We start from the raw sequence: 105,815 nt of genomic DNA on the forward strand, positions 1-105,815 counted from the left end.
AAATCCATACGAATCTTAACACTGTTCAATTCTGCGACATTGACAGTTTAAAAAATACCTAGACTTGCAAAAGTTTTCCAACATTTGTTGTCATTTCAAAATGAATTAAATAAAGCTTTGTGTAACATGAGTCCAAAACTATGCCCAGGGATAAAGGTTTGACTTTATGTGCTTTGCTGCATCCTATAGGCAAAAACTCCCAAGAGCTCTTTTTGGCACCTTGTTGAGAAGAGAGAAAGAGAAGTGAAACTTTATGACTCCATCAGACCACCAACCAGAGAACCCTGTCATGTCCAGGTTCCCTATTATGTACCGTGGGTCAATTTTTGTCCATGTTGAGCTATTAGAGACAATCATCATTTTCCTTCAGAAAAGCTTGATGAGACATTGTTTATGAGTAGTTGTGGTGATGGTGACTCAGCAACACCTTAAAACTGTTTTAAAGACACGTTTTGACACCTCCCTACGACTATAAGCTATACAATGACAAATGGTCTCTATATTTTCAGTTTTTATTATAGAAAAGATCCTGTTAAAGTGACAAAAACATACACACACAGTTTCTCTGCAATTTTTGCCTCTTTCTCGACAACCTGCTTCCCATTTATCATGCTCTTTCTCCCTTTCTTCATTATTCATCTTTAGTCTGGTTTTGCTCAATGTGGCAGAGAAAAAAAGATAAGGTATAGTTTTCATTGACATCCAACCACCCTGTAACCAAGTGCCTTTGAGTTTGCTTTGACTTTATGTCTTAACTTTGTTTATTAATTAAGTTTAAAATCATGCATCATTCTAAATATAGACACTTTTTCCCCGAAACCGTTTCTAACATGAAAATGTCACATACCTAAAGAAATCTGAACAAATATTGAGTAAATCTTATTTATTATGAATAACTTCCCCGTTAAGTACATATACAGTGTTTCATAATCACATTTTTTGCACCTTAATGAGCCATTTGCACCCAGATGTTTCCACTACTGGCCTATACATACATGGCCTTAAAGTTAAATGTGTATATTGTACTTTGCCAAATGCATTTTTATTTCCCAGTTCTTCAGATAAATCAAAAGTTTATGAACTTTACACAGTCATTTTTCTCTCTCCCTGTAGGATTAATTTCTATTACGTTTTTTCTATACCAAGAAATGAAATATTAAAAATAATAAATGAATGTGCACAAGCAGGGGAATCATAAATCCCACCACAGCATGCTGTCTTGGTGCAGGAGCAACTGGTTCCGCTAAATCTTACTCATGGGTCTGGTTTGGAGAAGAGCTACTGTGTGAGAGACGATGTCTAACAATTCCTGTCAGAGGACTCACAGAACAAGCTGTGCCACAGGGTAAAAACAGAAATTTGGGGAAATGGAGGGAGAAAACGGGAAAAAATCTGTGCTTGTTTTCTTTTAAAGTGAGCACAACTGAGTCACCAATTTCTCCCATGTGGAAACAGCCGTCAAATACTTTCCACCTGTGAAACAGTGCCAAACTGTGGAGGATCAAAACACCACAAGATTTCAAGTATTACCTAACCCTCTCTTCCAGATTCACTGATGTTGTTCAACAGTCTGCCTGAATGTGCACTCATGCCGTATAGATGGGAAATGTGTTTCAAAGAACATATACATATTTCAACAAAAGAGGTATTCAGTTCCTACTATAATGATATATTTTGGATATGACTTAATTTCCTGAGATGTTAGGTCAACCTTGTTAAATTTATGAGCTGTCTGCCTCTGGAAGGCAGCCTGGCTTTTGTCAAAGTAATTCACCTCATCTCTTCTTCACTCTCCGTCTCTGTTTTCCATATGTAACGTACACCTTTCAACCAAGATTCATCTCCACTCTGGATGTTCTCACAGTGATTTATATAAGGGAGCTGATAATAGCTCCAACTGGCATCTCTGCAGAACCCTTTCTGGAGGAAATTGAAATCCATCTTTCTGTGTTTCATTCTGTCATAATTTTCCATGAATATCAAAACAACACTGAGCATTGCTTGAGTTAGACAGCATAACATACCATGTGGGTTTAGTGTTGGTTAAAATTCATTACATTTACATGAGAATGTAGGTGTAAAACGGTTTACAATGTTAGATTGGTAAAAACATCTGCAGTAGATCACCATGCAGCGTCACTGTGGGATGGAACAGTAAAAGATAAAGAGTGGTATGCATTTAGCTGTGATTTTAAGTGTACAAGGCCCTTTTAGGCAATACAGTTTTCATTTATTTTCAAAAGTTCACAAAAAAAAGTATTCAATGTCATTGCATCCAAGTCTTAAAGAAAAACATTTATAGCTCCCTTTGCTCAGCAGAACAACTGCAAACTGTGGGAGGTTGCATGACTTGTTACTAAAATGTGATCTCATTTATTGTTTTACCTGTTTCTTTACTGAATTCACCCTTTAAATCTTACAAATGCTGCAGGAAAAATGAAGTGAACTCATAGATTTTACATCTTTTGGCAGCAACAACCTAAAACAAACATTTCCTATAGTTGTGGATCACATCTTCAAGCAAGACTTTTTAAACCAATTCTCCTCACAGCTGCATCAAATAAGCTAGATTCTTAAAGTGTCTGGTGTGCGTGGCTCTCTTGCGGTCACTAAACAACTGGGTCAAAGTCTGTGTTTCATTGCTGAAAGCCATTCTGTCATAGATTTGCTTCCATCTCTGAGGCCTTTTTTCCTGCTGCATCATTCTGCTAAGTTTCAGTAAGCAGAGAGCCAGAGGGGAAAAAAATCATCCCACAAGATAAACTTAAGCCATTTTATTCCTCTCAGTGATGGCAAACTAACAAGGCCCAAAGGCAACAAAGCCGCCCCAAACAACACCACAACAACCTTGGGACAACATTTTACAGTCAGATTCATTTAGATGCAATTGTTCAACTGTAGAGCGGTCAATATCTTTACCTTAGAATACTGAGGAGCACAACATTTTAAGTAGTTTCCAGGGAACAAAAGTGTAATATAGGAGGAACTGCTTTCAAGTTCAAATGTATTCATTAAGAAGTAACTCATAACTAGATTTAATCAAACAAATAATGACCACTCAATGACTGGTTAATTGCTGTATCAACTGTTACTGGTTTTGTGTTGTTCACCAGCAGGTTCAAAGTTCATCGGGAACCAATTATGAAGAACTTGAACTTACTGACCGATTCATTATTATGGGATCTGTCATCTCATTAGGATTCATCTTATAGTCCTCGTTTAGGAATTATTTGGGGAGTAATCATCAACAACTAATTAATTCATCATGTTACTCTGCGTTCTTTCTTCAGTTGTATTTAATCAGCTAACCATTACCTAATCCTTAACAATCTAAAAAATGGCATGATCAGTACCCATATACTGAAATGTTTATCCATCATTGTAAAGTGTCACACTTAACTAAATTTTCGCTCCTTGTGAAAATCAAGCAGCTCCAACCTACACCATCTGTCTTCTCCCAATCAATGGCTTTCTTTTCTTCTTTGCCAACTCTTTGACCTCATGGTTTTTGTTGATGTCAGCAGTCTAAGTTTTTTCTTTTTCTTTTTCAAACAGACTCTGACAGTGTTTGAATGGTGTTTTCAGTGTGTGTATATAAAAAAAGAAAACTGCCAACAGCTGAGTCAGAGACACTGAGAGATTTAGGTTTGTTATGTCAGTGTGGTTTCTAACACCTGTAAATAGAATTTGATTTGTAAAATCTCTTTAAGTCTCCTTCAACGCATATGTTTCTTGTTTGTTTAAAACAAACACATTAAGTAGAAACAACAAGTAATGAGTTTTATTGGAGGTTATGCAAGATTGTTTTTCGCTAAGCTAACCAGCCTCTGGCTCTAAGGCTTGCAAGCTTGATGTTCAACAAACCACCACTTATCGATCTCTGACAAAAAGGGTGCACCCTATTCCTGCAAAACTGAGGGATGGGGCCTAGTGCTCCAAAGGGAAGAAATGGGATTGGACCTATATTTTCAAATTGTTAACCCATTTCCTTTAATAAACCAAGCAAAAACGTAACAGAACATCATAGCATAGTATCCTCTTCTGGCTTTTATACTTTGTGCGTTGCCTAAACAAGAAGAGATAAAGCCTCGAAGTACAAATTTGTGGAGTCTCCAGTGATTTCAGGCTCTGAAAAAGCCTCTGTAATGAGTACCAAACTTTAACAGATGGAGAGCCTGGGGAGCGCTTGTTTTCAAAGTGTGGTTCTCCACCCCAGCTTCACCTAAGTGTGGATGGGCAGTCTAGAGTGGGAGAGCCAGATGGCCACAGCTGGATGGAATAAATGGGGGAGGCAGTGAAGGATTGGGGGTTGTGTGAAGTGATAGGTTAAAAAGAAAGTTGAGATTTAGATGAGAGATACAAAGTTGGAGGTGGTGAGTTTATTTAATTGAAGGATGGAGGGAGAGATGAGCAGTAAATGTGACTGTATGTTTGTCACACCCGTGTACAGCTGTTCCTGTATGCCTCCAGCTCTCCAGCTCTGAATTGTAAGAGTTTGAGAATTACATAAAATAATTCTCCCCTTGCATAGAGGACAAAGAAAAAAAAAGTAGTTTAGCAGAAGTTCATGCACCAGACAGCCACTGGGTGAAAAATGAAACAGTTGAGCAACACAGTTCAAGATTGTCAGCATTCTCACTAGTCCTCATCATTGCTCAAGTCTGAATCAGACTGAATTTCTGCACAGGATGTGAAGAGCATCTGCTGCTCTGCTGGAGAAGTCGCTGAGGATGGGCAGCCCTTGCAAAGAAGGACACTCTGACAACTCACCATAGATTCCACAACACAGTGCTACAATACAGAGTTACCGTGGAGACCAGATTGGGTGGGGCCATTTACGGAGTGACAGCAAGGGTTTGACAAGCGAGGGGGGCTAATGGCAGCATTTCATTCACTGAATTATGTCCTGAGTCATGCAGGGCACTCACACACCCTTGTGATGAGCTGACCACAGTGTCCAGATGAGCAGAGTGAAAAAGTCAGCTGAGTTTCTCTTATTTTGTTTAAATGTTGTGACTCATATGGTGAACATACTGCTTTTTCATATATGTGACAGATGTGAAGCAACAGCCTTTTACCTTTGTTTTGCTCTCCATTAGCTACTGACAGAAATATCTGACTGTGCACTGTCTATGTTTTGCTCTTTAGTGCATATGGAGCAATTCATTATTTATTCATCTCATATTCTCTGAGATTAGTTTTGTTGCGGTCAGACATTAATGACAACAGTGACCCGAACAAAGTGTTAAAATACACGCATTAGGTGGTCATATGATCCATTTTCAATTTAATGTGATCCAAATTCAAACACACTTGGGGGGGGGGGGTTAAAGAAAGCTGGCTTTACTATTCAACATAGTGATTAATCAACAGTCTTCAATCAGACGCTTCTTCGGGTCTGCTGCAAGGACCAGTTGAAGAGGTCATTCCACCCTACAAAAAATAGCCTCACACAATGATAACTTATGATAACTATTCAATTTCACTTCTGAGAGTCCCACCTCTCTGACCTTTTTCAAGGGTCCTTCTTCATCCAAAAGGACCATTTGCTGTGCGAAACTACACCCTCTTCCTCTACAGACGGCTGCGCTCCCTCGGGTCAGTCACAGTTTATAATTCCACCAGTCAAACTTGACAAAAGCTGTTCCACCATTTCCAGTATGGCAGTCTTTCATGTCACTATTCTTTCAGTCAGAGCTGTGGAAACCCTGTCTGTGTTTTTCTTCCCTGACATCAGGTGTGAATAAGCATGAACTTTACTGGGTAACACATGTGTGTTTCTATTTCTGTGTGTTTTTGTGAGGGGACAGAGAAACATTAGGCTCAGTCAAAAAGTAACTTGGTGGAAGTGAACACCATGAGCTTCTGTAACCTGTGCCCTCACTTGCACTGTTCACTGTTTGGCCTTAATGAATCCCTCAAAGGGAAGCTGTCCCTTTCTAGTGGGGTCGATTCCCAGACTGTGCCCATGGTTTTAATGAGGCCAATGAGAAAAGTAGAGGAAACAAGTCTGTATCTTGTTTACCCACTGGAATGAAAAAATAGCCTCTTTGTTAGTGCTGCAAAATGAGCTTCGCAGACATATACAGAATTTGGTGCCCATGTGAAAGCGTCTGTCTTTTTTCCTGTTGTCACTCCAAACTAAGACTAATTGTTTTACAAAACAGAGACTACAGTCCATCACATTAATGAATTCCTGATTTGGCTGCCAGTAGACAGATGAGGATATTCACACAGACAGGGCACATTTCCAAAGTACTTACAGTAAGTTCCAAAGCCAGAGAAGGAGAGTATCAGTCAACCCTGACCAGTTAGCCTGCTCATACTGTTGGTGTGTGTCTGTGATGTGCCTTTGTGTGTGACTCCTTGCCGCAAGCTGCCTGCCTCGTCACTTCTTACTGGGCAGGTTGTCCTCAGAAGATCCTGGAGGAAGCAGACAAAGAGGTGCTTTGAGTGGGCAGACCTTTTGCTGGCCTCCAGGGAAAAGTGCGGTATATTTTTTATTTTTTTTTTAAGATGTTCAGACAGACAAAACATATAAAGGAAAACACAAATATGTCACTGTTGAAAATAAAACTTTTTAATTCAGTTCTGCAGTGACAACTGTTTATGCTCAAAATGTTTGGATCCTGGTCCTGGCTGTTCCAGAACATTCAACCTTACTGAGTGAGCACTTTCCATTATTTTCTATTTCACTATGTGCTTTACAGGACATGTCCTGCTTGTTTTAGAGCACATTGGGTTAAATGGGATATAAAGTGAATTAGGTCAGAGCATTCCAGCGCTCCTGCCTGCCTCCTAAAACGGCATGGCTGATGTCGTTTTAGGACACAGTGCAAGCTCTGCAGGAAGCCAAACCAAGATTTGCAAGACCCTGTTGAGGGAAAAATGTATTTGAGTGTTGTCACACTGCTGTGTGTTTTTCTCATTTTCTGAACTTTGTCAGTGTTCATTCTTATTGCATGAAGACTCCTGTCTTCTGTCCAATCCTTTGTTTAAAAAAGAGCATCATTTGTTCACAAACATAAATCTCCTGCACCCCACACAGAATATCAAGCATTTTCTGCAACTGGCCTCCGATGATGTAAAAGCACTTTCCAAAGCTTTGAGGGGAAATATCATTAAATGTGTACCTTGTTGTAAGCGTCACCATTACTCACTCATTCCCGTCTAGACAGCATGAACGTGCCAGCTCACCTGAGGCCTTATGGGGAGGGAGTGGGTTTACCTGCCACCTGCCTCACCCCAGGTGAAATCAGCCCATTGTGGGAAATGGATGACCAGCTCCATTAAACATTAGAATGTTTGAAGGGATGTGGCAGGAATCACCGATGAACAGAAAGAACATCATCAGTCATTTGAGACTCAAGTAGGACTCAGTGAGGCTGCCAGACAGAGGTCTGCGTGATGACTAGCGAAAGTGTTCATGTACAGACTGCTGCAGCCCCCTAAACACACACACACACACACACACACATACACAGAGGGAGTCAAAAATTTCCACAAATATACACAAGCATTGAAATACACAGACACCTCAGCAAACACAGCCTGCAAATTACAGCTATGTTTGCTGACAGCCCATCTGACACCTGAAGGTTGCATGTGGTCACACAAAAATCATGTCAAGAAAAAACAAATTAAAGAACTTTACGTGACTTTTTATATGGCTCAGATTTTTCAGACACACTTGCGTTAGCATTTGGTTTTGACACCACCGCTCTATGTAAGCAGAGCCGATAATTTGCACAGCAGGGCTGGGAGCCTTGATTCGGAGATAGAAAGGGGGCGGAGGCAGAGCAGCTGTGGATGAGCAGTCTGCTGAGGGAAGCTTGGTTCACAGTTCACACCCAGACAATGATTCTACCAGTGGCTGTGATGGCATTCATTCAGTTTTGGTAGGTTTATGGTGACGTTAGGACTGTGAAGTGTAATCTCTCCTGCACACAAAGACACAGAAGTACTGATATTGTGGTCCTGTGTCCCAAAAAGACTGCTGGCATTACACAAATACCGTTTTATGTTCAGTCTTTTTCCAATGTTCATAAAAGGGCCTTCAAAAGCATGATTTCTACATTGCAGCTAAAGAATAACCATATTTCCAGAAAGGTTAGGATGTGGTATAAATGTAAGAAGAAGCAGAAAGATCTTTTAAAATCATTTCATCCAAATGTTTAATAATATATCAAATAATGAAACTGAGAGTAAAATAGAATTTGATGATAGCTACCGGGTTGGAATGGGTCAAAAGACCACACGAATAATTGTGAAAAGGAAGAAAAATACCTGGAGGAAAATCTCACAGCAAACTGGATTAGGAACAGATCAGTTACATGGCTTAGTGTCAAAAGAGCATCTCAGAGTTTTTTAGAAGTAAAAATCTGAAATATGCTCACCATTCTGTTAGAGACTGCATGGGCAAACAGTTTGATAATGTTTTGAAACTAAGAAATGTTAGTAAAGGTGGAAGCCACAAAATCAAAAATAGACATAATTCTGAGGTGGATATTGTTGCATGGGCTCAGGAACACTACTGGAAACTATAATGAGTGAGTCCAGTTCATCGCTAGTGTACCATGCAATGACAATTTAAAATTATTTTTGGAAATCTTTTTATTATTCAAAAGCCAGCATCCCTGATAAAATGGGAGTGAATAAGTGCACATGGCATGTGTAATTCACACATCTATGTGGGCACCAAACCGAATGATATACAGGTTCCAGAGCAATGTATAATGTCATCGGGGACATTTTTTCACAAGGAAGATCCTGCTTATGTCAGCAACACAATGCCAAACTACTTTCTGCACATAAAATAACAGCATGGCTCTGTGTTAAGAGTCCCAGTGCTAACTGACCTGCCTGCAGACCAGACAAGACTTTTTTGGAACATTATGACTTGAAGAACACTACAAATAAAACTGGTTAACAGTTGAAAGCATAATACAAGCAAATGCTTGTTAAAAACCTAAGAGATGATGCAGTACAGTTGGAAAAACAATTAAAAAAAATGTAGGTTGTTAAAATGGCTGAATTTTAAAAACAGTAATCACAATATGTGTAAATTATGTTTAAACTATAGTTTAAAGTGGTATTGTTGCATGAGTGAAACATAGGCATTGGCATGTAACATAAATCTAGCATCTAACTAGAAATCACCCTTACTTCAAAATTCTTAAATATGTCCTGCCTTCCAGAAAGCTGTTAGTATCGGTTGAGGACAGTGGAAGAAAAAGAAGTGGGGGAAGAGTTTCCTTCCAGAACGATTAAAACAGACTGGGTGACTGGATCAAATACCCGCACAATCAAAAAAAAAAAAAAAAAAAGAGAAAAATACCAGAAATGACTTTGCATAAAGCAATTGCTAATATAAAGTCTAAGCCCTTGTTCTTTGTTTTCATTTCACTCTTCTCTTTCCTCTTTGCCTTTTTTGGTCTCAGTCTTCATACTTCTCTCCATTTGGCTCCATGGAAGTCTGACTGCAGGCCTCCTCGGACCATTTGCCACAGTGCCATTTTCAGTAGGAAATGCCAAAAGTTTTACTGGCTTTGCAACAGGCAGCCAAACACTTTAAGTGTTCAAGTTGAATGTGGCTGTTAACAATTTAGTAGAGTGAAATGTTGCAAATACAAAGCAAACATGAAGTAGTAATAATTTCCAGAACTCGTTTGGCCATGGCTGTAATAAAACTTCAGGTTTGCTATGACTCACAAGTATGGAAATGCAGCACGACAAAATCATAACCGAGCTGTGAGAGGATGAGTCACGGTCTGTGGATGGGCACACTGACAGGCCGTGTTACATTATTTCCCAGCAGTATATATCTCTGCATGGAGAAAACATTAAGAACAACCTGGAAGGAGACTCCCAGAGCTTTCCCTTTTAGAGTTACAAGCCCAATAAAAAACCCTCACAATCCTGGAAACAGAATCGTCTTGTAATAGCGCCTGAGAAGTTTGGTGTGTAATTTCCCAATTTCATCTCTACGTTGTGCCAGTCACTTAAATTTTGGATCAAGACTGTTCTTAAAGGACAGTTTAACCAGCGAGCTGTAAAGATCTAAAAACCATGTGTGGCCTAAAACTCAATCAGACCTTTGTGAAAGCATCTGACCCTTGCCTCACATCCATCTTGGCTGACTTTGTAAGTATTTAAAAGACAAAATACAAACTCTAAAATGAGAATTTGTTTTATCCTGCAGCTCTGAACAGATGATGGAAGAAGCTCCGAGTAAACAAGCATGATGTCATCGCTGTGCATGTGTGCCTGTTTGTGCATGTTTGAAGTCTCTCTCCATTTCTAACCCCCTCTAATTACACAGCTCATTCTAACCTGAAGGAATCCAGCAGATGACATCAGCCAAACCATCAGCCAGATAGAGCTGGGACTTCCTCGCGTATTCACATGTTGTAGAAGTTTATTCGATCTCCTCTTTGTCCGACTCACCGGAAACTTTGATACAGCAGAGGATTTGAAGTGCACATGCAGGTTAAGAAAGTCACACATCAGTGATCAACCACTTTTTTGCGACTAAGAACAAACTTCTTCCTGAGATTCATGTAGACACAGTATATCAGGGTGAACTACAGCTGAACTAAACATTGCGGAAGTGAATACCATGCAAACTAAATATGACATCGGTGGTTGCTGATTTGACATTATCATGGTATGGTATTAGGAAAGTTTGAGAGTGCTATGGAGATGCTTCAGTCAGTGGTGAGTGTCTCAGAGCCAAAGAGGAAGTGTGGAGGTTTCTGAGGTAAGGTCACTGGGGAGAAGTCCTTTATCTTAATAAGTCTGTAAAAGAAAAAGTATTGAAATAAAGCTAAACTTTTTCTGTTTTTTAGAGACTAGACTAGAGATAAAAGACTTTAAAAGAGAATACGTTCAATTTTCACTAACAATCTCAAATTTCCAAGCACCACTATAGATTTTCTAAAAACATGAATTTTCTTACTTATTTTGCTCTTCCCACATCAGTCTGACTGTTACGCTCCTACTTTTGGTATTATCGTCTGTCCTCACATTACGTGCACTGTTTTTTTTAGCAAGCATAATACGCTTCCAGTAAGTGTTGAAGTGTTGAAGTGTTAAGGTCAACATTTTACTGGAAGCAGCTGTAAAGGTGATGAAAGAGGTCTTGAATTATGATAAGCTATAGCATACTATGCACAAGTGGTCTAGCACGACTGCAGCCATGCTAGCTGCACTATGAGGGTGTCCCCTCGCCACCTCAGTGTTTAACTTAGCCTATTCTATTTCTCTTTCTGACATTGCCCCTGACAAATTTTAGTTTAGTTGTCATCAAACTTATTCGGCAGCGAGTCAAATTCTACAGCATAATTATTTCTGAGAAATACTGACATTTCAGATTGGTTGCATTACAGGAAATACATGGACTTCCCACCAATACTGCTTTTCCCAAAAGGTTCAGTCCTTTTTTTTGGCCATTCTTCTCATTATAAATTGAAAAGGAAATGGTAAAGAGTCAGTTTCTTAGACTCTTCATTGTGTGTGTGTGTGTGTGTGTGTGTGTGTGTGTGTGTGTGTGTGTGTGTGTGTGTGTGTGTGTGTGTGTGTGTGTGTGTGTATGTCCAGGAGTATGTTAGAGCTCATTGTTGACTTAAATAACACAAACTCAGACAGTGAGTCCCTGCAGACTAGACCAATGAAAACAGCACCTCTCTTTTGTGGTTCTGTTCAGAACGACCCTCTTCCCTGTGCAAACGCAGCCCGTCTAACTGCACATAGAAAACTCACACACACCCACTCGCTTCATCTCAGCAGGCCCTCTGCTGCGGTGGAAACTCTGCAAAAAGTGACATAATCATTCCAAGACCACTGAGTAATATTACAGAGAGAAGTGGAAATCTAGCCTTTGAAATGAGTAACATAAAAGCACTGTAGCACGCACAGTGTTATGGTCATTACTTTACCACTGTTACGGAAGCAAAGACTGTAAGCCGGCAATGACTGTCGAATCTTACTTGAGGATACACACACACAAACCGCAGCAAAACTGCAAATCACAACCTTGGGCAAACAATCTAAGTGATTTTATTCTCCCAAAACTTGCTTCATGAAAAGGTATGAGTCATCACTACATGCTCTGTACTGCTCCGGGTGGCTGTTGTGTACTTTTTCCCTTACAAATTGTTCATCCAGTATCTCAAGAGCCCCCTTTAAACAAACAGTCTGATGGGGATGAACTCTCCCTTGATATGTTTTTCTGCCTTGGAAGATAAGAGATTCTGGTAAATTATTGTGCTTATTTGCTCTTGACCCTCTCTGGATTGGAAGCATATGGCTTCAATGCATAACAGACAAAAAAGGCAAACATGGAGAAAAATGACTTCGCGTAATTATGAGAAATGAAACACTGACAGGCTCCCTGTGTGAATTCAAAGGATACGGCCCTCCTCTGCAGAGCCTGATCTATTTTGCACATGCCTGAAAACAACTGTGTTTCTTTTTCCCAGGAACTGAGAGTTTAACACAGTTTGACACTTTCCAGGGGACAATGAATTACCTTCCTACACAGCTACAAAACAAACTAAACAACTTAACAACTACAGAACATATTATTTGATTTTTCAATGCAAATCTGCAAGCAAAGAGACATTTTTAAAAACTGGTTTAAAAAAACAGGGAATCTAAAAGACAAAAATATAATGGCAAGATAAGCATTATAACAGAAAACAACTTTTTTTTTTAAGTACAAATTCAGAGCTCATATGTTTGATGGCCTGTTTTTGCTTGTATTTACTATTTGTCATGAATCCATCATTCTCAAAAACTTCAGGACCTGAGTCTCGAGCTGTCTTTTTAAGAATCAGAGTTCAAAGACTGTTGCACCAAAGTGTTAAATAAATCAATGAAAGTATGAAAATCTCATGATGAGTATCAGTCTTAAAAGTAAATTGATTTAAACTCGTCCAGAAAGCTTGCAGACATACATAATCTCTCTATAAATACTTATCTTTAAATAAAAATCCTATGCAGAATTGTAGGCAAAAGACAAGATTTTGGTACCAGAAGCTTTCTGAATTCCTCTTAAAGTCCATTTGTTGTCAAAACCATTTCGATAAATCATATTTGAGCAGGTTTAGCATAAACCATGTGCTGTCCTCTGACGATAATTTAGCTTCTTCTTGGTTTTTTAAAATCTACCAGCATTTAAACAATTGATGCAGATAATAGGAAGTCTTGATCTAGATGTCCGTTATTAGTTTATCCGTCACCACACTGGAAGCAACAATTCACTTTGCATTGTTATACAATTGTTGTGAGTCTCTGTGGACATATAAAAGACAGCCTTGGGGTCTTGGAAATTAAGTAAAAGTGCCTTAAACCTGTAATCCAGCAGGAGATGACTCATAGTTTTAAAAGAAATACGATTGTAAAGATGTTTATGAGAAAATTATCCTAAATCTTGATTTGTTACCTCAGTGAACATATTCCTAATGAATGCACGGCCTCAACCACTTATTTCGCAAGTGATTGAGACCATATTTCAGACAACAATTTAGAGTCTATAACACAACTTAGGTAGGAACACCACCAAGTAAGCAGCATAATGAGTACCAAGGCACTCTCCAAACAGGTAAAGTTCTAGAGAAGCACAGAAAATATTGTTGGTTTGTTATAACTCTTGATATCTCAAACACTCTTGCAAATATTTCTCAGCTTAATGGTGGTGGTCATGATGTTTTGTTGCCAATGGGTGTGAATACTATTTTTTAAAATTATTTATTAAAGCCCTGAAAATTTTGTGAAACAACAGGAAACTCCAAAGTAAGCTAGTAAGAGAACCTTGATTTTTGTTTGTTTTGGATATTTAGTGTTGTCTTCTTTTTCCTGGCACAGTTTATTTTAGCTTGTTCAAATAAGCCTGATATGTTTATGGAGAAAAAAGTACAGAATGGGTTTTTATATAACACAGAGTTTAGAATTTTATACAGACTGCAACTATAGAGAAAATATGGGACATCAAGTGAAGTCTTTAAATCTATATTAGTTGCCGGAGGACACCGCGTTTAAAACAGGCTTGATTCTGTCATGGAAATCACTGCATGGACTCAGGAACACTTCCAGAAATCATTGTCTGTGAACACAGTTTGTTGTGCCATCCACAAATGCAGGTTAAAGTTCTATTATGCGAAGAAGTGAACATGGTCCAGAAACACTGCTGTCATATCTGGGCCAAAGCTTTAAAATGGACTGAGGCCAAGTGGAAAACTGGTCTGTGGTCAGATGAACCAAAAATTGTAATTATTTTTGGTCCTCTGGATTGAAAAAGAGTTACCACCCGGCTATGAGTTATGAGTAAACACGAATGTTCTCTGTGTTCTACTGTGAATAAAATGTGGGTTTTATGACATTAGCAAATCATTGCATTCTGATTTTATTTTCAATTTACACAACATCCCAACTTTTTGCAGTTTGGGTTGTGAAAAGAACAGTTACAGCACTGTGTTTGTCTTTCATGTATGTCTTTTATCCTCAGTCAGACTATCGTTACATCACTATACTAAAGGCAAGGCAAGGCATCTTTATTTATATAGCGCATTTCATACCACAGGCAACTCAATGTGCTTTACATACAGACAAGGCATTTAAATGAACAGCATAAAGCAGCATAAAAACAAACAATTTAAAGAGAATAAAAAAATAGAATAAAAATTAAAACACAGTTGAAAGCAATCAAAGAAGAGGGGAAAAAGAAAAATATAAAACAATTAAGAGGATTTATAGCATTATGCTTTCAAATTATTTAAAGGAACTCAACCATAAGCACACCGAAAGAGAAATGTTTTTAACCTGGATTTAAAAGTGCTTACAGTTGGGGCTGATTTCAGTTCTGCTGGTAGTTTGTTACAGTTGTGTGCAGCATAATAGCTAAAAGCTGCTTCACCGTGTCTAGTTTGAACTCTGGGCTCCACTATCTGACCTGAGTCAGCAGATCTCAGAGCTCTGCTGGGTTTATACTTTGCTAGCATGTCATTCATGTATTCTGGACCTAAACCATTCCGTGATTTGTAGACGAGTAGCAGAACTTTAAAATCTATTCTGTATCTGACCGGGAGCCAATGTAAAGACTTGAGAACTGGGGTGATGTGATGTAATGTCTTTGTTCTGGTTAAAACTCGGGCTGCAGCGTTCTGAATGAGCTGCAGCTGTTTGAGACTCTTTTGGGGGAGTCCAGTCAGAAGACCGTTACAGTAGTCAAGTCTTGAAGGCTCCATTTGTTCCTCCATTTGTTCCTCTTCTACAAGAGGAAGAGCAGATGTCTTCTGCATACAAACTTTTTTAAATTATCTTCTGTTTTCTGTTTACTGTTCATATCACTCACCACCACACCCTTTATTTCCTACTAATTATGTTGCTCATTTCCTCTCTAATTTACTCAATATAATATTCAGCCCTGCAGAGCTGTTGTAAATCAACTTGATTTCATTCCTTCAGAATAAGGAAAAAAATGCAGTCGTATTGCAAGCATTCCTGGAAGAAGACTAACTGCGTTGCCATCTCTGCCATCCACTTATGCTTTCTTAAGTTAGACTGCTAATTCATCAGTCTGACACTGAGTTTTATTCAAACTTAATCCAAAATCAGACCTCGTTCCTTATATCGCACATCGTACACCCTTTTTACTGTAGCAGGCACCATTTTTCACATGTTGTATACATTAGTTTTTGCCAGAAAACCCTGCAGGTAAAAAAACTGCCCTTAGCTAAATTAATCTGATTATCTAAGAGAGCAGATCTATTTATCTCTTGGCTGAAAGTAAAGATATTTGCAGGTTAGGGCACTCTGACTGATGGAGCAGTCTGCTCCTGAACTGAGGAGTCTGACTTTAAGGTGATATAACACAGCTGTCTGACAGATTGCATTACACTAAAATGCCCAAATGGCTCACATTAACTTTGCTTGGCCACATTTAATGGGTTATGAAGAAAAGTTAAATACTCTTTGGAGCTCTGTGAAGACTGAAAAAACAGCTCTGGGTTGATAGATGAGTGTTTATCACCCCAAAGAGATGCTCTACCAGATGTGCAGAGTTTAACATGTGCCAAAATTCACATACATCAGCAACAATGAACAATGGTAAATACTCACTCTTTCACACATACGGTGCAGTGAAGAGATGTCATCCCCCTAATATAGTCACCAGAACAAAGAGACAAGGTCAAAGTCTCACCTAAAGTTACATTTGTTAGCAGTGCTGGAGCTTCAATTATCTCACATGGTATTGACATTGACAAGGTTGCAGCCGGATGGTGCATGCATCATGGTCAAAAGGTTGTGTGTGTAACATTACACACTTCTTGTCATTTCGGGAACATGGTCAATTGAAACATGGCACAAAGCAAAAAAACATTTCACTCATAAAGGCAGAAAGTAATTGTGCATCCCGGCGCAATTTTTTTCAGATTGATGAATTTCAGTGGTTCTTTCCATCAAGCAACATGTTCATGTCTTTTCCAGATGAGGTAGGAATCATCACCCGGTAAGATAGAAAAAAAGGAGATATGCCTTGTGGTGGATGCTGAGAACGAGTCCGTTTTAAAGGGCCAGTACGAAAGATGCAATTAGTACACTGAGAGGCACGAATTTTGAACTGCAGCCTCTACAGTGACCTCAAAAAACACTTCAGGCCCGATCTAAAGGCAGTGGTCGGTTTGTTCCTTCTTAGCAAATTCATCAAAAAATTGAGGAAAGAGACAACAAAGGTGACACACAACATTACAAAAACTCATACATTTGTTCTATTATGTGAACAAACGCATAGTAAAATATATCATATTGTATTTCGGTCAATCAATGGCCTTTAATGTCAGAAACTGAAACTTTATGGCAGTCTGTCATGTTTTCCTAACCCTAACCAAGTAATTTTTAATGCCTTAACGTAACATGAAGCTTTGGCAAAAGTTCAATAAGGGAGATCTGATCTATTTCGTTTACTTATTCTTTCCTCTCGGGCTTTTCCACTGCTTCCCTGCCACTCCCTTCTTTCCTAAGCTGTCAATCCTTTCACATTAATTAATGACTCCACTGCTTTAGTTCAGCGGTCTTCCTACTTCTTTTACCACAAAGCCAATCAGTCTATTTACTGCTGTCATTGCCCTTCTAGACTGTGCGTTGTGGATCACACCCCAACTTCGCCTTCTCTACTTGCCCAAAATGGAGCCTCAACAGAAGCCCACCATCAGCATCTAGACTTTCCTTTCCTTTCCTTTCCTTTCCTTTCCTTTCCTTTCCTTTCCTTTCCTTTCCTTTCCTTTCCTTTCCTTTCCTTTCCTTTCCTTTCCTTTTTTTTTCCTTTCCTTTCCTTTCCTTTCCTTTCCTTTCCTACCATCCATCATGTTCTGCCTTGAAGCAGCATCAGAGTCTAACCGAGTCTAACTTTATCCCAATTCTTTTTACACGAAATGTTATGCTGACTATCTGTACACCAGACTTTTCTAATTATTGTATACCAATAAATTTGTGACAACTTTTCATTTGATCACTCCTTAGTGATCAAACATTTAGGGAAAACAAGATATTTATAATTATTAGAGTGAAATCTCCCAAGCTGGACAGGAGATGAACAAGGGTCTTTTTCATCTGTTAAAACTGGCATACTCTTCCTTTGTTACAGGTTTAAGAAAGGCCTTAAGGCTTTACTGCAGTCCTATGCTATTATGATCTGCAAGAGTCCATTGCAAATGAGGGAAATGAGCAAGAGCCAGGAGGAGTCACTAACCAGTGTCAGTCACGGCCACTTCAAGAACTGCTATGGTTACGTACCTGTGCAAATAAGTCAGCCTCCTCTGCAGGGGGGCGAGGGTTGAAGGCAGCGCTAAAGCACAGCAGGGAGGGAGGAGAAGGGACATGCAGGTTGTTTTATACCAATATTTCACTGGATATGTGAAACATTTGCCCTGAAAGTGGCACAGGATGAGAACGCAGGGCTCACCAGAGTTGGCAGGATTCGTCCTCTGCAGATAGACGTGTTAAAATTCAGTGGCAACTCATCATATAACTATTGCAGTCTAGACCCCAATGTTGGACCAACTGATCAAACTTTGTAAAAGCCATGCCACTGGCTTGGTTAAAAACATCATGTGCTGTTGAAGGCCATGAGGCATTGTTTTGTCAGCATTAAAGGTCAAGACTAAACTTTTAAGGCTCAATGAGAGAAAGCCCCCACAAATCATTTTGGACTTGAAAGCATTCTTCCCCTCATTTCACTTCACATCGACTCAGCAACAAAGAATTTTAAGCAGGTCACAACAACAAAAAATGGCTTATCTCCTTTTTCATGTAAGTGCGCAAGAACAACAACACAGTTGTTCGCAATTTATAGCATTCTAAACTGTTAATCTTTGAGATCACAAACTTAAAAAGCCTTAACTCCGTCATCCTCTGGTTTCCATCCACTGAGGCGGGGCAGAGTGTTATGTACTTGGCCTTCTCCTCTTGGGAGTGATCTGTCCTCTTGAACCACACCAAAAAACGCCAGAGTTTATTAAAGCCTTGGCCTTGTTTACAGTTCCCCTCCTTAAACTCAACCAATTGGAAGTGGTTTGCCACGAGAGGAAAGCAAGAAAAGAAACTGTCTTTTGAGAAAGAGTGCTACAAAGAAGTATTCACTGTTAAGACTAATTCTGTGCAGGTGGAGGAGAGATGTTCTCAACCTAAGCATCAGTTAATCCCCAGTAAACACCCAACGCTTCAGCAGGGTTCATACTGTATGCACATTCAACCACAGAGCCTGCAGACTTCTGAAAATGATCCAAGTTGAAGAAAGCAAAGTTGAAACCTATCTTTAGGAAAAGACAGAAAGAATTTTAAAAAGATGGTTTAGACTTGTGAGACACTGAATTTTTGAGGTGTGTGGGGGGGGGGGGGGGGGGTTGAAGGCTCTCATCTCAGCTCCCAAAACATAACATTGTGGTCTTGTTGTTGCTGGTCCATATGACTTCTCAGCAGTACTACTTTGGATTGAGTCTGCAATCTCAATGAGACATCTCCTGGCATTTCCAAAAGAATACGTTACATCATGTCTGAAAATGTCTCCATTATATCAGCTGGCTAGAATGAAAAGTGTGTGCTGATTCAGCACCTTCAGTGCACAATTAGACTGACACGCTCACACAAACAGAGACTAGATCTGGCAGAAGACGTTGCCTTTTCACAGCTGTGTGAATAACATCCACAGCTGTATGTGCAGACAATAAGAAGTAATACTATTTTGTGCGTAGCAAGCCAAACAGCTTCAGCTCACTACAATTTAATATTTCTTCTGGTTTAAAAACCTTTATTTTGCTCAGCCATGAAAAAAATAGATTTTTTTATGATTTTACACATTGATGAAAAGCAAACCTTCAAGCAGAAATGCATTTAGTCTGTTGTCTCTTCTCAATTCAGACCACAACGCTTTTTTTCGCATACGTTTGGTGATGGAGTGTCAGTTGATAAAATATGAAAGGGTTACACAGTAGCATGCGGTTAGAATTAGATCTTTTGATTTTATTATTCATATTATTTGTTGTGAAAACTGAGGGGAAAAGAATCTAAATATTTCCAGTATTTGTTGGAACAAATGTGAATCTCATGGCAAGGCCTTACAATTCATCGTCTGGGAACCATGAATATCTGCACCTAATTTTGGTGTCAATCTTTCCTGTAGATGTTGTGATATTTTAAAATGATATAATGATGTAATCCGGTGTTTCCCAACCCTGGTCCTCGAGGCACACAGCCCGTCATGTTTTCCACCTGGTTCAGGTCTTTAAGCTCTGCAGAAGGCTGAGGATGACCCATTCATTTGGATCAGGTGTGCTGGAGCAGGGAAACATAGAAAACTGTGGTGTGCCTTGAGGACCAGGATTGGGAAACACCGACGTAATCGATACCTACAAATGGTCCTACATCAGAAGCTTACCAAAGCAGCATACATCCAGTTCGTGTCTGACAGTATACAAATTCAAAACAGCTATTCCAAACTGGTGTATCCACATTCAGAGCCTACGAAAAAGACTGAAAGTGAGGAAAACTTTTTTTAAATCTGAGATCGGAGAGTAACGCGTCACGTGATTGGAGGGTTATGTAAATATTATCAGCTATCCCTCCAAGTTTTCACAGAATCTTTTATACAGGACTTTTAAGAGTAAGTGGACTGTTTCCCTTTGAGACTGATTTTACACAAAGCCATGCAAACTTTGTCTTCATTACAGTACAATACTGGGTACACTAAGCACTTTATTAAAGTTTTTCAACTAGTTAAGAGATGCATTGTAAATATAACAGTCCAGTAAATTCATTTTCATTAAACCTCAAACGGCTTTTTAAAACACGAGTGTCGATCTCTGTATAAAACAGTCAGCTATGCAAACATGCTTCCAGTAAATACTGGAATTTGCTCTTTAAGACCATTACTCAACAGTTAGATTATGCATTTGCTGTATGGAATTTCGTGAAGTTTGACTTTTCTCCAAATGGCCTCGGGGAAGGTGTTTTATTTCAGTTTTCAAATTTATCATTTTTCAAAATGTCCTAAGGGGGAAAACCACTTTCCTCCGGAGAAGGTTAGAGCGATTCTGGTCAGGAACAGAAATGATGTAACCTGAAGCCCCATAAGGAGGGGACTGTCTGTCCTAACTGTCAAGTTGGTATACACTGGAAAGAGTGGAACAAGACCATATGTTCCATGTTCTTGCAGGAGTGTGAGCTGCATCTCTGGCTGAGATCCTATAAACCCATTATAATCCCCCCCAAGCTGTAATAAACTAAGAGCGATACAGGCTGCTGGGCTTCACTCCCCTTTGAAAACTAAACTGCTGGATAAGGTGCGGTTGATAATCTGCACACATTCTTTACTTCTCAGGGAAAATTACTGCAGTTTACTTCACTATATTCATCTGACAGTTTAAGTGACAAATGTGGATCTTCACTGGAGCCTGAGCAATACATAAAGTACATTGGGATAATATTTACAAACTTGGCTAACATTTCCAGGACTTTTACAGTACGGCATTGATACTTTTACTTCAGTAAATGTTACGAAACTTCCTCCACCATTATTGTTTATTAAGGTGATCTTTAAATGATGTTATTTGTGCTGCATCATCCATCTAAGCCAAGCCCCAGATGTAAAGATTACAGCATCTTTTCTTTATTATTTTTGCACTTCCTCTTTAGTGTCCTTACTGATTATTCAGTCTGTCTGTATTAGATATGCAAACTTCAGCAGAATTAAAAAGACAGTCCAGACTTGCTGATCAGTCTTTTTTTAAACAGATGGTCATAACTACTCAGATTTTTCCTTAAAAAACAGACTTATGAAACATCTATGGAAAACTTAAAAAGGAGAAATGTTAACTTTCATTGTCAGCAAGAGGTGTAATGTGTGAAATTGCAGTGATTTCTAAGTTAAGAACCGAGAGTTTAGAGGATATTTTGTTTGTTTTTTTATAGGAATCAGTTGTTCACCCTTAAAACGTGTCTTGCCTCCATTACAGCAACTGCTGCAAAACCGTCCAATGAATCGATAAACAAACGTGTTTTCTTTGCTTTCTATAACAGCTGAAAATTGAGCCAATCCAGCCCTAAAGTTTACTGTACACCAGTACGATGTGGAAACTTGACACTGCCACACTGAGAGTGGACTTCAAAGTAAAGTTTGACACATCATGTGGTTTAAAGTATTATTTGTGCAAAACCATATCATAAACACTATATTTATATGCCTCAACAGATGTGCCCAGCAGATATATGGACAACGAACTGACTAGTTTGAAATACTAAACTCAAGTGGAAACACCTTTGTCCTAAGACTTTTAATCTGGACCCGTTTTTGACACAAGCTACTTTTCCACCATCTGGTGGCTAGTAGAGGTATTACACCAACATACCGAGGGGCTCTGTTGATGCAAACTGTAACAAAATAACTTGTGTTAATAAAATATGTGGCTAATATATTGGCCGAGTAGAAAAATGTACACATGTAATATAGAACTATCATATCCTTTAAAATTAAAGCTCTTGGGACCGTAAAATAAGGTGCCGCTGATGACGTCTAACACAGGCAAATGCATTAATTTCATACATACATTTATTTTATATAAAAGAAAACAACAGTTATACACACAGAGAGCCATCACTGGAAAACAACAGTATCCAACATGGCAGCTAGGCACTGAACAATGTTGGATGTCATTAAAACATCTACATGCTCCTCCAAGTGTCTCTTGGGATCCTGCAAGAGGAACAGAAAATATCAACAGTGAGATGTGACCGAGGATAAAAGCCGTTTCTACCAGACACAAATTCTGTTTTCACATGTCTGTGGTTTGGGCAAAAATGCAGCTACACAAACAGGAAACATTAATCCCAAAGTAATTTAATCTGCAACTGCTCTGCTGGTAAGGACGTGTCCGTCTGCTCTCCCTGGCTCAGATACTGGAACAGACCGGAGAGAATGCCGTCTCATTCATTTCGTTTTACATACCTGTTTACCAACATTCTTGATTGCCAGTTGCTCTGGGGTCATTTTGTCTTCATCTTCAACAGCCTGAGGGAGAAGCATGGCAAAGTCTTAATGTCTGTGCTCTTTATATTGTAAACATGTAGCACTTTTGCAGTTTAGGTTTGTGAAGGAATGCTGCAAATCTGTGTAGTTCATCAAAAAATAACAACAACATTGTGTTGGGATGGAGCAAGTATCGACAAAGAGGGGGTGAAATCCAGCAAACCAACAGAGCAGTAAATAACTCCAATCAAATGATCAGGAATACTACAATAAATACTACATGCATCTCTGTATCAACAGCCAAACACCTGAAAAGTTAAATAAATACAACAATGATTTAAATCAATATTCTTAGTCACTGTAACCAGCAATGGAAGATTTTCTATCCTTTTTAAAGGATCCAACCTTTAAAAAATAGAATACAATATTATATATATAATATACTGTTTTGTTTGTTTTTTTTTAATAAAAGTATGGAACAAGGTCGGGAAGTTGTACCTTATTGTAGTTCTTAGCCAGCTCCAACATCTCCTTGACAATGGTCTCATTGAGCTTGCAGTGCTCACTGTAGTCCTGCAAGGTCAGACCCTCCATCCAGCTCTTCTTATGCAAGTTCAACAGCATCTGAAGAACAATAACGGGTCATTATGACGATGTTCTACTGAGAACCACCAACAGAAAAAACTCCTCCGAAGTTGTAGGGCTCAAACCTTTTGCTCCAGCTCATTCTTCCTGTAATTGATGGTGATGGAGTAGTAGTGTCTGTTGAGACCATGAATCAGAGCCTGAAAACACCACAAACCTACAGGTCAGAACATTAAGTAAAAACATCCACAAACTTTCCCTGAAAAGGCCAGAAAACAAGGAAGATAAACTCCAAATAATAATCAAGCACTTTTTGGATCATTCATAGGAAAAGGACTGAGTCACAATATAGTGATCAAATATTTAAAAACGTAAATATACTATGGATATATAGTAGTATGTTCATGATTATTTAAAACTATTACTCAGTGACTTCTTAAAACAACATTACTCAACTGAAATGAGTCTTTTCTGCATTTAATTTTCTTAAACATGAAATAAAATACAATGCAAACATGAGAGCAATGTCGAGGTGCGTCGGTGGAAGTGGTGGAAAACCGTCCTCAGTCAGGAGTTATATAGAAAGGACGGTGGGGTGTTTTTTAGCTTAAAGCCTGTCTCGCAGACCTGTGGAGCTCTGCGGGTGCAGAAGGGAGGCACGGGGCTTCGTGTGCACATCTTGAGACGTGCACTGAAGCTAAGGGAGGATCAAAGATACACGTGCTTAAAGTTTTTAGAACTTTTATTTCCTCTAAACAGCTCCTTAAACTGTCTGTCTGCAATGTGGGCTCAAGCCGAACTTCATATCCACACAGGGGTGTCAGTTTGGGCTTTAATGGCCAAAGTGTGCCACAGTGGAAGGGGTGAGGTGTAGTTAAAAAGAGTTGTAAGCCAATTATCCGGTCGAATGAAGGTGTACAAGTTACTGCACCTGGATTGAGGGCTTGTTCAGATGACCCAGGTTGGATGTGGTTTGCCTGGGTTCATGACCCAACACCATCATGTTGGCATTGATCAATCTGAATGCATCAATAACAACCTGAAGAAAAAAACGTTAAAAACGATGAAAAAAAGCGTCTACATTTGCAATGCACTTAAAATGAGTTGTACTGATTTGCTGGCTTTTCATCCACACCTTTCCTTTGACACTCTGAATTGGATCAACCACCACAGCAACAGCTCGCTCTGACAGGGCCTCGAAGCTCTGCTGTGTGTTGATGTCCACACCCGACAACCAACAGCCGAAACCAGGGTGACTGTGGTACCACCCCACAACCATCTCAGGTCTAATGAACAGTACACGTAGACAGCAGCACGCAACGGAACAAAAGGAGAAAAATATTTAGTGTCGGGTCATTTTAACAAAACAAAACAAACAAAAAAATAAAAATCAGGGTTCCTTTTAAAGTACTGAGCTGCTATTAAATAATGGCAAATAGACATTTAAGCACTTTGCCATCAAGACTTTTGTGTGCACAAAATTAAGAAGGTAGCAGAGAATTTCCTCATAGAAACACTGGATATATATATTCATGCAAAGCTCACCTGCCAGTCTGCTTCAGCATGTCCAACATCTTTGCCTGAAACACGGGGTCCACCGCTTCAACACTTACTCCCTGTGAGGGACAAAGACAAGATTTTATGAAGGAAAGCAAAGAAAGAATTCAAATCACAGACTGCCTTTAAAACTACTGATTCGACACACAAATGAGGAATTTATCATCTAAACACATGACGGTTACGAGCCAGATCAAGCTGCATGCGTTATGTTACAGTGGAGGCTTCCTTTAGTGGCATTTTTCTAAAGCAGGTCACAAAAAAATGCAGAATCTTGAGAAAGGGGAGAGCACGTACTGTTCCTGACTGAGGCATGGCAAACACATCGATCACTCGCACCGTGTAGTCATCAACAAATTCTCCCAGCATCAATCCCATGACCTCCATTGGTACACCAGCACGGCCGTGCTTCAACATCTGATGAAGAGCAAAAACTATGAGGACTCAAATTAGACCCATTTCAAATATACTCCGATTCAGCCGATGAGTGATCACCTTAAGCAGGGCCAGAGAGGAGATGTACACCTGCTCTGCCGTGTCCACAGCAGGTGCATCTGTTGGGGGACCCTGAGGAGTCAGAAGGGAAAATAATTTTCAACTGTAGCAGCATACATTCTGTGGTATAGTATATGAGGATGCTGTTAATACTCCAGGGTGTGTGTGCAAGGATGTGAGACTAGATCTGGGCTCAGATAAAGTTACACTGGTTTCAACCGTGAGAGTGAATTCATTCAGATGAAACTGAAATGACTATGGGAAGCAACTATTGCTGCAGTCAAAGGTCCTAATGATGTGACAGACCGAGGCTTTCATTTATTCAATTATTCATTTCTCGTCAGATTTCCCTGAGTTTCGGATTCAAATTTTTCTGGCTTTTTACCTGGCCAAGTCCTGGCATTCCCCCTCCAAGCCTCAGCAGCCGGTCCATATTGAAATCTGCAAATAAATTCAAAACAAACAAGTCTTTGCCATCAAACTCCAGCAGCAAACTGTTTCCCAATCAAGGTAAAACATGTGCAGATTCAGAGAGTCTTGTTGTATCTCCTAAAGCTTTCAAATCCAAATCTAAAAGAAGACTCAGAACCTCTGGGACAAAAGGGGTTAAAAAATAAAGAAATAGTGGAGCTACCTCACTGTGAGTACTTATGTTTGTCTAGAGAAGAATTCACCATGTTAGCATGTGCAAGGGTGTTAATTATGTTTCGAATATACAACCTGAATTGTAGCCTTTATCTAAATGTGTGTTCCAATAATGCTGAAATGAGATCAGAACAAAGTAGCTATGCCCTCATTAGCATTGAACTCTGACGTTTTAGTTTACGAAGACAACAAAGCACAGCTAATGCTAACTTGAGATAAATTTCCCCATTGTCAGGCAACATAACGCCATAAAAAAATATCACGTAAAAAATGGACATGCTTTTTTAAAAAAACAAGCTCTGAATTTACACTTTTCCCTTAAGAACTGCTTACTTAAGGTACAATTAACATCACCGGGCTAATAGAAACGCTTAACGTCATGTTACCGCTAGCGTGCTTAGGCTAACTTAGCCTGACTCGTCCGCCACAAGAAATCGAGTATCTAAACGTTAGCACCAATTCGTTTGTATCGACATTAATGACACATACAGACTTGATTTAAAACTGTATCTCTACTTACCGTCTAAACTTTAGGGTATTAAGATGAGTGTTTTTCTGCGTTCAGTCGAATTCAACCAGCAGGCGACAATGAATCAGCCAGAATTCTTTTTTTCTTTTTTTTTAGAGTAACTACTTCCGTGGCACTGATGACGTATGTCGTTGAAGCCCTACTGTCAATTATAGGAATAAGACACCAGGGGGCGACACAATCTTTCAGTGATGGAATATGATCAGATACAAAAACTGGGGTACTTCGAGCGCGAAATTTTGTATTTTCCATCCCATTGCATCATTCCGTAGACTTCAGTTGTTTTTCGCTTTAAAACTAAGATTTAAGTGTGGTGTTTTCTTGTATTTAGCACAATGGACCGGAACTGATCTTTTCACCAACTGGCAGAAGTATATTTAGAGATTATTTTGATGATACATTGAGTACTTTGTCATGTAGACTAAATATAAAACAAATGTACAGTCTCATTATTTTCAGAGGTTAAAATCTGCTGCTCCTTTTTAAAAAAAAAAAATTGGTTTAGTGGTTTCAGCTCTTGGTTGGGCAAAGCAAATATGGTGATGATGTCACTTTGATCCTTGAGATACTATTTTAAAGTTTCATGAGCTAAACAACTGGGAAGTTGAGAAAACACATTCTAGATTAATTTATGATTAAAATAAGTTAAGTATAAGATGCTTCTGCATTGGTTTTACTGAGCCCCGCCATCATCAGTAAAATACTGCATGAGAAACAAAAGCATCTTGATACTACTGTATACATAACATACATGTACCTCTGACTAGAGGCCATCTTTTATCACTCTTCGCTTTTACTATGACAGCAAATAATAACACACACAGATAGAGATGATTAATAACATTAATGTGCACATTTTCACCATATATTCATATTTTAGGTGTTGCTTAAGCTGTCACATGAATGATTACTCCATACAGCTCTGAAGACATTTAGATATCTCATAGGCTAGTTCTTATCTAGAGTCAAATTTTAATATTAACTTCCTTATTTTCAAAATACCATTTTAGCTATGTATAAGAACACCGAGTAACAATTCAGCCTACTTCATTGTAAGATATTGCAGGTTTTGCATTTGCAAGATGTATTGAGCACCATCTATAATTTAAGTCTTTAAATCTCTAGAAGTCTTTTTTTTTAAAGATTGAATTCAAGTTCTCACTTATACTTTTTTTGCTGGCCCAGACTTACTTAATGTTAATATATTTGTTCAAGTGTATGATATTAGCTTCGTAAGTAGGTCATTTGATAAACATTTTCTTATCTAACTGAATGTAACAAACCTTCTCTCGAGTGCATACAGAGACGTCACCTTGATGTAAAACAACGGTGATATTATCAACGGCAATATTATTTCAAGAGCTTAAAACAAAGAACGTTTCTTTGATCTTTTTTGTGCTTCCTCATATGTTAAGGAAGCATTTTATTATTCCCAGCGGAGCCTCAAACTTTAAGCCAAACCACACCATCACCGAACCTGTGAAAAAGCCTCTCTGTTTGAGTGGATGTTTTCTTGCCTGACAGTTCTGCAGAACATCTTGTGCAATCTCACCCAGAGGTGGCCACATAGTGATGCCAGATAAGTTAGATGGCATTCTAAGGTCACAAAGGGGAACTTCAAATTCCTTAATTCTATGGTGGATGTGGACAGAGCAGATAATCATCCACATTCCTCAGTTCCTCCCTGTTGAAACCCACAGGACCCCCTGCTACCTCAACGAGATTCAACACACTGCATTCTTAACCAGGATGGGCTTCCTGACGGTGGGCAGACATAGTTTGTTTGTTTGCTCTTATAGTTACAGAGTTGATTCATTAGTAATCTATACAGATTAATTATTAAGTTTTTATTTAAGTTTTTTTGGGTCACTGCTTGCTGTCATAGTTTGAATGATGATAAAACTTTAGCAGCAGGAGTACTTTCATTATTAAATTAACTCATGTAAATATGAACTTGATGAATGTGAAAAACTTCATTTTCCAAAGGGTACACTGTGTGCTGAGTCATTATTGCTTATTGAATTCAGCTCCAGACAGAGAGAAGTCATTTATAAAGCTTTTTGATAAATTACCCACATGTGGACAAATGAGCTGAAGTCTGTTGATCAGCTGACCTATTGGAATATTTGATATTTGACAGAGCAAAACAGATGCTGCAAACACAGCTTTGATTTGCGAAACTTGTTTAGGTGTAATGGGTTTATGAATCAATAACTACCTAAGTGGATAACAACAAGCACAGGAAGTCATCTGCAGCTGATTGTTCTGATAGGAATGTATGGACTTCTCAAGGCACATCAGAAGTCGCCAGAAACACGAAACCAGCGTGAAACCCTAATCCTGCCGGCAGAGGAAATAAGGGAGAGAAATCTGATGCTTTAAGAGCCTCCTTGCTCCCCAATGGGATTTGGATTTTCGCGTCGCTTTATAAATCTCCAGCAGGACCTGCAGCAGCATGGCTGCTAGTGGCAAGCACTGCTTTGATCTCTTAAATGTTTCTAAGTGAATATAAGATGAGTCAATTAAGATCAAAGTGAAAAGCGGGCGTGCACCAAGACAGTTAGGCCTAACGCCTCCAGTGTTGCATTCGTACCTGTGTAATTTCTCTGCACTCTTTCTTTCAATCTCTGTCCTGAAAGTGACTGAATAAACACAAAAACTACTGATAATAGTTAAAGATGCACACCATATGCCGCCACGCAAAGTAAGTGGTTCGGTTCTGGATAATAGCTGAGGATGACAAAGAAAAAGGTGACATTGGTTCAAAAAGAAAAGAGGGGAAAAAAAGCATACAAAATGACACTATTCAACAAATACCCACCTCTTGAAAGAGCAAAGAAGGTTTTCTCTTGAACAGCTTTAACATTAGAGACAACCTCCCACAGTCTGATAGTTTCACACAAGCACTTTTTTTCTGTATCAATATGTTTCAGTTCTGCATTGAACTGAGGCTGAAGCTACAGGTCAAACGTCCAAACTCAAGACTCGAAGATATTTCAGATGACCTCTGCACAGTTGTGATAATATCTCCCACAATATTTTGGCCAGTATACACTCCTAAATGTGGTGCCAATAGTTTGGGATCTAGATATCTAGATAGATATTAAGATTAAGATTAAGATCCGATTTATTGGTCACGCATACATGCATACACACGAAATTTGTCCTCCGCTTTTAACCCATCCAGGTTGGCACCTGTTGACTCACACATGCACATGCACAGGGTCACACACTCAGAGACAGATGCCAACCTGTAGCGGTGGGCAGCCATTCAGCGCCCGGGGAGCGTGGGGGTACGGTGCCTTGCTCAAGGGCACCTCGGCCGTGACAAGGTGGACTGACACCCCTCCAGCTATCAGTTCCACCAATGTTTTTGAGTGGCCACGGCCTTCTAGATAGATAGATAGATAGATAGATAGATAGATAGATAGATAGATAGATAGATAGATAGATAGATAGATAGATAGATAGATAGATAGATAGATAAAGAAGAGTGGCCATATTAGGCTTCACGTGTTAATGTTTAATGTAACAGTGTAATAACAGTCTATAGTCTTACAAGTAGTAGTAGTACAAGAGTCTCTCATGCCAAGTAAAGTTTATTTGCCCAATAAATCAAAGATTTTCATATAGAAATGCATGCAATCCAAAACAAGCATTTTAGAAATACTGATATCTTGATGTTATGTCCCTGTAATGCAGTGCTTAATGTACTTTATGATGATTTTACTGAGCCAGTAGTGCATCTCTGCATTACTTAAGATTTAAAGGTAGTTTTTACAAATTCTCACCTGCGCAGCCAGGGAATCAGAAATGATCAGAAATGAAGACAAAGCTGAGTTTACAACAAACCGCTTCATCTTTAAAGCACCGGAAACCTGAGCTGGAGAGCTGTAGTTCCTCTTTTTCCAGCTCTTAGAGCTGTGCGTTATTTGTATTCCACGCGTGGAAAAGATTAGTTTACCCTTGAACAAATAACACAACAGCAAAAAAAAAAAAAAAAAAAAAAGAGATGCATATCGAAACGGCTCTCTTGATCTGCAAGTTCATCACAGGTGTAGGTATTTTCTTTCTGCTTCATCACCATTAAACATTGATGTCACATGACCTGCACGCATGGAGTCATATAGATGCTGACTACGTTCAAGAAAATAGCACATACAAAACCGAGAGGGGATGTTATCTCTTTGTTTCCAAATATTTGCCCGCTATTTTGCTTAATAATCCCCCCCCCACACACACACACCAGAGTTGGGTTTAAAGGGAGACTGTGACCTCCTGACCGGACCAGTCGCTGCTTATTTCATTGCATCCTGAATCTCTGACATGTATGTTGGATGGGGGGAAGGGCATAAAGGGGAAGAGAGTGCGTGTGTGTGTGTGTGTGTGTGTGCGAGTGTGTTTGGAGGAGGTGGGGGTGAGGAATGCTTGGTATGTGCGGACGACAACACCGTGAAAGGCGATGAGCGTTCAGCCCATCTCATTGTGAGCCTTAAAATCAAACCCCAAATCACTTTGTGCGCCATTAAAAAGTGAGCCACGGAACCCAGACGTCTCGACGTGCCTTTGTGGTAGAAAACAAAGGGCCAGTTCGAGTTTTAAAGAGGCGGCCACGCAGTTTATTTGATGTGGAACACCCTGCAGAGGCGGAGATGGTTCGGTCTGTAGTAGGTGGGACTGCCGAGCGGTCTGCAGCAGGACGTCGTAGATCAATGAACCGGACCGGAGGGTTGGTCCATCGCCTGGTGTGCATCTGACTGTATTATAGATGTGTCAGTATACCTATCAAATACCGAGGCTTTTTTTGCTGCTAACCAGCCCGTTCAGTATGCGGATATTATAAAGCGACTGGTTTATTTTTCAAGCCCCTCTCAGCGCTCGATTTCCGTCTCTCGTGGCTCGTCTTTGCAATTCATTAGGAATTAAAATACATCTGTAACCTCCAGGATGATCTTTGCAAACACAGGCAACCCACTGAAGACAACCAATCGTAAACAGGTAGGCCAACACACACACGCACACACTCACACATAGAGATGATTTATTTTCTGCCTACTTTTTATTGCTCCCACTTGAATAAACTGACTGAATAATAGCAGCCGCACATGACATTGGAAAGCCCTCTCTGGGTATCACGTATAGAATGCACCCTATGTATTCACACCACATTTTTTAAATCCCAAATTAATTAAATTCCTTACTAATTAGATCCTCGGCTCTCAGCAGTTGTCAAGCCGATGCTCTGATAGGCCACACGGAGAGATAAAACAGCAGCTGGCCCGGATCTACGGCTCTACAACCGATACTTAAATAATTATTTCCGTATAACCTTGTTTGCTCAGTCAGTGGCCAACTCTGGTCAATATGTATGACGGTAACTGTAGTCAATTTCATAGGTTAATGCATCCTGGTGAATCCAGAATGGCCACAGAGAGGGCTACATGCACTAATGTAATGTACAGTATGGCGGTGTGCTGCCTGCATTCTTCATCTTGACCTCTCAGGTGAACAGAGCGATAATTGGAAGGCTGCTCCACCATCACACCTTTTGATTTAGGTGGGAGATGGGAATAAAAAGCAGACGCAGGGAGAAGAGAGGCAGCCCTCGTTTTGACCTCTGATGATGGACATGTAAGCCCTGTGTAAGATCAAGTGGATTGAGGGCTTATTTCACTGTATGTGAAACCAATCTCATATGAACCCTTGCAGAGAAATATGAGTTTTTAGTATTAATCAGCTGCAGATTGCCCTCAGAGATGCAGACCCTTCATGCTCTCCAGCATACAAACAGAATATATTGGAGCACATAACAGATCTCACAGATGTTTCTGCCACAGCCACCAGTTCTTCATCTTAACATTTAACATCACATGACTGTGAGAGAATAGCTCTGTTTTTTTGGGTTTATTTTTTTTATTGGCGTGGCTAGAGTTGCATATCTTTGGCTCTTGAAGAGGATTGTCCTTTGGTTATGGACAGATGGTGTGATTCTGCTATGCTCTGCCTTTGATCTGATCTGGAGAGGGTTTGGGGTGGCTGGGAGCGATTTTAATGAATGAGTAAGGGGAAGGAAATGCTTTGCGAGGCAGTGTGGTTGGGCATGGCTCACAACTACGAAGAAAACTGGATTTCCGATGAACACCAAAGCAGGATGTACGATGTGAACACAGATTTAATCACACTGTGATTCATAAAGGCCCTGTTACAGGAATAATATCTCTCTTTGAATGTGTTCTTTAGAATTTTGGTGCATGGATTCATCTTTTTACAATAGCTGGGAGCTTAAAGTCAAATCAACCTGCCACCAAAAATCGGAACAGTTGAAGAAAAAAATCTTCCACTCAGGTAGAAGTGGTAATATGTTTGTTTAATAAGACTCCTATACTATTATATAAATCTAATGGAGTAAAATACACCATATTTCTATCTGAAATGTTTAAAAGAAATAACATAAAAAGTATCATAAAATGATCTATAAGTACCGTATAAATGCACAGTACATAAGTTACTTTTCTGCTACCTCTGGACCCTGTTATTGTCTTAGGGATGTTACAATAACTGCCTCCTATGTGGATGAGCAGTGCTTAGATAGCAGCATGTAGCATAAGATCGTGAGGTCAGATTATTCTTCGTCTGTGCTTCTCTGTTTTCATTTCACACAGATGAGATGTTCTTGTGATTGCTGTTGACCTGGGTTTAAATTAGATTATCTAGGTCCTGTACACTTCCTAACAGTGGGTTTCCTGTGTGCAGTCCTACCCCATGACTCCGTCCAGTCCCAGTAGCAGCAGCAACAGCAGCAGCACAGGCCTGGAGCAGCTCAGCAAAACGAACCTTTACATCCGCGGCCTGCCTCCTGCTACTACAGACCTGGATTTGGTTAAACTCTGTCACCAGTGAGTACACATACACATACAGTATGAGCATCACAAGAATAGTCGTACGGTGAGCAATCTACAGAAATAAAGTTACTGCAAAATTTACGTGAAAATAAAAAAAAATTCCCAATTGAAAATAAACAGGTCTCTTTCTTGACAAGAGTCATGAGACATTTATCTGGTTTAATGTTGGATATGCAAATACGAAGACCATAGGATGTTCTTTTAGTGTTGAGTGTTGATGAAATGATAAAGACTGCAGTAGACCAGTAACTGTTTTGGGATGGATGGATGGATGGATGGATGGATGGATAGATAGATAGATAGATAGATAGATAGATAGATAGATAGATAGATAGATAGATAGATAGATAGATAGATAGATAGATAAGTTTCCAGTAAAAGCAGTTCAATGCCAGTCCTCCTGTCTGATTTCCAAACTGAAAACATGCCAAGCTCTCTTAGGTAATATAAGTGTATAACTGTTTCACCATTTTAATCTTGAAGTCTCTTCCAACAGTACTTCAATGTAAGAAAACTGAAGATAGCTCACAAAAATAAAATACCAACATATGGTGCTGGGATGCTCTGAATGGCCTAATGACTAAACCTCAGTTGGATTCATAGTATTTCACTTCAAATAAACTGGTTTTATGAAGGTAAGATAGTGGCTTCTGCTGGTCCTGCACTAACCATTTCACCCTTATATTAGCATCGTGAAAATAGTGACATTTCAATGATATTCAATCACCTTTTGTAATCCACAATAGTATTTGCTTGCATCACCTCTCATCAACCTGTAAATGCCTATTCATGTATCAACCATGGTGTTAGTTGTCTTTTGGAAAAGAATTATTCACAATCAAGCTGATGTTAGACATCAAAAGAGGTATTTCAGTCAAGTCAGGCGTCACATCACACAGCAGCTCCACTGTCTTTTCCAAAGATGGTCACTTTTACCTCCAAAAAGATCAATAAGATGTAACATTTACACCCACAAACCAGTGGGAAATGTCACAGTGGTTACAGCCACTTCTTTATTAATACATGTTTTTTAAGCACTTTTAACAAGACTATTTTGTTAACTTTGGTTTGGCAAACAATTTCCCCATTTTTCGAGCCTCTGTGCTAAACTAAGCTAAGCTAACCAGGTGTGGGCCATAGCTTCATAGATATGAGTGGAGGTGTCTATATTCACTGTAACTTATTGAAATGAAATATGTAATCATTATGGGTGACAGCACGGTTCACTCTAACAGAATAATAGCTGTTTCTGATTGATTTCTCCCATTGATAAAAAGAGACTTTTTGGAAAATGTACTGAATAAATAGGATTTTGAAGCGTTTTTTTCCGTAGATAAATCAAATCTAAATTTGACAGAAAGAAGAACAGACTGTCAGCGGTTTTAGTACAAAAACCTGATTGTTGGAATTTCAAAAATGCACGCTGGTTTAACCATAGTGTACGCTGAGACATAAACTGCCCAAACCTCTATAAACAAAAACACATGGAAAAACAATAGCTCAACTTTGGTATGCGTAGTGTGCTGTAAAATGATTGTTTTCTGGAAAGAACAAAGCAGTCATGCAAAGCTGTCCAGTGTTTGATACAAGTTGATACTACAGGCTCAAGTGGTTTGTGTGGTGGATGCCACAATTAGTCGAGTTTTGTCTCATTTTTTCGCTTTCTAATTGAGAAGCATATTGGAAGAGAAGGCATTCACCCATGTAACCAGCAGCAGCAACAGCTGTTTGTGTCCTGTTTGCCTGTGTTTTGTTCATGTTCCCGGTGGTGTTTGCCAGCACAAAGCAGAAATGAAAGCGCTTTTCATAGCAACAAGGACTGAATGGTGATGTAAGCTCGGCTTTCTGTCTCTATGGTCTGCGTGTCCCGAGAACAGCTCACAGTTTGTGTCACATTTCAACTTGACTGTAGAGTCCTTGAAACTAGTTTTTTAAAACAAAGCCTGGAGTATTTAAAATTGATTCATATTCTTTGCAAAAATGTGGGAAAGAGCAGACAAGTGCCCCTGCAACTACCAATCTCCATGAATATAACCAGCTTTTATTGTCTTCATGAATTGCTCTATTGTGCTGGAGCCGTCTTTTTTGATCTCACAGCTATGATGAACGACAAACCTCGTATGAATTCCCCTACAAAGAAAGTTGTCTGACACTCACAATGATCTTAAAGCTTTTTGACAATAATTTTGTTATACATCCAGGTATGGAAAGATTCAGTCTGCAAAGGCAATCCTGGACAAGACAACCAACAAGTGTAAAGGTCAGTAAGATCATCAACTCATACTACCAGCTGTCGTTGTTAAGAGCTTATACAATTCCAAAAAAACCCCCAAAAAACAACAATTTAAGAATGTAGCTTGAAATTAAGCATGGAGAATCACATGATATGTTTTTTAGTTGGACAGTTAAAGTAATTGTTTGTTTTCTCTGATACTAGATGATTTCCCTGAAAAAACCATGTTGAATTTTAGGCAGATTCCAGCTTCTACTAACTTCCATGGTGTATGAAAATCAATTTGTGGTGATGTGGTACTTGTTTGAGTTGATAATCCATCATTGTGAACAGTGAATGTGCCTTCTTCTATTTTTGTCCAACTTCTGTTGCATGACATCGCGGCAGATTGATTTGCAAAATCTTTGCTGCATTTCAACGCCATGGTAGCAGAAGTTTGTCAAAAACAAAAGCAGATTATGATGGATTAGAGGCTCCACAAACAGATTGGCACTCTTTATGGAAGTAAATGGAAAACAGTAACTGACTAGATTATATGAAACTATTGAGACCACACCCTCCACTTATGCCAGTGACCTATATTGCAATTTGATTTTTTTAAAGCTATAATGTGTAATATTTCACGGACAATGAATGTCTCCATGTCGCTCCGCCATTTTAAAACTACGGGATTTGTAGAAGGACATGTCATCAGCTTCGCATTTTCCGTTTCCAATGTGGAAACGGAAAATGCGAAGCTGATGACATGTCCTTCTACAAATCCCGTAGTTTTAAAATGGCGGAGCAACATGGAGACGTTCATTGGAGTGTAACACTCTTATGTACATTCGTATGCTGAATATAAAGAATATAAGAACACTGCACTTTTGTGATGGAGGTAATTAATAACGATTGAGGTAATACTTGTGAATGATAAGACTCAAATTTGTTAATAGACAACGTGAAATATTACACATTATGGCTTTAAGTGATGCAGAGTTAAAAAAAACTTTTAATGGGTTCTTCCATTACACACAAGATTCCACTCCAAAAAGTGTCTTAAGATTTGGCTTGGTCACTTAAGCATGATCTTGCTGACAGAGAAAGAAATAAGACAAACAAACAAACAGCAACAATCTCATACCTCGCCTTGCTCTACTGTGGTGGAGGAGAAGAACCAGTATATAGAAGCAATATACATGTACTGGGAAATGGTTCAAATATATGCAAGCTACTTTATCATGAGCTGTCAGACATAAAAAAAAACGGATTTGGTTTAACATTTTGACATCAGAAAGTCATTACACATTTTGTCCTGAGAAAACAAACAGGTTGTGATTTTCTAATTAGTCAGGTTTATAGGTGCTGCTATGCAGATTTTTGGCTCAGTTAGCTCAGTTACAGTTGGCTCCATTTGTAAATTTACTGTACACTGATGAGAATGGTATCGTCCTAATTCTCGGAAAGAATGTGAAAAGGCAGATTGGTAACACAGTTCTTTAAGATTGTATATATGTTTGGTTCTTTAAAGTGTAACTTTAACAACATGTTTGTGTCCTAATGAATGAAATTACGATTGAATGTCTTGTTATCATGATTTGTTTCTTGGTGACAGTGGAAATAGTTTGAAAAGTGGTTGTTCTAATTTAATGGCTGCTGATATGAATATTGCTCTGCAAACGACAGGTTACGGCTTTGTCGACTTCGACAGCCCAGCAGCTGCTTTAAAGGCAGTACATGCTCTGAAAACCAGCGGCATACAGGCCCAGATGGCCAAGGTGAGTCTGTTACAGGCACATGTGTATGTCTGTGAGTGTGCATGTTTGTCATGCTTGTGAACATTTCTTCGTACGCATGCTTTTTTAGTGCATGTGTGCTTGTGTCCGGTGTGTGTTGGAGAATGGCATTAGACAGGTCACATGTCCTCAGCTGTCAAGCTGTTCCTTCCGTGACCTCATTTACTTTCACTAAAGAAACCAGATGTCACCTATCTCTCTGCCAAATAACCTGTCAGTCACTGTGACACGTTACACACAAGCCCACCCGCTCATTCTCTGCCACCTCACTTCTGGTTTGGTTACACCGATTGTACAGAGTTTACCAGCATTATTGCAGTCTCTTTGTCTGTTTACATATCCAAATTATGCAAACTGACATAGTGTCAACAGCACTACTGCTCTGAGCCTTTCTTGGTCTCCTAAGAACAACTGAAGGTTAAGCACAGCACATCAACGATAGTATTTGATGACCAACTGGATATTTATCTGGATATCTGCACCACATTTGTGATTTGTCTCAGATTCTCTTTATCGTCAAATTTTGTTCGGACACACCCATTTCCCTAGCTGTGTTGCTGTTTCTCTGCCTAAATATATGAGTGAGAGGTCACTGATGAATGGTTACTCACTGGAGACCTGCATGTGGCTGCTCTGTGTGGAACAAACATGGAAGAACACAGTTTGTGTGTTGTGGTAGCCATGGCGACACTGCTCTCCTGCTGTTTCTAGAGGAGACCGTAGAGGCGCTGAGCTGCTGCGCAGTGCAGATGAAGTGTGCTTCAGTGTGTGTGCAGGAGAGCTTGTAAATGTTTATTTAACTAAATGTTAGTCGAACACAACTTTATGTGGAGAAAAACGGATTGTGTCAGACTTTGATTTTTCTGTGAAGCACATGACTGCATTTTTCAGTTTTTTTCCTCTTGAATTTAGCCATTTCCACATGCCAAACAAACTAGAAAACACTTATTCATTCAACACACTTCTTCTTTTCCATTTTCTTTTCTGAGAGCAGCAACAGGAGCAGGACCCCACAAATCTTTACATTTCCAACTTGCCTCTCTCCGTGGATGAGAAAGAGTTGGAGAAGATGCTGCAACCCTTGGGCCAGGTGGTCTCCACTCGAATCCTCCGAGACTACAGCGGTAACAGCCGAGGCGTGGGCTTTGCCAGGTCGGTCTCAGGAGAAAACAAAGCACATTCATTCCTTTTCAATTACATCACCTTTGAAGTAGTTGTGGAATAAGCCTTCAGCAAATCAATGACCTCTAGTAATGTTACCTTGTGCCTCATTGCAGCACTTTGGAGCAACTGTTACGTTTTTATTGAAATTAAGATTAGCAACATATTCTTCACAGTTATGGTATGTTCTTGAATATAACACCATAATCACTGTCGGAGGTTGAGGTTTTCTGCAGTTCAAATTGAACAGTTCCCACTCTCAAACTCATTAAACTGGGTTGCTTCTGTGTCGCTGTCTTTGCAGGAATTGATTCTGTGTTATCAGTGCTGGCAGAAAGTTTGTAAAAGAAAATCAGATCAGCGCACAGGTTACATGTAGTCTGTGTTTATGTTGACTTACAGTATTGTACAGAAGTTTTGAGCCACCCCTCATTTCTTTATATGTTGCTTCCAAGTAGCCAGACTTTCATTTCATCTTTTCAAGTGGTCTTAAGCAATAGTCCTCCAGGCTTTCTAAAGGTCTTTCAAAGTTTTCTTAGGACATTGACAGCTTTTTCCACTCTTTTTCCACATCTTCAGTCCGGCTGTTTTTTTCTTTTTAGTATTAAGGCACTTAACACTGAACTATGAATCATTCAACCATAAAAAAGGCAGGGATGAACCAGTGTTGTGACATCATATAACACACAACTTAGCAAAGACCCTATTTGAAATTGTATTTCTTGGCACTTAGTTACTGGAACAGGGAAAACGGTTAAAAAAAAATGGAACGAAAACAGAAAAAAGGTAAACAGGGAGGAAAGGTTGATTCATGCCAAATGACAAAAGAACTGGACTGAAAGTATGTTGCAACAGGTCTTATGGAGGGATGAATCCTCCCCTGAGTCTGGGTCTCAACATTATTGAAGCAGTGTGGGATCATCTTGACAGAACGAAAATTGAGCCAACATCCAAAAAAGAGCTTTAAATGTCCTTCAAGAAGCCCGGAGAACTATTCCTGAAGACTACTTAAAGAAATGAGAAGAAAGTTTGTCTAAAAGGCTGTGTTGAAGAATAAAGGTGCTCATGGCAAATACTGACTTTCAAGCTCATTACAATTGTACAAACTATGTCTTTGCCTTATGTACTTGTATCCCCATTTATGTTTGCTCATGATTCAATAAACCACTGCACACGCTTGCCGTTTTTTGGGCAAAATATATAAAGAAATGAGTGGCGGCTCAAGAGCTTTGCACAGTACCGTATATCTTTGGGTTTTGTGGTCCAAGCATTGTCTTTAAAATGGAACAAAGGAACAAAGCCTGATATACTGATTCAATCCTGTTCCACCATATGCATACACAACCAGTAATGTGATTCCTAACTTGACACTATTCTTTGACTTTCACATGAAAGAGCTCAAGAGTCTTCCAGTTATGCCTAACAATACCACTTACTGTTGAAGAAAGTCTTACTGTAGATTGTCTCTGTTTGATTGAATTGATGATAGCATCATCTTCTTCCCTGTCAGGATGGACACAACAGAGCAGTGCAACGCAGTCATCTCCCACTTCAATGGAAAGTTCATAAAGTTAGCTTCTGGAGCTCTGGGTAAGAAAGAGTTTCACTTTTCTGTACACTTTCCAACTGTGGAAGCGATGATGATTCATTGTTGACTAGTTGTTGTTGTTGTGCTTTGCCCACAGCCCCATCTCAGCCCTTGCTGTGTAAGTTTGCGGACAGTCAAAGGAAGAAACACGCTCACAGTGGATTTGTTCCCAATGGACAGACGGCAGATCTCAGACTAGTACGTGAATGCTGGTCATATTAATATGTCCAGCCTTTATAGGCTCACATAACCTCATAAATTCTGTTAAAAAAGGGCTGCAACAAGATATTTTAACCTTGTAAAAAGGAAAAGAGAACCAACAAAGTTAAATTCTTTGTTGTCAACAACAGAATTCCCTCAGAAAAACATTTACTGTGCAAAATTAGAGAAATCAGTCCATTTATTCTAATTTAATTGACTTGCATTCCAAGTTTCTGACTCAAAATCACATCAGAACTGTTCCCATCTGTACACCAGACTATGTCTGGATTTTGTTAAGCAATTCAGTGCGGGAGGAAATTAAAGCAAAAAGTAACATTAATCGGACTAAGATTACACCTATATTTACTCAGTAAAACTGATAAATCTAATGTTGTTTTCAGTTGTTACAATACAGTGGTAAGACATGAATTTGTAATAAATCTTTTTGTCACGTTAGGGTGCAATGACTCTCACCTATGACCCCTCTTCAGCAGCCATACAGAATGGGTGAGTGAGTAGTGTTTCAAAGTTTGTAAAGTCTTCAAAATGTTCCGTTTCTTCATGAATATGACAACATGATCAGATCTTTTTACACATGTCCCCAAAATACTTAAAGAAAAGACAATTATACAAATGAAGCTAAAGCATCATACTTTCATCATATTTTATTTATTGAGGCATATAATCCAATGTTAAATATATGTGAGTGTCGAAGGTAGGTTATCTTTTGCTTTCTGGATCTGGAGTTACCCCGTAGTGCAGCAACAACTGCACTTTTACATTTCTTGTAGCTGTTGATCAGTCCTGCAACTTGGTGGAATTGTAGCTCATTCCTCATTCCAGGATATCTTCAACTATGGGATGTTGTTAAATTTCTTCATCACAACTTCAAAGCTTAACATTTTTCCATTAAGTTCACGGCTTTGACTTGCCCATGTCTTTGATAGAAGGACGGGTCTGCTTGGGGTCATTGGTTTGCTGCAGGACTCTCTTTCTCTTTAGATTTAGTTTATGGACAGATGTCCTCACATGTTCCTTAAAGATTTGCTGCTGTAATTCAGATCTTGTTTTATTATTAATGATGGCAATCTGCCATGACCCACATGCAGCAAAACTGGCTCCAACCATGATACTGTCAACACCATCTTTCACAGATAGGAAAGGGCACAGCCTATCTTTGCAGATCTCCGTTCACAGTATTGTTTTTTTCCAGGGTTTTCCTGGCATCACACAGTATTACAGACCTTGCTTGTAGACCTTGCATTTATTGATCAATTTGTACACATTTTTTCAGAGATGGTTTTGTAACATTTCTCAGTCTTTCTTCATAGATAGTTAGATGTCTCATAGTAATCCAAAGTACTTATATAATATTATTCATCTGAAACGCTTGCTTCAGTTGGAAATAATGTAAAGTCAATTTGAATTGAAGAAACAATTTGGATGAGAGGTGAAATAGTTTTAAGAACAAAAGAAAAGAAGCCTAGTTGCCCTGCTTTCACAAACTTGCTGTTAAACTCTTTCATAGAATTCTAAACTCCCTCTCACACCTGACAGCTATTATATTGATTCAAAACACCAGGCTAATTTCACTGTCAAATTAACTGCGACTTATAAAGGTCCACACACTTTCGCTACTCACAGTTATATAAAATTAGATAATTTCCTCAATAAATAAATGGCCAAGTATGAACATGTGTCTCATTTGTTTAAATCCACTTTTAAGATGTGTGGAAAACCGAATAATGCAATCATATTTCTCGAGAATTTAGATCATTTCAGAGACCTCACACACATTGAAGCACCGTTATAGCAGTTCCTGACTTCATTTAACCTTTTTCAATCCTCATAATGCTTGAGCTTTGTGTTGTAATGCTATCTGTTTCTTAGGTATTATCCTTCACCATATCCAGTGACCAACCGGATAATGACCGTGCAGCCTGCAATGTCTCCCTACATGTCCCCAGTCTCTGCTTACCAGGTACTGCAGAGTTCCATCAATAGTCAAAGATAAATATGACCAGAATTGAATATAAATCGTCCCTCTAACTGTCTTGCTCTTCTCTATTTTGCATTTGAGATTATGGTGTGTATTTGTGGGTAAGGGTGTATTCTTAGTTTTGTGTGGGTTGTACAGGTGTTAGAGATGTAAGAATCTGTGTTAAACCATCCATGGGCACCTGACACTGCTGTCACTCCATTTTACAGTGGCTTACCATTTTCATTTTTCAGTGTAATGAGAGCAAGGCCAATTTGAGATCATCTAATCTGAGAATATACTTTGAATGTCAGAGGTATGAAGTGGACGAAAGAAAATCCCCACTTTAACATTTCATTCTCTGAGATGCCTGACTTGATAAGACGAGTTTGTGGAGTTTTGTTTGGCTGGATTGCAAAGCATAAGAGATGTTTTATAACCCTATACATCCTGAGAAAATGTTTAGCGCTGCCAGACCTCTCTGGTAGATATTCCCGCTGTGTTAAGACTTGATGATATGCTTAAAAGTTATCTTTAGGTCTTTTTTATTTTTTTTATCACTAACCATGCAACATAAAAGTACTACGATGACTATGAACACCGATCCATTACCTTGGCTAATAGTGTTGTCTTTAGTCTCACATTTTAACCCTAGAAAAAAGGTGTTAGTTCCCTGCAGGTCACATTTATTACCGAATTCAACACCTGAGTCTCCATGAAGCTTTCTCAATGATCACATACTGAGACAAAAGATTGTCTCTACCAGACACAAACAAGCAACTCTTTTACTTTCTCAAATTTTAGTACATCTAGTTGTTATGTATCAGCTTTATGATCCAGCTCCTTCACCTCATCCTAAGGTCCTGTTGTTCTTGATGCATCCATTATTCTCGAAACCTGCAACTTCCCTTGTCCTGCCAGGGTTGTAGAAGTGCTTCTTAGTGCTGTGGAGTAAAGATTAGAAAGCCAAGAGGCCTCTGCTAGACGCCAGTAGTTTGATTAACACAGGTTACACACACAAGCTTGGAAGGTTGAATATTTAACGGTTACACGTGAGCAAAAAATAAATAGAATGTAACATGCTCAGAAAAGACAATCATACAATAATACTTTGAAAGCTCCTGAGTGAGACGGAGGGTGAATCAGGCTTGAACTAAAATGTTGTGGCTGACCGGAATCTCTGAGCTGGATTAGCAGTTTCAGAATTGATGGATGGGTTAATAGACGTGGAGCTCCACTTACTGATTTAAATCAGTAAAATGATTGCATCTTCATCCACAATTTTTTTATTTTTTTATTGTAGCGGTTAATTTGTAACATATCCATTTAATTCTCTTTCTCTTTTGTTCCTCCTCCCTGTCTCACCCTCCATTAGGTGCAGAGTCATTCTTGGGTGGCACATCAACCATACATCATGCAACACCCGGTAAGGGAACGGCAACACTATACGCCGCCTCCTGTTCTGTGTACAGGAAATGTCTGTGTCGTACAGCCCAAGCCAAAGCTCTTAGCTCACTGCAGCTCACATTCTGTTCAGCCGGCCCTGCTCACACACTCAACCCAATAACAAACTTCCCCAAAACATATAGTAAGAGAAAGACTGAGCTGAGAAAAGAAAAGAAAAGAAAAAGCTACTCTATGTGACATGTTATAAATGCGTGTGTTTTGGTGTTTGGTGTATAAAAGAGAAATGGAACAACTAAAGAGACATTCAGCGGCTGCCTCCTCCCTCTGTGTGGATCCAGCAGGAAATGCCTGAAGCAGAGACAGTCTTGTGACTCTTTGACTCTTCCAACAGATGGTTTCCACTGGAACAAGTGTCTCTGCTGATCTGCCCCCTCCCCCTCTTTTTGCTAGGAAATGGTCTATTCCCAAAAGGCATTCATGTTCGAAGGAAGACACTCCATCTGAAAATTAACGAGAGCTGTCCAAGTCATACTGATTACAGATTTTGGGAAATTTTGGATATTACAAATCTTATTTTTTCTTCTTAATACATAAAGTATTTTACAATACAATACTATAGTCTCTCAGTTTGTGGTATGAATTTTAAGTTGACATTTTGTCAAGCTTCTGTCTTTTCCTCCTGCCAAACTTCCCAGTCTGTGCTGAGCTGCAACCATAACTTTCAGATTCTGCTTCTATTTTTGCCCAAATCTGCCAGTTACTGTTGCTGCTGTCCAGTTTGTTGTGTTGGTGTTCGTCGGAACAGTTGACTGAGTTAGTAAAACTTTTATCATGTGACACAAGGTAAAGCCTAGACTGCCTTGTGTTGCAGGCTGCTGTGATGTCTCCCTCTGTGGATCCCTCCATGTCACTGCACCCAACGACCATGATTACTCAGCAGATGGGACAACTGTCACTGGGAAATGCTGGAACTGTGAGTGGCATTATGGGATACCCTTCAACAGACAGCACTGGTTAAATAAATATCTGTGGCATAATTAAAGAAACCAGTATCACTTCATATTAAGACTGAACGTTAGTTTCTATGGACCTGAAAGCAAGAGGTGTTCCCTGGAGAATTTTCTTAATTTGTCATTTCACACACATATTTTTGAATTAGCAAGTTGAAATCTTTGTTTTTGACAATTGATTTTTCAGAGAGGATTGCATTGTACTATGCATGATAATCTCAGCATTAATAGTTCCTAATGTATAAAGGAAGTTGAGATCAGGTTGAAATTAGAAATATATGATAATAAAAAAAACAACTGTTATATGTAAAGGAGAATTTTACTAGAAATCAAAGGTCTTGGTCAACATGAGTTAAATCAAACAGATGAGCATTATCCATACAAAAAGACAGGTTACCTCCAGATCTCAGATTTTCTGAGTATCTGCATCTAAACTCTCCCTGCGTTAAATGAATTAAAAGTTAAGAAGCACGTCTGTTTATCAGGCCCGACCTCATGTAATCTGCCATTTAATCATTTGGATCTTTTTATTGCATTTTTCTTATCTTGCAGTATATTGCTGCCAACCCCAGTGTCCAGGGAGCTTACATGCCTCAGTATCCTCCCATGCAGGCAGCACCTGTAAGTTCATCTTGAATTCATCTCTTACAATATATATAATTCATTCACCTCCCAGCTGGTATCCATTTAACCAATATATCTAAAAGCTGTAATTACTTCTGAAAATGACAACAGCCCGTGCCAGTCCAAACGTCCTCCATACACAAGGCCTTGAGTTGTCTTTTAAATGTTTGTCCTCTGAAACTATCAATTATCTTAGTGCGCTCACAGAGAGGATAGTTATTATCAGATTCGAAATGAGAGATGCTGTTTTTGCTTTGCAGGAAAACGGCACGCCGCAGCAAGTGGATTCTTCCAACAACTCATCTCCTTACAGTCAACTCAGCAAGTAACACACAGGTACTCTTTTGAGTTTCTGAGAGCAAGCCCTCCAGCATAAATGCAGCCTTGAGCCACCCATCATTTCTACATATGTTGCATCCAAGGACCCAGACTTTCTTTTAATCTTTTAAAGCAGTCTTGAGCAACAGTTCACCAGGCTTTCTGAAGATCTTTCCAAGTTTTTCTTTGGACATTGGCTGCTTTTTTGTTGAACAGGATCTATTTGAAATAGTATCTTTAGGCAGTTTGTTACTGCCAGCCTGTGGCAAAGACGCATCATTTTGTTTATAACAGGACTATAATGGTATTTTTGCACAGTGATTCTCAAAGATCTATGAGCTAAAAGCTTGGCCTTTTCTCAGCATGGTGTTCAGTGTGTCCTCAAAGAAATCACAAGCTTGTCTAAGAGGGTTCAGACCACAGAATACAGGTGCTCATACCAAATATTTCTGATATACTGTCTTTCCATTTAAATCAACACTGGCTTCAATACATTGTTTCACCCTTTTCCCATTTTTCTGGCAAAATATAAAGAAATGAGGGGTGGCTCAAGAACCCTTGTTTGTTAATATGTAACAGCTGCTAAAATATTAGAACTAAGATCGTTGTCTTAAAAAGTCTTTTTAGAGATAAATCATAGAAAAAGAATCGTCTTTCAATGTGATAGTTATTTAGAAATAGCTACAGCCCCACTGAGTGCTTCTGCTTTCTCTATTTACAGGCCACATAACTGCTCTGTGAGCCAGAGGGCAGGTGGGAAGTTGCTTTTGACATCACAGGGATAATATCCACCGCCTGCTCTGATTGGACCAGATACATGAACTTTTTTTTGCACAGACCCAACATTTGTAGTGGAAATTGAAACGTGCAAATGGACTCAAGCAGTTGGTTAATCACGAAGAAAAAGAAAAGAAAATTAGATTTATTTTGATAAGAAACAACATGCTCTTCTTTTTCTCTTTTTCAATCTTTCTCTAACACTTGCCAGAGGACCCCCTGCCCCTCCCTTCTTCCACCCCCATCACACCATGCTCCCTCCCCACCCAAGTATGATGTGACATTAAAATGCATGAGATAGAGATATTTTCCCCCCTTGAGGTGTCCATGATTTTATAGTCCCTTCATTTGTGGTATACGAAAAACTTTGCAGACCTTGTTTGCACTGAAGTTTAAAGTTTTAGACTAACTTCACTTTGGTTTTGAAAGTTGCCACAGAATAGCTCATAAAATTTGTTTACGTTTAACTGCACTTGACAGCTGACACAGATCACCATTTCATTAGGAAATTATTGAATTTATTATTGGAAACGGTGCCTTCCTTACGTGACATCAAACATTCGCCAACATTTTTATCATAAAACTTGATCAGTTGTCATACTACAATCCCAATTGATCAAACGTGTGCGTGAAATCATGGAGATTCGAGTGCTTCGCTATCTCGTCGTCTGGTAGCAATAAAGACAATGAGAGTTCCACGGCAATACTGAGGAAAAAAAGGGTGACAAATTCAAAGCAAGGTATTTTCTTATTTTCCTGTTTCCGTTTTTTCTTCTTTTTAAAGCGTCACAATCTGACATGAAACAAAAGCCGTACTTTTATGGAAATTACAAGTTTTACACCCAATGGGCATCTTTTAGGAAGGTTTGCTTTTCTCTTGTGGTCAGTTTGACCAGTAATCTACCTCATGGTTCTGCTGGAGTCTGCTGGTGTTGTGGGGTTTGCGGGTAAAGCCCCCTTCTCACCAGCCCTGACGAAGCAGACCAGAAGCCACGCTTGGGAGCTGGCTGAACGGGACTTCTGCCGTTTGTCTCCCAAATGCAGCATTTCTCCTCCTGATCTTCAAAAAGAAAACGACATGCTTTTCTCTTTTTTTTAATTTCCATCTTTATTTGTCTTTTGTCTGCTGGTGTTTATTTTTCTCAACATGGTTAAAACTGTTGTTCAGTTTGTGATGCACCATTTTAGAAATTCAAAGACAGCTTCTCTGTAAAACAGTTGGTTACCTATCTGCTTAAAACAAGTAAATGCAAGCAGCATACATCGTTCTGCCTTCAAACAGATCCTTCTCACCCTGTTTCTGTAAAGCTCTCCAAAAATCATGTTGAAATTAAGTCCAATTTTGGTATCTCAAATCTCACTCGTGCAAAATTATGCAACAATCCTATTTGAACTACTTAAAAAAACAGCAATATTTTATTGGAATTTGATGAGGAAAATGTATTTCTTGTTAATTATTCACATTGAGGGCCAAAAGTGAAAGACGAGTGAGTTGTATTGTTTATTTTGCTCTTTTTCTTCTTTTCTTTTCTTTTCTTTTTAAAAGTTTTCTGATGAAAGACCACTACACTACTATGACACAAGGAAAATGGTCAAAAATGTTTGGTCGTGATGCTTTGCACCGATCAGTCATACCTAAAGCAGTTGATGCTGACCATAGAGAAAAAATACATCTAGGCTTTTATTGAGTGTACTTGCCCTTTCTGAACATTTGTTGCTGGATAAAAAAAATTTAAAAATGAAAGAAAAAAATTGTTCCTCCTGTCACCTTCTTCTGATTCTCAAACAATCCTTTCCTTGCTCTCTCCTTTGAAAACATTGGAATAAAAAAAAGTGCTGAATAAAATGCTCTTCTCTTTCTCACATCTGGCTCCTGTCTTTTTTATTTGACGGGTGTCTTTGCTTTTACATTTCCCTGCCGTTGCACAGTTGTGCTGTTATACAGTCTGGTTTACAAGTTAAATGTGGTCTCATGTGATTTATTTTGATGTGTTAATGAAAAAACATATTAGTGTAGATCTAAACATAAAAGCTCAAAAAGGAACAGTCACAAATGTAGCGGATCATTTATTTTACAACCCAAAGAAGTTAAGGTGCTGCATAAAATACAAACAAAAACATTGGCCCTGTGACGGGCTAGCGGCCTGTCTCTTGCCCAATGACAGCTGGGATAGGCTCCCCAAATTTAATTACGGTTTAGAAAATGGATGGAATAAAACCAAAGCACTAATTTGCCAATCACCTTGTATTTGATTAAAAACAGAATGACGCTTGATGGATGCAAATCGTTTTTGAAAAGAGAGGGCTAACAGGACTGGAAAAATTGTGTAATGCTAAAAAAGGTCAGTAGAGCGTTCAGAGAATCCAAGTCTTTCAGAAATGAAGCAGAGGAGGGGTTCACCACCCTGAAACACTGAATAGTTCAACAGGTTAAAAGCATTGTTTTAACTCTAAAACACCCTCATAAAGGGTGTTTCTTTGACACAGATCCATATTATAATTTAAGAATCCAGAAAATCCTGTAAGATCTCTTTTTACAAGGTGCAAAAGTACTTGTTGTGATCTTCGGGCCCTGAAACAATACTGCCTTACAAACAAATACATATCTGTCGTGAAAATTTATATTCTGAAGAGGAGAGGACCAACCAGTTTGTTAACAGCACACTTCAAAAAACAGCTTATGTGATGTTATGGAGGTACACATCAGTGTGCATGGCATGAACAATATGCATATCAATGAAGGTGCCATTATTGTTGAACAATGCATACAGGCTTTGGAACAACATATACTGCAATTCCTTTTTTGTTTTCTGGGAAGACCTTGCTTATTTCAGCAAGACTAAAGCCTCGTTTTCACGTTCAGTACGGTTCGGGTCACTTCGTATCGGTACAGGTCGGGTCGCTTTGGGGTCAGCTTTGCGTTCCCACTGTACAAAGGGGACCCTCAGGGGTGGGCGGAGTGCGTGCCGAAGCATCATTACGTCGATCTCTCCGAAGCTTCTTCAGCTTAATGCAACACTGGCTCGCAGTCCGGTTGAAACCACTCTGCCATTTTTGCGGCAATCAGCTGGAAAACTTTTTTGTTTCGCACAGCACCATGGAGCTCCCACTGCACAGCCTCCTCACCAACAACGGAGAGCAGAGCCTGCACCTTCTCAGCACTCCAGGCTCCTCCCCAAGGGAACCGGTCCTGTGTGCTAGGTACCCCAAGCCGAAGGTTTACAAAAATGGTAACGGGTACCATGGGACCGGCTTCGTGGTAGTGGAAACACTGAAATAAGCGAACCGTTCTGAACCGACCCGTACCGGACTGCATAGTGGAAACGGGGCTAATGTCAAACCACATTCTAGACATATTTTACAGCATGACTGTAAAATAGTCCTGGTGCTAAACTAGTCTGCCTACTGACAAAATGTAAAGCACCATGAAAAGGAAACTACAGCAAATTAAACTCCAATCCTAAAGCAAGAACATGAAAATACTGAGCTTTTCTCTCCATTTCCCAGACACTGAAAGAGTTGTTGTTGACACAAAAGGTGACTAACGTGACTCTTTCCCGATATGCTGCTCCCATTAAATTCCCAGTTTCAACATTCTAATATTTGTCTTCACACTTTTTTCAAGCAAATATTGGGTTTGAATCACATACAAATGTTTGCATTGTTTTTCCCATTGCTGTCACATTCCTCGAGCGAGTTCATAACACAGTGCACGAACAAAGCACAAGTTACAGGATCATCATAACAAATAAATGAAAATAAAGACATATCTGGTTCCAACAAGTCAAACCCTCTGCACACAAGTTACATATTAGGAGGAGGACCCATTGCAAAGAAAACTAGTGGCTGTATTGATTGCCAGGCAGCAGATGGCGTTGTGAGCCAAAGCAGTTCAATATACAGTCTTTGATACCAGAACTAATATTCAGTCATGGATATCTTTTGGCATCACTGTGTCTGATGTTATGTATGCAGATTATGATGGATCAGATGAGTAACATGTGCAGCATATGTGCTCATGCCCTATCCAATTCCTGCACTATTTCAGGCACACAGCCTTTGTAGTTTCACTCTTATACCGGATCTCTTTCTTAAGCTCAGACTTAGCGCAGCTGATCCCAGAGACATGAAGGCACCATGCCCCCATCCCTTACCAGTCAAAGGGATCAAAACCTCCAGGGTGCTAGATTAGCTATCACACCCACCAGCACACACCACCCATCCCGTTCCAATGCTGAGAACATACATGTCCCGTGTAGCTTATGCACACACTCGTGTCAATCAAATTCCTATTGTGAAGGCATCAAACCTTTGAACATAAGACACAAGAAAAAGCAGTCTCTCTTTCCTGTCCACCAATCTCTGTCTCTTTTTTAATTCTCCACAGCTGAAAGGACACATGGCACAGATCCCCTGAGAAAGACCAAGGTCAGAGGAGGGGCACAGACATTCAGAGGAGAAGCCTCCGTATCCGATATCATTTATTTTGTGTGATTTAACAATTCAACACATGAAGGCAGCTGGAGAATAACTTATAGAATCCCATGTGTGTACAAAACATGTTGAAAAAGAAGAAAAGGACTGTAAAAGTTTTTTACAGTCTGATTTGCATTTGTCTGCTTAAATAAGCGATTCGGAAATCTTCCTTGGTCAATATCACATTCAAGCTCAGACATGAACAAAATCAATTCTGATCTCCACGTGACCTAATAAAGATTTACAACTGAAAATATCTTAATTGATGTTCAATAAACCTATAAATAAATTTTTGGGATGCGGTATCATGTTTGGTTTTTACAAACCTCCATGATTCTTGTTCACGTCACTGAAACATTTTGCTAAGCCTAAGTCAGTATATCTCTGAATGTTAAAGCTTTCGTTGCAAGTGGTTAGTCAGGACCTTACAGTGTGTTGCATTTAGAACGTCAATTTAGCAATTTGTGTTAATATGAGTTAGATTGAGAGGTAAAACGGCAGCTTTTTCTGATCAAATGCTTACAATCTGTTACAGAAAGCCTACAACAGAATAATATTATGGGTCCAAACATTTAAAACATAAATGATATAACACTGTCAGTGATGGATTATCTTTCATACAAATATTTTTTCAGAGATAGTTTGAGAGCTAAAGGCTAACTTAAAAATAAATTGTGAGACTTGTAACATAAATGCGCAATTGTTACTCTGAAATTCTTGGCTTTTCAAGGGTAGTTCAACAACTTCATCCAAAGCACAGTAAAGGTCAAATCACTGTTATTACACAAATCATAAAGGCAGTATTTGTTGTCACTTCTCACTCAAACTTCCTGTTATTGTGATATTAAACACAGTTCCTCAGGCTCAGTCACTCAGTCAATGCACAGCCAATAAAGTAACTACAGCAAACCACGGCTATAAGGAGCTTTTACCATGTTTGTCTTTTCTGTGTTCTGCACTTACAATAAGCGTCTGTCATCACAGTCCATGAAATGAATGAGTCATCTGCAATTGTGATAATGATGAGGTTTTTTTTGGACAAGCTGGGAAATTATCAACTGCAGAAATGATTTTCTATGAATTTTCACAAAGGTGGTAAAAGCAGCTTTGTTTCTCCAACTGGGTACGTTCTTAATTCACTTTTGGTGATTGTTTCATATGTTGTTACTCTGTGCTGAGGCTTTTAGCCATTCTAGCAGGAGGTCTGCTCACTTGTACCTTGGTCTACTGTTTTAGTCCAAACTAGATGAATCAGAGAGGCATTGGTGCCTTTTCTTGCACCGCCAAACTGAGGCTGATGTTCTTGGCTTATAACAAAACATGTATCCAACTATTCTATGGTTTGCTGAGAAGTTTGGAACACATGGTCCCAGATGGTGAATTATGTTTCCAATATGCTTCTGCCTTGATTCCAGGGCTGCTTCGAAAACGTTTGCAATTTCTAAACACATTTGTTATCATTACACATGCTGAGCTTCAACAATATGAGCGTGTTTACAGTTCTGAACATTCAACTCAACAGGTAGATTCTTGTTTATATCTGAACTGAGAATCTCATAAAAGAGAGCTGCATGCTGAAGCTCATATAACAGCCACTTGGGCAAACACTGTGATTTTGTGGCTATCTGATCCTCTATTCTTTTATAAAGTGGTCCTGTACTTTATTATTTTGTTCCATTCACTTGTGCATGTATGTGTACACCTGCATTCCTGCCATACCGCTGCATGAAGGAGGCTGTACTACATAGCTGGCACTCTCTCCCTCAGCTTCCAACTCCTCTTTGCAGCAGGAAGTAATTGAACTTGAACAAACATGAGCACGTACACGCACAATCCAGACTTATCACAAAGTCCTTACTTTTGAGACAGGAGTGTAGGGGTGCAGCCTCTAGAGTGCAACACTGGCACATCAGTCAGGTCTCTTAATAAGGGAGTTGGCTCCTCTGGAGGTCCCACAGCCAGCAGTTGTTACTGTCACTCATTATCGCCCACAGCCTCCCTCTACACACACATACGAGCAAGCTGGAGCTTGTACAGACACCCACACATGACCCTTGCATGCATGCATGCACACCCAATCACCCACTTTCAGACGCGCACACACAAACACACAAAAGTACACATGAGCCAAGGAGCATGGGCAGCAGGGTCACCCCAGCGCCATGCTTCATAAAGGGCGCCGTTACAATAGGTTTACTGTTACTCTGAGGAGAGCAGGGATACAATAGGACTAAATGTGCTGGCCTGATGCTTCTCCGATTCTTTCCATTTTTCACTTGATGACAAGGAGGAAAGACCGAGAGTGGACAGCATGTTATCAGAGGACGGCCCTGAAGGTGAGTGTCCTCATAGGCGGGTTACTGTACACCTTCATTTTTATGCATTGTAAACGTGTATAGTGCTGAGGGAGACCTAACAGTTACATTTTGATTTAACTTTAATGAGCTCCTTTCTCTTGAAAATTTAGACATTTAGCTCAAAATATTACTTTCAGGTTTATGAGAGAAAACAGCCAAATTCCCCATAACTCATTGGAAAGCCAAAAGGTATTAAGTTTAGTGAAGGGAAGTCAGGTTGAAACGTTAGACAGTAAGGTGCAAATATGCCACCTTTATTACATCGTAGGCATCCAACCCAAAAATGCTGCATGATTGCATCATTTTAAGGGTTTTTATGAGAAATCGGAAATTCAGAGGAAAAGGGAGCAAATAAGAGATAGACTGACATGGGTAATTAAAGCTAAAAGAGGCATGAATGAAGTGAAAGCTACACACATGCACACATCAATAGGTCTTCTCGGAGAGATGGGTGAGAATACCAAGAGCTGAGCAGGGAGGAGCTCAGAGGGATTGGTATAAGAGGAGTGGAGAAGGGGGTTTGGTTTGGGGTGACAGATGGGACTTGCCCAGATTCAGAGGGGCGTGGTGCTAAATTGTGAGATTCCTCTGAGTTGGGACAAGCAGTAATATTTGCACTGCAGCTGTCAATGGTCCAACACCTACGCAGCTCCACTCCCTCTGACCCCTTGAATTACACACACACACACACACACACATGAACACACACTTAGAGCCATATATCATATCTTCCGATAAACCTGCAAAGTTGTTTCTGTCTTGAGTTAATAGTCAAACTGAAAAATTCTTCAGACATTTACGATGATTCATGCTCCTGAGTTAAATATTAACATGTTTTCTGTTAAGGTGTCTATGTAAAAGAGTTTCGAGGCTGCTGTATTTGCTCATGGTGTGGCTTGTCTGTATTTTATTAGCATTCTTCAGGAAGTTCAATGATTAAACAATTATATTAGAGTGCAGCTTACCTAAAGACTTGAACATTGACAGAGTCATGGAAAGAGAGTATAAACATTAATGTGCACCTTTTAAAGCTAGACACATAAGTTGCCTCATGTAGATCAGTTATGACACAACTTAATTGAATAAAAACTTCTTGATTATGGGGGAGAAATAGACTAATATGCACAAAGACTTCTATCATGGAAATAGTATGGCTGGCTGTAACTTTTTCTCACTTGATCTACGGAGGCAAATGCATACTTTTAGAGCTCAGTTTCAATCATTTTTGAGTGAGATAAAACAAAGCACATTTTTTTTAACTTTTCTGTGCTCTTTTGCTTTTTGGTGAAATATTAAATGGTTTTCATTCTTATTTTGAGGTGAATGGCTCTTTTATGGACTATGTAGGAGGTCACACATCTCCAAAACAGACAAGGAATCATAATTATTATGTTGTTTAAAACAACAACATCGCTGTAAGAAACGGGGGGAAAAAGCTAAGTGTAAGTTGTATATTTATAAATGTGAAATCTTTAACTGGAAAGTAACTTTAGCTGTTAGATAATGGCAATGAAGTAAAAAGTACAACATTCCCTCTTAAATGTATCCACCTTATCACTACAACCTGGTGGCCAATATAACTTTTTGCTGTAAATGCGGCTTATTTCTAAGGCTACTTCAATTTGTATTGTATTGACCCAAGGCCACAGTGAATGAATAAATAAAGAAAAAGTGAAAAATGAAAGGTTGCGGTCTTCACAAATGGCTGTGATTTGAACTCGCGCCCGCCTCGCTTTCTCACCTGGACGGAAGCGGACTTAAAAGGCAGCGCAGGTAAGAGCGGCACCTCACCTCCTCCTCTATCCAGGTGCAGCGGGACGGCAGCGCTCTACTTGCCTGTTAAGGAAGTATAAGACTGGATATGATTAGCTCCTGTAAATAGCCCATGAGAGAACTTGCAACATTCTTCCTCTGTTTCTTCTCAACCAGTAACCTCACGGACCAATGGGGCTTCTACTGCTGAGCCTGATTCTCCGGTATTGGATCAACACCGTGGAGGGTAAGCGGGAGTTTTGTACGGTTTGAAACACTCATGGTTGTCACGCTTTTTCATGGGCTAACAAAGAGTAACAACTTTCAAGGTCCAGAAAGTTATCACACTTTAAAATTTAGATCCTCTCCTCAGGGAGTCTTAAAATAGTAAGGAAACTGTGGTTGGTGTTAACAAGTTCACTGTGACTGTGCTGCAGGATCATGTTCAACTGACAGTGCTGTGACCTGTGATGAGTGTCTGCATCTCAGCCCTCACTGTGCCTGGTGCACACAGGAGGTAAACCTTGATTCCATGCATTGAATCACACTTTGAAATAATGTCATTTGTTTGGCACAGATGAGCAAATATATACGATTGTGTGTTGTTGTATTACGGTATGCGATAAAACAACCTCACTCCTCACCCTGTAAACAGTACAATGTGTGGCTATTCCTTCTTGTCTCAGAATTTCACAGACTGGTTTTCAGTCTCAGAAAGATGTGACACACTGGATAGCTTGCTAGAAAAAGGATGTGCCAGGCGCCACGTTGAATTCCCCATTTCCAAAAGCCAAATCCTCCAGAATCGGCCACTTGGGAAGAAGACAAGCAACCCAGACAGCACTCAGATCTCCCCACAAAAAATGGCCCTCAAGCTGCGACCTGGTATGAAGTCCAAAGTATTTTCAATTGATGACTTGCCTCCAGAGGTGGTTCTTCATTTAAGGACTTGACTTTGTTATTGCACAGGCAGTGAGGTGACTTTCCAGGTTAAAGTTCAACACACAGAAGATTATCCTGTGGACGTCTACTATTTGATGGACCTGTCAGCGTCTATGATCGATGATCTGGAGCGAATCAAAGACTTGGGCTCCTCTCTATCTAAAGAGATGGCCAACCTCACCAGTAAATTTCGAATGGGATTTGGCTCTTTTGTGGAGAAGCCTGTCCTTCCCTTCATCAAAATCATAGAGAAAGAGCTGACCAACCCCTGCAGGTATACAGTTAATGTCTCAACAAAACCAGAAGGCTCAACATCATTTTCTGCTCTGCGGTTGGAACTTTGAACAATATCATGTTGTATTTCATGTCGCGTACTTCCTTCATTTTCACCTGCTTTTTTTTCTTCTCTCCAGTGATGTGGGCTTAACTTGCCAGCCAACATTTGGCTATAAACATGTCTTGTCTCTGACAAGTAGAACCGACAGGTTCAACGAGATCATCGCTAATCAACGTGTGTCTGCAAACCTGGATGAGTTGGAGTGTGGCTTTGATGCTGTCATGCAAGCAGCAGTTTGTGGGGTAAGATTTTCCATGTAAAATTTCTAAAAATCTAAAAGGGAAATATTACTATGTAATTTTATCTCATAAGTGTTCTAAGTTGATGAGTCAGTGCAGTTATGTTTTAACAACAGGACAAGATTGGCTGGAGGAATGATTCAATGCGTCTGCTGGTGTTTGTCAGTGACGCTGACTCACACGTTGGGATGGACAGTAAGATGGCCGGCATTGTGATTCCCAATGATGGGCAGTGTCACCTGGATGTCAACAATGAATACTCCATGTCCACAAAGCAGGTAAACCTTCATCCTGGTAGACAAAAGGGAGCCACACAATAAAGGTTCAAATCCACCTCATCAGAAGGAAAAGTGCTCAGCGAGTGCATCCTCTCCCTAAACCACTGCAGTTTGAAGCAGTTTTGATTAAAAAAAAAATTATCCGTATCTGCACCAAAATTGAATGGCTTCGTCTTTTGCCAGCTCTTCAACTCTCCGTCAAATTTAAAATTCCGTAGTTTTTGTCACAAAGGTTGCAAAGGTACAAGTCAAAACTAAACCAGATCTTTATCTTGCGGAAAATTGGATGGCTATGTATGATCCAAAGTTGGTCCAAATGTAGCTAAAGGTTTCAATTCTCTACCCAAACCGCCTCAAACTCAAACACCCAAGTCTGGCTACCATTACTGGGCAAGAGAAGGCTCACTTGTGGTTAGTTGCTGCCTGAGAAAGTCAGTTGGGCCAACTCAGGCAGCTATCTGAGCAGGGCTTCTCTCCAGTAATACTGGTGGTGTTTTTTATGATTAATTTTCTGTTTGTAAAATTCATGTTGTTTCACTTTCTTCATTTAAATCCATAACAACTTCAGCTGTGATTGATTGTCAGTTATACAGTACAGAGTCAGTGTTAAAGATATAACTTCTTTTTTTCAGGAGTATCCAACGCTTGGTCAGCTGATTGATAAAGTGGTAGAGAACAACATCCTGCTGATATTTGCTGTGACAGAAAATCAGATAGACAACTATAAGGTAAAAGCACCCTCCTGTAAAGTTATCAATTCTCTCCAGCACAGTAGTTTCATACAAGAAAAATGCAAGTGTCTGCTTCAGTGTGACATTTACTGAGGTTAACATGTTTATATACTGAGCTGCATTCTCATTCAACCTGTTAGAACTAGCCCAGTTGTTTTCCTTTGCCTTTACCATTTTTTTTTTTTTTTTTGCCTTTGGGATTAGGAACGAGGCTAACCACATTTGTAACAATGAGATCACTGTTTATTTGTTTTTGTTTTTCCTCCTAGAACTATGCAAACCTCATACCTGGCGCCACGGTTGGTGTCCTGGCGTCAGACTCTCAGAACATCCTGGAACTGATCATCACGGCATACAAAGTAAATAAACAGCCTTGGTGATGTGGATGTGCATTGCTACGTAATAAGCCAGAAAACACCTGCCATCGTGAAAGCCCTAAAAGCTGTAGCTGTGTTATTATGATCAGGTTATTTGTCAAACTTTGTTGAACTTGAGCCCCACATACATATCAAAAAGAGCACACGAGTTCACCTTCTATACATCATCATTTTTTTATGACAGACAACAGCCTACGCTTGCTAAACTCTTTCATTCTTTCCTCTGTTACATCTCTGCGTCTGCAACCCAGTTTTGCACCAGCATGTTCGAAAGCAAGTTTCTGCTTGTCCTGGCTGTTTGATCTCCTCGCCCCTCTGACTCTGACTTGCTCTTTCTTCCCCACTCCTCCTCTCTTATGTATGCTGTGTCGTTATTTTAAATCTCCCCTGGCGGTGATGACTGGTGGTGGTGCACAATCCTCTAATTACGAGTTTTGGATCCACCTTTGTTGAGGTTGTTGTTGCTGAGTGTCTTAGCACAATTGCTAACCTACAGGAAGTGAACCCGCTGTTAGAACCCAGACAGTCTGACGCAGAGTTCATTTGTCATTCAAACAGTCATTTCTTTAGCTGAGGTTAGCTGTCATTCTTTTCTTAGGTGCTTTGTATAACCAAACACACCTGGGATGATGACTCACAAAAAACACAGAATGAGGCTGGAGGTTCCAAACTGTGAACACCTCACAGGTCACTGCAGGGTGAAAAGATAATTACACTTGCAGCTCTGAAAATCCCGTTTCATGATAACGAAAGTCACTACATCACAGTTTATAAGTCTGGCTGTTTTAGAGAGCAAACTTTGTATTCACTTTGTATTGCTTTTCCATACAGTCTGTTTATGATATACAGAACACAAACTGTTTTCCAGGAGCTGCGTTCAGAGATTGAGCTTGAGGCCCTTGGAGACACAGAGGATTTGGAGATGTCCTTCACAACCGTTTGCCCAAATGGGACTGTCTTTCCCGATCTAAAACGCTGCTTCAACATCACACCGGGAGAGACGGTCAGTCTTCTGAAGCTTCTGCTTCGCTTTGCCCCTTTTGTTGTGTTTGTAGTGTGCCTTTTATACAGGCCAGTACAGTTCAAAGTACTGTAGAGGTGACTCGTAAACTAATGATATGGATAAGATAGGATAAGACTGGAACATCTTAGAGAGCAAAAACAAAAACGGCAGAATCGGGAGGTTAAAATCTGAATTGGTGAAAATTATGATTGAAAAGAATATAAATAGTCAAAAATAATAAAAACAACATGCTTCCAGGAGTTAGATCTTATAGATAAGCTATTCTAAAGCTTTAAAACATAAACACTAAAAGCTGCCTCGCCAGATCAAGCAAATGGTTGATGGCAAAGACCCTGATTCAGACATTAAAGGCATTTATTCTGAAATCAGAAAGAGAAAAAAGGCTCAACTAATACAATAATGTAAATAGTGGTAATATGTGTTTGCCTTCTGATCTTCATCCGTGCTTGGGCAACAGAGTTGTGGATCAGTTGGGCCTCAGATAACAGTTACTTTAGTCAATCCTTCAAGTTTTCAAACTTTTTTTCTTCTGAGCCTCAGCATGTATAATAAATAGTTTTTAAGAAATAAAATGGCATCGCTGTCCTGTGTGAGATCAGCAGACATCACCATATAAAGTGTGTAAACTCTTTATTTTATCTAGAGCTGCAATTAGTTTACTAATCAGCTATATATTTGAAAGATATTCAGTAAATGATAATTGATAAGTTCCTTCAGTTATTTTTCAAGCCAGACTTTTTTTCCTGTTCTAACTTGTCAGATATCAGGATTTCAGTGTTCTTCAGTCCTCTACCAGCGACTGCTGAAGTGTTGTTTACCGCTGGGATGTCTGCTTTCTTCTCCTGAATATGGTACCTCGTTGGTAACCTGGAAGAATTTCTTTCACGAATGTCCACTTGGATAAACTAACTGACTACATTTTGACAGTCAAGCCAAAATTCAGGAATTCATAAGCCAATTATGACAAATTAATCCAGAAATGTCTAACAGGATAGAATTATAAAGTGATGGCGACAGTCAAATGACAGACTGGCAAAGGCATTCATTGTAATTACTAATATCTTATTTATGTTAGAACTATTATTAATATGTTATTATTCCTTTTTAAATATGAAATAAAAAATTTCAATTTTTACATGCAAAAGAAGAATTTTGGGGACTTTTGGCTGCCGGAAAATTTGGTTATTTTCTTTCCACTTATAGACGATAGAAAGAACAAATGAAAACAAAATGAAGAAGATGCTCTTTTTCTTTTGATCAAACAGACCATTGAGCTTTGAGAAGTTGACAGTGCACAGAAAGAGCTGTGGAAGAGTTTTCATCGGGATATTGTTGAACTGAAAAAGAAATTAAGTGGGCATTTATCAGTTCTGAAAAATAGTTATCTGTGGCAGCCCAAGGTTTGTACTTGGTGTAACTAGATTGACTTAAAAGATAAAAACTGGAAATTGGGGGGGGGGCACTCAACTAATTACTTTGCAGAGGGGTTTATTCCATAAAAGCTGGGTCATGGCTAAAAAGCTTGACTTTTTCAGGTGACTAAACAAGTCACCTAAAGATCAGGACACAACATCGATTTTTGCAAATTTTTGTTTTAACGAGGAGCGTATAGTGAAAAGAATTTGCTGGAGAACTTTTCAAAGGTGGGTTCATACACGTTAGATTTTAGGATTCATGGCTTCTGGATATTTCATGTGGGATTGTTTTAAAACACTGCACACAGCTCATGTTCTTCTAAAAGAGGGAACATATCAGTCATTCCATCATAGTGGCAGATTTACTCACTTTCCACAACGGTGAAGCTTTACAACATTAAGACCCCAATGGAAACACTTACTGGGATCAGTGTTAGTTTTGTACCTAGTTTCATGGAACCTCTTCTTTGCTCTGCAGGTAGTATTTAATGTATCCGTGGGCCTTTCGGGATGCCTGTCAGGAGTCCGGCACTTCTCCCTCAAACCGGTGGGCTTACAGGACGTCTTGGAGGTGGAACTGGAGTCTGTTTGCTCGTGTGACTGCGAGCAGCCTCTTCCAGGAAACAGTAGCCAGTGCACTGAGAGCCAGGGAACTTTCCAGTGTGGCGTGTGCGTGTGTCATCCGGGCTTTCTGGGAGCTCAGTGTGAATGCAATGAGGAGAGCGCTTTGTTGAGTAACTGCCTCGCGACCAATGACTCTGAGATATGCAACGGTCAGGGTCATTGTTATTGTGGGCAGTGTGTGTGTCATGCATCCAACTTTGGCCGCATCTATGGACCAAACTGCGAGTGTGACAATTACTCCTGTGTTCGCTTCCGTGGGGAGCTCTGCGGAGGTGAGTAATCACATTTGAATGTTGCCACTTATTCACGTTGTTTTGTCATGGGCATGTTTCTTAAAGGATTTTATGTTTGTAGGTCATGGAGTGTGTGACTGCGGGGAGTGTCACTGCGATAGCGGCTGGACGGGGGAGTATTGCAACTGCAGCACCAGCAGTGAGACGTGCATGTCGGAGGATGGCGTGCTCTGCAGTGGCAGGGGGAAATGCAAATGTGGCCAGTGTGTCTGTTCTGTTCCTGGAGCATCTGGGGACAAGTGTGAGAAGTGCCCAACATGTGGAGATACCTGTAGCACTGCAAGGTGAGGAATCACTTGAATGCCATCTCTTTTTTATCTGAATATGGATGTAATGGAGTGGACTTTTCAGCTTTCCTATTATGTTTCACCCTGCCTCTCGCCCAATGGGAGCTGGGATAGGCTCCAGAGTTGGATTCAGTAGGTATAGAAAATGGATGGATGTTCTGATTGCTATTGCCTTACCTAAGAGATATAAGATGATTTTCCTTATGCCACATGATCTGTCTGTTCTTTTAAGTTCAGGGATATCAGGTTCTGGTCCCCTTGTTCACACGTGTCTACACCTTCTATGTAACATCAAAAGAAACTAATGTCCCAAGCAAAGTACTAAAAGATTTCCTTTCTCCATTGTAAAGCAGCTGTCAGGGCTGGTGCCATTTGATACCAGTGTTACAGGTGAGAGTGGTGATAGCGAGTGAGTGAAGCCTTGGGAAAACGCTGATAAGTGACCAACAGTGGGACTCCTTTTTGGGCTTTGGGCCCCGTGTCAGTGATTGCAGCCCCATTAAACTTTGGATACCTGGGGTTATTCTATTATCTCTTAGATGAATCTGACCTTTTGTCTTTCTGTGTTTTAACAACAGGGCCTGTGTAGAGTGCCATCTGCAGGAGATGGATGATTCTGGGTTGTGTGATCAAAAGTGTAGCATTGCCAAAATATCCGTCAACAGAACAGCAGGTAAGGCTGGGTGAATGGTGCGGCATGTTCATACGACCTGTTTGGGCTGCTGCAATAAATCTTTCCATTCATATAATCAGCCTACAATTTCCTATAATCAGGAATTTTTTTTTATTATTATTATCTGATTGGAGATTTATGCATATGCGTATTCGGCACACTCAGTCTGCATGGTTATTTGGGCTGCACATGATCGACCACAGAGACACTCTGTGGACCCTTGCAGACTGGTGAGAATGAGTATATTTACATCACACCAGCCTTGGGCACCAGCTAATGTGGGAACCTTGAAAACCCTCTAAAGGTCTCTCTACTCTGCCTGAGGAGCATCATTGCTGCTTCAGTATCAGCTTTCGAAACGATGATATCATATATTAAAAGGGTCCCATAAAATCGTGACGTTCCCTGTTCTGTCACAGCTGTGGAACTTTTGTTGCATGTTCCTCTTCATCTCTTTCTCTCATTCATTCACAAACACCCATACACCTACATACACTGCATCTCCCAATGTCACCATATAATAAAGACCAAAACCTTGCTTGCGCTTTCTTGCTCTCAGATCTTCATTGGAGTGATTGGCATAACGTCCCCTTTTGGTTCCTGGGATATTTCATTTTAATTTACCCATCATTACCTATGAGAACAGAACATGAAAATAAAGTTCAGAAAGTTCCTGAAACCTTTCGAAAACCTGATGCTCTATTCCAATTTATTTTTTCTGTCAGAAATTTTGTTTTTTTTCAAAGTATGAAGGATCTGTATAAAATCTATACATTTTTCTGTGCATATGAAATTAATCTATCCTCCAAAGAGGTTTCAAAGAAAGCTAAATAATACTCCTTGAAAGCCACACCCATCTAAACACCTTAAAGTGGGAATGGTCGTGAACTCTTAAAATGGGACCGAATGACTTCTTAAAACTTTAAAGATACTTCACAGAACCAAAAACCCATATTTTATGAAAATGTAACTCATTAAGCACAAGGCCATGCTCATTCCTAAAATATTTCTTTGGAGTAGAGGTTTAAGTTTGGGGAGTGTGCATGGGATGACCCAACTGTTTGTCTTTCTTGTTGATACAATCTTGATAATGCCTTGGCATCCAAACTTGAATGTTAGACTTATCTTGGAAGAGACTTACAAGGAAACTTTTAATAAACGGTCTTTGGTTGCAACTGTCACCATGACATGATGACTTAAGAATGATGGCAAACCTCTCAATATCACTCTGAGCAACTGCCAAAGAAGAGATGAAGCAGGTTTCAAGTCCATGCAAGTCGACTTTCATTAGTGACAAATGTCGGCTCAAATTAGTGGAGGGGAGTCACTAAAAAAGCTTGACATTTACATTTGAAGATCAGCCTAGAGAAAAATGTGTTTAGGCTATGTGTTTTTAATAAACTGAAATGAAAGTTTTGTATGAGAAGAAACCTTTTTGTCAACATCATTAGCCATATACATATTTGCACATGCTTTTTTTTTTTTTTTAAACGATCACTAACTAAAACGTGCAGTAAATGCTTGTTATCACTAGAATTTGTTCTCAGCTCAGTTTGTGATATCTGTATCATCACGCTAAGTTTCAGCGTGGGTCAGCGATTTAGAGGAATGCCGACCTTGATCGACTCGAGTGTCTCTCTGAAGTCTGCGCCCTCCTCTCTAACACAACACCATCCATGTCTTTTCGGGTAGCGCGGGACAATGGGGAACATATTATTTACCTTGTTGTACAGGCAGAGCTATTGTAGTGCATGTGAATAGCCAGAGGACCTGGTCTTCCTTCCATAGAATAGTTCATTTTAAAACCGCTGTACTTGTGCAAGCTGAGAAGTATATCTGATTATCAGGGAGGATTTTCAGACTTTGTGTGGTCCGCACACATGGGCACACAACAGATTGTAGACTTTGATATGGAAATCACACTGACAGCACAACAGAAGAGAGTATATCCTTTTACATTCAAGTGCAATTACAAAAGGGAAGATGATATATTTACAATCGCTTCACTCCTTCCTATGAATGTGTATGTTCTCATTGCTTTTCAGATTATGACAAGAGCCTTTCTAAGGTGTGCACGCTAATGATGGAAAATGACTGCTGGGTGTCTTTTGGTTTGGTTGAAGATGAGACGTGGGCCACTGCCTACAATCTTCATGTGTACGGTAAGCTTTTCAACACAAGAAGCAGATAAAACCAAACATTTTACAATGCTGGGACAAGACTCGTGACGTCCTCTGTTCCTTTCTCAGGATGCCCAGAGTCCCCCAACATCCCCATGATTATTCTGGGGGTCTCCCTCTCTGTCGTGTGTATCGGCCTGATCTTGATTGCTGTGTGGAAGATGCTGGTATCAGTCCATGACCGGAAAGAGGTGGCCAGGTTTGAAGCAGAGAGGGCAAAAGCAAAATGGCAGACGGTAAGACCCTGATATGAAAGAAAAATGAAGGTTGCCAATAGTCTTTGGTTTCTTATTTTCAGGAAAAAAGCTTTGCTTTCTGTGACACGGGCCTTAAATAGTTGTCAAAAAACAGGCTGACATACATTTAACAGTAGTAAAGCCATATGATATGATAGACATCAAATACATTTGTAAAAGAAATGTTGGAACTGGAGAAAAATAAGAAAACATAAAGACCAGAAAGGAAAATAAGAAGTCAAAAGGCAAGTCATGATCAGGTGCTCTCAAAGCTGGCACTGCAGACTTCCCCTCAGACCAAATTAAGACACAATTACCCCTCAGCAACCCTATTACCCAGACACACACCCTGTCTAATGGCTCAGGGCTTTTTGTTGAAGTGAACGTTTGTGTACCAATTGGGATTTTGGTGTTGATTTTTTTGTGCAAATTGCATATATCTGGTCTGAATGTTAATGATCTCTCTTCACCTTCTTTACAAAATGCAGTCTCAACATCAACATGTCACAAATAGAAAAAAAATATGGATATTCAATCATTTGTTTATTAACTGAGGCACATTTACTTGAGCAGATTTAATTCCATTTTACACAGGTCAAAAACCACACTAACACCCAGTAAGACCTTACTTAAGTATTTAATCAGCATTCAGTCCGGCATCAAATGCCTCTGCAGAAGCCATGGGTATTTAATGGCTCTGCCTCTGATTAGCATTGACAGGAAAACAACACCCATGTGCAAACACAAATATTGTATGAGGGTGCTCAAGTTGTGACAATGGACATAGCATATTTTTCCTCAACAGAAAAACTTGTCAAAATTGTATAAAATCTCACACGGAGTTCCTGAAAATGCACATAGAGCTTGTATGTTTTACAAATCATCCATCATGGCTCTTGTTATCTCATGTGGATATCAACCTACACAAAAAAGCAGCCTAAAGATACGTTGCCATCGCCCATTTCATGGATTGTGACTTTACTACTGATTGGAGATGTGAACATACTGATTACAAATTTTCTTTTAAATTTTTCCGGGGTTGAAATGATCGATTAAAGCTGCTCAACGTACGTAATCGTCGTCATTATAGTTGTTTATTAGAATGTTTTTGTATCTGAAAAATATTCACTGGAGCATTTTGACTTTTTTTTTGTTTTGTTTTGTTTTGTTCACAATGTGTGATAAAAAGGGCTGAGATGACGGGAACCACAGGTAAACTGGTGACATCAGATTTGACCAACAGGACTAACACACCTTTAGTTTGATAGTTTCATGGAGATTGTTAATTGTAACAACGACACAGAATATCTGGGCTCTCGTTTTATTTGTGAAAATGTTTTGATAATTTTCTTCCATTTGTGTTTTTCTTTTCAGGGGACCAACCCTCTGTTCAGAAGCTCAACGTCTACGTTTAAAAATGTAACTTATAGGAACACGCACAGAGAAAGGACAATTACAATGAATCACTACTAATGATTGACTGGAGACTGCAATGCAAACCATCATCTGAGTGCACTTGAGTGGGTGTGTCTGTGTGGGTGCGAGACAGAAGAAATTTTGTACTAAAATTATTTTGTATAAGTCTCTGTGTTCTTTCAGAGACATTTCAACACTGTGGACGACACTGTGAAGAGAGAATCCGACTTGATGAATTTACTGCTGTAAAAGTGCACTGCTGAGGTTTTACTGTAAAAACACTGAACGTCACAATTGCACGAAGCAAAACAAGTGCTTGTGTACTGTGACATGCAGTTTGGAAGAGAGGAGTCTACATTGAGTGGTTGACTACTGAAAAATAAAACTTTGTTTTGTTCAAATTTGTGTAAATACCCAGCTGTAAAATATGTTTTTTTTTTTTTTTTAAAAAGATATTGTTTGCTGTTTCATTGCGAAGCAAGGCTGAGCCTTTAATGTAAATAACTTTTGTTGTGTTGAGTTTTTTTTTGTAGCACATGTGACACAAATAAAGTAAAATATTGACCTATCGTAAAATGATCTGTGTGATTTCAGGGTTGGATATGGACATATGTTGCACCGCATATTGGTCAGATCGGTAGGACTTGACTGCAACAAAGCTGATTAGTGGCATCCCTTTGTTCTCTTGTTTCATTGTAAGGTTGAAAAAGTGAATTTCATTGTAAGTAAGTAAAATTTATTTATATAGCACCTTTCTCAGAAAGCAGTCACAAAGTGCTTCACAGGAAGGGTATCAGTAAGTACAAAATGGACATTTAAAACTATATTACAGCAACCTACAGTCAATATCAGTCTTAGCAGCCCATGGACCGTGGGGCTAGAATGCTTGTTTAAAAAAGAATGTCTTAAGTTGGTTTTTAAAAGCATCAACAGAGTCAAGTGATCGCAAGTAAAGTGGTAATTCATTCCACATTCTTGGTCCAACAGCTTGGAAAGATCTGTCTCCTCGGGTCCTAAAGCGAGTGCGAGGGACCATCAATAGATATTGCTCAGAGGATCTCAAGCTACGAGCTGAATTATAAGGCTGGATCTAATCACAAGTATAGGGAGGGGCCTGTCCATGCAAAACTCTGAATGTTAAAACCAAAAGTTCTTAGCTGGAGATGTTACGCAGCTGGAAAAAGCAGGTCTTTAGGACCTGTTTTGTGGGATATTCTAGAGACATGGCTTCATTCAAAATGACTCCTAAATTTCTCAGGCTAGTTTTGGATGTCTGGCTGAGGCTGCCTAAGTGCTGTTTGATGGCAGGAATATCACTATCTGGGGCAATGAGGAGGGTCTCAGTTTTGTTTGAGTTTAACTTTAAACAATTATCACTCAACCATTGTTTTATTTGTGATAAACAGTTGGTCAGGGAGCTTAATTTATGGGTCTCAGATATCTTAAAAGAACAATATAATTGGATGTCGTCCCCAAACAGATGATAAGAGACATCAGCAAACTGTTGTATAATCCTCCCCAAGGGGAGCATGTACAGCGAAATTGGAATTGGTCCCAGGACAGAACCTTGTGAGATGAACAGAAAGATTGTAAAGAAAATTGTACCAGATGAGGTTGGTCCTGCAATTTTCCATCTTCCCGGGGCCTTTTTTTTTTTTTTTATGTTTTAAGGATTTAGGAGTAAAATCTGAAAGAAAAAGAAAAAAAGGAGCCATTTCCAGGGATTTAAAAAAAAGAATTTTTTTTAACAAAAAGCCAGATCTGTACTTAGTTAAACTTTAAGATATTTTTTTCAGTGATTTCACTCAACAACTTACTGTATTCAGAAAGATTCAAGTAATATAGACTTTGAAGCAAGCTACACAAGGGTGAGGACAGAAAAGTTCATAGAAAATACTGCTAACAGCATTCTGAAAGATTCTACCATCAGCGGGTTAACTGGTATCAGGTGAGAGTGTCGACATTGGGTATAAAAGAAGCCTCCTCCAAAGGCTTAAGCAGAAAACAAACAAGCGGCCTTCTGCTGCAGCACATCCCATGACTCACGTCCATTGCCGCCACTCGCACCGGTAGGAAGTGTTACAATGTAGACAACATGAGTGGCCACACAGATTCCCAATCATAGGCTGCAGTTTTGTAAATATACTCTGAAAAATTTGTATTTTGATAAGTGATGATATGCAGGTGGCATAGTTTAGATGAGTTTAAACTTTAAAGCACATAATTACATTAACATTTACATAAACGATTTGTATTACACATAAAATATAGAGTAGAGTAGAGAGTACCATTTATTAATCCCGAAGGAAATTAAGGTGTCCAGTAGCATATACACAAGGCACATATACACATATAAACATATACACAAGGCACTATACACAACAATGCACATATAACAGCCATATAACTCTTCCATAACTCTTCCAAAAGGCAGATCTCACACACACACATACCACAAAGAAGGTTTTCAGCCACACTGAGACATTAGTTCAAACTTTTGTGCGGAAAAACACTGATTTAACTTGGTGACTTACCTGAGGAGGAATATTTCTGATGGGATTTAATGACAGGATCGTGGGTTGTATAGAGCCAGGAAAAAAGAAAAAAAAACTGCCAAAGCACCATAGAAGAAGAGCTACTGTGGGACAGGAGACAGGATGTGCTTTTCTTGGGGGGGATATAATACACAATGATAAGAGCAACTGTTTTGACCCATATTGTTCAGCGCCGATAAGTTCTGACCTTTGGTCTTTCCAAACAAAGATGGGTTGTTGCTCACCACTTTGTGCCAAACTCCATCAAAGAGTCACTGATTTATATGGTCTTCTAATGTCATATTTTCCTTAAAAAGTTGGGTTTATTCAAATGAACAAATATTAGTTTTGGGTAATGCCAGTGCTCTCATGTCAGTGGGTTGGGTAATATGTGGGTCTGCACAACATATATAGATACAGCCATCATCTGTAGTTTTGTTTGGGTTTTGAATATCAGAGGCATCCATCCATTGCATCCCTTTGATATATGTCATGTCATATATACATACATATATATATGTATGTATATATGTCATGTCATATATAAATACATTTATATATATATATATGTATATATGTCATGTCATATATACATACATACACATGTATATATATATTTAGGTATATAAGGCACCAAAACCATGCATGCCTCACATGTCAATGACAGGGGTGTAAATTAAGTTTATGGTAATCCTTTTTAACACTAAACATGTTTCAACTGAATATCCAGGGGAATGTTTGACAAGGGGTGGGCAAAATAACAATGTGACAAGTAAAACTGACATTCTAGGATAAGAAAATTTAGATTATGGATATTTTTAAGTAGTTTCCCCCAAATAATCCGAATTATTTTACTGTCAGTAATGAATTACAAATATCTCACACTAAAGTGTAAACTGATTAAAACTGCCTAGTGCATTAATATGAATATAGCTGTATAAAGAGCTCAATACAGAATTTGTTTACCGTTGTATTATTTTAGCTGAAACTAAAATAGTATCATTTTATATATTTTTTCAAGTTGGAGTTGAAGTTATCTGAATGATTTTTACCTAGTGCGTAAAGTATGTCATTTGTTTTTCCATTTATTCTACTTAAGATTACTTTGTATTGTCAGCCACTCGAGTAAATGATTGTTTTGGGTACATCATCTAAGAGTTATTTAATGGAACCTTGTGAGGACGCTGAGGAAACTTTTCAGTAATGTTTTTCCAAGAGGTTGTTGGATACAAACCTCAGAGAGCCTTCAGAAAACATGCTCGAAAGCCTTGTTTTTAAATGAAACCTCTGGGAATGTGAGAGAACCCACGTTCTCAGAAGGTCGGTGGGTTCTCTCCTGCTCCCAGAAGGGTCTGTTAAAGAACCCAGACGATTCTCCCATGTGCCTCCTGGGGACTGAGAAAGTTCCCTCTCTTTTATGTAAAAGAAAACATCTATCTATCTATCTATCTATCTATCTATCTATCTATCTATCTATCTATCTATCTATCTATCATTTTGCTGTTTGTTTTGTATTTTCTGAAGCCCTTAGGTTAAAGTAGAAATTAAGTTTACTGGCTGTGCCCCAGTGGAAACAGTGCGGAGCGGCAGGAATGCAGCTCTGAGACCGGACAGCAGCAGCTCCTCCGTCAGACGTGACGTCGCTGGTTCCCCGCTGAAAAACTCAACTCGGCCAAAGTTTTCTTTGAGGGGAAAACAACGAGCCCAAAAATACCCTCTCTTTCTGACCGGGAGCCTCGGAATGTGCGGACCCTTGCTCTTCAACACTGTATTCTGCTGTCGAAATGTTAACGCACTGGCATCGTCGCATCGACTCCGTGGCTGTTGTGGCGCTTATTTGCGTAACTGTGTTGTTGGCGAAAAGCTGCGTGTGTGCCACCGGGGAGGACGATGAGGTCCTGCACGAAAACCAGCTCTTGGAGTTTTACAGTAAGTTATCACTCATGTGGCTGCTGACCGGTCGTGCTTCTTTGAATGTTGCAGGGAGCGCTTCACATTGAGTCCACAGCGCCTTTCTGAGCTTTAACATTGCAGCTCATCTCCTAACAGCACTGTAGGCTACAGTTTGTAGAGGAGATGAAGATTGATGTTTGCACCGTTCTGAGCTGCCTCGTGATGACTGAACTACAAGTTTTCTGAAGACTCTTTACTGTAGTGGCCACTGGATCACAGTCTAAACCCCACTGCAGCACCAGGCTCATATTACCAAGTTTTTTTTTTTTTTTTTTTTTTTCCCCCTTATCACGTTATCTGTGATAAAGCAGCTTGCAATAAGTATCAGCAGCTTTTTAAGTTAATTTTGAGGAAGAAAATATGTGGTCGGATTGATTCATTTGTCATTGAATGCTAACATTAGAACACTTTGAGTCTAGCTATGTTAACAAATAGAGAATTAAAAAAATGTCATTATCGACAGTACATAAAATGATCAAAATATACTGAAAATCCAGATAAACCTCTGTCCTTATGGAAGATGGCTGGAAACTAATACTGAATGCCTGTGATCTCGAGACCCTTTTTAGGCCCCTGTCACTGAATGAACTCACAAATACCTCCAAAAACTTTAACATATCCAAGTTAAAGCTTTGCGATACAAGGAAGAAACAGAGGTAATGAAGCTCTTACTTGTAATCTAGCATCCATGTCCCAGGTAACTTGCACATCTGCTAAGAGACCTGAAAGGCAGAGCAATGAGTGCCATCATCCAGATGTCATTCACAGAGAAGGCCTTGCTCATTTTTGGAAGACACTGTCAGGCAAAATAGTCTTCAAAAAACTTCAGCGACATGTCTCTGTCGTGAAAGAATCCACGTGCTGACCTGCATGCCTGCCCTCCAGACTTATCACCCATAGAAAATGTTTGGTGCATGATGAAATGAAAACTATTTCTGCTGCTCAAACTAAAATTGGAAACTGTTTTCTTTAAGAATCGCAGCAGCTGAGCTTCTTGGTTCTCAAACACTTACAGACTGCTGTTGGAATCAGTCAGAGTCAGTTTAGCACAGCGTTTAACACTTTTTTAAACACGTAGCAGGCGTCATATACAGAATTAGCTACCGTGTTTAATTTAGAATAAAATGTCATTATTTCAACATTTCTCTGTTAAACATTGGGTTTAACTGTTTTTGTTTACAACTTTGTAATGTTTCTTTTGGAAAAGAAACCTAGACTGTTCCTAAACAGTCTGGGAATAATGTCAAACATTCAGCTTTGCATATTCTGTGCTCATTTTCTGTGCTTTATATTCTGTATTGAATAGGAGACAATAGTTAAATCCGTTGTACTGGACACAGCTAAATGCTGAATGTTTGTTCATATTTTGGTGTAGTTCATTCTTGACACAGAATAAGGATATCCGGACACTGAAAATACATCCCCACATACAACACTTGTGGTCACACAGACATTTGAATCCCTCTTGTGGTGAACGTGCACGCCTTTTCAAAACAATCTTTTCAAGAGCCTAAAACGCAACACAAACAAAGCAAACATTGAATTAGACCTGGAAACGTACAATCTTGTTTTCCTTCCTAAGTATGCAGTCATGATATGAAGGAAAAATTTCTTCAGTGATTTTCATCACCGTCTTTTAAACAGTCAGCATGAAGTCCAGTTGCACAAGCCTTCGTGTTAATTGAATAATTTTGACTTTTAGTGAAGAAACATCTGAAAAGGGCTAGAATATTTAGTTGAGGACATTCCGTGCCTTGTCGTCATCTGTCCTTAGATCTCAAACTGCACAAATCCATTCATCCTCCTCTGTCTACGGCACACATTTATATCAAGTTCTCTTCTAGTCCAGGATGTCTCACACCCCTTTTGTACTCATCCCACTCCGTCCGCTCCATCGCTCCATGTCTGAAAATCTCACATTTCCCACTTTTTTTCATGTTTTTCTTGTCAGGAAAGGGTGTGTTTATCCTGGAGAGTGTTCACCTCAAACGCTGCATCACTGTGGATCGCTCCAACCTGGTGCTGGAGGACTGCAAGAGTCCCACAAGCCGCATGCTGTGGAAGTGGGTCTCTCAACATCGCCTCTTCAATTTGGGCACCAGCATGTGCCTGGGCCTCAACATTTCGGACACGACTCAGCCTCTGGGCATGTTTGAGTGCGACATGGCCTACCCTGTGCTGTGGTGGCGCTGCCGTGGAAACATGCTGTATGGGGCGTCCCAGTGGAAGGTGACTGTGTCTGGACGCTTGGTGGTGGTAAAGAAAAACATTTACCATGAGTGGAAAAGGTACAACACTCCAGGAGAGGGCCCCTGTTCATATCCATATGAAAGTAAGCACCTAACTTGCTTGTCTTTATTATAAATGTGAGATGTCATTGGTGAGATTTGAAATGATCAACAATCATGCTGTTTTGGTTCAATTTACAGATATTCACACTTTGTTGGGAAATGCGCACGGAATGCCCTGTGCTTTCCCCTTTAATTACAACAATAAGTGGTACGCTGAGTGCACAACTGAGGGGCGTGAGGACCATCTTCATTGGTGTTCTACCACCACTCGCTATGATCTGGCTGAAAGATGGGGCTTCTGTCCCGTGAAAGGTGAGGTGGACAGCCTGATGTTTTTGGCTTCCTCGCTGTGATCAGTACTTTGATTTCTTGTGCAGGGAAGTTCCTCTTCTTCTCTGAAGCAGGATTCACCATTGTTGATTGGACAATAGGTGACAGGAGGTGTTAGTTGTTGTACTTTGCGTAGGCATTTTTGGGAGGCTGGGTTATCTGGCATGTGCGCTCAGTTTTAACATTTATAAGGAAAAGGTGTGCAGGATCAAACGTGGGGATATTTCTTGGTGTACTTACTTTACAGATTTTCTGATAATGGTTTCTTTCAGAATGAAAGATGCACATTCAGCTGATAAATATACACAATGCATATATTTTAGGGGTGGCTGTGACGGAGAGTGGTTGTCTGCCTGTTGAAATGTGGATGGTTTGATCCCCAGCATGTGTCCAAGTGTCCTTGGGCAAGACACTGGACCTCAGTTTGCCTCTGATGCGTCCATCAGTGTGTGAATGTGTATAATACAGAACAAACAAAGCTCTGCATACCCTGTAATACTGAACAGACTATGAAGTACTGTATGAGTGCAGTAAAAACGATTTGAGTGGTGAGCTAGTCTAAAAAAGTAGTATAGTCTTTTTACCTTTTATGAACCTCTGGTTCATAAACCCCTGACAGACAACCTCATATCATCAGTGATAGTTGAAATGTGCTTGTTTTCTTCAGGCAGCCATCTTTATATGTTTCATTTAACCTGCACCAAACTGAAGTTCCAGCATCATCTCCTTGTCCAATTCAGGTTGGCGAGTCATCACTGAATATCACTATCATCCAATCATCCACAGTCCACGGGTGCTTTTCTTTAGCCCCACTGTAACATTGTTTCCTTCTGTTTAGGTGTTAGTGATGGTTTACTTTTGGCTTTGCTAAATGGAAATCCCATTTCCTTCAGCTGGTTTCTGGCAGTTCAGTCACAAACACTGACTCCTGTTTCTGTCCACTTGTTTTTCATTTCATTCGTTGTTCATTTTCTATCTTCAGGCATATTGCTTTGAGTTTTCTCTCCTGACACAACAAATGGTGTGGTTTGTGGTACAGGTTTCCCTTTTACAACCTTCCCATTTTGCTGGTACTGGCCCCAAATTTTAGACACAGCTGACCGGAAACAATCAACATCTTTTGCCACACTCTTGAGTTGAATTACCTTCTTTAAGCAGTTTGTATAATCCTTTTTTTTTCTGGTGATATAGTGTATAACTGAAATATCTGTCTTTTGTCACTTAGTGTCACTTTGTCTTAGTGACAAACTAAAACTAAGCTTATGTTTACGCCAACCCATGATATGTATGCTCCTAACACATCCTCGCACCTGTTTTTTTTTCCCCTACCTTATTTTGTCACTGCTTTATTCATAGATTCCGGTTGCGAGCACTTCTGGGAGTCAAACCAAGAGCTGCGGGCATGTTATCAGTTCAACCTGTACACCATCCTGACCTGGGGTCAGGCAATGTCAACTTGCCATGCTCAAGGTGGAGACCTGCTCAGCATCACCAGCCTGGCAGAGCACAGGTACATCAGAGGTAGGTATCTGAGGGAAAAACACTCACAGAAGCCACAGATCTTCAAACTCGACATCAAAACCACTCTAAAGTAGTGCGAGAGCCTTATGCCTGTATTTTTTCATACCTGCACCTTACTTAAGGTCATTTGATGTGTTGCTCTTTGATTTTGTTAATTGCAATTTGTTAATTACAACTCTTTTGAAAACTCCTACTTAATCTTTTTTTGTATTTTGGGGTAGATCGACTGTCAAGTGTTGGAGCGATGGTATGGATCGGGCTGAACCACCTTAAGGACGGAAATGGGTGGCAGTGGTCTGACGGAGCACCTCTGTCACTGGTGAATTTCACCACAGGTACTAAGTATTGGACTGATCTCTGAACAGTGCCCATCCACAGCTCCACAGTTGCACATTTCCTTTATGCTCCACACTCAACAGAAAAAAATCGAGAGCGTAGAAACAGCTCAGGCTTGCAGAAGCTTGTTTTGTTTGTGCTAAACAGTATTGAACAAATAATGTATTTGTGGGAAAGTATTACATCACTGCATTGATTTACATACTAATCAGCGGAGGCAAACTCCCTGAACCACTACACAGTTGTTTTTTTTTTGTGCATGCATATTAGTAGGTACGAGGATAAGGAACCGTTTTATTTAAGGTTTGATATTGTCAGATGTTTAGGGCTTGTCCTTAACAATGAGAAAATGATGTTGTGCTGTAAGTTAATGTCCTGTAACTGTTCCTATTCCCATCAGCTCTGCCTGCCAGCCCACTACAGGACAACAGACAGTGTGGAGTGTACAACTCAGCATATGAAGGCCACTGGCATAGTCTCTCCTGTGAGTCTGCTCTGCCCTACATCTGCAAGAAGACGACTAATGACACGCGCAAAGCCGAGCCGCTAGGTGAGCGCACATAACAGACACATTCATGTAATTAACGCCGAGCATACGGGCTGCTTCCCTGCTTTTCCAGAGGTGTTTCACACTGTTTTGGCAGGTATGACTTAGGAATCCAAGTGCGAAATTTACGAGAAGCTTTCTTAGGTCTTGTTGCTCTTGGTGTCAGCAGCTGCGCTGCACCTGGGGAGTGAACTTCTGACCTTCCTCTCTTTTGCACTGTTGGCGACTAGACCAAAACAATGTCTGCTGTGAGTTTGTGTTATTCTAGTCTGTCTTCAGTTCAGTTCAATTCAATTCAGTTTTATTTCTATAGCGCCGAATCACAATACACTTCACTAATACAGTCCAATTCAAGCCAATTAGAGTCCAATTCATTGTAATCATAATCCAATCATGTCCAATTAATTCGATTAAAGATGAGTCCGATTCATACACACAGAGCCAATTCAAAAACAATTTCCTAGCTAAGGAAACCGACAGATTGCACTGAAACTTCTCTTCGGTCCAATCTCCCATCTTGAGCGTGCCTGAGGCGACTGTGGAGAGAAACGACTCCCTTTTAACGGGAAGAAACCTCTGGCAGAACCAGACTCAGGAAGGGTGGCCATCCGCCTCGACCAGCTGGGGTTTGAGAAGACAGAAAAGAGGGGACAACAAATACCGTAACACCATTCAAAGAATACCTGCTGAGACAGGGAAACACGAGTTAATGACAACAATAACGCCAAATGTACATAACGTCATATGGAAAATTGAATGGGGGAAAAAAGAGGATAAAGTGAGGAAAGGTGTGACAGATGAGGCCCCCCAGCAGTCTAAGCCTATAGCAGCTTAACTATGGGATGTTTCAGGATCACCTGAACCATCCCTAACTATAAGCTTTGTCAAAAAGGAAAGTATAAGCCTGATCTTAAAGTTAGAGAGGGTGTCTGCTTCCTGGACATATACTTGCAACTGGTTCCACAATAGAGGGGCCTGATAACTGAAGGCTCTGCCTCCCATTCTACTTTTAGAAACTCTGGGAACCTCAAGTAAACCTGCAGTTTGGGAGCAAAGTGCTCTGTTGGAAAAATATCTATATGACGGAGCTTGGTCATTAAGAGCTTTATATGTGAGGAGGAGGATTTCAAATTCTATTGAATTTAACAGGGAGCCAATGAAGAGAAGCTAAAACTGGAGAAATATGATCTCTCCTGTTAGTTTGTGGGACAGCCCAATAATAAAGAATTACAGTAGTCCAATCTTGAAGTGTAAAATGCATGGAGCAGTTTTTCTGCATCACTCTGAGACAGCATGTTCCTGCAAGCCAGTCTTGTTCTGATCAGTTTTTTTTTTTCACTTCACTTCTCTCCTCTCCTGGTTCTTCCTTTGACAGAGAATTGGCAGTATATCCATACTGAGTGTGCTGATGGCTGGTGGCCTCATAATGGTTTCTGCTACCGTGTGCTGACACAAACGGAAGCTGGAAGCTGGGAGAAGTCTTCCCAGGCTTGTGGCTCCAAGGGGGCAAACCTCACCAGCCTTCACTCTTTGTCGGAAGTGGAAATGCTGCTCATCCTCCTGGCTAATTGTAAGGATCTGCATGCAACGCAGGATAATTCGGGATGTTGTGTTTTCCATAAATCGCACAAAGTTTGTTTTTGTTTAATTGTTTGTGTCTGACTGCTGTGGTGTGTTTTCATGTTCTCAGTTTCTGGAGAGAGTACGGAGGTCTGGATTGGTCTTCGGAAACAGGCGTTGTCGCCAGCAGTCGAGTGGTCCGATGGCTCACCAGTAACTCTAACTCTCTGGCACCAGTATCACCCTGTTCACAACCTGACGGATGTCGCACTCTGTGCCAAAGTTAACAGGGAGGTGGGAAACCCTGTAATACTTATTTTATTTAGAAAAATAAAGAATATTTTTTTGTCCCATTTAGAACAGCAGCAATTGATATTTTCCCTTTTTGTTTGTACTTAAAAGACCTATTACTTTCCTGATTAATCGACTTAATTTTCTTTTCTTTGAAAAAACAAAGGAAAGTTTCCTGTTTTTCTGACACTCAAAATGAAAAACTGCTACTTTGAATGTTTCATTTGTTTTTCATTTTAATTTAATTTCCGGCAGGTAAAGGCACAATTTCTCTCATTTGAGTTGCTGAATAATACTTAAATTTAATGAATGCATTTCATTAATGTAGATTATGATGAATAAGAGCGGTTATAAATTATCTGCAAATATTGCTGCCAAATCATTTAGTCAGTCAGCTGTTTTGTTATTTATCTGCGTCCATTTCTAATGTAAGCATGCATCGAGTGTTTGCAGTCCATGTGAGCGTAAACTGCTAACCTCTGTCACAGAAAGGTAACTGGCTTTTGGCCTCATGCGATGAGCGACTGCCTGCTGTGTGCAGAAGAGAAAGCCAGAGTCCTGTTCAGCACGGCGGAACGTGGGACGAAGGATGTCCTGAGGTAGGATCAAAAATGCACAAGAACGTACATGTCAGTACGTGCTCACCTGCTGATGTGTCATTTCGAACAGTATTTAACCTGAGTTCATATCAGTGATTGTGTTAACATGTTACATTACACGGCTGAACAACATTTAATCTTAAACTGTGGAGCCCTGTATTAAAGTTTCCCCCACAAGGTGGCACAATTCTAGTTAGAAAAAAGCAAAAGATAATATCTACAGTCAGAAGAAGTTTAGCTTCCCATTGCTTGATATTGATTTTCTTTAAACACTGATTGTGTCTTTAGCTATCTGTACGTAAAGGACTCATGTTGTCACATAGCTCAATGATTTTTCAAGGAAATCTGTTTTAAAGCTTTCAACAACTAATACTTTTGGAAATGTATCCCTGTTTTGAGTTTTTTTCCCGAGTTTGTTAGGCAGCTTATGTGCTGTGCAGTGTAACAAAAGCACTGTTGAGATCAGGGCTTGCACCAGACGGAACCACACGCCTGCTGCAGTTCAACTTCAGAGCAAGTTACCCTTTCAGAAGCACAATGAGCTGATTCACTCCACCACTGACGTATTGTCTGGCATTCATGTTGCTCTCTGACTCTGCTTACCAGAATATCAGACTCCTGAGTCATCGGGCTACTTTGTACCCTGGAATACAACATAAAAAATGACCCTAAGGGCACAATATCAACCGACATGCTCAAGCAGCTTCGCATGATTCCTGCCAGGGTTTTAGCAAGCTAAGCTATGCTTTCCACTAAAGTACGCATGTAATTTATGCAAGTACATTCATGCAAGTAAAAAAAAAAGTTTCCTTTTGCCTGGTTTTGCTCTTAAAATGAATCCATCAGCAATACAAAAGCATTTTATAGTCCAGCATTAGAGAAAGCTTTGAATTCTATCTAAAGGCAGATGTGAGTTTAGGCATCTGGACCCCATAAGGAGCTTGGGATTAGAGGGGGTATAGGGGTGAAGGGGTAAAATTCACACCATTTGTCAAAACACGCTTTCCACAGCATGCATTCACATGTCTATATAAACACAGACCTGCATATATTGCACAGAAATACACCAGAACGTAGAATAAGCCCTTTACTGCAGATTAGAATAGGACCTTGTTGAAATTTCAAGAGCGGTATAAATATGAAACCTTTGTTTTCAAACGGAGGCCAAAATGGGGACTTCTAAGATATTTTACTATGAGAAATACCAACATTTATTCAGCAGAGCTAGAGATTTGGCATTTTGGATTGCAAGTTTGAAAAGTCTATTTTCTGCGTTTCATTGAACAGTAGAAACAACACGTTAAATGTTAATATGAAGATAACATGAAGAACTGGCACTTAAAGAAAAACTATATCAGAAAAATTACGTACAGAATTTAGATTTGAATAAAAAAAAAAATAATGTGACAAAAATGCTCTTCAATCTTCCCTTGCTGTCGGAGCTTCAGACACACTTTGATTGATACCAAAAACAGGTTTGCCAACTCTCAAGTACCAGAAGCAGTGAGATGTTGACTTTTTAAATCTGTTTTAATGCCACAAGACTCCCATAAATTTCCATTCATCTGCAAATCTTCAAAGCCTGGGCTTGTCATCCACACCCAGCCTCGCTTAGCTAGACCTGTTTTCTCAGGGCAATGGGTTTGCTGCACTGTCGTACCATTTTATTACATGTGAAAACAAAATGATAGAAAAACAACTTTGTCAGTGTTTCTTCAGAGAGGTCACAGTTGTCTTGGGCAGGGCCATGCCCGTAAAGCAGCTTAAAACACCTGACATCTGTAAAATAGTGTCAGGAAGGTGCTAGTTTTGATGCAGCTGGTGGATAAACATACCAGAATGTCCCCATTAGACGACAAATATTGCAAACATGTTCTTTTTAGATTTTCCAGTCATTCACAGAAAGAAAAATGCTTCATGCTATGAGGCATGCCTCATAGCATGACCCAAAGATGTTCAGCAAAACTTGCCATTTTCAGTGTGTTGCAGCTTGGAGGCTGTTGTTTGAATAGGAAAGTAGATTTTGGAAGCGGTAATATACATGAAGGTATGTTACCCCCCCACAAACGCTGGAAATTCAGATGCAGGTCGTGGAAGACCGTAGTGTCATTGAGTTTTATCGGTTCACACATCCATAACTCCAAAGGTTCAGTGATCCGGTAATGAGAGAAAGGTGAAAATTAGGTCTCCGCCGAGTATACAGAGAGGCAAACTCAAAAATGTTTTTGTTGCTTCTTTCAGGGGTGGAGGCGACATGGCCATTCCTGTTACACAGTGACTAGTCATGAACAGAGCTACGAAGATGCATTGATGGGATATTACTGCAAGGCCCCTCTCCTCACTGTGAAGAACAGGTGCTTTATTGTGCAAGTGATTAATTGCATTTTTTAGCTTTTTTTCAACATTTGAGACCGTCTCCTCTCATCTTCCACACATGTGCAGGTTTGAGCAGGCATTTGTCAACAGTTTGCTGAGTGCAAGTGGAGCCAACAGCAGCATGTATTACTGGATCGGCCTTATGGACCAGGACATGAAGGAGGAGTACAGCTGGCTTCCACACAACGGCTCCGCTCTGCCCCTCACCTTCACAAACTGGAACAAACACCAGCCAGGTGGCCAGATGCTGGAAAATGCTTACTTGCCAATAACAAATAAATGCACTGTGGTTGTGTTCAGGTTGAGGTTTATCTTCTAGTGAATCTCCCTTCGTCTTAACTTTTCTTCAGTCAGTACTGGCGGATGTGTTGCCATGTCAGGTGGACCTGCTCTGGGTCACTGGGAGGTGAAAGACTGCAAGTCACACAAGGCCTTATCGGTGTGTAAACAGAGCCTCAGCAGCTTCCACGATGTTCAGCTGCCAGAGCACCACATTGATGCTCACGCCCCCTGTCCTCCAGGCTGGGAATCGCAGGCTGAGCTGCCGCACTGTTTCAAGGTGGGAACCTTTTATCGTGCTCCTCTGCTCTGTCTTCACTCACACCTCTGACCCATTATTATTTTATTTCTTACCTATTTTTATAGATAAGTTAAGAAAAAAAATAAAAAATTGCTCACCAACTCGGGCTTAAACACACTGAGGGAGATATTAGCATCAGCAAACCACAAACTCTTCCATCTGTTTATCCTGTGAAGCATGAACTGTTCAGTTTCAGCTTCAAAACTCCACTAAAAAAGAAAAGATATTCCATCTACTCTCTTAGATCATGATAAAATATATGAGGCCACAGCTTATTTTATTGTTTTAAAAAAATTGACATTTAAGTTTAAATTAGTGTCCTTAATTATTCATAGTGGATGCTACACTTAAGCACATGCTCCACTGTGCCTGCAGAATGTGCACGGAATTGCTAAAAACAACACAATCTTGTTTAAAAAGATGAATGAAAACCTACAGAAACTTTACACATGTGATACATTTCTGCAATTACAGCTAAGCTGACCTGAAGTGTTGCTCTTGCAGGTGTTCCATGATGAAAAAGTCCTGATGAAGCGCTCCTGGGTGGAAGCAGACTTCTTCTGCCAGGCCCTCGGGGCTCAGCTGGCCAGTTTCCAGCACTATAAGGAGCAGTTGTTTGTTCAGCACCTTCTTAGTACCATGTTTGAAGGGTTGGTACAGCTCTCCGGGGCAGAAATGTGATGGGAACCTCAACTGATCCGTGAATCAACTGAGTTTTTTGTCAATTTGAATTTTTATGTTCATAGCACAGCAAATGCCAAGTTTAATCACTGAGTTTTAATGATTAAAGTTTGGTTTAGAGTTGTTTCATAATACACCCACAAGATTATTGATGAAAATAAAAGCATTCAAAAATTTATTGTTAAAACAGAGAGAGAGATACAACACGGTGAAAGTCATTAATCAAAGTCATTTATCCTTGAATTGAATTAGATCAGTTAATTAAATGCTGTGATCAACTGTAAAGTAATCATGTTTGATTTAAAAGAAGCAGTGCTGCAGTTATCTGGGAGTTTGCCCCACATGTATGATGCTAAAAGATTTTAACTCGGGAGACAAACCAACCCTGATCCCGATGATCTGAGATGTCTTGAAGGTTCTTAACAAACCAGGAAAAACACATGCACAAGTCTAGCAAATCTAACCTGTCTTTTAGAGCAGTGAGCTGGGCCTTTGTATGCAAATCTTGAATAGAGAGGGTCTTTATTGTCATTATTGATTACAATGACATAGTTCAAGTTTGTAGCACTTTTCAAAGCAAATTTTTGTAAGGGGATTAACACAGACGTGAAATCCATTGGCAAAGCTGGAGATTGCAGTTAAGCAAATATCCTCCCTGACTCGCCCTCTTTTTCAAAGAATCAGTGGTGGCTGCTAAAAACGCGAAAGGCGTGCTGTAAAGCTACTGTTTAGTTTGTTATGTACAGGCTACTGTAGAAACCTGATTCTACACTTGTGCAATACTGCAGACTGCGAAGAAGAAAGAGGACCACTGATGTCAGAAGATATAACTGGCTCGCTCTAAAGCAGATGATTAATGATTAATGTAATATTTCCTCACCTGTGTAAATGTAAAGCCAGAAGGTTTCTAGTTTCCGGAACTCAAGTTGCTCGGAGCAACTCTAAATTATAAATTAGATAAAAAACAATTGTAATGCTGCTAAAAGGGAAGTAATAGAGAAAGTGTAGTAGCTACATTTTATACCATTGCATTAATCAAGCTTAGAGTGGACAATTGCGTGTGGAACATGATGGCATAAGATAGCATGAACTTGAGCTGCAGGTTTTCATGGCCAGTAAACCTCCTAAATACTCTCCCTCTTGTCGTTTTATTTATTTATTTATTTAATTCAACAATTTAACCTCTCATCAGTAGCCAGTTTTGAATACAATCTAAGGCTGAAGCTCAGAAAGACTAAAAGCTATTATAAACATTTTTATTTATTGTATTTATTAAACTAAAGCTGTTTTTCCCAGTGATGGAGAGGCACACTGTCAAAGTTCACGTCCTAAAAGAGTTCAAGCTTTCTCATATGGATTTACATTGCAGTGTGTTTGTTTTCTGCTCCTTTTTTGTGTTGTTTTTAGAACAGAGGGTCGCTGGTTCTGGATGGGTCTAAATAAGAGAGACCCTGAACAACTTGGAGTCTGGGAGTGGTCTGATGGTTCTCCGGTAAGTACTTAAAGGTGCTCGTTAATGCCTACATACACTCTTTGATACTCAAAAAGATGTGCATTACTAAACCTTTGTCTTGTCTCATGCAGGTGGTGACGTCTTTCATTGAAGATAAGAATGAAGAGGATGACAGGAGGGACTGTGCTGTGTACAGTGACCTGACCAACAATCTGAAGCCGCAGCCCTGTGACACCAAGCACGAGTGGATCTGCAAGCTCTTCAGAGGTGAACACCTGTATCCCTCTCTCCACGCATCATACTGTATTTACACACATCAGCACTGTTTTATTCACTAAATTGTTTTATATTGCAGGTGATGAACTAAAGAAACCCTACTGGTACACTGAGCGTAAGTCAAATTGTTTTTGGACGCATAGGCCATAGAAACTTTCTTATGAACTGCATACTTAAAAAATGTGGGATGTTGAAAAATAATTTTTTATCAAATTTGTATAAGCAAATGTATAGGTTTGTTTTGGCCCACCTTAAGAAATGCAAGAAACTTTATATACCCAAATGGACTTCTGGGCCTACATGCATATGTAAAAATAGAATCAGGCTTCAGTCGGCATGACAAGCAGTTTGAAGCAGTTTGAAGCAGTTTGAAGCAGTTTGAAGCAGTTCTTGGCAGAGATCCTCAGATCTCCCTCTGCCCAGAAACCTCCTCTAGGTCCTCCCAGGGGACACCAAGACGTCCACAAGCCAGCCAAGAGCCAATAGTTTGCCCCGAGGCCTCCTCAAAGTTGAACAGGGTTCAAAACACCTCCCATGGAAGGTGTGTGGAGGACATTTTGAGCAGATGCCCAAACCAGATGCTCAAACCATTTCAGCTGTCTCCCTTTAATGTGGAGGAGCAGCGGCTCTACCCTGAGCCCCTCCCTGATCCCTGAGTTCCTCAGCCACCCTTTGGAGGAAGCTCATTTCCACTGCTTGTATTTGCATTCTCATTCTTACAGTCACTACTAAAAGCTCATGACTAAATGTGATGGTTGGAACGAAGATCCACTGGTGATCAGACAGCTTCGCCAGATCAATGCGGGCACATCTAAAAGCGACATCCAGCTTGGAACACGTTAAGCAGCTTGTAGGTCCTTCTGACTCCAAAGTGCTTTAGTTCTTACACATTTCTACTTTTACTAAAAAGTTCAAACAGACTGTCAGAACAGAAGAAGCCTTTTTCTGTAAGAAAATAAAAGGAAGTGTAGCTTCTTTCTGCTTAGGCACTTAGGATCACCATGACTCTGGACTTATCCCAGTCTTTGTGGACCCTCTTATGAATGTACCCACAGACAGCTGCGGACAGCTGTGTAGGAGTTGCTATTACCTTACTTTATAGTGAGCTGGGAGAACACGTGTGTAGATGCAAAAAGCAAAATACTGTCTGTCTGCTGTGTTACCAATGCAGACATTGAATTCCCCTCCAGTTCTTTAGTGGCTTCCTGTTTCTGTCTTCCTGTCTTAGCTAAGAGTTTAGCTTTTGTATCAGAGGAGCAGCAGTTTTCAACACAGTGTATCTTGATGCAATCTGAGTCAATAAAATAGATTCCTTTATAGTGGAACAGCAATATGGAATGTGAAATATTATCAGTTTGTCAGTAATCACAGCTGTGTCTTAATTCATTACTTCCACTGTACGACTTGAAAACATTTCTTCATACTACATGCAGAGAGCGAGCCCTGGGTGTTTTACCGTGGAGCCGAGTACCTGCTGGCCAAGCAGCCCTTCAATTGGCACTCTGTCTCTCTGGCCTGTCAGATGATGGGAGCCCACCTTCTGTCCATTCACTCCAGAGACGAGCTTCATTTCATCAAGGAGCGCTTGCGGCGGGTCAGTCACTTTCATGATTAATAGTCTGACTTACATCAACAGTGTGACACATCTATGTGAAGATTTGTAAGATGGTATCTACTTTACAATTACTTATAAGTGGTATCAACACGCTGCGGTAAAATCATTCATTTCCATTATCAGACTTTGTAGTTACTACTGACAGGTTTATTACTTTTCACCTTTGAAAGGAAACCTGTGGGTGAATTATCTTAAAACAAACAACTAATCTAACACAGTTGCACTGTTGTTAAAGCTTCACTTTTTTACCTCTCATAAATTGTGCATAAAGTGAAGCTACATTTGACATCGACTCAACCTTTCTTTGAATATTCCTCATCATCTGATGAGTGATCTCAGTAATACCAAGAACTCAAGCACGTTTTTTTGTTTTCAAAGTACACAGTCAAAGAAATCTCCTTAATCACAGAGGTGTGTCTTCACTGAATGGCCCTAAAGACCTATTCTTCAAACAGTTTACACACTCACTGAAAAACCTACAAGTGTGAACACAATGACACTCTCTTTTCTCATACAAACTCGAGTGTTTGCAGACACACGTCGGCAAGCTAAGATGAATGCTTGAGTGCTCCCACACAGAGGGAGTAAGGAAAAGGCTGCCTGTTGGCAGCAGCCTTTTTGGATCTGTCTAAAGAAGGCTGTGGGGGGATAATGGGCACAAAACGAGACACTAAGCACGGGGATAAGGAGGGCGCATGAATGGGAGAACTTGTTTGCAAAGATGGAGAGTAAAAGTAAAGCTTTTTTTCTTTTTTAAACCCTGTTTTGTTCACTGTGTGCTTTCAGCTCTCCTTGGGCCCGACTGACTGGTGGATCGGCCTGTCCATTGGCCTGCCTGGAGCGGAGGTCAGGTATGTGAGTGTTTTTCGTGCTTGTTAAACTGGTTTTGCTTCCGTCATTAATTTAATTCCAGTACTCTTTTCAACATTAATGAATATTCAAGTTTATACAACTGACACCAGTTCAGAAAGCGTGCTTGACACTAGAAAAAAAAGAATTATTGTGTTAGTCGAACATGATAGCATGTTAGTCTACCTGAAATTGTATGAAACTGAGAACTCAGATGGTCTTGAGACATTTTTTGAGACAGTCAACAGCATGTTACATATCTGAAAGCCACACAGGGAAAGTGGCAAAGAATTCCAGAAATGGAGAGATGTGAGGAAATAAAGAAATCCAGCCTCTCACTATCTCTTGGTTTGTATGTCCTTATTTGATCAGAGGTTGTAAGGGGAAAGTCACAATCATGGCAGGATCCTTACGACATAACTTACATGCATAAAAACTCCCTGACGGTGTTACTGAGAGCAGCGGATCAGCTGTGGCCCTGTTCATTGTGAACTTCTTTTCCAGGTGGAGTGACAAGACAGAAGTAGAATTTCAAAACTGGGCTGATGGGAGTTTTCGCAGTGGCCATAAAAAAAACGGGATGTGTATCACCATGTCTTCTTCAACAGGTAATTGCATGTTCACGCACGCTATGATTTACATGTACGAACGCATGCAAGCACTGAGATCATCTTGGCATGTTGCAGGGAAGTGGTCGACGAGTAAATGCAGCGACCCCCACGGCTACGTGTGCAAGAGAAAAACCGTGTCCGTGTTGGAGACCCCCAGGGAGCCGCACTACATCGGAGGATGTCCAGAAAAATGGCTGTACTTCGGACACAAGGTTCAAATAATGCTAGGACACATGTATTCCTTCGCACATTCATTTAAAATTACCCTCACAGAATTGTCATACTTGATCTGTTGCTTTGCATTATTGGCGCTGCTAAAAAAAAAGCAGTGAGTTCTGCCTTTTTGTGGTTTTTCATTTTCCACTCAGTCTTATAAAGGTGGCATAAATGATTTTAAAGTCAAACAATTGTCCATTTTTAAACACTACTACCCTCTACTGCTCTATACTGACATGGTAAAAACAGTCTACCCCATTTTCCCCAACAAGTGATTGACTTTTCTAAATTCTCAGCAGATGCTGCTGTTGAAGCAGGATGTTTGTGTTTCCACTCACTGTTTCTGGGTGTGGTATGTTGTCAACATGAGAACAACCTCCTGCTGATGGTACTCCGCTGAGTCAACCTCAAATAAACCGGCTGATTGTCTCTTAAATCACAAGAAGCCGATGTCCTATTTTTGCTCAGATTTTCCGCTAAAGTGTATTGTATAAAATGTAGTCAGGTAGAAGTTTTGAATGTGGTCAGATGGACGCTGAATATGCATGCATTACAGTTATCTTTATCTCCTTCAGCGAACAGTAAGTTGTTGTTTTGTTGGCCACTTTGTTCACATAGGCTGCTAAACTGATTTAAAAATTTACATTTGAATAGCTGATTCTGCGTGAAGAGTGACCGTGTTGTTGCCCTCATTTCATTTTTCTCAAAATTACCTTAAACAAGCACAGCTCTTATTTTCCCTTTTGCCTTAGCTTCGAACATTTGTAACTTTTAGTGATGAGTAATCCAAACAAAAGTCATAGTGGTGTTGTGGGAATACTGATTAGTATTTCACATGATGTTCATGTTTTGTGTGGGATGTGTGTGTTTGTGTGTGTGTGTGTTGGCAGTGTCTTTTGCTTCACCTCCCTGGCAGTCCAAAGGAGGGAAAGAGTTGGAAAGACGCCCAGTCCATCTGCTCCTCGTTTGAGGGCTCCCTGGTTGCCATAGAAGATGAGATTGAACAAGGTTGAATCAAAGCGAAGGAACGATCGTTTCATTTTGGTTCTCAATACTGCTCTATGTTTTGTTTTTATTTATCTGTTGTCATGCCATCGTTTCTGCAGCGTACATCACCATGTTGCTCCAGGGGAGCTCTGTAGGTGTGTGGATTGGTTTGCGGGATGAGGACACCATGAAATGGACCAATGGGAAACCAGTCAGCTACACCAACTGGTCTCCCATCGAACCAAAGAGCTACCTCACTGTAAGCCCAAGTGAATATTTTATATTGACTGCATGAATGGATGTCCCTCACGAGTCGACAGCAGAGTTGTGACTTTTCAAAAATAAAATATGAATCTTTTGGTTTTTAGAGACTGGATGATATAGTGTGCTACATCGTTCTTCAGGCATATACAATCAAATTGACCATGTTCTGAAACTTATTCATTGTTGCACACTCAACAACATTATCATCGTGGTGACTGGATTTTACCATAGTTTTACATTTTGATGTAAAGTTTTTGTGCCTTTTGGCATTTTACCGATGAATAGATAATTGAGCTTGGAAGAGTTTTGTGTATATCCAAACAACCCAAATTCATTTAGGCAGGAAACAACCAGGACTTTTACATCTGGAACCATAGATGGACCAAACACTTGCTCTAGCTCAATTCTAGAAAAGAAGGTGATTAAAAATAAATGTTTTACCCTTTGTACGTGACAGTACAGTGTGAGTAACGCTACAACCACCATTAAAGCTGTGCATACAATACTGGTTGTAATGTGATTATGATTGTAAAGCTGTCTAAGCTCAAACGTCACACATACAAAATGCTTTTGCCCTCTTTCTGTGTGACTCTCAGGACGATGAGTGGCTCAGTGGTTTTGCCGATGAACCGCTTTGCACCGTTTTGTCCAACAACCACAACTTCCACCTGACTGGGAAATGGTACGATGAGAAGTGCAGCGAAAGCGGGTATGGCTTTGTTTGTCAAAAACCTCAAGGTAAGTCTCCATCAGTTTCTTCCTCTTTACGTTTTCTAGCTTTCAGATACTAAATGATCTTTTACAAAATTTCAGTTTCTACCTGCATTCAGTTTCTTACCCTTTACATTGAGCGGCGACAGGTGTTTTAACACTGCATTGAGTCAAATTTTTGTGGCTACACCAGCCCCCTATTTTCATATCCTTACACTATTCATTATTAATCATTTGAATGGATACTTTTGATCTCCCCCTTTTGTAGTTTCACATTTTTGGAAACTTTCCCCCTTTGCCAAACATTGGTAAGACCGGCAGTACCACTCTAGAAGGAAAATAACAACTGCAAGGAGCACAAGTCAATAAAATCATGTGTATTGTGTAGGTAAACCCTTAAAGGATAACTGCGGTATTTTCAACATTAAGCCTCTTTTCTGAGTCGTCTGCAATGTTTTAGAACCCCCCTCACCGCTTTTTTGATGTTTACTGCTGTCTCCGGTATTTTCCTAATTTTGATTCTTCTCAACCTGCTTCAGAATGGCAAGTCATGTGCATGTACAAAAAGGTCCGTAAAAGCACCATAAACGTCCGTTTTCAAAATCATCAACTCACCGGAGTGGTTACTGGTGTGCACTGGTAATCCATATCAAATTTCGTTGCGAAAAGTTGCTTCTGTCGTGTTTTATTTGACATTTTGTAAATCCCATTTAGTTCTATTGAAGACTGGATGTTCGTTGATATTACTCCTTCACCGAAACGAAAAATCAGATTCAACTGCTGAGTGGAAGTTTATCCACGGCTGTGAGGTGGCTAAGAAAATAGTTCGAGCATGAACGAGCTGCCAAATAAAACATGACAGAAGCAACTTTTCGCAACGAAATTTGATATGGATTACCAGTGCACACCAGTAACCACTCCGGTGAGTTGATGATTTTGAAAACGGACGTTTATGGTGCTTTTACGGACCTTTTTGGACATGCGCATGACTTGCCGTTCTGAAGCAGGTTGAGATTAATCAAAATTAGGCAAATACAGGAGACAGCAGTAAACATCAAAAAAGCGGTGAGGGGGGTTCTAAAACATTGCAGACGACTCAGAAAAGAGGCTTAATGTTGAAAATACTGCAGTTATCCTTTAAGGACTGCACAGTAACGGTGTGTGCACACTTGAGAGTTTTTTTTTTGGTTCATAACAAACCCAAGGGTGATTGCTGTGTTAGTGTGGATGATTTGAAAAAGTGTGACCTCCGTCATGTGAACCCTGGTGCGCACCAAATAATCGGACAGAGACCCCTTTAAAAGATGGATTTTGGTCCACTTCCAAACAAACGTTGGTGAAATTCCACTTAAATATGAGCACTACACTGAGGATTCATCCAAACTTACAGTACTGGATTCTTTATTTCAAGCTTACCTAATTTATCTAATCACAGAAGCTTTGTTGCTCATAACGGATCAATACAGGTGTCAGATTAATTGTTTTCTTGCAGCATATCTTCATTGTGTGTGCAATAAAGGACTTCTTATCATTGTTTTGACTTAATATATGTCAAAAGTTCTTTGTGACGTCTGTGGTTAAACTTTATCGGCCATACAGCATTGGTATGGAACTTGTATCACATTGAGTTGCCTGTGGTATGAAATGCGCTATATAAATAAAGATGCCTTGCCTTGCCTTGCCTTGCCTTGCCTTGCCTTGCCTCGCCTCGCCTCAACAAAATATATGTCAGGGAGACCATCCAGTGATTGACCTTAATTGTTGGTATTTTATAAGGCATCTATTTGATGGAAAAAAGAAAATTCTGTTTTAACTGTGAAGTGCATCAGGATGGCAAAGGGGAACAGGACCAATTTCTACTTTGGTCTGGAATTCATGTCTGTACTACAGTTGTGAACATACTCTAAGTCAAGAGGCTCAAGTCCTCACTGTGGCAGGCCCAGGCTCATGGGGTGGCAACCTAAACTTTGGACTAAAACAAAGAAGACATTTTTCATTTTGAAGAGGTGAGATAACCTCAGCTGTCCATCAGCTGGTCAAAATCAATTTGAGCTGCATTCCTCTCTAAGGCCAAACTAAAGGTGGTCTGGGAGAGCATTACCATAGAATCATACTAAATGTCTGCTAATATTCACCGATAAAAAAAATCAGGAAGTCAAAATTGAAAATTGAAAATTGAAAATGCCAAAATATTTGGCATTTCAATATTAATGTAGCCGTACCAAACCTACCTCTAAATTTTAGTTAAAATTTAAGTAAAGTTATGCAGTATACAGTTAGAATAGCATGAAGACTGGAAACAGTTGACCTAGATCAGGGGTGGCCAACCCGCGGCTCTTTGTCTGGTTTCATGCGGCTCTTGCGTTCATATCAAAATTTGTGTTGTTTTTTTTTATGTGCGTGTTCGCTTCGTTTGAGTTCAATACGGCAGCGGTCTCCAACCGTTTTTGCTCCATGGACCGGTTTAATGTCGGGCAATATTTTCACGGACCGGTCTTTCAGGCGTGGCGGATAAATACTACAAAATAAAATAATACAACTAACACAGACTCTGTGGTATTTAGTAAATATAATAATAAACTTGAATCAACTGTGTACTTGTATGTAACTTTATTAGCAGCGTCCTCCTGACGTAACATCCTCTCTGCCTCCTAACGCTCTCTGGGTGCTATGGTAACGTTTAAACATGCCTTCAAAATGCAGCTTTCTTTTTGTTAGTGGTCACAGCCTCTTCTTCCGTCTCCTCACTGGGAAGAAGCTTTCCAAACACGTCTGTTTTTTACTCATTTTTGCTTGGTTCATGGGTTTAATTAGCCTTGAAATCTAGACGCCCCTAGCGACCGCAAATTGAATTTGCTCTGGGGCTATACAGCTTTTTGCTGTACGGGTCTGGCTTGCTAGGCTAGGGTTTAATATCAGTGCTGATGCATCGAGACGAGAGCGAGTCAAGAACAGACGGATGGAACGGAGATAATTCGGTCATTTTTCAAAAATAATGTGGCTCTTTGTGGTAACACAGTAAAAAATGCGGCTCTTAGTCTCTGACCGGTTGGCCACCCCTGACCTAGATCTCTCCACTGCTCCCCTGGTAACAGTAATTAGCCAATCAGCATGTCTGAAGCTCCCAAACAAACCAGATAAGTTGGAGTCTATTTCTTTGAGTCCTGGAGTTTCGACTTGTGTTTTGGCAACCTCTCAGGAATGACTCAGACAAACCGGTATTCAGATAACTTTTCCAAATCTCAGGCCAAAAAGTGCCAAACTTTTCCTTAAATCAATCCTCCATTTAGTTTCCTTTCTTCCAAACATTAACATCTTGAAATAATCCTTCTGATGCGTTGTTTCAGTATGCTACCTTCTCTCAACACTCCTCATTTTTCTCTCTCTTCTTGCAGACACTTCCAAGCCCCCCACCCACTCATATCACCACCCGCTCCCCGACAATATTGAGTACAGGAGCCGCAGCTACAAGGTTGTATCTGGCAACATGAGCTGGTACGACGCGATGCATTTGTGCATAGAGAGTGATGCTGACCTAGTGAGCGTTACAGATGCCTACCACCAGGCTTTCCTTACTGTCCTCGTCAATAGATTGGCAGCCCCACACTGGATTGGACTGTATAGTCAAGACGTATGTATTCTTTTATAAATATTTGTTCTGCATATCTTTACAGTGGGACATTGTGTGTGTGTTTTTTTTTCTAGTATATCTGTGAGAAAAGAGTTACCGGATTGTTCAGTTGTACAACATTAGACTTACTCATTATTACTGATCTCTAAAGACAGGAACATTTACAGCTTTTTAATTGTGTTTGAGTAATGTGTGCACACAAAAACCTTAGAGTTGGAACTAAATCTGAGTCAGAATTACGAAGAAAGTATGACAGAAAATCCCAAAATATTATTTTAACAGACCTCTAACCAGAGAATGTGTTTTGTTTAGTTAGTTTTAAATAGTTTCTGTTGTTTTTTGTAGACCTTGGGAGTTTTCTCCTGGCCTTTTCATCCAGTAGAGATGTTCTATTTACAGACATGTGTTTTCCCAGCAAACAGTCAGAGATGACATTGGGATTCATGTATTACTCAGCCCTTATGCAATAGTTTTGTCAAAGAAAGAAATGAACACAGGAAGTGAGTGATTGGCTATTCCCATGCTAATCTATTTTTTCCATTGTCTTTACACTTATCAGTTCACCATCAATTCCCAATCCAATTTCCTCGCTAACAAATCACAAGCACCGCTTCTTTTCATGATACAGGATTGTTATACGATGGAACAGTTGAATGTTTGTCACAGCATGTGAATCAATGGCTGGATACGCCTCAGAAACGCGTTTTCTTTCCATTCTGGCTTTTAGTGTAGTGTTGGTATCTGATTTACTACCTGTTTGTCTTGACACTCACACAAACAACATCTGAAAGCTGGATAATTTACAATTATTGTGCCATATCCACACAAGTGTAGCTTTTCGTCAGATAAATTGGTGACTGTGAATTTTTACAGAGTGGCATCAATTATCAGTGGTCAGATGGCAGTGACACAGTGTACACACACTGGGACCCAGCAGACGACGATGACGACTTTGTGACTGGAGAGTGCGTGTACATGGATGTGAGCGGAGGCTGGCGGAGAGCTGACTGTGAAACTATGCTACCAGGAGCCCTGTGTCACATCCCCCCGCCAAGTCAGTGCCACCTCAGTGAAGCATGAAAATCTGATCACTCATCACTGTGTTTTGTCAGTTGTTTTCTTTCTATTTCTAAATGTCTGAAACACAAACAGCAGTTTCTGCATTCTCCCACTGTCTCTCACAGGCAGTAAACCATGTGTCTCATATGAGACGGCGTGTCCCTCCACCTGGGTGAAGTTTGCGCATGGCTGCTACAACTTTGAGCCTGTGGTGGAGAAACTGACTTTTGAAGAGTCAAGAGAGCACTGCAGGCATAAAGGTAAGGTGCTCAAAAGGTGTAACTTCAGCTGACTTTGTACAATTGGATGTTTATGTGTTTTCATTTTTCTGTCAAGAAAGAACTTTTCAGAAAACCAAAAACACAAAGTTTAATGAAGCCTTGAAGGAAAACTAAACATTTAAGAAAACACAATGAAACGGAAAGAACTAAAAAAAAACATATCACATATCAGACACTACTTTTGTCATGTTTCAATAAATGTCTTCTTTGGTGTTTTTATGTTTTGTTGGTGTGGTTAAATCATTTTGTTTGTCTTCTCTGATTTTTATTTTTTTTCTGAAATTTTGGTGTAAGGCGGTATTCTGAGTATTTGCAAAGTTTTCTGAAATGACATGTTTTCTGTTTGTTATTGTCTGTTCTCAAAAGTTGTCCACGTGTAGAATAATATCACCGTATTGTGTGCTTTCAGTTTAGATTGTGTCGCAATATTTATTACTAACTGTGTTTTATGGCGATAGTTCAACATATTGTTGCTTTACTGTCTTAAAGGGATAGTTCGCCTCTTTTGACATGAAGCTGTATGACATCCCATATTAGCAATATCATTTATGAACATTGACTTACCCCCCGCTGCGTCCTGTGAGCCGTGTTCCAGCTGAGTTTTGGCGTCCATGAAGCTAGTCCGGCTAGTTGGCTGGGGCTTGAAAAATAAAGCGTTTTGCTTCTCAAAAAAATATGCGTTCAAAAGAGTAATACATTTGCATCACAAAATCGTTTTGCATGAAAAAATCAGACCTCACTTCGCTGGCGCTATTTTTGCCTCCCTTGATATCAATGCGTCAAGCCACCTAGCGATAGCCGCACCTGTTACGGTGTTTGCTGCTCGGAAGCAGGGGAGTGCTCGGTCTGCTCTTCGGTCTGCACAGTTTTACATTGGACGCATTGATATCAAGGGAGGCAAAAATAGCGCCAAGCGATGTGAGGTCTGACTTTTTCATGCAAAACGATTTTGTGATGCAAATGTATTACTCTTTTGAACGCATATTTTTTTGAGAAGCAAGACGCTTTATTTTTCAAGCCCCAGCCAACTAGCCGGACTAGCTTCGTGGACGCCAAAACTCAGCTGGAACTCGGCTCACAGGACGCAGCGGGGGGTAAGTCAATGTTCATAAATGATATTGCTAATATGGGATGTCATACAGCTTCATGTCAAAAGAGGCAAACTATCCCTTTAAGGCGTCAATATGACTATGAGCGAATTTGAGCTCCAGCTAGCACCCTGTTAGGTTAGCGTAACTTAGCACAGCTTAGTTTACCCATAAAATTGGAAATAGAAGAAAATAGTCTTGCTTAAAAATAAAAATAAAGTCCATCTACAGGCAAGTGTAAATTACAGTCGTGATTTCTGATGTGGTTATATAATAATATGCTTGAGTATCAGCTTGTTGCCTCCCAACCCCACAGTTTGACATCACAGATACCTGGCTGTCATTTTGCATATAGTGCACAAACTTGATGTTTGGGATCAAGAAATATGTTCTGCCAATCATCTAGTACAAAGAAAAAAAAACTGAAAGATTATTTTAACTACAGAGAACCAATTGTGAGTTTGTTGTGCTGCTGTCACCCTCCAGTCAACACCTCAGACGTCCTGACCATTGAGAGTGAGACAGAGAATCGCTTTGTTCTGGAGCAGCTGTGGTCGTTGGGATTCCTTCACCAGACCGTTTGGTTGGGGATGCACTTCAACATAGACAGTAAGAATCTATCACTGTTGTGTACCTCTCAGATTTCATAAACCCGCTTCACTTAACTGTGGAATCTTGTTCTAGCTGATTCTATGACCTGGGTAGACGGTTCACCAATGGACTACACCAACTGGGCCAACAAAGGCCCAGACACCAAACGGTTAACTGCAGATGCTTGTGTTACCACCAGGGTGGTTGATGGTGTCTGGCACCTATCAACGTGCACAGAGCGGCTCGGCTTTATCTGCAAAACTATCTCAGGTAAGTAGAAAAGAAGGCTGTACCTTGCAGACGGCCTCCTGACACAATAGTAGGCAGACTTGTAAAACAAACTGGATTATTCTTTGGCTCCCTTTCACTGCAGGTTCTAACATTTATACACCAATGTCACAGAACTCAGCTTTAAAAAAAAAGAGAGAATCAGATGTATGTTCCATTGGTATAAAAATGTAAAGTTTTAAGTAGATCAAGTGTGTGTCACAATTCTCTTTGGGGGAGGGTTTCCTTTAGGTCAAGAACAGGAAGCTTAAAAAAAAAAAAAAATCAAGTATGGGTTTAAAGGTTAAAGCTGTTGTAAACAATGTTTCTGTATTCACAACTGATCACATGACTACTCTCATGTGAAAGGGATTCGTTCCACCCCTTCGCATCTCCACTGTCCTTGCAGTGGTAGTTGAAGAGACTTTGGATTGTGAAAGGACTTAAGTGTGATAATTCTCTTAAATGGCTGAACCTTTGGATGTCTGTACACAATCTTTTTCTAGTTGGTAAACGTTGAAATTCAAGTGTTTGCTGACTGAGAAAACTGTCTGCAGGGTGTTTCAGTTGGGTGGCTGTGTGGCCCTTCCATCAAAGCACTTGTTTGTTGTTTTGCTTTGTTTTTGTGATCATATGTTTGTGGGGATAAGTTTAGAGTTCAGTGGTGGGCTGTATCTCTGGTCTGCTGCCTGCTTTCAAGCTAAGTGTTTAAAGCCACCTCACGCCTGAAATACCATGTTGAGAGCAAGATTTTTCTGACTTGTGTTGTTTGAATTTTCAGCTTGTGTGGGGCTTTTAGTAAGCCCTTGTAGTGGAGCTGAACTTGCAGCTCTTTGGATATTGTTTGCAACTGATGGTCATGCTTTCTGTCAAGGAGCTGTGTGTGAGCTGGCATTTGGTGTTAGTGCTCCATCTGTGCAGACATGCTCTCTGTGCATGGCATCTACATCAGTATTTACAGGTTATGATGATGAGGTGGAGGTACTTTGTTTTTCTGTGATGTGATGTGATCTTTAGTGATTTGGAGGAGCCGGCTCACAGATGGTGAATTTTTACTTGTAAATGTTGCTGAGTAAAATCAGTAACACTGTTTGTGCCATAATGAGTAACACTAGTCGTGATCCCGGTGTTTTGGTCTTTCTGGTAGTTTGTAGTTAGTTAGTTATGTGTTGGATTCACTGAAACCTGGCGTTCTAGTATCTTGTTGTGGAATGGTGCCATTGTGTACTCGACCATTTGTTTTGCAATGACCACACTTCACTGTTATTTGGATAATTTGCAATAATTTTGCATGACTAATACTCTATTTGTTGTCATTTTTGCATCAGTTAAAGGTAACTGGTGTCTGTTCTGTGCAGCAGCTCTGTGTTTTGAAATGCTCTGGGGGTTTTTTTTGTCTTGTCTGAGGTAAACGTTAGATATTGAAGTGTGTGGTGAGTCATATCACTTTGCCAGGCTGTCTGTTGCTTCATTTGGTGATCTGATTGCTGGGTTTAGTGGTTGACTTATTGGTCTGTAGCTTCTGCACATGCTTGCCCTCTTTGTCTTTTAGGACTGAAGGCTTATCATTAATACACGCTTGCTGAATAGAGAATTCGACCACACTTACTCTAACATGTGATGTTGGTATGCTATGGTGAAACGACAACAGTACCAAAAGTGAGTTCAAAAGTGAAAAAGCACATGTGCTTTCTTATCTCTGTGCTCACTCTCCTCTTTTTGTTGCAGCCGGGTTGTAACAGATCCTGTGCTGATACTGATGAATCTAGTGATTACAACCAGACTTTGCTGTTACCCTTTGTAACTAAGGCAGGAGAACATGGGCATATACCTTGGGCCTCATTCAAAAACCACTCGTACGAACAAAGTTGTTCTTAAATCATGCGTACCAGTGATTTAAGAGAATTTGCGCATTCACCAATTTTTTGGTATTTTGAGTTTTCTTTTAGGTACGAACAGAATTTACGAGTGATTCAGACCTGTTGTAGGAGTCACTTAATATAGTTTGCTGTTATTCCAATCAAGTTTGCTTGACTAATGGATTGTATATTTAATAACTTTGAAGCAAACATAAATAAATGTATACATTATACCCCATAATGATGCTGACATTATTCTGTTCGACTTAAATGATGCACTAATTGAAGGTTCATTTGACTCTGTATATAACAAGGTCAATGGGAAGCGTAACCAGTGGCTGACTTTCTACTTTTGGATGCCTTAGCGTGTCAAGCTCTTGGAATAGAGCGTGTGTTCCGAGACCTTGTAGATATCCTTGCGGAGACGGACGAATGGCTGACATCGCGATTTAGATTGCCAAGGATTGTGCTGCTACAAATATGCAGCTTGCTAAAGCCACAACTCCAGAGAGAAACTCGCCGAATGGGTGTGTCCCAGTCCTCTGTGACTCGTGCGCTCCCCTTGGTCATCAAAGCTCTCATCAGTTTATCACCCATGATACATCAAATTCCCATACACCGCTGTCAATCAAGTACAAATTAAGACTCTCATGCCTTGGCTGGACTGCCAAACATAATCGGAGCTATAGTCTGCACACATAAACGCATCAAAGCACCCGTGCCGTTTTGGAGCGCACTGAGCTGAAGGCCAGGTGGGTGTGTCTCGATACAGCGGGGGGCAAACTGCTCTGTAGCCCAGAGAAGGAATGCCAGATTATTCTGGCATGTAGCGTTTTGCACAATATTGCCATGAATGAGGGTCTCCCACTATCTGAACCAGCCCAGGACGACAACATGCCAGAAGACCCCCCTCATGGACCGCCACCCCATCAAAGTGCCATCATGATGAGGCAACAACTGATTACACAGCTTTAGTTGCAGTCATCGAGCACCTGGCCATGGCGAGACGTTTTTTTTAAGCCATTTTCATATCAAACCATTTCTTTTTTATTTCGATGACATTACGAACTACAGGTGACATGGTATTAACAGCACTCGTAATAACTTCCCATTTCTTCGCTTTAGCAGGTCCCGTAATTCCACTGCTGAAACTGCTAAAAATTACATATTTTCCTTTTTGGAGTTCTGAAAGCAGAACTTCAATCTCAGAGCCCCTAAAGTTATTCTTTTTGCGCCTTGATGCCATTCTCATGACTCAACACTTCCTGGCACAGTCGAGAGGAAGCGTAGCCTTAAAACAAAGTGTTATCAGTCACCTTGAGACTCTCTCTCTAAAACCTAATAATCAAGTTAGAAATCTCGGGGTAATATTGGACTCAGACCTGAACTTTAACAGCCACATTAAATCAATGACACCAGCAGCTTTTTACCTTCTAAAAAACATTGCCAGAATCAAAGGAATAGTGTCTAAACCAGACTTAGAAAGACAAATCCATGCATTTGTCTCCAGCAGGTTAAACTACTGTAACGGCCTGCTCACTGGGCTCTCTAAACGGGCTGTAAGACAGCTGCAGTACATCCAGAACGCTGCTGCTCGAGTCCTGACTAGAACAGTAAATACGACCATATTAGTCCAGTGCTCAGGTCTCTGCACTGGCTTCCTGTCGCTCAGAGAATAGACTTTAAAACAGCTCTGCTTGTGTACAAGTCTCTTCATGGTCTAGCGCCAATGTACATCTCTGACATGTTAGAGCCATATGAACCAACTCGGGCTCTGAGAACCTCAGGGAGGGGTCTCCTGCCGGTGCCCAGAGTCAGGACTAAACAAGGTGAGGCTGCATTTCAGTTTTATACTCTGGAACAGTCTTCCAGAAGATGTGAGACAGGCCTCAACTCTGACAATGTTTAAATCCAGGCTGAAAACAGTTCTATTTATCTGTGCTTATGACACCTGAAAGTATTGTATTAATTGATTACATTTTTATGGAATGATTTTATTTGTCTTCTTGTGATTTTATGTAGCTGTAAAGCACTTTGAATTACCATGTGTACGAATTGTGCTCTAAAAATAAATTTGCCTTGTCTTGCCTAAGTGCGGGCTACCTCCTGAACTGCTATTTATGAACATGTCTTGTGGTTATCTGCTGAATGTGGTGGAGAATTTAGCAGCTAAATTCAAAGTCTTGCCCTTATAACTCGCTGGAAACCAAACTCACAGCTGAAAGTGAAAACTGGTCTCTCAGCTGCCAAATGTCCACAAACAAATCTCCAAATGAATGATAATGATTCCCCGTGTTTACAGCTGATACAAAGCAGAAAAGACTCTCTCCCAAACAGGCCAGGCTAGATGCTGCAATAATGCCTCATCACTTTTTCCTGGATGTCAAAAGATGTGTTCATTCACTCAGGGTGGATGTGCTTTCACAGGAAAAGATGGCTGTTTTAAATTTTAGAAACTTGCAGGTGTGTGTTTGCTAAAGATGTGTCTATAAACAAATTTACTGTAAACACACATGGTTATGATCACTTTTCACTGAGAAGTAATGCCACTGTAGATTTTCTTCTTTGCTTGTAGCAGATGGTATAAATACCCAAGATTATACATTACTGCAATGCTCTTTTAGGAGTCTCCCTGCCTGCACAGTGACACTCCCACACATGGTCCAGAGCACAGCAGCACGTCTGTTGTTTAATCAGCCAAAAAGGAATAATATCACTCCATTACTTATTGAACTCCACCGACTACTCATTTCTTCCCGAATCAAATTCAGCTCACTGTTTGCCTACTGAGTGACTGGGGTGCCTGCAACCATGAACTCAGTCATACAGGCTTATGCTTCCTCATGACCACTCCTTTCCTCTCAGAAGCACTGTGTGGTACTCCCATCTCTACACACAAGGTTGTCACAAACTACTGTTGTCATTTGTGGTTCCACGATGTTGGAACGAGCTACCAGGTGCTATCAGAGCAGGGGTGGCCTTCTCTCTCTACCTTCAAAAATCTCTTGAAGACTCATCTCCTCATGGAACACCTCCTCTCCAAACACCTCTAACACTAACACACCTAAACTACACTCACTGGCACGTCTGTACTTGTTTCACTCTTACTCTGTCATTTAGATAATAATTTAGCTCTCAGTGTATGTATCAGGGTTTCTTCTCTTCACTAAAACTTGAATATTGTCACTTTGGAGAAGATCTTTTTGCTCGTACTAAACTTCATTGTATTTGTTTTGTTCCAGATGGAGTTACTGAGGTGGAAGTGGAACCGCTAAACGGTAACCTGTGATTCAAACATCTGTAATTACAGATTTAGGTTGTACTTCAATAATAGGGAGTTATCATTGTGTTGTGTCTTTCAGGTTTACATCATGGTATCATCCCTGCTGCAGTGCTGGTGGCCGTATTGATCTTTGCCCTGCTGGCGGGGGCAGTGTGGTTTCTGTATAAGAGAAGCTCTGCTCGTTTTAGGAGGCTCCCCACGCTCGGCAGCGCTTATTATAGACAAACCAGCTCTCAAGCGACGGAGTCAGATGGGAATGTGTTGATCACAGACTTGGAGGCGCACTCGGGAGAATAGCACTTAAGGTTGATCTCCCATTCTCTGTCTGTATCTCACCATCGCACCAGCAGGTACGAATGGCCTGTGACACTGTAAAGCTGTGATGCTGACTCCTCAGGACAGTGCGGAGATGGTGACGTGTTTGAAGAATTCCAGTTGTTGTTGTTTTGATCTTTTCAAAACATGTAAATGAGATTTTAAAAAAAGTTTTTTTTTTTATGTTGACACTGAAAAGCCTACATTTAAATTTATGCTTGAACTAATAAAGTTCGCATGAATAAAAATGATGAAGAAGGGATACTAGAGAGCTTTAAACCCGTTTAAAAAAAATGACTCAAAGTACTTGTTTAAGTTCAGAAGCGTGAAAAGTTATCCAGTTCAACTTGTAAACAGTCTTTTGCAGAATAATTTGGACAGTAAAGGTCTCATTAAACCGAACAGAAGGAGAATCTTGGTTTACTTGTCAGGGTCAAAAGCAATAGTCATTTCCATAAAAAGGGAAACAGGAGGATGATGAAATATTGATAACAGTGGTGTTTGTTGTGTATGTTTGTACATTTAATTCAGAATTCAGGATCTGTTGGATCTGCACACGTGGTACAGAAATGTTGTCAGTATTAAACTTGTATTTAGATCTTGTTTTCCCATGTATACATGCCTTATATTGAAGACAAAGGTTTTTGTAGGTTCGAAACTAATTGAAAATATGTTTGGGATGAGTGGATTTTTTTTCTGCTGACGCAAATTAAAGGATACATTTTGCACAGGTTCATTTGCATTTGAATACCCTTTTTAGTGTCTCAGTTATCTTCTTATGAAGCCTTAAAGGACAGCAGAAGTTCTCAGCATGTTCACCGTTTGGTGTTGGTGCTTTGAGTTTAAACATCTATAAGTGCATAATACTCCAGTTTTATGTAAAACGATGGGCTCACCTTGTGCACAGCAGTCCCACTTATGGGATTTTGACTGTCTTTAAAAAAAGACTTCTCAAGTAACAAAACCGCACTTGGGCCTGATAAGTTCAGTTTTTGCTGGTCTCAATAAAACATGAAGATAGTAAAACTGATATGGTGATAAAGTGTGTCATTCTTATACTTTTATAGTAAATATGAATATCTATTGTAATGACTTCACGGAGGCTCTGAGACCGGCGGTTGCCGAACGGCTCTTTATTAAGATATACAAGCAGTACAATCGCAGAACACGGGTGACTCTGTCCTGCTGTCCAACTGTGTGCTTTTAACCTTATTCTGGGTCGTTACACTGCCCCCCCAAAACAAAGTTCCTCGCCCACGAGGAATAAACAACAATGTGCATACATGGGAACTCCATTTAGTTCAACGACCACATGCAGGAGACGACAAAAAAATGCAACAGTAACAAAACAATTCTCCAAATAAATGCCTTACACCGCTCACACATCGAAGCAAACACCCGGGACTCAAAATTTCTGCCCTGGTCGGAGTGTATGATCTCCGGCACACCAAAATGGCTGAACATGCCCCCTAGCAGCGCATCCACAACTGTTTCTGCCTCTTGGTCAGGCAGCAGGTATGCCTCTGGCCACCGAGTGAAGTAGTCGATAGCTGAGAGAACATAGCGGTTACCCTTGGAAGAGCGCAGCAAAGGGCCCACAATGTCCACCGCTCTTTCCATCGGGCCACCCACTGAAAACTGCTGGAGGGGAGCGTGTGACCGGCCAGGGGGACCTTTGCGGGCCACGCAGGGGTCACACTGACGGCAGAAGTCCTCTACGTCCCTCCTACATCGCCCCCAGTAGAAGCACTGTCGGAGGCGGCAGAGGGTTTTTGCAACCCCAAAATGCCCAGACCCCGCCGCTCCGTGCATGGCCCTAAGCACGTCTACATGCAGGCTTCTGGGGACCACAACTTGCCACCTATCCTCACCCGTTGCAGGCTCCTTCCAGGCCCACTGCAGGACGCCCTGCTCCAGCCGCAGAGCATCAAATTTGGACCACAGTCCCTCGGTTGTGGCAGAGAATGCTGCCACTTCTTCCCATGTCGGCCGCTGCTGTGCCACAACCCACTGCAGAACAGGCTGCAGGTCTACATCCTGCTCCTGTTGCTGCTTCCACTCTGCCATGTCTACAGTCTGTAGCACCCGACACATCAGCTCTCCCCGGGATTGCTCCGAGGCCCCGGTTTCCTCCTCCAGGAGCTCCCTCTCTCTCGCCTCTGTCTTCTCACAAAACCGGCACCCGTCTGCTGCACATGGCCGGCGTGAGAGGGCATCCGCGTTAGAGTGACGCACCCCAGCCCTATGCTCCACCTTGAAGTTAAAGGCCTGGAGCTCCTCTAGCCACCTGGCCACCTGCCCTTCCGGCTCTTTAAACGTCATGAGCCACTGCAGGGCGGAGTGGTCAGTCCTCACTGTGAACGCCAACCCACACAGGTAGTACTTGAAGTGCCTGATTGACAATACCACTGCCAACAACTCCCTGCGGGTGACACAATAACGCTTCTCATGTTTGTTGAATGCCCGGCTGAAATAAGCAACAACACGCTCACCTTCTGGCCCCACCTGTGACAACACTCCCCCAACACCCACACTGCTTGCATCTGTGTCTAAGAGAAAAGGCAAAGCAGGATCAGCTGCCATAAGCCCCGCCCAGTGCAGAACGCCGTTTTAGGTCTGGACTCAGGGGCGAGGGGCACCTGGTAATACCCGCTACGGAGGTCCAAGGATGAGAACCAGGAGGACCCTGAGACCAGATCCAGTGACTCGTCAATGCGAGGCAGGGGATAGAAGTCCTTCTTTGTTACGCCATTCACTGGCCTGTAGTTAGAGCAGAGCCGCCAGCCAGTCACCTTCTTAGGAACCATGACCACGGCTGCTGCCCATGGACTATCTGAAGGCTCAATGAGGTCTGCCTGCAGCATCACGTCCACAGCATCGTCACATGCCTGCTGACGTGCCAGTGGAAGACGAAGTGGGCGGCACTTGATAGGCTGTGCCTCGCCCGTGTCGATCTCGTGCTGCACTAGATGAGTCCTCCCCACCTCCCCATCACTCATGGCAAAACAGTCTCGAAACTCCAGCAGCAACTGCCATAACTGTTCCTGCTGCTGTGGATCAAGGCAACTACAGTTTTTCTTCCATATCTCTCTCACTGCAGCCACCATTCCCTCTTTTCCTACCTGAGCCCCTGAGGGCGGGGTCGGTGTGGAAAGATCCCTGTCTGGGGTAACGTGACCACTGTCACTCTGAAAAGGGGACACAACAGAGGAAAGCACGGGGAGAGAGTTGACAACAACAGTCTCTGCTGCCATAGTTGCTAGCCTGTCTGGGTGCCCATCCTGACTAAGCTTGGGGGACAAAGTGACAACTGGCCCCTCATAAAAACTCACAGTCCCCCTTAACAAGTCTAACTGACAGCCTGTAGCCCGTAGAAAATCTAAACCTAGAATACACGGGTCCTGTACTGCAGCTATCCATGCTGTGTGACGTAACGTTTTCCCCCCCACAGTCATAGACAATACGGCCCTGCCAGTCATAGGAGCCAGCTCACCTGTGACCGTGCGCAGACGTACCAAAGTGGGCTCGAGCCAGGTCCCCTCTGGAACCACATCAGGTCTCACCACAGTCACTGTCGACCCCGTATCCACTAGTGCTGCACAGGGCACCCCTTCAACTGTAACAGGAACATAAAAGAAGTCTCCAGCACTGGCACGTCCCACCGCGACGACCATCCCCCCATCTGAGTTGTCGTCTGCTTCTGGGGAAAGCGGTGCCATGCTTCCCCGGCTGTGATGAAGGGCACCTCCAGGGGGTAGCGAGAGGGGTAGCTGCATTGGTACAGATGGGGCTGAAATCTGGGTCCGCATATCCCCGGCTATGCGGGCCCCGAGCCGTTTCCCGGCAACCTGCCTGAGCTGGGGCACTCTCTGACCAAATGTCCCGGCTGGCCACACCCCCAGCAGACCCTGGGTCCCGGGCGAAGTCTGCTGTCGTCTGTAATGACACAGCTTTCAAAAGTTCAGTCACTTCACTCACCCAGGCCGGCTTCTCCTCCAACAGGTGGCTCCCTACTGCAGCCCTCACAGCAGGTGGGCTTTTATCTTGACAGGTCCCACCATCGCCAGCCACGCCCCACACATTCTCTATCTCCACCGCCATCTCCAAGGCCGACTGAAGGGTCTGCGGGTGTAGCAGTTGCACCTGAACACGCAGCTCTGCGGGTGCGAGGGCTCTGATGAACTGATCACGTGCAAGCTCGCTTTGTACACTCGGGGGCATGTGAGCATACGCCCGCCGTGTCAGGCTCTCCACGTCGTTGGCTAAAACCCGTAGTGGCTCCCCAGGTTTTCTGACGCGGTTACTCGAGCTCTGGTTGTAAACACTGTCCAAAACGTCTCTGTAGAGCCCCCACCAAAGACCCATAATCACGTCTGTCATTAGGGCTCAGCAGCAGAAGACAGGACAACGCATCATCAGTGAGGCTCAGAGCCAGCTGCAGGGCTTTCTTTTCTACAGACCACCCCTCAGCCTGAGCCAACAGCTCGAACTGGGCCAGGAAAGCTTCCCAGTCTGCCCTACCAGCGTACCTGGGTGTCTTCACCGACGAGACAACCAACGGAGTCTGAGCGCAGTCGCGTCTGCTTACATCAGTTACCTGCAGACCGCCTCTGGCGCGGGAAGAAGTGGCGCGAACCGCCGTTGTGGGGGTCAGCCCGGCAGCGTTAGCCATTTCCACCGTGGCCTCCCTTACGCTAGTCGTCCATTGTTCCGTCACGTCAACTTAACTCGCCGGATTGGATACCTAGTGTCGCCGTGTTGCTACTACAGTGGGCGTGTATACGAAGTTGTAGATAGAACATACGGTAGAATGGCTCCGTGGGAAAGTAAATAACTTGTGATTTTAACCAACCGAAGTTTCGGAGTTTTGTAGGGAAATTAATGTGTATAAATCGTCAGCAATGGAACATTATTTCATA

General features: G+C 40.5%; 4 protein-coding genes across 6 annotated transcripts; 3 read left to right on the forward strand and 1 right to left on the reverse strand.

Annotated features, from left to right (window-relative positions):
• Nucleotides 1–22,084: 22,084 nt before the first annotated feature.
• psmd14 (proteasome 26S subunit, non-ATPase 14) lies at nucleotides 22,085–26,449 on the reverse strand. Its single transcript, XM_075484420.1, has 11 exons — nucleotides 26,322–26,449; nucleotides 25,542–25,597; nucleotides 25,157–25,228; nucleotides 24,959–25,078; nucleotides 24,650–24,720; nucleotides 24,240–24,390; nucleotides 24,036–24,143; nucleotides 23,230–23,304; nucleotides 23,018–23,143; nucleotides 22,499–22,561; nucleotides 22,085–22,246 (listed from the first exon to the last, which is right to left on the reverse strand). Exons 2-11 carry the CDS (start codon nucleotides 25,587–25,589, stop codon nucleotides 22,148–22,150), a joined length of 933 nt encoding a protein of 310 aa, XP_075340535.1. The 5' UTR covers nucleotides 25,590–25,597; nucleotides 26,322–26,449; the 3' UTR covers nucleotides 22,085–22,147.
• A 4,408-nt stretch (nucleotides 26,450–30,857) lies between these two features.
• Nucleotides 30,858–48,167, forward strand: rbms1a (RNA binding motif, single stranded interacting protein 1a). Of its 2 annotated transcripts, none has more exons than XM_075484718.1 (14): nucleotides 30,858–31,328; nucleotides 33,066–33,226; nucleotides 35,434–35,492; nucleotides 37,131–37,222; nucleotides 38,235–38,392; nucleotides 39,912–39,991; nucleotides 40,087–40,187; nucleotides 40,648–40,697; nucleotides 42,081–42,171; nucleotides 43,544–43,594; nucleotides 44,447–44,548; nucleotides 45,138–45,206; nucleotides 45,470–45,545; nucleotides 46,249–48,167. In XM_075484718.1, the coding sequence occupies exons 1-13, from the start codon at nucleotides 31,278–31,280 to the stop codon at nucleotides 45,536–45,538; spliced, it is 1,134 nt and encodes a 377-aa protein (XP_075340833.1). In that variant the 5' UTR covers nucleotides 30,858–31,277; the 3' UTR covers nucleotides 45,539–45,545; nucleotides 46,249–48,167. The 2 variants fall into 2 exon arrangements, with proteins under 2 accessions (XP_075340833.1, XP_075340919.1); XM_075484804.1 differs by having other exon boundaries at nucleotides 30,859–31,328; nucleotides 33,084–33,226.
• A 4,766-nt stretch (nucleotides 48,168–52,933) lies between these two features.
• Nucleotides 52,934–66,511, forward strand: itgb6 (integrin, beta 6). Of its 2 annotated transcripts, XM_075484937.1 has the most exons (16): nucleotides 52,934–53,116; nucleotides 55,067–55,136; nucleotides 55,327–55,406; nucleotides 55,576–55,774; nucleotides 55,859–56,105; nucleotides 56,245–56,410; nucleotides 56,524–56,685; nucleotides 57,318–57,413; nucleotides 57,686–57,775; nucleotides 58,662–58,796; nucleotides 60,711–61,128; nucleotides 61,211–61,433; nucleotides 62,015–62,109; nucleotides 64,155–64,271; nucleotides 64,359–64,525; nucleotides 65,900–66,511. In XM_075484937.1, exons 2-16 carry the CDS (start codon nucleotides 55,082–55,084, stop codon nucleotides 65,996–65,998), a joined length of 2,349 nt encoding a protein of 782 aa, XP_075341052.1. In that variant the 5' UTR covers nucleotides 52,934–53,116; nucleotides 55,067–55,081; the 3' UTR covers nucleotides 65,999–66,511. The 2 variants fall into 2 exon arrangements, with proteins under 2 accessions (XP_075341052.1, XP_075341138.1); XM_075485023.1 differs by lacking the exon at nucleotides 52,934–53,116 and having other exon boundaries at nucleotides 54,915–55,136.
• Nucleotides 66,512–70,123: 3,612 nt separating this feature from the next.
• pla2r1 (phospholipase A2 receptor 1) lies at nucleotides 70,124–101,888 on the forward strand. Its single transcript, XM_075485147.1, has 30 exons — nucleotides 70,124–70,404; nucleotides 72,380–72,760; nucleotides 72,858–73,031; nucleotides 74,406–74,570; nucleotides 74,792–74,905; nucleotides 75,307–75,456; nucleotides 76,829–77,023; nucleotides 77,144–77,307; nucleotides 77,793–77,903; nucleotides 80,145–80,257; nucleotides 80,346–80,515; nucleotides 80,630–80,838; nucleotides 81,364–81,509; nucleotides 82,948–83,032; nucleotides 83,125–83,260; nucleotides 83,349–83,384; nucleotides 84,703–84,863; nucleotides 85,671–85,735; nucleotides 86,238–86,341; nucleotides 86,420–86,556; nucleotides 87,451–87,568; nucleotides 87,667–87,806; nucleotides 88,408–88,549; nucleotides 91,918–92,153; nucleotides 93,027–93,207; nucleotides 93,338–93,472; nucleotides 95,068–95,190; nucleotides 95,266–95,442; nucleotides 100,541–100,576; nucleotides 100,661–101,888. The coding sequence occupies exons 1-30, from the start codon at nucleotides 70,260–70,262 to the stop codon at nucleotides 100,876–100,878; spliced, it is 4,467 nt and encodes a 1,488-aa protein (XP_075341262.1). The 5' UTR covers nucleotides 70,124–70,259; the 3' UTR covers nucleotides 100,879–101,888.
• Nucleotides 101,889–105,815: the final 3,927 nt, after the last annotated feature.

This window comes from Odontesthes bonariensis, chromosome 1 (assembly GCF_027942865.1).
Source record: "Odontesthes bonariensis isolate fOdoBon6 chromosome 1, fOdoBon6.hap1, whole genome shotgun sequence".
NCBI classification, from domain to species: domain Eukaryota; kingdom Metazoa; phylum Chordata; class Actinopteri; order Atheriniformes; family Atherinopsidae; genus Odontesthes; species Odontesthes bonariensis.

Coding starts and splice junctions, on each gene's coding strand:
- psmd14 (XM_075484420.1), bottom strand. CDS start 25,589: ATGGACCGGCTGCTGAGGCTTGGAGGGGGAATGCCAGGACTTGGCCAG. Junction 25,079..25,156: donor CCTCTCTGGCCCTGCTTAAG/GTGATCACTCAT, acceptor GCTCTTCATCAG/ATGTTGAAGCACGGCCGTGC. Junction 24,391..24,649: donor ATGCTGAAGCAGACTGGCAG/GTGAGCTTTGCA, acceptor ACTGTTCATTAG/ACCTGAGATGGTTGTGGGGT.
- rbms1a (XM_075484718.1), top strand. CDS start 31,278: ATGATCTTTGCAAACACAGGCAACCCACTGAAGACAACCAATCGTAAA. Junction 31,329..33,065: donor AGACAACCAATCGTAAACAG/GTAGGCCAACAC, acceptor ACTTCCTAACAG/TGGGTTTCCTGTGTGCAGTC. Junction 42,172..43,543: donor CCCCAGTCTCTGCTTACCAG/GTACTGCAGAGT, acceptor ACCCTCCATTAG/GTGCAGAGTCATTCTTGGGT.
- itgb6 (XM_075484937.1), top strand. CDS start 55,082: ATGGGGCTTCTACTGCTGAGCCTGATTCTCCGGTATTGGATCAACACC. Junction 61,434..62,014: donor GATACCTGTAGCACTGCAAG/GTGAGGAATCAC, acceptor TTTTAACAACAG/GGCCTGTGTAGAGTGCCATC. Junction 62,110..64,154: donor ATCCGTCAACAGAACAGCAG/GTAAGGCTGGGT, acceptor ATTGCTTTTCAG/ATTATGACAAGAGCCTTTCT.
- pla2r1 (XM_075485147.1), top strand. CDS start 70,260: ATGTTAACGCACTGGCATCGTCGCATCGACTCCGTGGCTGTTGTGGCG. Junction 77,024..77,143: donor GCTCATCCTCCTGGCTAATT/GTAAGGATCTGC, acceptor TCATGTTCTCAG/TTTCTGGAGAGAGTACGGAG. Junction 83,261..83,348: donor GATCTGCAAGCTCTTCAGAG/GTGAACACCTGT, acceptor TTTATATTGCAG/GTGATGAACTAAAGAAACCC.